Raw genomic sequence first — 143,644 nt, 5'->3', positions numbered from 1 at the left:
GACCCTTCCAGAGCTGAGATATCAAAATTCAAAATTTTGACCCGAAAAAAAAACGACAGTGTTACCCCTTTCGTTTTTTTTCATTTTCGGGCGAAAAATTAAGTTTCTCCAATCTTCTCAAAACTCTGGATTATGATAGAGGGCCACGAAACTTTGACCTGAGTGCAAAAATGGAGGCTCTAGACCCATCCAGAGCTGAGATATCGAAATTCAAAATTTTGACCCGAAAAAAAAAACGACAGTGTTACCCCTTTCGTTTTTTTTCATTTTCGGGCGAAAAATTAAGTTTCTCCAATCTTCTCAAAACTCTGGATTCTGATAGAGGGCCACGAGACTTTGACCTGAGTGCAAAAATGGAGGCTCTAGACCCATCCAGAGCTGAGATATCAAAATTCAAAATTTCGACCCGAAAAAAAAACGACAGTGTTACCCCTTTCGTTTTTTTTCATTTTCGGGCGAAAAATTAAGTTTCTCCAATCTTCTCAAAACTCTGGATTCTGATAGAGGGCTGTGAGACTTTGACCTGAGTGCAAAAATGGAGGCTCTAGACCCTTCCAGAGCTGAGATATCGAAATTCAAAATTTCGACCCGAAAAAAAAAAAGACAGTGTTACCCCTTTCGTTTTTTCATTTTCGGGTGAAAAATTAAGTTTCTCCAATCTTCTCAAAACTCTGGATTATGATAGAGGGCTGTGAGACTTTGACCTGAGTGCAAAAATGGAGGCTCTAGACCCTTCCAGAGCTGAGATATCAAAATTCAAAATTTCGACCGGAAAAAAAAAACGACAGTGTTACCCCTTTCGTTTTTTTTCATTTTCGGGCGAAAAATTAAGTTTCTCCAATCTTCTCAAAACTCTGGATTATGATAGAGGGCTGTGAGACTTTGAACTGAGTGCAAAAATGGAGGCTCTAGACCCTTCCAGAGCTGAGATATCAAAATTCAAAATTTCGACCAGAAAAAAAAACGACAGTGTTACCCCTTTCGTTTTTTTTCATTTTCGGGTGAAAAATTACGTTTCTCCAATCTTCTCAAAACTCTGGATTATGATAGAGGGCTGTGAGACTTTGACCTGAGTGCAAAAATTGAGGCTCTAGACCCTTCCAGAGCTGAGATATCGAAATTCAAAATTTCGACCCGAAAAAACAACAACAGTGTCACCCCTTTCGTTTTTTTTCATTTTCGGGCGAAAAATTAAGTTTCTCCAATCTTCTCAAAACTCTGGATTATGATAGAAGGCTGTGAGACTTTGACCTGAGTGCAAAAATGGAGGCTCTAGACCCTTCCAGAGCTGAGATATCAAAATTCAAAATTTCGACCCGAAAAAAAAAACGACAGTGTTACCCCTTTCGTTTTTTTTCATTTTCGGGCGAAAAATTAAGTTTCTCCAATCTTCTCAAAACTCTGGATTATGATAGAGGGCTGTGAGACTTTGACCTGAGTGCAAAAATGGAGGCTCTAGACCCTTCCAGAGCTGAGATATCAAAATTCAAAATTTCAACCGGAAAAAAAAACGACAGTGTTACCCCTTTCGTTTTTTTTCATTTTCGGGCGAAAAATTAAGTTTCTCCAATCTTCTCAAAACTCTGGATTATGATAGAGGGCTGTGAGACTTTGACCTGAGTGCAAAAATGGAGGCTCTAGACCCTTCCAGAGCTGAGATATCAAAATTCAAAATTTCGACCCGAAAAAAAAAAAAACGACAGTGTTACCCCTTTCGTTTTTTCATTTTCGGGTGAAAAATTAAGTTTCTCCAATCTTCTCAAAACTCTGGATTATGATAGAGGGCTGTGAGACTTTGACCTGAGTGCAAAAATGGAGGCTCTAGACCCTTCCAGAGCTGAGATATCAAAATTTAAAATTTCGACCGGAAAAAAAAACGACAGTGTTACCCCTTTCGTTTTTTTTCATTTTCGGGCGAAAAATTAAGTTTCTCCAATCTTCTCAAAACTCTGGATTATGATAGAGGGCTGTGAGACTTTGAACTGAGTGCAAAAATGGAGGCTCTAGACCCTTCCAGAGCTGAGATATCAAAATTCAAAATTTCGACCCGAAAAAAAAAACGACAGTGTTACCCCTTTCGTTTTTTTTCATTTTCGGGTGAAAAATTACGTTTCTCCAATCTTCTCAAAACTCTGGATTATGATAGAGGGCTGTGAGACTTTGACCTGAGTGCAAAAATGGAGGCTCTAGACCCTTCCAGAGCTGAGATATCGAAATTCAAAATTTCGACCCGAAAAAAAAAACGACAGTGTCACCCCTTTCGTTTTTTTTCATTTTCGGGCGAAAAATTAAGTTTCTCCAATCTTCTCAAAACTCTGGATTATGATAGAAGGCTGTGAGACTTTGACCTGAGTGCAAAAATGGAGGCTCTAGACCCTTCCAGAGCTGAGATATCAAAATTCAAAATTTCGACCCGAAAAAAAAAACGACAGTGTTACCCCTTTCGTTTTTTTTCATTTTCGGGCGAAAAATTAAGTTTCTCCAATCTTCTCAAAACTCTGGATTATGATAGAGGGCTGTGAGACTTTGACCTGAGTGCAAAAATGGAGGCTCTAGACCCTTCCAGAGCTGAGATATCAAAATTCAAAATTTTGACCCGAAAAAAAAACGACAGTGTTACCCCTTTCGTTTTTTTCTCATTTTCGGGTGAAAAATTACGTTTCTCCAATCTTCTCAAAACTCTGGATTATGATAGAGGGCTGTGAGACTTTGACCTGAGTGCAAAAATGGAGGCTCTAGACCCTTCCAGAGCTGAGATATCGAAATTCAAAATTTCGACCCGAAAAAAAAAAACGACAGTGTTACCCCTTTCGTTTTTTTTCATTTTCGGGCGAAAAATTAAGTTTCTCCAATCTTCTCAAAACTCTGGATTCTGATAGAGGGCCACGAGACTTTGACCTGAGTGCAAAAATGGAGGCTCTAGACCCATCCAGAGCTGAGATATCGAAATTCAAAATTTCGACCCGAAAAAAAAACGACAGTGTTACCCCTTTCGTTTTTTTTTAGTTTTCGGCCGAAAAATTAAGTTTCTCCAATCTTCTCAAAACTCTGGATTATGATAGAGGGCTGTGAGACTATGACCTGAGTGCAAAAATGGAGGCTCTAGACCCTTCCAGAGCTGAGATATCGAAATTCAAAATTTCGACCCGAAAAAAAAAAACGACAGTGTTACCCCTTTCGTTTTTTTCATTTTCGGGCGAAAAATTAAGTTTCTCCAATCTTCTCAAAACTCTGGATTATGATAGAGGGCTGTGAGACTTTGACCTGAGTGCAAAAATGGAGGCTCTAGACCCTTCCAGAGCTGAGATATCAAAATTCAAAATTTCGACCGGAAAAAAAAACGACAGTGTTACCCCTTTCGTTTTTTTTCATTTTCGGGCGAAAAATTAAGTTTCTCCAATCTTCTCAATACTCTGGATTATGATAGAGGGCTGTGAGACTTTGACCTGAGTGCAAAAATGGAGGCTCTAGACCCTTCCAGAGCTGAGATATCAAAATTCAAAATTTCGACCCGAAAAAAAAAAAACGACAGTGTTACCCCTTTCGTTTTTTTTCATTTTCGGGTGAAAAATTACGTTTCTCCAATCTTCTCAAAACTCTGGATTATGATAGAGGGCTGTGAGACTTTGACCTGAGTGCAAAAATGGAGGCTCTAGACCCTTCCAGAGCTGAGATATCAAAATTCAAAATTTTGACCCGAAAAAAAAACGACAGTGTTACCCCTTTCGTTTTTTTTCATTTTCGGGCGAAAAATTAAGTTTCTCCAATCTTCTCAAAACTCTGGATTATGATAGAGGGCCACGAAACTTTGACCTGAGTGCAAAAATGGAGGCTCTAGACCCATCCAGAGCTGAGATATCGAAATTCAAAATTTTGACCCGAAAAAAAAACGACAGTGTTACCCCTTTCGTTTTTTTTCATTTTCGGGCGAAAAATTAAGTTTCTCCAATCTTCTCAAAACTCTGGATTCTGATAGAGGGCCACGAGACTTTGACCTGAGTGCAAAAATGGAGGCTCTAGACCCATCCAGAGCTGAGATATCAAAATTCAAAATTTCGACCCGAAAAAAAAACGACAGTGTTACCCCTTTCGTTTTTTTTCATTTTCGGGCGAAAAATTAAGTTTCTCCAATCTTCTCAAAACTCTGGATTCTGATAGAGGGCTGTGAGACTTTGACCTGAGTGCAAAAATGGAGGCTCTAGACCCTTCCAGAGCTGAGATATCGAAATTCAAAATTTCGACCCGAAAAAAAAAAAGACAGTGTTACCCCTTTCGTTTTTTCATTTTCGGGTGAAAAATTAAGTTTCTCCAATCTTCTCAAAACTCTGGATTATGATAGAGGGCTGTGAGACTTTGACCTGAGTGCAAAAATGGAGGCTCTAGACCCTTCCAGAGCTGAGATATCAAAATTCAAAATTTCGACCGGAAAAAAAAACGACAGTGTTACCCCTTTCGTTTTTTTTCATTTTCGGGCGAAAAATTAAGTTTCTCCAATCTTCTCAAAACTCTGGATTATGATAGAGGGCTGTGAGACTTTGAACTGAGTGCAAAAATGGAGGCTCTAGACCCTTCCAGAGCTGAGATATCAAAATTCAAAATTTCGACCAGAAAAAAAAACGACAGTGTTACCCCTTTCGTTTTTTTTCATTTTCGGGTGAAAAATTACGTTTCTCCAATCTTCTCAAAACTCTGGATTATGATAGAGGGCTGTGAGACTTTGACCTGAGTGCAAAAATTGAGGCTCTAGACCCTTCCAGAGCTGAGATATCGAAATTCAAAATTTCGACCCGAAAAAACAACAACAGTGTCACCCCTTTCGTTTTTTTTTCATTTTCGGGCGAAAAATTAAGTTTCTCCAATCTTCTCAAAACTCTGGATTATGATAGAAGGCTGTGAGACTTTGACCTGAGTGCAAAAATGGAGGCTCTAGACCCTTCCAGAGCTGAGATATCAAAATTCAAAATTTCGACCCGAAAAAAAAAACGACAGTGTTACCCCTTTCGTTTTTTTTCATTTTCGGGCGAAAAATTAAGTTTCTCCAATCTTCTCAAAACTCTGGATTATGATAGAGGGCTGTGAGACTTTGACCTGAGTGCAAAAATGGAGGCTCTAGACCCTTCCAGAGCTGAGATATCAAAATTCAAAATTTCAACCGGAAAAAAAAACGACAGTGTTACCCCTTTCGTTTTTTTTCATTTTCGGGCGAAAAATTAAGTTTCTCCAATCTTCTCAAAACTCTGGATTATGATAGAGGGCTGTGAGACTTTGACCTGAGTGCAAAAATGGAGGCTCTAGACCCTTCCAGAGCTGAGATATCAAAATTCAAAATTTCGACCCGAAAAAAAAAAAAACGACAGTGTTACCCCTTTCGTTTTTTCATTTTCGGGTGAAAAATTAAGTTTCTCCAATCTTCTCAAAACTCTGGATTATGATAGAGGGCTGTGAGACTTTGACCTGAGTGCAAAAATGGAGGCTCTAGACCCTTCCAGAGCTGAGATATCAAAATTTAAAATTTCGACCGGAAAAAAAAACGACAGTGTTACCCCTTTCGTTTTTTTTCATTTTCGGGCGAAAAATTAAGTTTCTCCAATCTTCTCAAAACTCTGGATTATGATAGAGGGCTGTGAGACTTTGAACTGAGTGCAAAAATGGAGGCTCTAGACCCTTCCAGAGCTGAGATATCAAAATTCAAAATTTCGACCCGAAAAAAAAAACGACAGTGTTACCCCTTTCGTTTTTTTTCATTTTCGGGTGAAAAATTACGTTTCTCCAATCTTCTCAAAACTCTGGATTATGATAGAGGGCTGTGAGACTTTGACCTGAGTGCAAAAATGGAGGCTCTAGACCCTTCCAGAGCTGAGATATCGAAATTCAAAATTTCGACCCGAAAAAAAAAACGACAGTGTCACCCCTTTCGTTTTTTTTCATTTTCGGGCGAAAAATTAAGTTTCTCCAATCTTCTCAAAACTCTGGATTATGATAGAAGGCTGTGAGACTTTGACCTGAGTGCAAAAATGGAGGCTCTAGACCCTTCCAGAGCTGAGATATCAAAATTCAAAATTTCGACCCGAAAAAAAAAACGACAGTGTTACCCCTTTCGTTTTTTTTCATTTTCGGGCGAAAAATTAAGTTTCTCCAATCTTCTCAAAACTCTGGATTATGATAGAGGGCTGTGAGACTTTGACCTGAGTGCAAAAATGGAGGCTCTAGACCCTTCCAGAGCTGAGATATCAAAATTCAAAATTTTGACCCGAAAAAAAAACGACAGTGTTACCCCTTTCGTTTTTTTCTCATTTTCGGGTGAAAAATTACGTTTCTCCAATCTTCTCAAAACTCTGGATTATGATAGAGGGCTGTGAGACTTTGACCTGAGTGCAAAAATGGAGGCTCTAGACCCTTCCAGAGCTGAGATATCGAAATTCAAAATTTCGACCCGAAAAAAAAAAACGACAGTGTTACCCCTTTCGTTTTTTTTCATTTTCGGGCGAAAAATTAAGTTTCTCCAATCTTCTCAAAACTCTGGATTCTGATAGAGGGCCACGAGACTTTGACCTGAGTGCAAAAATGGAGGCTCTAGACCCATCCAGAGCTGAGATATCGAAATTCAAAATTTCGACCCGAAAAAAAAACGACAGTGTTACCCCTTTCGTTTTTTTTTAGTTTTCGGCCGAAAAATTAAGTTTCTCCAATCTTCTCAAAACTCTGGATTATGATAGAGGGCTGTGAGACTATGACCTGAGTGCAAAAATGGAGGCTCTAGACCCTTCCAGAGCTGAGATATCGAAATTCAAAATTTCGACCCGAAAAAAAAAACGACAGTGTTACCCCTTTCGTTTTTTTTCATTTTCGGGCGAAAAATTAAGTTTCTCCAATCTTCTCAAAACTCTGGATTCTGATAGAGGGCCACGAAACTTTGACCTGAGTGCAAAAATGAAGGCTCTAGACCCTTCCAGAGCTGAGATATCAAAATTCAAAATTTCAACCGGAAAAAAAAACGACAGTGTTACCCCTTTCATTTTTTTTCATTTTCGGGTGAAAAATTAAGTTTCTCCAATCTTCTCAAAACTCTGGATTATGATAGAGGGCTGTGAGACTTTGACCTGAGTGCAAAAATGGAGGCTCTAGACCCTTCCAGAGCTGAGATATCAAAATTCAAAATTTCGACCCGAAAAAAAAAAAAACGACAGTGTTACCCCTTTCGTTTTTTTTCATTTTCGGGTGAAAAATTACGTTTCTCCAATCTTCTCAAAACTCTGGATTATGATAGAGGGCTGTGAGACTTTGACCTGAGTGCAAAAATGGAGGCTCTAGACCCTTCCAGAGCTGAGATATCAAAATTCAAAATTTTGACCCGAAAAAAAAACGACAGTGTTACCCCTTTCGTTTTTTTTCATTTTCGGGTGAAAAATTACGTTTCTCCAATCTTCTCAAAACTCTGGATTATGATAGAGGGCTGTGAGACTTTGACCTGAGTGCAAAAATGGAGGCTCTAGACCCTTCCAGAGCTGAGATATCGAAATTCAAAATTTCGACCCGAAAAAAAAAACGACAGTGTTACCCCTTTCGTTTTTTTTCATTTTCGGGCGAAAAATTAAGTTTCTCCAATCTTCTCAAAACTCTGGATTCTGATAGAGGGCCACGAGACTTTGACCTGAGTGCAAAAATGGAGGCTCTAGACCCATCCAGAGCTGAGATATCGAAATTCAAAATTTCGACCCGAAAAAAAAACGACAGTGTTACCCCTTTCGTTTTTTTTTAGTTTTCGGCCGAAAAATTAAGTTTCTCCAATCTTCTCAAAACTCTGGATTATGATAGAGGGCTGTGAGACTATGACCTGAGTGCAAAAATGGAGGCTCTAGACCCTTCCAGAGCTGAGATATCGAAATTCAAAATTTCGACCCGAAAAAAAAAACGACAGTGTTACCCCTTTCGTTTTTTTTCATTTTCGGGCGAAAAATTAAGTTTCTCCAATCTTCTCAAAACTCTGGATTCTGATAGAGGGCCACGAAACTTTGACCTGAGTGCAAAAATGAAGGCTCTAGACCCTTCCAGAGCTGAGATATCAAAATTCAAAATTTCAACCGGAAAAAAAAACGACAGTGTTACCCCTTTCATTTTTTTTCATTTTCGGGTGAAAAATTAAGTTTCTCCAATCTTCTCAAAACTCTGGATTATGATAGAGGGCTGTGAGACTTTGACCTGAGTGCAAAAATGGAGGCTCTAGACCCTTCCAGAGCTGAGATATCAAAATTCAAAATTTCGACCCGAAAAAAAAAAAAAACGACAGTGTTACCCCTTTCGTTTTTTTTCATTTTCGGGTGAAAAATTACGTTTCTCCAATCTTCTCAAAACTCTGGATTATGATAGAGGGCTGTGAGACTTTGACCTGAGTGCAAAAATGGAGGCTCTAGACCCTTCCAGAGCTGAGATATCAAAATTAAAAATTTTGACCCGAAAAAAAAACGACAGTGTTACCCCTTTCATTTTTTTTCATTTTCGGGTGAAAAATTACGTTTCTCCAATCTTCTCAAAACTCTGGATTATGATAGAGGGCTGTGAGACTTTGACCTGAGTGCAAAAATGGAGGCTCTACACCCTTCCAGAGCTGAGATATCGAAATTCAAAATTTCGACCCGAAAAAAAAAAACGACAGTGTTACCCCTTTCGTTTTTTTTCATTTTCGGGCGAAAAATTAAGTTTCTCCAATCTTCTCAAAACTCTGGATTATGATAGAGGGCCACGAAACTTTGACCTGAGTGCAAAAATGAAAGCTCTAGACCCTTCCAGAGCTGAGATATCGAAATTCAAAATTTTGACCCGAAAAAAAAAACGACAGTGTTACCCCTTTCGTTTTTTTTAGTTTTCGGCCGAAAAATTAAGTTTCTCCAATCTTCTCAAAACTCTGGATTATGATAGAGGGCTGTGAGACTATGACCTGAGTGCAAAAATGGAGGCTCTAGACCCTTCCAGAGCTGAGATATCGAAATTAAAAATTTCGACCCGAAAAAAAAAACGACAGTGTTACCCCTTTCGTTTTTTTTTTCATTTTCGGGCGAAAAATTAAGTTTCTCCAATCTTCTCAAAACTCTGGATTCTGATAGAGGGCCACGAAACTTTGACCTGAGTGCAAAAATGAAGGCTCTAGACCCTTCCAGAGCTGAGATATCGAAATTCAAAATTTTGACCCGAAAAAAAAAACGACAGTGTTACCCCTTTCGTTTTTTTTCATTTTCGGGCGAAAAATTAAGTTTCTCCAATCTTCTCAAAACTCTGGATTCTGATAGATGGCCACGAAACTTTGACCTGAGTGCAAAAATGAAGGCTCTAGACCCTTCCAGAGCTGAGATATCGAAATTCAAAATTTCGACCCGAAAAAAAAATGACAGTGTTACCCCTTTCGTTTTTTTTTTAGTTTTCGGCCGAAAAATTAAGTTTCTCCAATCTTCTCAAAACTCTGGACTATGATAGAGGGCTGTGCGACTTTGACCTGATTGCAAAAATGGAGGCTCTAGACCCTTCCAGAGCTGAGATATCGAAATTCAAAATTTCGACCCGAAAAAAAAAACGACAGTGTTACCCTTTTCGTTTTTTTCATTTTCGGGCGAAAAATTAAGTTTCTCCAATCTTCTCAAAACTCTGGATTATGATAGAGGGCTGTGAGACTTTGACCTGAGTGCAAAAATGGAGGCTCTAGACCCTTCCAGAGCTGAGATATCAAAATTCAAAATTTCGACCGGAAAAAAAAACGACAGTGTTACCCCTTTCGTTTTTTTTCATTTTCGGGCGAAAAATTAAGTTTCTCCAATCTTCTCAATACTCTGGATTATGATAGAGGGCTGTGAGACTTTGACCTGAGTGCAAAAATGGAGGCTCTAGACCCTTCCAGAGCTGCGATATCAAAATTCAAAATTTCGACCCGAAAAAAAAAACGACAGTGTTACCCCTTTCGTTTTTTTTCATTTTCGGGCGAAAAATTAAGTTTCTCCAATCTTCTCAAAACTCTGGATTATGATAGAGGGCTGTGAGACTTTGACCTGAGTGCAAAAATGAAGGCTCTAGACCCTTCCAGAGCTGAGATATCAAAATTCAAAATTTCAACCGGAAAAAAAACGACAGTGTTACCCCTTTCGTTTTTTTTCATTTTCGGGCGAAAAATTAAGTTTCTCCAATCTTCTCAAAACTCTGGATTATGATAGAGGGCTGTGAGACTTTGACCTGAGTGCAAAAATGGAGGCTCTAGACCCTTCCAGAGCTGAGATATCAAAATTCAAAATTTCGACCCGAAAAAAAAAAAACGACAGTGTTACCCCTTTCGTTTTTTTTCATTTTCGGGTGAAAAATTACGTTTCTCCAATCTTCTCAAAACTCTGGATTATGATAGAGGGCTGTGAGACTTTGACCTGAGTGCAAAAATGGAGGCTCTAGACCCTTCCAGAGCTGAGATATCAAAATTCAAAATTTTGACCCGAAAAAAAAACGACAGTGTTACCCCTTTCGTTTTTTTTCATTTTCGGGCGAAAAATTAAGTTTCTCCAATCTTCTCAAAACTCTGGATTATGATAGAGGGCCACGAAACTTTGACCTGAGTGCAAAAATGAAAGCTCTAGACCCTTCCAGAGCTGAGATATCGAAATTCAAAATTTTGACCCGAAAAAAAAAACGTCAGTGTTACCCCTTTCGTTTTTTTTCATTTTCGGGCGAAAAATTAAGTTTCTCCAATCTTCTCAAAACTCTGGATTCTGATAGAGGGCCACGAGACTTTGACCTGAGTGCAAAAATGGAGGCTCTAGACCCATCCAGAGCTGAGATATCGAAATTCAAAATTTCGACCCGAAAAAAAAACGACAGTGTTACCCCTTTCGTTTTTTTTTAGTTTTCGGCCGAAAAATTAAGTTTCTCTAATCTTCTCAAAACTCTGGATTATGATAGAGGGCTGTGAGACTTTGACCTGAGTGCAAAAATGGAGGCTCTAGACCCTTCCAGAGCTGAGATATCGAAATTCAAAATTTCGACCCGAAAAAAAAAACGACAGTGTTACCCCTTTCGTTTTTTTTCATTTTCGGGCGAAAAATTAAGTTTCTCCAATCTTCTCAAAACTCTGGATTCTGATAGAGGGCCACGAAACTTTGACCTGAGTGCAAAAATGAAGGCTCTAGACCCTTCCAGAGCTGAGATATCGAAATTCAAAATTTTGACCTGAAAAAAAAAAACGACAGTGTTACCCCTTTCGTTTTTTTTCATTTTCGGGCGAAAAATTAAGTTTCTCCAATCTTCTCAAAACTCTGGATTCTGATAGAGGGCCACGAAACTTTGACCTGAGTGCAAAAATGAAGGCTCTAGACCCTTCCAGAGCTGAGATATCGAAATTCAAAATTTCGACCCGAAAAAAAAATGACAGTGTTACCCCTTTCGTTTTTTTTTAGTTTTCGGCCGAAAAATTAAGTTTCTCCAATCTTCTCAAAACTCTGGACTATGATAGAGGGCTGTGCGACTTTGACCTGATTGCAAAAATGGAGGCTCTAGACCCTTCCAGAGCTGAGATATCGAAATTCAAAATTTCGACCCGAAAAAAAAAACGACAGTGTTACCCCTTTCGTTTTTTTCATTTTCGGGCGAAAAATTAAGTTTCTCCAATCTTCTCAAAACTCTGGATTATGATAGAGGGCTGTGAGACTTTGACCTGAGTGCAAAAATGGAGGCTCTAGACCCTTCCAGAGCTGAGATATCAAAATTCAAAATTTCGACCAGAAAAAAAAACGACAGTGTTACCCCTTTCGTTTTTTTTCATTTTCGGGCGAAAAATTAAGTTTCTCCAATCTTCTCAAAACTCTGGATTATGATAGAGGGCTGTGAGACTTTGACCTGAGTGCAAAAATGGAGGCTCTAGACCCTTCCAGAGCTGCGATATCAAAATTCAAAATTTCGACTCGAAAAAAAAACGACAGTGTTACCCCTTTCGTTTTTTTTCATTTTCGGGCGAATAATTAAGTTTCTCCAATCTTCTCAAAACTCTGGATTATGATAGAGGGCTGTGAGACTTTGACCTGAGTGCAAAAATGAAGGCTCTAGACCCTTCCAGAGCTGAGATATCAAAATTCAAAATTTTGACCCGAAAAAAAAACGACAGTGTTACCCCTTTCGTTTTTTTTCATTTTCGGGCGAAAAATTAAGTTTCTCCAATCTTCTCAAAACTCTGGATTATGATAGAGGGCTGTGAGACTTTGCCCTGAGTGCAAAAATGGAGGCTCTTGACCCTTCCAGAGCTGAGATATCGAAATTCAAAATTTCGACCCGAAAAAAAAAACGACAGTGTTACCCCTTTCGTTTTTTTTTCATTTTCGGGCGAAAAATTAAGTTTCTCCAATCTTCTCAAAACTCTGGATTCTGATAGAGGGCCACGAAACCTTGACCTGAGTGCAAAAATGGAGGCTCTAGACCCTTACAGAGCTGAGATATCGAAATTCAAAATTTCGACCCGAAAAAAAAACGACAGTGTTACCCCTTTCGTTTTTTTTCATTTTCTGGTGAAAAATTAAGTTTCTCCAATCTTCTCAAAACTCTGGATTCTGATAGAGGGTCACGAAACTTTGACCTGAGTGCAAAAATGGAGGCTCTTGACCCTTCCAGAGCTGAGATATCAAAATTCAAAATTTCGACCCGAAAAAAAAATGACAGTGTTACCCCTTTCGTTTTTTTTTTCATTTTCGGGCGAAAAATTAAGTTTCTCCAATCTTCTCAAAACTCTGGATTCTGATAGAGGGCCACGAAACCTTGACCTGAGTGCAAAAATGGAGGCTCTAGACCCTTCCAGAGCTGAGATATCGAAATTCAAAATTTCGACCCGAAAAAAAAACGACAGTGTTACCCCTTTCGTTTTTTTTCATTTTCGGGCGAAAAATTAAGTTTCTCCAATCTTCTCAAAACTCTGGATTATGATAGAGGGCCACGAAACTTTGACCTGAGTGCAAAAATGAAAGCTCTAGACCCTTCCAGAGCTGAGATATCGAAATTCAAAATTTTGACCCGAAAAAAAAAACGACAGTGTTACCCCTTTCGTTTCTTTTCATTTTCGGGCGAAAAATTAAGTTTCTCCAATCTTCTCAAAACTCTGGATTCTGATAGAGGGCTGTGAGACTTTGACCTGAGTGCAAAAATGGAGGCTCTAGACCCTTCCAGAGCTGAGATATCGAAATTCAAAATTTCGACACGAAAAAAAAACGACAGTGTTACCCCTTTCGTTTTTTTTCATTTTCGGGCGAAAAATTAAGTTGCTCCAATCTTCTCAAAACTCTGGATTCTGATAGAGGGCCACGAAACTTTGACCTGAGTGCAAAAATGGAGGCTCTAGACCCATCCAGAGCTGAGATATCGAAATTCAAAATTTTGACCCGAAAAAAAAACGACAGTGTTACCCCTTTCGTTTTTTTTCATTTTCGGGCGAAAAATTAAGTTTCTCCAATCTTCTCAAAACTCTGGATTCTGATAGAGGGCCACGAGACTTTGACCTGAGTGCAAAAATGGAGGCTCTAGACCCATCCAGAGCTGAGATATCAAAATTCAAAATTTCGACCCGAAAAAAAAACGACAGTGTTACCCCTTTCGTTTTTTTTCATTTTCGGGCGAAAAATTAAGTTTCTCCAATCTTCTCAAAACTCTGGATTCTGATAGAGGGCTGTGAGACTTTGACCTGAGTGCAAAAATGGAGGCTCTAGACCCTTCCAGAGCTGAGATATCAAAATTCAAAATTTCAACCGGAAAAAAAAACGACAGTGTTACCCCTTTCGTTTTTTTTCATTTTCGGGCGAAAAATTAAGTTTCTCCAATCTTCTCAAAACTCTGGATTATGATAGAGGGCTGTGAGACTTTGACCTGAGTGCAAAAATGGAGGCTCTAGACCCTTCCAGAGCTGAGATATCAAAATTCAAAATTTCGACCCGAAAAAAAAAAACGACAGTGTTACCCCTTTCGTTTTTTTTCATTTTCGGGTGAAAAATTACGTTTCTCCAATCTTCTCAAAACTCTGGATTATGATAGAGGGCTGTGAGACTTTGACCTGAGTGCAAAAATGGAGGCTCTAGACCCTTCCAGAGCTGAGATATCAAAATTCAAAATTTCGACCGGAAAAAAAAACGACAGTGTTACCCCTTTCGTTTTTTTTCATTTTCGGGCGAAAAATTAAGTTTCTCCAATCTTCTCAAAACTCTGGATTATGATAGAGGGCTGTGAGACTTTGAACTGAGTGCAAAAATGGAGGCTCTAGACCCTTCCAGAGCTGAGATATCAAAATTCAAAATTTCGACCCGAAAAAAAAAACGACAGTGTTACCCCTTTCGTTTTTTTTCATTTTCGGGTGAAAAATTACGTTTCTCCAATCTTCTCAAAACTCTGGATTATGATAGAGGGCTGTGAGACTTTGACCTGAGTGCAAAAATGGAGGCTCTAGACCCTTCCAGAGCTGAGATATCGAAATTCAAAATTTCGACCCGAAAAAAAAACGACAGTGTCACCCCTTTCGTTTTTTTTCATTTTCGGGCGAAAAATTAAGTTTCTCCAATCTTCTCAAAACTCTGGATTATGATAGAAGGCTGTGAGACTTTGACCTGAGTGCAAAAATGGAGGCTCTAGACCCTTCCAGAGCTGAGATATCAAAATTCAAAATTTCGACCCGAAAAAAAAAACGACAGTGTTACCCCTTTCGTTTTTTTTCATTTTCGGGCGAAAAATTAAGTTTCTCCAATCTTCTCAAAACTCTGGATTATGATAGAGGGCTGTGAGACTTTGACCTGAGTGCAAAAATGGAGGCTCTAGACCCTTCCAGAGCTGAGATATCAAAATTCAAAATTTCAACCGGAAAAAAAAACGACAGTGTTACCCCTTTCGTTTTTTTTCATTTTCGGGCGAAAAATTAAGTTTCTCCAATCTTCTCAAAACTCTGGATTATGATAGAGGGCTGTGAGACTTTGACCTGAGTGCAAAAATGGAGGCTCTAGACCCTTCCAGAGCTGAGATATCAAAATTCAAAATTTCGACCCGAAAAAAAAAAAAACGACAGTGTTACCCCTTTCGTTTTTTTTCATTTTCGGGTGAAAAATTACGTTTCTCCAATCTTCTCAAAACTCTGGATTATGATAGAGGGCTGTGAGACTTTGACCTGAGTGCAAAAATGGAGGCTCTAGACCCTTCCAGAGCTGAGATATCAAAATTCAAAATTTTGACCCGAAAAAAAAACGACAGTGTTACCCCTTTCGTTTTTTTTCATTTTCGGGTGAAAAATTACGTTTCTCCAATCTTCTCAAAACTCTGGATTATGATAGAGGGCTGTGAGACTTTGACCTGAGTGCAAAAATGGAGGCTCTAGACCCTTCCAGAGCTGAGATATCGAAATTCAAAATTTCGACCCGAAAAAAAAAAACGACAGTGTTACCCCTTTCGTTTTTTTTCATTTTCGGGCGAAAAATTAAGTTTCTCCAATCTTCTCAAAACTCTGGATTATGATAGAGGGCCACGAAACTTTGACCTGAGTGCAAAAATGAAAGCTCTAGACCCTTCCAGAGCTGAGATATCGAAATTCAAAATTTTGACCTGAAAAAAAAACGACAGTGTTACCCCTTTCGTTTTTTTTCATTTTCGGGCGAAAAATTAAGTTTCTCCAATCTTCTCAAAACTCTGGATTCTGATAGAGGGCCACGAGACTTTGACCTGAGTGCAAAAATGGAGGCTCTAGACCCATCCAGAGCTGAGATATCGAAATTCAAAATTTCGACCCGAAAAAAAAACGACAGTGTTACCCCTTTCGTTTTTTTTTAGTTTTCGGCCGAAAAATTAAGTTTCTCCAATCTTCTCAAAACTCTGGATTATGATAGAGGGCTGTGAGACTATGACCTGAGTGCAAAAATGGAGGCTCTAGACCCTTCCAGAGCTGAGATATCGAAATTCAAAATTTCGACCCGAAAAAAAAAACGACAGTGTTACCCCTTTCGTTTTTTTTCATTTTCGGGCGAAAAATTAAGTTTCTCCAATCTTCTCAAAACTCTGGATTCTGATAGAGGGCCACGAAACTTTGACCTGAGTGCAAAAATGAAGGCTCTAGACCCTTCCAGAGCTGAGATATCGAAATTCAAAATTTTGACCCGAAAAAAAAAAACGACAGTGTTACCCCTTTCGTTTTTTTTCATTTTCGGGCGAAAAATTAAGTTTCTCCAATCTTCTCAAAACTCTGGATTCTGATAGAGGGCCACGAAACTTTGACCTGAGTGCAAAAATGAAGGCTCTAGACCCTTCCAGAGCTGAGATATCGAAATTCAAAATTTCGACCCGAAAAAAAAATGACAGTGTTACCCCTTTCGTTTTTTTTTAGTTTTCGGCCGAAAAATTAAGTTTCTCCAATCTTCTCAAAACTCTGGACTATGATAGAGGGCTGTGCGACTTTGACCTGATTGCAAAAATGGAGGCTCTAGACCCTTCCAGAGCTGAGATATCGAAATTCAAAATTTCGACCCGAAAAAAAAAACGACAGTGTTACCCCTTTCATTTTTTTCATTTTCGGGCGAAAAATTAAGTTTCTCCAATCTTCTCAAAACTCTGGATTCTGATAGAGGGCCACGAGACTTTGACCTGAGTGCAAAAATGGAGGCTCTAGACCCATCCAGAGCTGAGATATCAAAATTCAAAATTTCGACCAGAAAAAAAAAACGACAGTGTTACCCCTTTCGTTTTTTTTCATTTTCGGGCGAAAAATTAAGTTTCTCCAATCTTCTCAAAACTCTGGATTCTGATAGAGGGCCACGAGACTTTGACCTGAGTGCAAAAATGGAGGCTCTAGACCCTTCCAGAGCTGAGATATCAAAATTCAAAATTTCGACCCGAAAAAAAAACCACAGTGTTACCCCTTTCGTTTTTTTTCATTTTCGGGCGAAAAATTAAGTTTCTCCAATCTTCTCAAAACTCTGGATTATGATAGAGGGCTGTGAGACTTTGACCTGAGTGCAAAAATGGAGGCTCTAGACCCTTCCAGAGCTGAGATATCGAAATTCAAAATTTCGACCCGAAAAAAAAACGACAGTGTTACCCCTTTCGTTTTTTTTCATTTTCGGGCGAAAAATTAAGTTGCTCCAATCTTCTCAAAACTCTGGATTCTGATAGAGGGCCACGAAACTTTGACCTGAGTGCAAAAATGGAGGCTCTAGACCCATCCAGAGCTGAGATATCGAAATTCAAAAATTCGACCCGAAAAAAAAACGACAGTGTTACCCCTTTCGTTTTTTTTCATTTTCGGGCGAAAAATTAAGTTTCTCCAATCTTCTCAAAACTCTGGATTCTGATAGAGGGCCACGAGACTTTGACCTGAGTGCAAAAATGGAGGCTCTAGACCCATCCAGAGCTGAGATATCAAAATTCAAAATTTCGACCCGAAAAAAAAACGACAGTGTTACCCCTTTCGTTTTTTTTCATTTTCGGGCGAAAAATTAAGTTTCTCCAATCTTCTCAAAACTCTGGATTCTGATAGAGGGCCACGAGACTTTGACCTGAGTGCAAAAATGGAGGCTCTAGACCCTTCCAGAGCTGAGATATCAAAATTCAAAATTTCAACCCGAAAAAAAACCCACAGTGTTACCCCTTTCGTTTTTTTTCATTTTCGGGCGAAAAATTAAGTTTCTCCAATCTTCTCAAAACTCTGGATTATGATAGAGGGCTGTGAGACTTTGACCTGAGTGCAAAAATGGAGGCTCTAGACCCTTCCAGAGCTGAGATATCGAAATTCAAAATTTCGACCCGAAAAAAAAAAACGACAGTGTTACCCCTTTCGTTTTTTTTCATTTTCGGGCGAAAAATTAAGTTTCTCCAATCTTCTCAAAACTCTGGATTATGATAGAGGGCCACGAGACTTTGACCTGAGTGCAAAAATGGAGGCTCTAGACCCATCCAGAGCTGAGATATCAAAATTCAAAATTTCGACCCGAAAAAAAAACGACAGTGTTACCCCTTTCGTTTTTTTTCATTTTCGGGCGAAAAATTAAGTTTCTCCAATCTTCTCAAAACTCTGGATTATGATAGAGGGCCACGAAACTTTGACCTGAGTGCAAAAATGAAAGCTCTAGACCCTTCCAGAGCTGAGATATCGAAATTCAAAATTTTGACCCGAAAAAAAAAACGACAGTGTTACCCCTTTCGTTTCTTTTCATTTTCGGGCGAAAAATTAAGTTTCTCCAATCTTCTCAAAACTCTGGATTCTGATAGAGGGCTGTGAGACTTTGACCTGAGTGCAAAAATGGAGGCTCTAGACCCTTCCAGAGCTGAGATATCGAAATTCAAAATTTCGACCCGAAAAAAAAACGACAGTGTTACCCCTTTCGTTTTTTTTCATTTTCGGGCGAAAAATTAAGTTGCTCCAATCTTCTCAAAACTCTGGATTCTGATAGAGGGCCACGAAACTTTGACCTGAGTGCAAAAATGGAGGCTCTAGACCCATCCAGAGCTGAGATATCGAAATTCAAAATTTTGACCCGAAAAAAAAACGACAGTGTTACCCCTTTCGTTTTTTTTCATTTTCGGGCGAAAAATTAAGTTTCTCCAATCTTCTCAAAACTCTGGATTCTGATAGAGGGCCACGAGACTTTGACCTGAGTGCAAAAATGGAGGCTCTAGACCCATCCAGAGCTGAGATATCAAAATTCAAAATTTCGACCCGAAAAAAAAACGACAGTGTTACCCCTTTCGTTTTTTTTCATTTTCGGGCGAAAAATTAAGTTTCTCCAATCTTCTCAAAACTCTGGATTCTGATAGAGGGCTGTGAGACTTTGACCTGAGTGCAAAAATGGAGGCTCTAGACCCTTCCAGAGCTGAGATATCGAAATTCAAAATTTCGACCCGAAAAAAAAAAAGACAGTGTTACCCCTTTCGTTTTTTCATTTTCGGGTGAAAAATTAAGTTTCTCCAATCTTCTCAAAACTCTGGATTATGATAGAGGGCTGTGAGACTTTGACCTGAGTGCAAAAATGGAGGCTCTAGACCCTTCCAGAGCTGAGATATCAAAATTCAAAATTTCGACCGGAAAAAAAAACGACAGTGTTACCCCTTTCGTTTTTTTTCATTTTCGGGCGAAAAATTAAGTTTCTCCAATCTTCTCAAAACTCTGGATTATGATAGAGGGCTGTGAGACTTTGAACTGAGTGCAAAAATGGAGGCTCTAGACCCTTCCAGAGCTGAGATATCAAAATTCAAAATTTCGACCAGAAAAAAAAACGACAGTGTTACCCCTTTCGTTTTTTTTCATTTTCGGGTGAAAAATTACGTTTCTCCAATCTTCTCAAAACTCTGGATTATGATAGAGGGCTGTGAGACTTTGACCTGAGTGCAAAAATTGAGGCTCTAGACCCTTCCAGAGCTGAGATATCGAAATTCAAAATTTCGACCCGAAAAAACAACAACAGTGTCACCCCTTTCGTTTTTTTTTCATTTTCGGGCGAAAAATTAAGTTTCTCCAATCTTCTCAAAACTCTGGATTATGATAGAAGGCTGTGAGACTTTGACCTGAGTGCAAAAATGGAGGCTCTAGACCCTTCCAGAGCTGAGATATCAAAATTCAAAATTTCGACCCGAAAAAAAAAACGACAGTGTTACCCCTTTCGTTTTTTTTCATTTTCGGGCGAAAAATTAAGTTTCTCCAATCTTCTCAAAACTCTGGATTATGATAGAGGGCTGTGAGACTTTGACCTGAGTGCAAAAATGGAGGCTCTAGACCCTTCCAGAGCTGAGATATCAAAATTCAAAATTTCAACCGGAAAAAAAAACGACAGTGTTACCCCTTTCGTTTTTTTTCATTTTCGGGCGAAAAATTAAGTTTCTCCAATCTTCTCAAAACTCTGGATTATGATAGAGGGCTGTGAGACTTTGACCTGAGTGCAAAAATGGAGGCTCTAGACCCTTCCAGAGCTGAGATATCAAAATTCAAAATTTCGACCCGAAAAAAAAAAAAACGACAGTGTTACCCCTTTCGTTTTTTCATTTTCGGGTGAAAAATTAAGTTTCTCCAATCTTCTCAAAACTCTGGATTATGATAGAGGGCTGTGAGACTTTGACCTGAGTGCAAAAATGGAGGCTCTAGACCCTTCCAGAGCTGAGATATCAAAATTTAAAATTTCGACCGGAAAAAAAAACGACAGTGTTACCCCTTTCGTTTTTTTTCATTTTCGGGCGAAAAATTAAGTTTCTCCAATCTTCTCAAAACTCTGGATTATGATAGAGGGCTGTGAGACTTTGAACTGAGTGCAAAAATGGAGGCTCTAGACCCTTCCAGAGCTGAGATATCAAAATTCAAAATTTCGACCCGAAAAAAAAAACGACAGTGTTACCCCTTTCGTTTTTTTTCATTTTCGGGTGAAAAATTACGTTTCTCCAATCTTCTCAAAACTCTGGATTATGATAGAGGGCTGTGAGACTTTGACCTGAGTGCAAAAATGGAGGCTCTAGACCCTTCCAGAGCTGAGATATCGAAATTCAAAATTTCGACCCGAAAAAAAAAACGACAGTGTCACCCCTTTCGTTTTTTTTCATTTTCGGGCGAAAAATTAAGTTTCTCCAATCTTCTCAAAACTCTGGATTATGATAGAAGGCTGTGAGACTTTGACCTGAGTGCAAAAATGGAGGCTCTAGACCCTTCCAGAGCTGAGATATCAAAATTCAAAATTTCGACCCGAAAAAAAAAACGACAGTGTTACCCCTTTCGTTTTTTTTCATTTTCGGGCGAAAAATTAAGTTTCTCCAATCTTCTCAAAACTCTGGATTATGATAGAGGGCTGTGAGACTTTGACCTGAGTGCAAAAATGGAGGCTCTAGACCCTTCCAGAGCTGAGATATCAAAATTCAAAATTTTGACCCGAAAAAAAAACGACAGTGTTACCCCTTTCGTTTTTTTCTCATTTTCGGGTGAAAAATTACGTTTCTCCAATCTTCTCAAAACTCTGGATTATGATAGAGGGCTGTGAGACTTTGACCTGAGTGCAAAAATGGAGGCTCTAGACCCTTCCAGAGCTGAGATATCGAAATTCAAAATTTCGACCCGAAAAAAAAAAACGACAGTGTTACCCCTTTCGTTTTTTTTCATTTTCGGGCGAAAAATTAAGTTTCTCCAATCTTCTCAAAACTCTGGATTCTGATAGAGGGCCACGAGACTTTGACCTGAGTGCAAAAATGGAGGCTCTAGACCCATCCAGAGCTGAGATATCGAAATTCAAAATTTCGACCCGAAAAAAAAACGACAGTGTTACCCCTTTCGTTTTTTTTTAGTTTTCGGCCGAAAAATTAAGTTTCTCCAATCTTCTCAAAACTCTGGATTATGATAGAGGGCTGTGAGACTATGACCTGAGTGCAAAAATGGAGGCTCTAGACCCTTCCAGAGCTGAGATATCGAAATTCAAAATTTCGACCCGAAAAAAAAAACGACAGTGTTACCCCTTTCGTTTTTTTTCATTTTCGGGCGAAAAATTAAGTTTCTCCAATCTTCTCAAAACTCTGGATTCTGATAGAGGGCCACGAAACTTTGACCTGAGTGCAAAAATGAAGGCTCTAGACCCTTCCAGAGCTGAGATATCAAAATTCAAAATTTCAACCGGAAAAAAAAACGACAGTGTTACCCCTTTCATTTTTTTTCATTTTCGGGTGAAAAATTAAGTTTCTCCAATCTTCTCAAAACTCTGGATTATGATAGAGGGCTGTGAGACTTTGACCTGAGTGCAAAAATGGAGGCTCTAGACCCTTCCAGAGCTGAGATATCAAAATTCAAAATTTCGACCCGAAAAAAAAAAAAACGACAGTGTTACCCCTTTCGTTTTTTTTCATTTTCGGGTGAAAAATTACGTTTCTCCAATCTTCTCAAAACTCTGGATTATGATAGAGGGCTGTGAGACTTTGACCTGAGTGCAAAAATGGAGGCTCTAGACCCTTCCAGAGCTGAGATATCAAAATTCAAAATTTTGACCCGAAAAAAAAACGACAGTGTTACCCCTTTCGTTTTTTTTCATTTTCGGGTGAAAAATTACGTTTCTCCAATCTTCTCAAAACTCTGGATTATGATAGAGGGCTGTGAGACTTTGACCTGAGTGCAAAAATGGAGGCTCTAGACCCTTCCAGAGCTGAGATATCGAAATTCAAAATTTCGACCCGAAAAAAAAAACGACAGTGTTACCCCTTTCGTTTTTTTTCATTTTCGGGCGAAAAATTAAGTTTCTCCAATCTTCTCAAAACTCTGGATTCTGATAGAGGGCCACGAGACTTTGACCTGAGTGCAAAAATGGAGGCTCTAGACCCATCCAGAGCTGAGATATCGAAATTCAAAATTTCGACCCGAAAAAAAAACGACAGTGTTACCCCTTTCGTTTTTTTTTAGTTTTCGGCCGAAAAATTAAGTTTCTCCAATCTTCTCAAAACTCTGGATTATGATAGAGGGCTGTGAGACTATGACCTGAGTGCAAAAATGGAGGCTCTAGACCCTTCCAGAGCTGAGATATCGAAATTCAAAATTTCGACCCGAAAAAAAAAACGACAGTGTTACCCCTTTCGTTTTTTTTCATTTTCGGGCGAAAAATTAAGTTTCTCCAATCTTCTCAAAACTCTGGATTCTGATAGAGGGCCACGAAACTTTGACCTGAGTGCAAAAATGAAGGCTCTAGACCCTTCCAGAGCTGAGATATCAAAATTCAAAATTTCAACCGGAAAAAAAAACGACAGTGTTACCCCTTTCATTTTTTTTCATTTTCGGGTGAAAAATTAAGTTTCTCCAATCTTCTCAAAACTCTGGATTATGATAGAGGGCTGTGAGACTTTGACCTGAGTGCAAAAATGGAGGCTCTAGACCCTTCCAGAGCTGAGATATCAAAATTCAAAATTTCGACCCGAAAAAAAAAAAAACGACAGTGTTACCCCTTTCGTTTTTTTTCATTTTCGGGTGAAAAATTACGTTTCTCCAATCTTCTCAAAACTCTGGATTATGATAGAGGGCTGTGAGACTTTGACCTGAGTGCAAAAATGGAGGCTCTAGACCCTTCCAGAGCTGAGATATCAAAATTAAAAATTTTGACCCGAAAAAAAAACGACAGTGTTACCCCTTTCGTTTTTTTTCATTTTCGGGTGAAAAATTACGTTTCTCCAATCTTCTCAAAACTCTGGATTATGATAGAGGGCTGTGAGACTTTGACCTGAGTGCAAAAATGGAGGCTCTAGACCCTTCCAGAGCTGAGATATCGAAATTCAAAATTTCGACCCGAAAAAAAAAAACGACAGTGTTACCCCTTTCGTTTTTTTTCATTTTCGGGCGAAAAATTAAGTTTCTCCAATCTTCTCAAAACTCTGGATTATGATAGAGGGCCACGAAACTTTGACCTGAGTGCAAAAATGAAAGCTCTAGACCCTTCCAGAGCTGAGATATCGAAATTCAAAATTTTGACCCGAAAAAAAAAACGACAGTGTTACCCCTTTCGTTTTTTTTAGTTTTCGGCCGAAAAATTAAGTTTCTCCAATCTTCTCAAAACTCTGGATTATGATAGAGGGCTGTGAGACTATGACCTGAGTGCAAAAATGGAGGCTCTAGACCCTTCCAGAGCTGAGATATCGAAATTAAAAATTTCGACCCGAAAAAAAAAACGACAGTGTTACCCCTTTCGTTTTTTTTTCATTTTCGGGCGAAAAATTAAGTTTCTCCAATCTTCTCAAAACTCTGGATTCTGATAGAGGGCCACGAAACTTTGACCTGAGTGCAAAAATGAAGGCTCTAGACCCTTCCAGAGCTGAGATATCGAAATTCAAAATTTTGACCCGAAAAAAAAAACGACAGTGTTACCCCTTTCGTTTTTTTTCATTTTCGGGCGAAAAATTAAGTTTCTCCAATCTTCTCAAAACTCTGGATTCTGATAGATGGCCACGAAACTTTGACCTGAGTGCAAAAATAAAGGCTCTAGACCCTTCCAGAGCTGAGATATCGAAATTCAAAATTTCGACCCGAAAAAAAAATGACAGTGTTACCCCTTTCGTTTTTTTTTAGTTTTCGGCCGAAAAATTAAGTTTCTCCAATCTTCTCAAAACTCTGGACTATGATAGAGGGCTGTGCAACTTTGACCTGATTGCAAAAATGGAGGCTCTAGACCCTTCCAGAGCTGAGATATCGAAATTCAAAATTTCGACCCGAAAAAAAAAAACGACAGTGTTACCCCTTTCGTTTTTTTCATTTTCGGGCGAAAAATTAAGTTTCTCCAATCTTCTCAAAACTCTGGATTATGATAGAGGGCTGTGAGACTTTGACCTGAGTGCAAAAATGGAGGCTCTAGACCCTTCCAGAGCTGAGATATCAAAATTCAAAATTTCGACCGGAAAAAAAAACGACAGTGTTACCCCTTTCGTTTTTTTTCATTTTCGGGCGAAAAATTAAGTTTCTCCAATCTTCTCAATACTCTGGATTATGATAGAGGGCTGTGAGACTTTGACCTGAGTGCAAAAATGGAGGCTCTAGACCCTTCCAGAGCTGAGATATCAAAATTCAAAATTTCGACCCGAAAAAAAAAAAACGACAGTGTTACCCCTTTCGTTTTTTTTCATTTTCGGGTGAAAAATTACGTTTCTCCAATCTTCTCAAAACTCTGGATTATGATAGAGGGCTGTGAGACTTTGACCTGAGTGCAAAAATGGAGGCTCTAGACCCTTCCAGAGCTGAGATATCAAAATTCAAAATTTTGACCCGAAAAAAAAACGACAGTGTTACCCCTTTCGTTTTTTTTCATTTTCGGGCGAAAAATTAAGTTTCTCCAATCTTCTCAAAACTCTGGATTATGATAGAGGGCCACGAAACTTTGACCTGAGTGCAAAAATGGAGGCTCTAGACCCATCCAGAGCTGAGATATCGAAATTCAAAATTTTGACCCGAAAAAAAAACGACAGTGTTACCCCTTTCGTTTTTTTTCATTTTCGGGCGAAAAATTAAGTTTCTCCAATCTTCTCAAAACTCTGGATTCTGATAGAGGGCCACGAGACTTTGACCTGAGTGCAAAAATGGAGGCTCTAGACCCATCCAGAGCTGAGATATCAAAATTCAAAATTTCGACCCGAAAAAAAAACGACAGTGTTACCCCTTTCGTTTTTTTTCATTTTCGGGCGAAAAATTAAGTTTCTCCAATCTTCTCAAAACTCTGGATTCTGATAGAGGGCTGTGAGACTTTGACCTGAGTGCAAAAATGGAGGCTCTAGACCCTTCCAGAGCTGAGATATCGAAATTCAAAATTTCGACCCGAAAAAAAAAAAGACAGTGTTACCCCTTTCGTTTTTTCATTTTCGGGTGAAAAATTAAGTTTCTCCAATCTTCTCAAAACTCTGGATTATGATAGAGGGCTGTGAGACTTTGACCTGAGTGCAAAAATGGAGGCTCTAGACCCTTCCAGAGCTGAGATATCAAAATTCAAAATTTCGACCGGAAAAAAAAACGACAGTGTTACCCCTTTCGTTTTTTTTTCATTTTCGGGCGAAAAATTAAGTTTCTCCAATCTTCTCAAAACTCTGGATTATGATAGAGGGCTGTGAGACTTTGAACTGAGTGCAAAAATGGAGGCTCTAGACCCTTCCAGAGCTGAGATATCAAAATTCAAAATTTCGACCAGAAAAAAAAACGACAGTGTTACCCCTTTCGTTTTTTTTCATTTTCGGGTGAAAAATTACGTTTCTCCAATCTTCTCAAAACTCTGGATTATGATAGAGGGCTGTGAGACTTTGACCTGAGTGCAAAAATTGAGGCTCTAGACCCTTCCAGAGCTGAGATATCGAAATTCAAAATTTCGACCCGAAAAAACAACAACAGTGTCACCCCTTTCGTTTTTTTTTCATTTTCGGGCGAAAAATTAAGTTTCTCCAATCTTCTCAAAACTCTGGATTATGATAGAAGGCTGTGAGACTTTGACCTGAGTGCAAAAATGGAGGCTCTAGACCCTTCCAGAGCTGAGATATCAAAATTCAAAATTTCGACCCGAAAAAAAAAACGACAGTGTTACCCCTTTCGTTTTTTTTCATTTTCGGGCGAAAAATTAAGTTTCTCCAATCTTCTCAAAACTCTGGATTATGATAGAGGGCTGTGAGACTTTGACCTGAGTGCAAAAATGGAGGCTCTAGACCCTTCCAGAGCTGAGATATCAAAATTCAAAATTTCAACCGGAAAAAAAAACGACAGTGTTACCCCTTTCGTTTTTTTTCATTTTCGGGCGAAAAATTAAGTTTCTCCAATCTTCTCAAAACTCTGGATTATGATAGAGGGCTGTGAGACTTTGACCTGAGTGCAAAAATGGAGGCTCTAGACCCTTCCAGAGCTGAGATATCAAAATTCAAAATTTCGACCCGAAAAAAAAAAAAACGACAGTGTTACCCCTTTCGTTTTTTCATTTTCGGGTGAAAAATTAAGTTTCTCCAATCTTCTCAAAACTCTGGATTATGATAGAGGGCTGTGAGACTTTGACCTGAGTGCAAAAATGGAGGCTCTAGACCCTTCCAGAGCTGAGATATCAAAATTTAAAATTTCGACCGGAAAAAAAAACGACAGTGTTACCCCTTTCGTTTTTTTTCATTTTCGGGCGAAAAATTAAGTTTCTCCAATCTTCTCAAAACTCTGGATTATGATAGAGGGCTGTGAGACTTTGAACTGAGTGCAAAAATGGAGGCTCTAGACCCTTCCAGAGCTGAGATATCAAAATTCAAAATTTCGACCCGAAAAAAAAAACGACAGTGTTACCCCTTTCGTTTTTTTTCATTTTCGGGTGAAAAATTACGTTTCTCCAATCTTCTCAAAACTCTGGATTATGATAGAGGGCTGTGAGACTTTGACCTGAGTGCAAAAATGGAGGCTCTAGACCCTTCCAGAGCTGAGATATCGAAATTCAAAATTTCGACCCGAAAAAAAAAACGACAGTGTCACCCCTTTCGTTTTTTTTCATTTTCGGGTGAAAAATTACGTTTCTCCAATCTTCTCAAAACTCTGGATTATGATAGAGGGCTGTGAGACTTTGACCTGAGTGCAAAAATGGAGGCTCTAGACCCTTCCAGAGCTGAGATATCAAAATTCAAAATTTTGACCCGAAAAAAAAACGACAGTGTTACCCCTTTCGTTTTTTTCTCATTTTCGGGTGAAAAATTACGTTTCTCCAATCTTCTCAAAACTCTGGATTATGATAGAGGGCTGTGAGACTTTGACCTGAGTGCAAAAATGGAGGCTCTAGACCCTTCCAGAGCTGAGATATCGAAATTCAAAATTTCGACCCGAAAAAAAAAAACGACAGTGTTACCCCTTTCGTTTTTTTTCATTTTCGGGCGAAAAATTAAGTTTCTCCAATCTTCTCAAAACTCTGGATTCTGATAGAGGGCCACGAGACTTTGACCTGAGTGCAAAAATGGAGGCTCTAGACCCATCCAGAGCTGAGATATCGAAATTCAAAATTTCGACCCGAAAAAAAAACGACAGTGTTACCCCTTTCGTTTTTTTTTAGTTTTCGGCCGAAAAATTAAGTTTCTCCAATCTTCTCAAAACTCTGGATTATGATAGAGGGCTGTGAGACTATGACCTGAGTGCAAAAATGGAGGCTCTAGACCCTTCCAGAGCTGAGATATCGAAATTCAAAATTTCGACCCGAAAAAAAAAAACGACAGTGTTACCCCTTTCGTTTTTTTCATTTTCGGGCGAAAAATTAAGTTTCTCCAATCTTCTCAAAACTCTGGATTATGATAGAGGGCTGTGAGACTTTGACCTGAGTGCAAAAATGGAGGCTCTAGACCCTTCCAGAGCTGAGATATCAAAATTCAAAATTTCGACCGGAAAAAAAAACGACAGTGTTACCCCTTTCGTTTTTTTTCATTTTCGGGCGAAAAATTAAGTTTCTCCAATCTTCTCAATACTCTGGATTATGATAGAGGGCTGTGAGACTTTGACCTGAGTGCAAAAATGGAGGCTCTAGACCCTTCCAGAGCTGAGATATCAAAATTCAAAATTTCGACCCGAAAAAAAAAAACGACAGTGTTACCCCTTTCATTTTTTTTCATTTTCGGGTGAAAAATTACGTTTCTCCAATCTTCTCAAAACTCTGGATTATGATAGAGGGCTGTGAGACTTTGACCTGAGTGCAAAAATGGAGGCTCTAGACCCTTCCAGAGCTGAGATATCAAAATTCAAAATTTTGACCCGAAAAAAAAACGACAGTGTTACCCCTTTCGTTTTTTTTCATTTTCGGGCGAAAAATTAAGTTTCTCCAATCTTCTCAAAACTCTGGATTATGATAGAGGGCTGTGAGACTTTGACCTGAGTGCAAAAATGAAGGCTCTAGACCCTTCCAGAGCTGAGATATCAAAATTCAAAATTTCGACCCGAAAAAAAAAACGACAGTGTTACCCCTTTCGTTTTTTTTTCATTTTCGGGCGAAAAATTAAGTTTCTCCAATCTTCTCAAAACTCTGGATTATGATAGAGGGCTGTGAGACTTTGACCTGAGTGCAAAAATGGAGGCTCTAGACCCTTCCAGAGCTGAGATATCAAAATTCAAAATTTTGACCCGAAAAAAAAACGACAGTGTTACCCCTTTCGTTTTTTTCTCATTTTCGGGTGAAAAATTACGTTTCTCCAATCTTCTCAAAACTCTGGATTATGATAGAGGGCTGTGAGACTTTGACCTGAGTGCAAAAATGGAGGCTCTAGACCCTTCCAGAGCTGAGATATCGAAATTCAAAATTTCGACCCGAAAAAAAAAAACGACAGTGTTACCCCTTTCGTTTTTTTTCATTTTCGGGCGAAAAATTAAGTTTCTCCAATCTTCTCAAAACTCTGGATTCTGATAGAGGGCCACGAGACTTTGACCTGAGTGCAAAAATGGAGGCTCTAGACCCATCCAGAGCTGAGATATCGAAATTCAAAATTTCGACCCGAAAAAAAAACGACAGTGTTACCCCTTTCGTTTTTTTTTAGTTTTCGGCCGAAAAATTAAGTTTCTCCAATCTTCTCAAAACTCTGGATTATGATAGAGGGCTGTGAGACTATGACCTGAGTGCAAAAATGGAGGCTCTAGACCCTTCCAGAGCTGAGATATCGAAATTCAAAATTTCGACCCGAAAAAAAAAACGACAGTGTTACCCCTTTCGTTTTTTTTCATTTTCGGGCGAAAAATTAAGTTTCTCCAATCTTCTCAAAACTCTGGATTCTGATAGAGGGCCACGAAACTTTGACCTGAGTGCAAAAATGAAGGCTCTAGACCCTTCCAGAGCTGAGATATCAAAATTCAAAATTTCAACCGGAAAAAAAAACGACAGTGTTACCCCTTTCATTTTTTTTCATTTTCGGGTGAAAAATTAAGTTTCTCCAATCTTCTCAAAACTCTGGATTATGATAGAGGGCTGTGAGACTTTGACCTGAGTGCAAAAATGGAGGCTCTAGACCCTTCCAGAGCTGAGATATCAAAATTCAAAATTTCGACCCGAAAAAAAAAAAAACGACAGTGTTACCCCTTTCGTTTTTTTTCATTTTCGGGTGAAAAATTACGTTTCTCCAATCTTCTCAAAACTCTGGATTATGATAGAGGGCTGTGAGACTTTGACCTGAGTGCAAAAATGGAGGCTCTAGACCCTTCCAGAGCTGAGATATCAAAATTCAAAATTTTGACCCGAAAAAAAAACGACAGTGTTACCCCTTTCGTTTTTTTTCATTTTCGGGTGAAAAATTACGTTTCTCCAATCTTCTCAAAACTCTGGATTATGATAGAGGGCTGTGAGACTTTGACCTGAGTGCAAAAATGGAGGCTCTAGACCCTTCCAGAGCTGAGATATCGAAATTCAAAATTTCGACCCGAAAAAAAAAACGACAGTGTTACCCCTTTCGTTTTTTTTCATTTTCGGGCGAAAAATTAAGTTTCTCCAATCTTCTCAAAACTCTGGATTCTGATAGAGGGCCACGAGACTTTGACCTGAGTGCAAAAATGGAGGCTCTAGACCCATCCAGAGCTGAGATATCGAAATTCAAAATTTCGACCCGAAAAAAAAACGACAGTGTTACCCCTTTCGTTTTTTTTTAGTTTTCGGCCGAAAAATTAAGTTTCTCCAATCTTCTCAAAACTCTGGATTATGATAGAGGGCTGTGAGACTATGACCTGAGTGCAAAAATGGAGGCTCTAGACCCTTCCAGAGCTGAGATATCGAAATTCAAAATTTCGACCCGAAAAAAAAAACGACAGTGTTACCCCTTTCGTTTTTTTTCATTTTCGGGCGAAAAATTAAGTTTCTCCAATCTTCTCAAAACTCTGGATTCTGATAGAGGGCCACGAAACTTTGACCTGAGTGCAAAAATGAAGGCTCTAGACCCTTCCAGAGCTGAGATATCAAAATTCAAAATTTCAACCGGAAAAAAAAACGACAGTGTTACCCCTTTCATTTTTTTTCATTTTCGGGTGAAAAATTAAGTTTCTCCAATCTTCTCAAAACTCTGGATTATGATAGAGGGCTGTGAGACTTTGACCTGAGTGCAAAAATGGAGGCTCTAGACCCTTCCAGAGCTGAGATATCAAAATTCAAAATTTCGACCCGAAAAAAAAAAAAAACGACAGTGTTACCCCTTTCGTTTTTTTTCATTTTCGGGTGAAAAATTACGTTTCTCCAATCTTCTCAAAACTCTGGATTATGATAGAGGGCTGTGAGACTTTGACCTGAGTGCAAAAATGGAGGCTCTAGACCCTTCCAGAGCTGAGATATCAAAATTAAAAATTTTGACCCGAAAAAAAAACGACAGTGTTACCCCTTTCGTTTTTTTTCATTTTCGGGTGAAAAATTACGTTTCTCCAATCTTCTCAAAACTCTGGATTATGATAGAGGGCTGTGAGACTTTGACCTGAGTGCAAAAATGGAGGCTCTACACCCTTCCAGAGCTGAGATATCGAAATTCAAAATTTCGACCCGAAAAAAAAAAACGACAGTGTTACCCCTTTCGTTTTTTTTCATTTTCGGGCGAAAAATTAAGTTTCTCCAATCTTCTCAAAACTCTGGATTATGATAGAGGGCCACGAAACTTTGACCTGAGTGCAAAAATGAAAGCTCTAGACCCTTCCAGAGCTGAGATATCGAAATTCAAAATTTTGACCCGAAAAAAAAAACGACAGTGTTACCCCTTTCGTTTTTTTTAGTTTTCGGCCGAAAAATTAAGTTTCTCCAATCTTCTCAAAACTCTGGATTATGATAGAGGGCTGTGAGACTATGACCTGAGTGCAAAAATGGAGGCTCTAGACCCTTCCAGAGCTGAGATATCGAAATTAAAAATTTCGACCCGAAAAAAAAAACGACAGTGTTACCCCTTTCGTTTTTTTTTCATTTTCGGGCGAAAAATTAAGTTTCTCCAATCTTCTCAAAACTCTGGATTCTGATAGAGGGCCACGAAACTTTGACCTGAGTGCAAAAATGAAGGCTCTAGACCCTTCCAGAGCTGAGATATCGAAATTCAAAATTTTGACCCGAAAAAAAAAACGACAGTGTTACCCCTTTCGTTTTTTTCATTTTCGGGCGAAAAATTAAGTTTCTCCAATCTTCTCAAAACTCTGGATTCTGATAGATGGCCACGAAACTTTGACCTGAGTGCAAAAATGAAGGCTCTAGACCCTTCCAGAGCTGAGATATCGAAATTCAAAATTTCGACCCGAAAAAAAAATGACAGTGTTACCCCTTTCGTTTTTTTTTAGTTTTCGGCCGAAAAATTAAGTTTCTCCAATCTTCTCAAAACTCTGGACTATGATAGAGGGCTGTGCAACTTTGACCTGATTGCAAAAATGGAGGCTCTAGACCCTTCCAGAGCTGAGATATCGAAATTCAAAATTTCGACCCGAAAAAAAAAAACGACAGTGTTACCCCTTTCGTTTTTTTCATTTTCGGGCGAAAAATTAAGTTTCTCCAATCTTCTCAAAACTCTGGATTATGATAGAGGGCTGTGAGACTTTGACCTGAGTGCAAAAATGGAGGCTCTAGACCCTTCCAGAGCTGAGATATCAAAATTCAAAATTTCGACCGGAAAAAAAAACGACAGTGTTACCCCTTTCGTTTTTTTTCATTTTCGGGCGAAAAATTAAGTTTCTCCAATCTTCTCAATACTCTGGATTATGATAGAGGGCTGTGAGACTTTGACCTGAGTGCAAAAATGGAGGCTCTAGACCCTTCCAGAGCTGAGATATCAAAATTCAAAATTTCGACCCGAAAAAAAAAAAACGACAGTGTTACCCCTTTCGTTTTTTTTCATTTTCGGGTGAAAAATTACGTTTCTCCAATCTTCTCAAAACTCTGGATTATGATAGAGGGCTGTGAGACTTTGACCTGAGTGCAAAAATGGAGGCTCTAGACCCTTCCAGAGCTGAGATATCAAAATTCAAAATTTTGACCCGAAAAAAAAACGACAGTGTTACCCCTTTCGTTTTTTTTCATTTTCGGGCGAAAAATTAAGTTTCTCCAATCTTCTCAAAACTCTGGATTATGATAGAGGGCCACGAAACTTTGACCTGAGTGCAAAAATGGAGGCTCTAGACCCATCCAGAGCTGAGATATCGAAATTCAAAATTTTGACCCGAAAAAAAAACGACAGTGTTACCCCTTTCGTTTTTTTTCATTTTCGGGCGAAAAATTAAGTTTCTCCAATCTTCTCAAAACTCTGGATTCTGATAGAGGGCCACGAGACTTTGACCTGAGTGCAAAAATGGAGGCTCTAGACCCATCCAGAGCTGAGATATCAAAATTCAAAATTTCGACCCGAAAAAAAAACGACAGTGTTACCCCTTTCGTTTTTTTTCATTTTCGGGCGAAAAATTAAGTTTCTCCAATCTTCTCAAAACTCTGGATTCTGATAGAGGGCTGTGAGACTTTGACCTGAGTGCAAAAATGGAGGCTCTAGACCCTTCCAGAGCTGAGATATCGAAATTCAAAATTTCGACCCGAAAAAAAAAAAGACAGTGTTACCCCTTTCGTTTTTTCATTTTCGGGTGAAAAATTAAGTTTCTCCAATCTTCTCAAAACTCTGGATTATGATAGAGGGCTGTGAGACTTTGACCTGAGTGCAAAAATGGAGGCTCTAGACCCTTCCAGAGCTGAGATATCAAAATTCAAAATTTCGACCGGAAAAAAAAACGACAGTGTTACCCCTTTCGTTTTTTTTCATTTTCGGGCGAAAAATTAAGTTTCTCCAATCTTCTCAAAACTCTGGATTATGATAGAGGGCTGTGAGACTTTGAACTGAGTGCAAAAATGGAGGCTCTAGACCCTTCCAGAGCTGAGATATCAAAATTCAAAATTTCGACCAGAAAAAAAAACGACAGTGTTACCCCTTTCGTTTTTTTTCATTTTCGGGTGAAAAATTACGTTTCTCCAATCTTCTCAAAACTCTGGATTATGATAGAGGGCTGTGAGACTTTGACCTGAGTGCAAAAATTGAGGCTCTAGACCCTTCCAGAGCTGAGATATCGAAATTCAAAATTTCGACCCGAAAAAACAACAACAGTGTCACCCCTTTCGTTTTTTTTTCATTTTCGGGCGAAAAATTAAGTTTCTCCAATCTTCTCAAAACTCTGGATTATGATAGAAGGCTGTGAGACTTTGACCTGAGTGCAAAAATGGAGGCTCTAGACCCTTCCAGAGCTGAGATATCAAAATTCAAAATTTCGACCCGAAAAAAAAAACGACAGTGTTACCCCTTTCGTTTTTTTTCATTTTCGGGCGAAAAATTAAGTTTCTCCAATCTTCTCAAAACTCTGGATTATGATAGAGGGCTGTGAGACTTTGACCTGAGTGCAAAAATGGAGGCTCTAGACCCTTCCAGAGCTGAGATATCAAAATTCAAAATTTCAACCGGAAAAAAAAACGACAGTGTTACCCCTTTCGTTTTTTTTCATTTTCGGGCGAAAAATTAAGTTTCTCCAATCTTCTCAAAACTCTGGATTATGATAGAGGGCTGTGAGACTTTGACCTGAGTGCAAAAATGGAGGCTCTAGACCCTTCCAGAGCTGAGATATCAAAATTCAAAATTTCGACCCGAAAAAAAAAAAAACGACAGTGTTACCCCTTTCGTTTTTTCATTTTCGGGTGAAAAATTAAGTTTCTCCAATCTTCTCAAAACTCTGGATTATGATAGAGGGCTGTGAGACTTTGACCTGAGTGCAAAAATGGAGGCTCTAGACCCTTCCAGAGCTGAGATATCAAAATTTAAAATTTCGACCGGAAAAAAAAACGACAGTGTTACCCCTTTCGTTTTTTTTCATTTTCGGGCGAAAAATTAAGTTTCTCCAATCTTCTCAAAACTCTGGATTATGATAGAGGGCTGTGAGACTTTGAACTGAGTGCAAAAATGGAGGCTCTAGACCCTTCCAGAGCTGAGATATCAAAATTCAAAATTTCGACCCGAAAAAAAAAACGACAGTGTTACCCCTTTCGTTTTTTTTCATTTTCGGGTGAAAAATTACGTTTCTCCAATCTTCTCAAAACTCTGGATTATGATAGAGGGCTGTGAGACTTTGACCTGAGTGCAAAAATGGAGGCTCTAGACCCTTCCAGAGCTGAGATATCGAAATTCAAAATTTCGACCCGAAAAAAAAAACGACAGTGTCACCCCTTTCGTTTTTTTTCATTTTCGGGCGAAAAATTAAGTTTCTCCAATCTTCTCAAAACTCTGGATTATGATAGAAGGCTGTGAGACTTTGACCTGAGTGCAAAAATGGAGGCTCTAGACCCTTCCAGAGCTGAGATATCAAAATTCAAAATTTCGACCCGAAAAAAAAAACGACAGTGTTACCCCTTTCGTTTTTTTTCATTTTCGGGCGAAAAATTAAGTTTCTCCAATCTTCTCAAAACTCTGGATTATGATAGAGGGCTGTGAGACTTTGACCTGAGTGCAAAAATGGAGGCTCTAGACCCTTCCAGAGCTGAGATATCAAAATTCAAAATTTTGACCCGAAAAAAAAACGACAGTGTTACCCCTTTCGTTTTTTTCTCATTTTCGGGTGAAAAATTACGTTTCTCCAATCTTCTCAAAACTCTGGATTATGATAGAGGGCTGTGAGACTTTGACCTGAGTGCAAAAATGGAGGCTCTAGACCCTTCCAGAGCTGAGATATCGAAATTCAAAATTTCGACCCGAAAAAAAAAAACGACAGTGTTACCCCTTTCGTTTTTTTTCATTTTCGGGCGAAAAATTAAGTTTCTCCAATCTTCTCAAAACTCTGGATTCTGATAGAGGGCCACGAGACTTTGACCTGAGTGCAAAAATGGAGGCTCTAGACCCATCCAGAGCTGAGATATCGAAATTCAAAATTTCGACCCGAAAAAAAAACGACAGTGTTACCCCTTTCGTTTTTTTTTAGTTTTCGGCCGAAAAATTAAGTTTCTCCAATCTTCTCAAAACTCTGGATTATGATAGAGGGCTGTGAGACTATGACCTGAGTGCAAAAATGGAGGCTCTAGACCCTTCCAGAGCTGAGATATCGAAATTCAAAATTTCGACCCGAAAAAAAAAAACGACAGTGTTACCCCTTTCGTTTTTTTCATTTTCGGGCGAAAAATTAAGTTTCTCCAATCTTCTCAAAACTCTGGATTATGATAGAGGGCTGTGAGACTTTGACCTGAGTGCAAAAATGGAGGCTCTAGACCCTTCCAGAGCTGAGATATCAAAATTCAAAATTTCGACCGGAAAAAAAAACGACAGTGTTACCCCTTTCGTTTTTTTTCATTTTCGGGCGAAAAATTAAGTTTCTCCAATCTTCTCAATACTCTGGATTATGATAGAGGGCTGTGAGACTTTGACCTGAGTGCAAAAATGGAGGCTCTAGACCCTTCCAGAGCTGAGATATCAAAATTCAAAATTTCGACCCGAAAAAAAAAAACGACAGTGTTACCCCTTTCGTTTTTTTTCATTTTCGGGTGAAAAATTACGTTTCTCCAATCTTCTCAAAACTCTGGATTATGATAGAGGGCTGTGAGACTTTGACCTGAGTGCAAAAATGGAGGCTCTAGACCCTTCCAGAGCTGAGATATCAAAATTCAAAATTTTGACCCGAAAAAAAAACGACAGTGTTACCCCTTTCGTTTTTTTTCATTTTCGGGCGAAAAATTAAGTTTCTCCAATCTTCTCAAAACTCTGGATTATGATAGAGGGCCACGAAACTTTGACCTGAGTGCAAAAATGGAGGCTCTAGACCCATCCAGAGCTGAGATATCGAAATTCAAAATTTTGACCCGAAAAAAAAACGACAGTGTTACCCCTTTCGTTTTTTTTCATTTTCGGGCGAAAAATTAAGTTTCTCCAATCTTCTCAAAACTCTGGATTCTGATAGAGGGCCACGAGACTTTGACCTGAGTGCAAAAATGGAGGCTCTAGACCCATCCAGAGCTGAGATATCAAAATTCAAAATTTCGACCCGAAAAAAAAACGACAGTGTTACCCCTTTCGTTTTTTTTCATTTTCGGGCGAAAAATTAAGTTTCTCCAATCTTCTCAAAACTCTGGATTCTGATAGAGGGCTGTGAGACTTTGACCTGAGTGCAAAAATGGAGGCTCTAGACCCTTCCAGAGCTGAGATATCGAAATTCAAAATTTCGACCCGAAAAAAAAAAAGACAGTGTTACCCCTTTCGTTTTTTCATTTTCGGGTGAAAAATTAAGTTTCTCCAATCTTCTCAAAACTCTGGATTATGATAGAGGGCTGTGAGACTTTGACCTGAGTGCAAAAATGGAGGCTCTAGACCCTTCCAGAGCTGAGATATCAAAATTCAAAATTTCGACCGGAAAAAAAAACGACAGTGTTACCCCTTTCGTTTTTTTTCATTTTCGGGCGAAAAATTAAGTTTCTCCAATCTTCTCAAAACTCTGGATTATGATAGAGGGCTGTGAGACTTTGAACTGAGTGCAAAAATGGAGGCTCTAGACCCTTCCAGAGCTGAGATATCAAAATTCAAAATTTCGACCAGAAAAAAAAACGACAGTGTTACCCCTTTCGTTTTTTTTCATTTTCGGGTGAAAAATTACGTTTCTCCAATCTTCTCAAAACTCTGGATTATGATAGAGGGCTGTGAGACTTTGACCTGAGTGCAAAAATTGAGGCTCTAGACCCTTCCAGAGCTGAGATATCGAAATTCAAAATTTCGACCCGAAAAAACAACAACAGTGTCACCCCTTTCGTTTTTTTTTCATTTTCGGGCGAAAAATTAAGTTTCTCCAATCTTCTCAAAACTCTGGATTATGATAGAAGGCTGTGAGACTTTGACCTGAGTGCAAAAATGGAGGCTCTAGACCCTTCCAGAGCTGAGATATCAAAATTCAAAATTTCGACCCGAAAAAAAAAACGACAGTGTTACCCCTTTCGTTTTTTTTCATTTTCGGGCGAAAAATTAAGTTTCTCCAATCTTCTCAAAACTCTGGATTATGATAGAGGGCTGTGAGACTTTGACCTGAGTGCAAAAATGGAGGCTCTAGACCCTTCCAGAGCTGAGATATCAAAATTCAAAATTTCAACCGGAAAAAAAAACGACAGTGTTACCCCTTTCGTTTTTTTTCATTTTCGGGCGAAAAATTAAGTTTCTCCAATCTTCTCAAAACTCTGGATTATGATAGAGGGCTGTGAGACTTTGACCTGAGTGCAAAAATGGAGGCTCTAGACCCTTCCAGAGCTGAGATATCAAAATTCAAAATTTCGACCCGAAAAAAAAAAAAACGACAGTGTTACCCCTTTCGTTTTTTCATTTTCGGGTGAAAAATTAAGTTTCTCCAATCTTCTCAAAACTCTGGATTATGATAGAGGGCTGTGAGACTTTGACCTGAGTGCAAAAATGGAGGCTCTAGACCCTTCCAGAGCTGAGATATCAAAATTTAAAATTTCGACCGGAAAAAAAAACGACAGTGTTACCCCTTTCGTTTTTTTTCATTTTCGGGCGAAAAATTAAGTTTCTCCAATCTTCTCAAAACTCTGGATTATGATAGAGGGCTGTGAGACTTTGAACTGAGTGCAAAAATGGAGGCTCTAGACCCTTCCAGAGCTGAGATATCAAAATTCAAAATTTCGACCCGAAAAAAAAAACGACAGTGTTACCCCTTTCGTTTTTTTTCATTTTCGGGTGAAAAATTACGTTTCTCCAATCTTCTCAAAACTCTGGATTATGATAGAGGGCTGTGAGACTTTGACCTGAGTGCAAAAATGGAGGCTCTAGACCCTTCCAGAGCTGAGATATCGAAATTCAAAATTTCGACCCGAAAAAAAAAACGACAGTGTCACCCCTTTCGTTTTTTTTCATTTTCGGGCGAAAAATTAAGTTTCTCCAATCTTCTCAAAACTCTGGATTATGATAGAAGGCTGTGAGACTTTGACCTGAGTGCAAAAATGGAGGCTCTAGACCCTTCCAGAGCTGAGATATCAAAATTCAAAATTTCGACCCGAAAAAAAAAACGACAGTGTTACCCCTTTCGTTTTTTTTCATTTTCGGGCGAAAAATTAAGTTTCTCCAATCTTCTCAAAACTCTGGATTATGATAGAGGGCTGTGAGACTTTGACCTGAGTGCAAAAATGGAGGCTCTAGACCCTTCCAGAGCTGAGATATCAAAATTCAAAATTTTGACCCGAAAAAAAAACGACAGTGTTACCCCTTTCGTTTTTTTCTCATTTTCGGGTGAAAAATTACGTTTCTCCAATCTTCTCAAAACTCTGGATTATGATAGAGGGCTGTGAGACTTTGACCTGAGTGCAAAAATGGAGGCTCTAGACCCTTCCAGAGCTGAGATATCGAAATTCAAAATTTCGACCCGAAAAAAAAAAACGACAGTGTTACCCCTTTCGTTTTTTTTCATTTTCGGGCGAAAAATTAAGTTTCTCCAATCTTCTCAAAACTCTGGATTCTGATAGAGGGCCACGAGACTTTGACCTGAGTGCAAAAATGGAGGCTCTAGACCCATCCAGAGCTGAGATATCGAAATTCAAAATTTCGACCCGAAAAAAAAACGACAGTGTTACCCCTTTCGTTTTTTTTTAGTTTTCGGCCGAAAAATTAAGTTTCTCCAATCTTCTCAAAACTCTGGATTATGATAGAGGGCTGTGAGACTATGACCTGAGTGCAAAAATGGAGGCTCTAGACCCTTCCAGAGCTGAGATATCGAAATTCAAAATTTCGACCCGAAAAAAAAAACGACAGTGTTACCCCTTTCGTTTTTTTTCATTTTCGGGCGAAAAATTAAGTTTCTCCAATCTTCTCAAAACTCTGGATTCTGATAGAGGGCCACGAAACTTTGACCTGAGTGCAAAAATGAAGGCTCTAGACCCTTCCAGAGCTGAGATATCAAAATTCAAAATTTCAACCGGAAAAAAAAACGACAGTGTTACCCCTTTCATTTTTTTTCATTTTCGGGTGAAAAATTAAGTTTCTCCAATCTTCTCAAAACTCTGGATTATGATAGAGGGCTGTGAGACTTTGACCTGAGTGCAAAAATGGAGGCTCTAGACCCTTCCAGAGCTGAGATATCAAAATTCAAAATTTCGACCCGAAAAAAAAAAAAAACGACAGTGTTACCCCTTTCGTTTTTTTTCATTTTCGGGTGAAAAATTACGTTTCTCCAATCTTCTCAAAACTCTGGATTATGATAGAGGGCTGTGAGACTTTGACCTGAGTGCAAAAATGGAGGCTCTAGACCCTTCCAGAGCTGAGATATCAAAATTCAAAATTTTGACCCGAAAAAAAAACGACAGTGTTACCCCTTTCGTTTTTTTTCATTTTCGGGTGAAAAATTACGTTTCTCCAATCTTCTCAAAACTCTGGATTATGATAGAGGGCTGTGAGACTTTGACCTGAGTGCAAAAATGGAGGCTCTAGACCCTTCCAGAGCTGAGATATCGAAATTCAAAATTTCGACCCGAAAAAAAAAAACGACAGTGTTACCCCTTTCGTTTTTTTTCATTTTCGGGTGAAAAATTACGTTTCTCCAATCTTCTCAAAACTCTGGATTATGATAGAGGGCTGTGAGACTTTGACCTGAGTGCAAAAATGGAGGCTCTAGACCCTTCCAGAGCTGAGATATCGAAATTCAAAATTTCGACCCGAAAAAAAAAAACGACAGTGTTACCCCTTTCGTTTTTTTTCATTTTCGGGCGAAAAATTAAGTTTCTCCAATCTTCTCAAAACTCTGGATTCTGATAGAGGGCCACGAGACTTTGACCTGAGTGCAAAAATGGAGGCTCTAGACCCATCCAGAGCTGAGATATCGAAATTCAAAATTTCGACCCGAAAAAAAAACGACAGTGTTACCCCTTTCGTTTTTTTTCATTTTCGGGCGAAAAATTAAGTTTCTCCAATCTTCTCAAAACTCTGGATTCTGATAGAGGGCCACGAAACTTTGACCTGAGTGCAAAAATGAAGGCTCTAGACCCTTCCAGAGCTGAGATATCAAAATTCAAAATTTCAACCGGAAAAAAAAACGACAGTGTTACCCCTTTCATTTTTTTTCATTTTCGGGTGAAAAATTAAGTTTCTCCAATCTTCTCAAAACTCTGGATTATGATAGAGGGCTGTGAGACTTTGACCTGAGTGCAAAAATGGAGGCTCTAGACCCTTCCAGAGCTGAGATATCAAAATTCAAAATTTCGACCCGAAAAAAAAAAAAACGACAGTGTTACCCCTTTCGTTTTTTTTCATTTTCGGGTGAAAAATTACGTTTCTCCAATCTTCTCAAAACTCTGGATTATGATAGAGGGCTGTGAGACTTTGACCTGAGTGCAAAAATGGAGGCTCTAGACCCTTCCAGAGCTGAGATATCAAAATTAAAAATTTTGACCCGAAAAAAAAACGACAGTGTTACCCCTTTCGTTTTTTTTCATTTTCGGGTGAAAAATTACGTTTCTCCAATCTTCTCAAAACTCTGGATTATGATAGAGGGCTGTGAGACTTTGACCTGAGTGCAAAAATGGAGGCTCTAGACCCTTCCAGAGCTGAGATATCGAAATTCAAAATTTCGACCCGAAAAAAAAAAACGACAGTGTTACCCCTTTCGTTTTTTTTCATTTTCGGGCGAAAAATTAAGTTTCTCCAATCTTCTCAAAACTCTGGATTATGATAGAGGGCCACGAAACTTTGACCTGAGTGCAAAAATGAAAGCTCTAGACCCTTCCAGAGCTGAGATATCGAAATTCAAAATTTTGACCCGAAAAAAAAAACGACAGTGTTACCCCTTTCGTTTTTTTTAGTTTTCGGCCGAAAAATTAAGTTTCTCCAATCTTCTCAAAACTCTGGATTATGATAGAGGGCTGTGAGACTATGACCTGAGTGCAAAAATGGAGGCTCTAGACCCTTCCAGAGCTGAGATATCGAAATTAAAAATTTCGACCCGAAAAAAAAAACGACAGTGTTACCCCTTTCGTTTTTTTTTCATTTTCGGGCGAAAAATTAAGTTTCTCCAATCTTCTCAAAACTCTGGATTCTGATAGAGGGCCACGAAACTTTGACCTGAGTGCAAAAATGAAGGCTCTAGACCCTTCCAGAGCTGAGATATCGAAATTCAAAATTTTGACCCGAAAAAAAAAACGACAGTGTTACCCCTTTCGTTTTTTTTCATTTTCGGGCGAAAAATTAAGTTTCTCCAATCTTCTCAAAACTCTGGATTCTGATAGATGGCCACGAAACTTTGACCTGAGTGCAAAAATGAAGGCTCTAGACCCTTCCAGAGCTGAGATATCGAAATTCAAAATTTCGACCCGAAAAAAAAATGACAGTGTTACCCCTTTCGTTTTTTTTTTAGTTTTCGGCCGAAAAATTAAGTTTCTCCAATCTTCTCAAAACTCTGGACTATGATAGAGGGCTGTGCGACTTTGACCTGATTGCAAAAATGGAGGCTCTAGACCCTTCCAGAGCTGAGATATCGAAATTCAAAATTTCGACCCGAAAAAAAAAACGACAGTGTTACCCTTTTCGTTTTTTTCATTTTCGGGCGAAAAATTAAGTTTCTCCAATCTTCTCAAAACTCTGGATTATGATAGAGGGCTGTGAGACTTTGACCTGAGTGCAAAAATGGAGGCTCTAGACCCTTCCAGAGCTGAGATATCAAAATTCAAAATTTCGACCGGAAAAAAAAACGACAGTGTTACCCCTTTCGTTTTTTTTCATTTTCGGGCGAAAAATTAAGTTTCTCCAATCTTCTCAATACTCTGGATTATGATAGAGGGCTGTGAGACTTTGACCTGAGTGCAAAAATGGAGGCTCTAGACCCTTCCAGAGCTGCGATATCAAAATTCAAAATTTCGACCCGAAAAAAAAAACGACAGTGTTACCCCTTTCGTTTTTTTTCATTTTCGGGTGAAAAATTAAGTTTCTCCAATCTTCTCAAAACTCTGGATTATGATAGAGGGCTGTGAGACTTTGACCTGAGTGCAAAAATGAAGGCTCTAGACCCTTCCAGAGCTGAGATATCAAAATTCAAAATTTCAACCGGAAAAAAAACGACAGTGTTACCCCTTTCGTTTTTTTTCATTTTCGGGCGAAAAATTAAGTTTCTCCAATCTTCTCAAAACTCTGGATTATGATAGAGGGCTGTGAGACTTTGACCTGAGTGCAAAAATGGAGGCTCTAGACCCTTCCAGAGCTGAGATATCAAAATTCAAAATTTCGACCCGAAAAAAAAAAAACGACAGTGTTACCCCTTTCGTTTTTTTTCATTTTCGGGTGAAAAATTACGTTTCTCCAATCTTCTCAAAACTCTGGATTATGATAGAGGGCTGTGAGACTTTGACCTGAGTGCAAAAATGGAGGCTCTAGACCCTTCCAGAGCTGAGATATCAAAATTCAAAATTTTGACCCGAAAAAAAAACGACAGTGTTACCCCTTTCGTTTTTTTTCATTTTCGGGCGAAAAATTAAGTTTCTCCAATCTTCTCAAAACTCTGGATTATGATAGAGGGCCACGAAACTTTGACCTGAGTGCAAAAATGAAAGCTCTAGACCCTTCCAGAGCTGAGATATCGAAATTCAAAATTTTGACCCGAAAAAAAAAACGTCAGTGTTACCCCTTTCGTTTTTTTTCATTTTCGGGCGAAAAATTAAGTTTCTCCAATCTTCTCAAAACTCTGGATTCTGATAGAGGGCCACGAGACTTTGACCTGAGTGCAAAAATGGAGGCTCTAGACCCATCCAGAGCTGAGATATCGAAATTCAAAATTTCGACCCGAAAAAAAAACGACAGTGTTACCCCTTTCGTTTTTTTTTAGTTTTCGGCCGAAAAATTAAGTTTCTCTAATCTTCTCAAAACTCTGGATTATGATAGAGGGCTGTGAGACTTTGACCTGAGTGCAAAAATGGAGGCTCTAGACCCTTCCAGAGCTGAGATATCGAAATTCAAAATTTCGACCCGAAAAAAAAAACGACAGTGTTACCCCTTTCGTTTTTTTTCATTTTCGGGCGAAAAATTAAGTTTCTCCAATCTTCTCAAAACTCTGGATTCTGATAGAGGGCCACGAAACTTTGACCTGAGTGCAAAAATGAAGGCTCTAGACCCTTCCAGAGCTGAGATATCGAAATTCAAAATTTTGACCTGAAAAAAAAAAACGACAGTGTTACCCCTTTCGTTTTTTTTCATTTTCGGGCGAAAAATTAAGTTTCTCCAATCTTCTCAAAACTCTGGATTCTGATAGAGGGCCACGAAACTTTGACCTGAGTGCAAAAATGAAGGCTCTAGACCCTTCCAGAGCTGAGATATCGAAATTCAAAATTTCGACCCGAAAAAAAAATGACAGTGTTACCCCTTTCGTTTTTTTTTAGTTTTCGGCCGAAAAATTAAGTTTCTCCAATCTTCTCAAAACTCTGGACTATGATAGAGGGCTGTGCGACTTTGACCTGATTGCAAAAATGGAGGCTCTAGACCCTTCCAGAGCTGAGATATCGAAATTCAAAATTTCGACCCGAAAAAAAAAACGACAGTGTTACCCCTTTCGTTTTTTTCATTTTCGGGCGAAAAATTAAGTTTCTCCAATCTTCTCAAAACTCTGGATTATGATAGAGGGCTGTGAGACTTTGACCTGAGTGCAAAAATGGAGGCTCTAGACCCTTCCAGAGCTGAGATATCAAAATTCAAAATTTCGACCAGAAAAAAAAACGACAGTGTTACCCCTTTCGTTTTTTTTCATTTTCGGGCGAAAAATTAAGTTTCTCCAATCTTCTCAAAACTCTGGATTATGATAGAGGGCTGTGAGACTTTGACCTGAGTGCAAAAATGGAGGCTCTAGACCCTTCCAGAGCTGCGATATCAAAATTCAAAATTTCGACTCGAAAAAAAAACGACAGTGTTACCCCTTTCGTTTTTTTCATTTTCGGGCGAATAATTAAGTTTCTCCAATCTTCTCAAAACTCTGGATTATGATAGAGGGCTGTGAGACTTTGACCTGAGTGCAAAAATGAAGGCTCTAGACCCTTCCAGAGCTGAGATATCAAAATTCAAAATTTTGACCCGAAAAAAAAACGACAGTGTTACCCCTTTCGTTTTTTTTCATTTTCGGGCGAAAAATTAAGTTTCTCCAATCTTCTCAAAACTCTGGATTATGATAGAGGGCTGTGAGACTTTGCCCTGAGTGCAAAAATGGAGGCTCTTGACCCTTCCAGAGCTGAGATATCGAAATTCAAAATTTCGACCCGAAAAAAAAAACGACAGTGTTACCCCTTTCGTTTTTTTTTCATTTTCGGGCGAAAAATTAAGTTTCTCCAATCTTCTCAAAACTCTGGATTCTGATAGAGGGCCACGAAACCTTGACCTGAGTGCAAAAATGGAGGCTCTAGACCCTTACAGAGCTGAGATATCGAAATTCAAAATTTCGACCCGAAAAAAAAACGACAGTGTTACCCCTTTCGTTTTTTTTCATTTTCTGGTGAAAAATTAAGTTTCTCCAATCTTCTCAAAACTCTGGATTCTGATAGAGGGTCACGAAACTTTGACCTGAGTGCAAAAATGGAGGCTCTTGACCCTTCCAGAGCTGAGATATCAAAATTCAAAATTTCGACCCGAAAAAAAAATGACAGTGTTACCCCTTTCGTTTTTTTTTCATTTTCGGGCGAAAAATTAAGTTTCTCCAATCTTCTCAAAACTCTGGATTCTGATAGAGGGCCACGAAACCTTGACCTGAGTGCAAAAATGGAGGCTCTAGACCCTTCCAGAGCTGAGATATCGAAATTCAAAATTTCGACCCGAAAAAAAAACGACAGTGTTACCCCTTTCGGTTTTTTTTTCATTTTCAGGCGAAAAATTAAGTTTCTCCAATCTTCTCAAAACTCTGGATTCTGATAGAGGGCCACGAAACTTTGACCTGAGTGCAAAAATGGAGGCTCTAGACCCTTCCAGAGCTGAGATATCGAAATTCAAAATTTTGACCCGAAAAAAAACGACAGTGTTACCCCTTTCGTTTTTTCTCGTTTTCGGCCGAAAAATTAAGTTTCTCCAATCTTCTCAAAACTCTGGATTCTGATAGAGGGCCATGAGACTTTGGCCTGAGTGCAAAAATGGAGGCTCTAGACCCATCCAGAGCTGAGATATCGAAATTCAAAATTTCGACCCGAAAAAAAAAACGACAGTGTTACCCCTTTCGTTTTTTTTTCGTTTTCGGGCGAAAAATTAAGTTTCTCCAATCTTCTCAAAACTCTGGATTCTAAAAGAGGGCCATGAGACTTTCACCTGAGTGCAAAAATGGAGGCTCTAGACCCTTCCAGAGCTGAGATATCGAAATTCAAAATTTCGACCCGAAAAAAAAACGACAGTGTTACCCCTTTCGTTTTTTTTTTTCATTTTCGGGCGAAAAATTAAGTTTCTCCAATCTTCTCAAAACTCTGGATTCTGATAGAGGGCCACAAGACTTTGACCTGAGTGCAAAAATGGAGGCTCGAGACCCATCCAGAGCTGAGATATCGGAATTCAAAATTTCGACCCGAAAAAAAACACGACAGTATTACCCCTTTCGTTTTTTTTCGTTTTCGGGCGAAAAATTAAGTTTATCCAATCTTCTCAAAACTCTGGATTCTGATAGAGGGCCATGAGACTTTCACCTGAGTGCAAAAATGGAGGCTCTAGACCCTTCCAGAGCTGAGATATCGAAATTCAAAATTTGGACCCGAAAAAAAAACGACAGTGTTACCCCTTTCGTTTTTTTTTTCATTTTCGAGCGAAAAATTAAGTTTCTCCAATCTTCTCAAAACTCTGGATTCTGATAGAGGGCCACGAAACTTTGACCTGAGTGCAAAAATGGAGGCTCTAGACCCATCCAGAGCTGAGATATCGAAATTCAAAATTTCGACCCGAAAAAAAAAAACGACAGTGTTACCCCTTTCGTTTTTTTTTCGTTTTCGGGCGAAAAATTAAGTTTCTCCAATCTTCTCAAAACTCTGGATTATGATAGAGGGCTGTGCGACTTTGACCTGAGTGCAAAAATGGAGGCTCTAGACCCTTCCAGAGCTGAGATATCAAAATTTAAAATTTCGACCCGAAAAAAAAAACGACAGTGTTACCCCTTTCGTTTTTTTTCATTTTCGGGCGAAAAATTAAGTTTCTCCAATCTTCTCAAAACTCTGGATTATGATAGAGGGCTGTGCGACTTTGACCTGAGTGCAAAAATGGAGGCTCTAGACCCTTCCAGAGCTGAGATATCAAAATTCAAAATTTCGACCCGAAAAAAAAAAACGACAGTGTTACCCCTTTCGTTTTTTTTTTTTCATTTTCGGGCAAAAAATTAAGTTTCTCTAATCTTCTCAAAACTCTGGATTATGATAGAGGGCCGTGCGACTTTGACCTGAGTGCAAAAATGGAGGCTCTAGACCGTTCCAGAGCTGAGATATCAAAATTCAAAATTTCGACCCGAAAAAAAAAACGACAGTGTTACTTACCCCTTTCGGTTTTTTTCATTTTCGGGCGAAAAATTAAGTTTCTCCAATCTTCTCAAAACTCTGGATTATGATAGAGGGCCACGAGACTTTGACCTGAGTGCAAAAATGGAGGCTCTAGATCCATCCAGAGCTGAGATATCGAAATTCAAAATTTCAACCCGAAAAAAAACGACAGTGTTACCCCTTTCGTTTTTTTTCGTTTTCGGGCGAAAAATTAAGTTTCTCCAATCTTCTCAAAACTCTGGATTATGATAGACGGCTGTGCGACTTTCACCTGAGTGCAAAAATGGAGGCTTTAGACCCTTCCAGAGCTGAGATATCGAAACTCAAAATTTCGACCAGAAAAAAAACGACAGTGTTACCCCTTACGTTTTTTTTTTTTTTGGGTGAAAAATTAAGTATCCCCAATCTTCTCAAAAATCAGGATTCTGATAGAGGGCCATGAGACTTAGACCTGAGTGCAACAATGGAGGCTCTAGACCCTTCCAGAGCTGAGATATTGAAACTCAACATTTCGACCCGAAAAAAAAAATGACAGTGTTACCCCTTACGTTTTTTTTGGGGGGGGGGGGGGCGAAAATTTAAGTATCCCCAATCTTCTCAAAACTCTGGATTCTGATAGAGGGCCATGAGACTTAGACCTGAGTACAAAAATTGAGGCTTTAGACCCTTCCAGAGCTGAGATATCAAAACTCAACATTTCGACCAGAAAAAAAAACGACAGTGTTACCCCTTAGGTTTTTTTTTGGGGCGAAAAATTAAGTTTCCCCAATGTTCTCAAAACTCTGGATTCTGATAGATGGCCATGAGACTTAGACCTGAGTGCAACAATGGAGGCTCTAGACACTTCCAGAGCTGAGATATCGAAACTCAAAATTTCGACCCGAAAAAAAAAACGACAGTGTTACCCCTTACATTTTTTTTTGGGGCGAAAAATTAAGTTTCCCCAATGTTCTCAAAACTCTGGATTCTGATAGATGGCCACGAGACTTAGACCTGAATGCAAAATGGAGGCTTTAGACCCTTCCAGAGCTGAGATATCGAAACTCAAAATTTCGACCAGAAAAAAAACGACAGTGTTACCCCTTACGTTTTTTTTTTTTTGGGTGAAAAATTAAGTTTCTCCAATCTTCTCAAAACTCTGGATTATGATAGAGGGCCGTGCGACTTTGACCTGAGTGCAAAAATGGAGGCTCTAGACCGTTCCAGAGCTGAGATATCAAAATTCAAAATTTCGACCCGAAAAAAAAACGACAGTGTTACTTACCCCTTTCGGTTTTTTTCATTTTCGGGCGAAAAATTAAGTTTCTCCAATCTTCTCAAAACTCTGGATTATGATAGAGGGCCACGAGACTTTGACCTGAGTGCAAAAATGGAGGCTCTAGACCCATCCAGAGCTGAGATATCGAAATTCAAAATTTCAACCCGGAAAAAAACGACAGTGTTACCCCTTTCGTTTTTTTTCGTTTTCGGGCGAAAAATTAAGTTTCTCCAATCTTCTCAAAACTCTGGATTATGATAGAGGGCTGTGCGACTTTCACCTGAGTGCAAAAATGGAGGCTTTAGACCCTTCCAGAGCTGAGATATCGAAACTCAAAATTTCGACCAGAAAAAAAACGACAGTGTTACCCCTTACGTTTTTTTTTTTTGGGTGAAAAATTAAGTATCCCCAATCTTCTCAAAAATCAGGATTCTGATAGAGGGCCATGAGACTTAGACCTGAGTGCAACAATGGAGGCTCTAGACCCTTCCAGAGCTGAGATATTGAAACTCAACATTTCGACCCGAAAAAAAAAACACGACAGTGTTACCCCTTACGTTTTTTTTTGGGGGGGGGGCGAAAATTTAAGTATCCCCAATCTTCTCAAAACTCTGGATTCTGATAGAGGGCCATGAGACTTAGACCTGAGTACAAAAATGGAGGCTATAGACCCATCCAGAGCTGAGATATCAAAACTCAACATTTCGACCCGAAAAAAAAAACGACAGTGTTACCCCTTTCGTTTTTTTCATTTTCGGGCGAAAAATTAAGTTTCTCCAATCTTCTCAAAACTCTGGATTATGATAGAGGGCTGTGAGACTTTGACCTGAGTGCAAAAATGGAGGCTCTAGACCCTTCCAGAGCTGAGATATCAAAATTCAAAATTTCGACCAGAAAAAAAAACGACAGTGTTACCCCTTTCGTTTTTTTTCATTTTCGGGCGAAAAATTAAGTTTCTCCAATCTTCTCAAAACTCTGGATTATGATAGAGGGCTGTGAGACTTTGACCTGAGTGCAAAAATGGAGGCTCTAGACCCTTCCAGAGCTGCGATATCAAAATTCAAAATTTCGACTCGAAAAAAAAACGACAGTGTTACCCCTTTCGTTTTTTTTCATTTTCGGGCGAATAATTAAGTTTCTCCAATCTTCTCAAAACTCTGGATTATGATAGAGGGCTGTGAGACTTTGACCTGAGTGCAAAAATGAAGGCTCTAGACCCTTCCAGAGCTGAGATATCAAAATTCAAAATTTTGACCCGAAAAAAAAACGACAGTGTTACCCCTTTCGTTTTTTTTCATTTTCGGGCGAAAAATTAAGTTTCTCCAATCTTCTCAAAACTCTGGATTATGATAGAGGGCTGTGAGACTTTGCCCTGAGTGCAAAAATGGAGGCTCTTGACCCTTCCAGAGCTGAGATATCGAAATTCAAAATTTCGACCCGAAAAAAAAAACGACAGTGTTACCCCTTTCGTTTTTTTTTCATTTTCGGGCGAAAAATTAAGTTTCTCCAATCTTCTCAAAACTCTGGATTCTGATAGAGGGCCACGAAACCTTGACCTGAGTGCAAAAATGGAGGCTCTAGACCCTTACAGAGCTGAGATATCGAAATTCAAAATTTCGACCCGAAAAAAAAACGACAGTGTTACCCCTTTCGTTTTTTTTCATTTTCTGGTGAAAAATTAAGTTTCTCCAATCTTCTCAAAACTCTGGATTCTGATAGAGGGTCACGAAACTTTGACCTGAGTGCAAAAATGGAGGCTCTTGACCCTTCCAGAGCTGAGATATCAAAATTCAAAATTTCGACCCGAAAAAAAAATGACAGTGTTACCCCTTTCGTTTTTTTTTCATTTTCGGGCGAAAAATTAAGTTTCTCCAATCTTCTCAAAACTCTGGATTCTGATAGAGGGCCACGAAACCTTGACCTGAGTGCAAAAATGGAGGCTCTAGACCCTTCCAGAGCTGAGATATCGAAATTCAAAATTTCGACCCGAAAAAAAAACGACAGTGTTACCCCTTTCGGTTTTTTTTTCATTTTCAGGCGAAAAATTAAGTTTCTCCAATCTTCTCAAAACTCTGGATTCTGATAGAGGGCCACGAAACTTTGACCTGAGTGCAAAAATGGAGGCTCTAGACCCTTCCAGAGCTGAGATATCGAAATTCAAAATTTTGACCCGAAAAAAAACGACAGTGTTACCCCTTTCGTTTTTTCTCGTTTTCGGCCGAAAAATTAAGTTTCTCCAATCTTCTCAAAACTCTGGATTCTGATAGAGGGCCATGAGACTTTGGCCTGAGTGCAAAAATGGAGGCTCTAGACCCATCCAGAGCTGAGATATCGAAATTCAAAATTTCGACCCGAAAAAAAAAACGACAGTGTTACCCCTTTCGTTTTTTTTTCGTTTTCGGGCGAAAAATTAAGTTTCTCCAATCTTCTCAAAACTCTGGATTCTAAAAGAGGGCCATGAGACTTTCACCTGAGTGCAAAAATGGAGGCTCTAGACCCTTCCAGAGCTGAGATATCGAAATTCAAAATTTCGACCCGAAAAAAAAACGACAGTGTTACCCCTTTCGTTTTTTTTTTTTCATTTTCGGGCGAAAAATTAAGTTTCTCCAATCTTCTCAAAACTCTGGATTCTGATAGAGGGCCACAAGACTTTGGCCTGAGTGCAAAAATGGAGGCTCGAGACCCATCCAGAGCTGAGATATCGGAATTCAAAATTTCGACCCGAAAAAAAACACGACAGTATTACCCCTTTCGTTTTTTTTCGTTTTCGGGCGAAAAATTAAGTTTATCCAATCTTCTCAAAACTCTGGATACTGATAGAGGGCCATGAGACTTTCACCTGAGTGCAAAAATGGAGGCTCTAGACCCTTCCAGAGCTGAGATATCGAAATTCAAAATTTGGACCCGAAAAAAAAACGACAGTGTTACCCCTTTCGTTTTTTTTTCATTTTCGAGCGAAAAATTAAGTTTCTCCAATCTTCTCAAAACTCTGGATTCTGATAGAGGGCCACGAAACTTTGACCTGAGTGCAAAAATGGAGGCTCTAGACCCATCCAGAGCTGAGATATCGAAATTCAAAATTTCGACCCGAAAAAAAAAAACGACAGTGTTACCCCTTTCGTTTTTTTTTCGTTTTCGGGCGAAAAATTAAGTTTCTCCAATCTTCTCAAAACTCTGGATTATGATAGAGGGCTGTGCGACTTTGACCTGAGTGCAAAAATGGAGGCTCTAGACCCTTCCAGAGCTGAGATATCAAAATTTAAAATTTCGACCCGAAAAAAAAAACGACAGTGTTACCCCTTTCGTTTTTTTTCATTTTCGGGCGAAAAATTAAGTTTCTCCAATCTTCTCAAAACTCTGGATTATGATAGAGGGCTGTGCGACTTTGACCTGAGTGCAAAAATGGAGGCTCTAGACCCTTCCAGAGCTGAGATATCAAAATTCAAAATTTCGACCCGAAAAAAAAAAACGACAGTGTTACCCCTTTCGTTTTTTTTTTTTCATTTTCGGGCAAAAAATTAAGTTTCTCTAATCTTCTCAAAACTCTGGATTATGATAGAGGGCCGTGCGACTTTGACCTGAGTGCAAAAATGGAGGCTCTAGACCGTTCCAGAGCTGAGATATCAAAATTCAAAATTTCGACCCGAAAAAAAAAACGACAGTGTTACTTACCCCTTTCGGTTTTTTTCATTTTCGGGCGAAAAATTAAGTTTCTCCAATCTTCTCAAAACTCTGGATTATGATAGAGGGCCACGAGACTTTGACCTGAGTGCAAAAATGGAGGCTCTAGATCCATCCAGAGCTGAGATATCGAAATTCAAAATTTCAACCCGAAAAAAAACGACAGTGTTACCCCTTTCGTTTTTTTTCGTTTTCGGGCGAAAAATTAAGTTTCTCCAATCTTCTCAAAACTCTGGATTATGATAGACGGCTGTGCGACTTTCACCTGAGTGCAAAAATGGAGGCTTTAGACCCTTCCAGAGCTGAGATATCGAAACTCAAAATTTCGACCAGAAAAAAAACGACAGTGTTACCCCTTACGTTTTTTTTTTTTTTTGGGTGAAAAATTAAGTATCCCCAATCTTCTCAAAAATCAGGATTCTGATAGAGGGCCATGAGACTTAGACCTGAGTGCAACAATGGAGGCTCTAGACCCTTCCAGAGCTGAGATATTGAAACTCAACATTTCGACCCGAAAAAAAAAATGACAGTGTTACCCCTTACGTTTTTTTTGGGGGGGGGGGGGGCGAAAATTTAAGTATCCCCAATCTTCTCAAAACTCTGGATTCTGATAGAGGGCCATGAGACTTAGACCTGAGTACAAAAATTGAGGCTTTAGACCCTTCCAGAGCTGAGATATCAAAACTCAACATTTCGACCAGAAAAAAAAACGACAGTGTTACCCCTTAGGTTTTTTTTTGGGGCGAAAAATTAAGTTTCCCCAATGTTCTCAAAACTCTGGATTCTGATAGATGGCCATGAGACTTAGACCTGAGTGCAACAATGGAGGCTCTAGACACTTCCAGAGCTGAGATATCGAAACTCAAAATTTCGACCCGAAAAAAAAAACGACAGTGTTACCCCTTACATTTTTTTTTGGGGCGAAAAATTAAGTTTCCCCAATGTTCTCAAAACTCTGGATTCTGATAGATGGCCACGAGACTTAGACCTGAATGCAAAATGGAGGCTTTAGACCCTTCCAGAGCTGAGATATCGAAACTCAAAATTTCGACCAGAAAAAAAACGACAGTGTTACCCCTTACGTTTTTTTTTTTTGGGTGAAAAATTAAGTTTCTCCAATCTTCTCAAAACTCTGGATTATGATAGAGGGCCGTGCGACTTTGACCTGAGTGCAAAAATGGAGGCTCTAGACCGTTCCAGAGCTGAGATATCAAAATTCAAAATTTCGACCCGAAAAAAAAACGACAGTGTTACTTACCCCTTTCGGTTTTTTTCATTTTCGGGCGAAAAATTAAGTTTCTCCAATCTTCTCAAAACTCTGGATTATGATAGAGGGCCACGAGACTTTGACCTGAGTGCAAAAATGGAGGCTCTAGACCCATCCAGAGCTGAGATATCGAAATTCAAAATTTCAACCCGGAAAAAAACGACAGTGTTACCCCTTTCGTTTTTTTTCGTTTTCGGGCGAAAAATTAAGTTTCTCCAATCTTCTCAAAACTCTGGATTATGATAGAGGGCTGTGCGACTTTCACCTGAGTGCAAAAATGGAGGCTTTAGACCCTTCCAGAGCTGAGATATCGAAACTCAAAATTTCGACCAGAAAAAAAACGACAGTGTTACCCCTTACGTTTTTTTTTTTTGGGTGAAAAATTAAGTATCCCCAATCTTCTCAAAAATCAGGATTCTGATAGAGGGCCATGAGACTTAGACCTGAGTGCAACAATGGAGGCTCTAGACCCTTCCAGAGCTGAGATATTGAAACTCAACATTTCGACCCGAAAAAAAAAACACGACAGTGTTACCCCTTACGTTTTTTTTTGGGGGGGGGGCGAAAATTTAAGTATCCCCAATCTTCTCAAAACTCTGGATTCTGATAGAGGGCCATGAGACTTAGACCTGAGTACAAAAATGGAGGCTATAGACCCATCCAGAGCTGAGATATCAAAACTCAACATTTCGACCCGAAAAAAAAAACGACAGTGTTACCCCTTTCGTTTTTTTCATTTTCGGGCGAAAAATTAAGTTTCTCCAATCTTCTCAAAACTCTGGATTATGATAGAGGGCTGTGAGACTTTGACCTGAGTGCAAAAATGGAGGCTCTAGACCCTTCCAGAGCTGAGATATCAAAATTCAAAATTTCGACCAGAAAAAAAAACGACAGTGTTACCCCTTTCGTTTTTTTTCATTTTCGGGCGAAAAATTAAGTTTCTCCAATCTTCTCAAAACTCTGGATTATGATAGAGGGCTGTGAGACTTTGACCTGAGTGCAAAAATGGAGGCTCTAGACCCTTCCAGAGCTGCGATATCAAAATTCAAAATTTCGACTCGAAAAAAAAACGACAGTGTTACCCCTTTCGTTTTTTTTCATTTTCGGGCGAATAATTAAGTTTCTCCAATCTTCTCAAAACTCTGGATTATGATAGAGGGCTGTGAGACTTTGACCTGAGTGCAAAAATGAAGGCTCTAGACCCTTCCAGAGCTGAGATATCAAAATTCAAAATTTTGACCCGAAAAAAAAACGACAGTGTTACCCCTTTCGTTTTTTTTCATTTTCGGGCGAAAAATTAAGTTTCTCCAATCTTCTCAAAACTCTGGATTATGATAGAGGGCTGTGAGACTTTGCCCTGAGTGCAAAAATGGAGGCTCTTGACCCTTCCAGAGCTGAGATATCGAAATTCAAAATTTCGACCCGAAAAAAAAAACGACAGTGTTACCCCTTTCGTTTTTTTTTCATTTTCGGGCGAAAAATTAAGTTTCTCCAATCTTCTCAAAACTCTGGATTCTGATAGAGGGCCACGAAACCTTGACCTGAGTGCAAAAATGGAGGCTCTAGACCCTTACAGAGCTGAGATATCGAAATTCAAAATTTCGACCCGAAAAAAAAACGACAGTGTTACCCCTTTCGTTTTTTTTCATTTTCTGGTGAAAAATTAAGTTTCTCCAATCTTCTCAAAACTCTGGATTCTGATAGAGGGTCACGAAACTTTGACCTGAGTGCAAAAATGGAGGCTCTTGACCCTTCCAGAGCTGAGATATCAAAATTCAAAATTTCGACCCGAAAAAAAAATGACAGTGTTACCCCTTTCGTTTTTTTTTCATTTTCGGGCGAAAAATTAAGTTTCTCCAATCTTCTCAAAACTCTGGATTCTGATAGAGGGCCACGAAACCTTGACCTGAGTGCAAAAATGGAGGCTCTAGACCCTTCCAGAGCTGAGATATCGAAATTCAAAATTTCGACCCGAAAAAAAAACGACAGTGTTACCCCTTTCGGTTTTTTTTTCATTTTCAGGCGAAAAATTAAGTTTCTCCAATCTTCTCAAAACTCTGGATTCTGATAGAGGGCCACGAAACTTTGACCTGAGTGCAAAAATGGAGGCTCTAGACCCTTCCAGAGCTGAGATATCGAAATTCAAAATTTTGACCCGAAAAAAAACGACAGTGTTACCCCTTTCGTTTTTTCTCGTTTTCGGCCGAAAAATTAAGTTTCTCCAATCTTCTCAAAACTCTGGATTCTGATAGAGGGCCATGAGACTTTGGCCTGAGTGCAAAAATGGAGGCTCTAGACCCATCCAGAGCTGAGATATCGAAATTCAAAATTTCGACCCGAAAAAAAAAACGACAGTGTTACCCCTTTCGTTTTTTTTTCGTTTTCGGGCGAAAAATTAAGTTTCTCCAATCTTCTCAAAACTCTGGATTCTAAAAGAGGGCCATGAGACTTTCACCTGAGTGCAAAAATGGAGGCTCTAGACCCTTCCAGAGCTGAGATATCGAAATTCAAAATTTCGACCCGAAAAAAAAACGACAGTGTTACCCCTTTCGTTTTTTTTTTTCATTTTCGGGCGAAAAATTAAGTTTCTCCAATCTTCTCAAAACTCTGGATTCTGATAGAGGGCCACAAGACTTTGGCCTGAGTGCAAAAATGGAGGCTCGAGACCCATCCAGAGCTGAGATATCGGAATTCAAAATTTCGACCCGAAAAAAAACACGACAGTATTACCCCTTTCGTTTTTTTTCGTTTTCGGGCGAAAAATTAAGTTTATCCAATCTTCTCAAAACTCTGGATACTGATAGAGGGCCATGAGACTTTCACCTGAGTGCAAAAATGGAGGCTCTAGACCCTTCCAGAGCTGAGATATCGAAATTCAAAATTTGGACCCGAAAAAAAAACGACAGTGTTACCCCTTTCGTTTTTTTTTCATTTTCGAGCGAAAAATTAAGTTTCTCCAATCTTCTCAAAACTCTGGATTCTGATAGAGGGCCACGAAACTTTGACCTGAGTGCAAAAATGGAGGCTCTAGACCCATCCAGAGCTGAGATATCGAAATTCAAAATTTCGACCCGAAAAAAAAAAACGACAGTGTTACCCCTTTCGTTTTTTTTTCGTTTTCGGGCGAAAAATTAAGTTTCTCCAATCTTCTCAAAACTCTGGATTATGATAGAGGGCTGTGCGACTTTGACCTGAGTGCAAAAATGGAGGCTCTAGACCCTTCCAGAGCTGAGATATCAAAATTTAAAATTTCGACCCGAAAAAAAAAACGACAGTGTTACCCCTTTCGTTTTTTTTCATTTTCGGGCGAAAAATTAAGTTTCTCCAATCTTCTCAAAACTCTGGATTATGATAGAGGGCTGTGCGACTTTGACCTGAGTGCAAAAATGGAGGCTCTAGACCCTTCCAGAGCTGAGATATCAAAATTCAAAATTTCGACCCGAAAAAAAAAACGACAGTGTTACCCCTTTCGTTTTTTTTTTTTCATTTTCGGGCAAAAAATTAAGTTTCTCTAATCTTCTCAAAACTCTGGATTATGATAGAGGGCCGTGCGACTTTGACCTGAGTGCAAAAATGGAGGCTCTAGACCGTTCCAGAGCTGAGATATCAAAATTCAAAATTTCGACCCGAAAAAAAAAACGACAGTGTTACTTACCCCTTTCGGTTTTTTTCATTTTCGGGCGAAAAATTAAGTTTCTCCAATCTTCTCAAAACTCTGGATTATGATAGAGGGCCACGAGACTTTGACCTGAGTGCAAAAATGGAGGCTCTAGATCCATCCAGAGCTGAGATATCGAAATTCAAAATTTCAACCCGAAAAAAAACGACAGTGTTACCCCTTTCGTTTTTTTTCGTTTTCGGGCGAAAAATTAAGTTTCTCCAATCTTCTCAAAACTCTGGATTATGATAGACGGCTGTGCGACTTTCACCTGAGTGCAAAAATGGAGGCTTTAGACCCTTCCAGAGCTGAGATATCGAAACTCAAAATTTCGACCAGAAAAAAAACGACAGTGTTACCCCTTACGTTTTTTTTTTTTTTTGGGTGAAAAATTAAGTATCCCCAATCTTCTCAAAAATCAGGATTCTGATAGAGGGCCATGAGACTTAGACCTGAGTGCAACAATGGAGGCTCTAGACCCTTCCAGAGCTGAGATATTGAAACTCAACATTTCGACCCGAAAAAAAAAATGACAGTGTTACCCCTTACGTTTTTTTTGGGGGGGGGGGGGCGAAAATTTAAGTATCCCCAATCTTCTCAAAACTCTGGATTCTGATAGAGGGCCATGAGACTTAGACCTGAGTACAAAAATTGAGGCTTTAGACCCTTCCAGAGCTGAGATATCAAAACTCAACATTTCGACCAGAAAAAAAAACGACAGTGTTACCCCTTAGGTTTTTTTTTGGGGCGAAAAATTAAGTTTCCCCAATGTTCTCAAAACTCTGGATTCTGATAGATGGCCATGAGACTTAGACCTGAGTGCAACAATGGAGGCTCTAGACACTTCCAGAGCTGAGATATCGAAACTCAAAATTTCGACCCGAAAAAAAAAACGACAGTGTTACCCCTTACATTTTTTTTTGGGGCGAAAAATTAAGTTTCCCCAATGTTCTCAAAACTCTGGATTCTGATAGATGGCCACGAGACTTAGACCTGAATGCAAAATGGAGGCTTTAGACCCTTCCAGAGCTGAGATATCGAAACTCAAAATTTCGACCAGAAAAAAAACGACAGTGTTACCCCTTACGTTTTTTTTTTTTGGGTGAAAAATTAAGTTTCTCCAATCTTCTCAAAACTCTGGATTATGATAGAGGGCCGTGCGACTTTGACCTGAGTGCAAAAATGGAGGCTCTAGACCGTTCCAGAGCTGAGATATCAAAATTCAAAATTTCGACCCGAAAAAAAAACGACAGTGTTACTTACCCCTTTCGGTTTTTTTCATTTTCGGGCGAAAAATTAAGTTTCTCCAATCTTCTCAAAACTCTGGATTATGATAGAGGGCCACGAGACTTTGACCTGAGTGCAAAAATGGAGGCTCTAGACCCATCCAGAGCTGAGATATCGAAATTCAAAATTTCAACCCGGAAAAAAACGACAGTGTTACCCCTTTCGTTTTTTTTCGTTTTCGGGCGAAAAATTAAGTTTCTCCAATCTTCTCAAAACTCTGGATTATGATAGAGGGCTGTGCGACTTTCACCTGAGTGCAAAAATGGAGGCTTTAGACCCTTCCAGAGCTGAGATATCGAAACTCAAAATTTCGACCAGAAAAAAAACGACAGTGTTACCCCTTACGTTTTTTTTTTTTGGGTGAAAAATTAAGTATCCCCAATCTTCTCAAAAATCAGGATTCTGATAGAGGGCCATGAGACTTAGACCTGAGTGCAACAATGGAGGCTCTAGACCCTTCCAGAGCTGAGATATTGAAACTCAACATTTCGACCCGAAAAAAAAAACACGACAGTGTTACCCCTTACGTTTTTTTTTTGGGGGGGGGGCGAAAATTTAAGTATCCCCAATCTTCTCAAAACTCTGGATTCTGATAGAGGGCCATGAGACTTAGACCTGAGTACAAAAATGGAGGCTTTAGACCCTTCCAGAGCTGAGATATCAAAACTCAACATTTCGACCAGAAAAAAAAACGACAGTGTTACCCCTTACGTTTTTTTTCTTGGGCGAAAAATTAAGTTTCCCCAATCTTCTCAAAACTCTGGATTCTGATAGTAGGCCATGAGACTTAGACCTGAGTGCAACAATGGAGGCTCTAGACACTTCCAGAGCTGAGATATCGAAACTCAAAATTTCGACACGAAAAAAAAACGATAGTGTTACCCCTTACAGTTTTTTTTGGGGGGGGGGGGGGGAAATTAAGTATCCCCAATCTTCTCAAAACTCTGGATTCTGATAGAGGGCCATGAGACTTAGACCTGAGTGCAACAATGGAGGCTCTAGACCCTTCCAGAGCTGATATATTGAAACTCAACATTTCGACCCGAAAAAAAAAACGACAGTGTTACCCCTTACGTTTTTTTTTTGGGGGGGGGCGAAAATTTAAGTATCCCCAATCTTCTCAAAACTCTGGATTCTGATAGAGGGCCATGAGACTTAGACCTGAGTACAAAAATGGAGGCTTTAGACCCTTCCAGAGCTGAGATATCAAAACTCAACATTTCGACCAGAAAAAAAAACGACAGTGTTACCCCTTACGTTTTTTTTTTTTGGGCGAAAAATTAAGTTTCCCCAATGTTCTCAAAACTCTGGATTCTGATAGATGGCCATGAGACTTAGACCTGAGTGCAACAATGGAGGCTCTAGACACTTCCTGAGCTGAGATATCAAAACTCAAAATTTCGACCCGAAAAAAAAAAAACGACAGTGTTACCCCTTACGTTTTTTTTTTTGGGGGGGGGGGGGGCGAAAATTTAAGTATCCCCAATCTTCTCAAAACTCTGGATTCTGATAGAGGGCCATGAGACTTAGACCTGAGTACAAAAACGGAGGCTTTAGACCCTTCCAGAGCTGAGATATCAAAACTCAACATTTCGACCAGAAAAAAAACGACAGTGTTACCCCTTACGTTTTTTTTTTTTTGGGTGAAAAATTAAGTTTCCCCAATGTTCTCAAAACTCTGGATTCTGATAGAGGGCTGTGAGACTTAGACCTGAGTGCAACAATGGAGGCTCTAGACACTTCCAGAGCTGAGATATCAAAACTCAACATTTCGACCAGAAAAAAAACGACAGTGTTACCCCTTACGTTTTTTTTTTTTTTTTGGGCGAAAAATTAAGTTTCCCCAATGTTCTCAAAACTCTGGATTATGATAGAGGGCTGTGAGACTTAGACCTGAGTGCAACAATGGAGGCTCTAGACACTTCCAGAGCTGAGATATCAAAACTCAAAATTTCGACCCGAAAAAAAAAAACGACAGTGTTACCCCTTACATTTTTTTTTTGGGGCGAAAAATTAAGTTTCCCCAATGTTCTCAAAACTCTGGATTCTGATAGACGGCCACAAGACTTAGACCTGAATGCAAAATGGAGGCTTTAGACCCTTCCAGAGCTGAGATATCGAAACTCAAAATTTCGACCAGAAAAAAAACGACAGTGTTACCCCTTACGTTTTTTTTTTTTTGGGTGAAAAATGAAGTATCCCCAATGTTCTCAAAACTCTGGATTCTGATAGATGGCCATGAGACTTAGACCTGAGTGCAACAATGGAGGCTCTAGACACTTCCAGAGCTGAGATATCGAAACTCAAAATTTCGACCCGAAAAAAAAACGACAGTGTTACCCCTTACATTTTTTTTTTGGGGCGAAAAGTTAAGTTTCCCCAATGTTCTCAAAACTCTGGATTCTGATAGACGGCCACGAGACTTAGACCTGAATGCAAAATGGAGGCTTTAGACCCTTCCAGAGCTGAGATATCGAAACTCAAAATTTCGACCAGAAAAAAAACGACAGTGTTACCCCTTAAGTTTTTTTTTTGGGGTGAAAAATGAAGTATCCCCAATCTTCTCAAAACTCAGGATTCTGATAGAGGGCCATGAGACTTAGACCTGAGTGCAACAATGAAGGCTCTAGACCCTTCCAGAGCTGAGATATCGAAACTCAACATTTCGACCCGAAAAAAAAACGACAGTGTTACCCCTTCCTTTTTTTGGGGGGGGGGGGGGGGAATTTAAGTATCCCCAATCTTCTCAAAACTCTGGATTCTGATAGAGGGCCATGAGACTTAGACCTGAGTGCAAAAATGGAGGCTATAGACCCTTCCAGAGCTGAGATATCAAAACTCAACATTTCGACCAGAAAAAAAAACGACAGTGTTACCCCTTACGTTTTTTTTCTTGGGCGAAAAATTAAGTTTCCCCAATCTTCTCAAAACTCTGGATTCTGATAGAAGGCCATGAGACTTAGACCTGAGTGCAACACTGGAGGCTCTAGACACTTCCAGAGCTGAGATATCGAAACTCAAAATTTCGACACGAAAAAAAAACGTCAGTGTTACCCCTTACAGTTTTTTTGGGGGGGGGAGGGGCGAAAAATTAAGTATCCCCAATCTTCTCAAAACGCTGGATTCTGATAGAGGGCTGTGAGACTTTGACCTGAGTGCAACAATGGAGGCTCTAGACCCTTCAAGTGCTAAGATATCGAAACTCAAAATTTCGACCCGAAAAAAAAAACGACAGTGTTACCCCTTCCTGTTTTTTTTTGGGCGACAAATTAAGTATCCCCAATCTTCTCAAAACTCTGGATTCTGATAGAGGGCCATGAGACTTAGACCTGAGTGCAAAAATGGAGGCTATTGACCCTTCCAGAGCTGAGATATCGAAACCCAAAATTTCGACCAGAAAAAAAAACGACAGTGGCACCACTGTCGTTTTTTTCGGGTCGAATATTTTGAGTTCCTCCAATGTTCTTGAAACTCTGGATTCTGATAGAGGCCCATGGGACTTAGACCTGAGTGCAAAAATGGAGGCTCTAGACCCTTCCAGAGCTGAGATCTCCAAGAGCTGAGATATTGAGATCCCACGTAGCATTTATGCCATTATAAATATCTCAATTTCTCAGCTCTGGAAGGGTCTAGAGCCTCCATTTTTGCACTCAGGTCTAAGTCCCGTGGGCCTCTATCAGAATCCAGAGTATTGAGAAGATTTGAGAAACTTATTTTTTGGCACACAAAAAAAAAAACGATTTTTTTTTTTCGAGTCGAAAATTTTGAGTTCCTCTGATCTTCTTGAAACTCTGGATTTTGATAGAGGGCCATGAGACTTAGACCTGAGTGCAAAAATGGAGGCTCTAGACCCTTCCAGAGCTGATATTTTGAGATCCCATGTAGCATTTATCCCACTATTTTTATAATGGCATAAATGCTACGTGTGATGTCTATATCTCAGCTCATGAAGGGTCTAGAGCCTCCATTTTTGCACTCACTTCTAAGTCCCATGGCCCTCTATCAGAATCCAGAGTTTCAAGAAGATTGGAGAAACTTATTTTTTCGCACAAAAAAAACCCAAAAAAAACGAAAGGAGTACCACTGTCGTTTTTTTCGGGTCGAAAATTTTGAGTTCCTCTGATCTTCTTGAAACTCTGGATTCTGATAGAGGGTCATGGGACTTAGACCTGAGTGCAAAAATGGAGGCTCTAGACCCTTCCAGGGTTGAGATATTGAGGTCCCACGTAGCATTTATGCCATTATAAATATCTCAATATCTCAGCTCTGGAAGGGTCTAGAGCCTCCATTTTTGCACTCAGGTCTAAGTCCCATGGGCCTCTATCAGAATCCAGAGTTTCAAGAAGATTGGAGAAACTTATTTTTTCGCACAAAAAAAAACGGATGGGGTACCACTGTCGTTTTTTTTTTTCGATTCTGATAGAGGGCCATGGATCTCGCTGGGATTTCGCCTTGAAAAATTGTCCTTTCTTATTTATTATTTTTTAACAACCTTTTGATAAAAAAGACGAAAAATTGAGTCTCTAGACCCTTCCAGAGCTGAGATTTTGATATCCCATGTAGCATTTATCCCACTATTTTTATAATGGCATAAATGCTACTTGGGATGTCTATATCTCAGCTCAGGAAGGGTCTAGAGAGCCTCCATTTTTGCACTCAGGTCTAAGTCCCATGGCCCTCTATCAGAATCCAGAGTTTCAAGAAGATTGGAGAAACTTATTTTTTCACACAAAAAACAAAAAAAAAAAAAAAGGGGTACCGCTGTCGTTTTTTTTCGGGTCGAAAATTTTGAGTTCCTCTGATCTTCTTGAAACTCTGAATTCTGATAGAGGGCCATGGGACTTAGACCTGAGTGCAAAAATGGAGGTATAGAAATAAACAATGGTACGTGCTTTTCCTAAAATGAGAAAGAAAATAGGTTATTAAAACATTATGAAATACAAATAAAGTTAGTGTGTGAGGCTAAACAGAATGTGTTTTAGTCTGAATTAGGTAAGATTTGCGCTTTCAGTTTCCACAAATCCCTTCAATTGATTGGGATGTTTTCTTGTGTTCTGGGTGGCAAGTGCAGTTACTGTAACATCGGGTATATTTTGTAGTATTAAACACATATTTATACTAGAGCCCGACCGATAAAGGATTTTGAAGGCCGATACCGATACAAATATTTATTGGTTTTAAAATCCGATATTCCAATATATCGGCCGATATTTTTTTTTAAATTATTATTTCAGAAACGTGCAACAAAACATGAACAGATTTCCCTAACATTAGTTATTTGTAGTTATTTATGAGTTTTGACTAAACTAATATGATAATGCATTTTAAAAAGAAACTTGTTTCTTTTATTGTCACAACAGAACAGACTGATGATAGTGGCATTCGCTAGCTTTGTGGTTAGCTAGTCTATTATGAGCCATAATTTAGCAATGGATTACGGCATACTGGAAATTGTAAATCATACATTTTCAATATTACAGGCCAAGGAGAGATGATACGTCTCATTGCTATAACTGTCACGCGCTATTAAAGAAATACTTCAGTCACATTTTCAAAAGTTAAAAGGACAGTCAGTCAACTACACTGTAACAACGTACGTAACGTAACTATTACTAGCTAATTCCGCTTCACTTTCGGCTAATTTAACAGCAGCAAAACTGGACATGATAGTCACAAATTTTGTCACGCTTATTTGAGTTAAGAGAACTGATGGGGATGTTATTTTAATTGTTATTCAAGAAATGTGACCAACTCAAGGAGTGTTGCCAAGAGGGACTGTGTAGATTGCCCTCTGGTGGACAAACTGTACAACTCCAACACTCATGACATGGTTCAAGCGCGTTTCGTCCGTTTTTTATTTTATTTTTGAAATATTCATTTATCAGCCATTATAACTGCCGATACCGATAGTTTGGAAAATGCCTAATGTCACCAGCCTACTGATATATCGGTCTGGCTCTAATTTATACCGACTTCATCAGGCTCTGAAAATTTTTCACAAAGAACACAGAGAATGGCCTTATCGGGCTCCATAGTTGCAACTCTTGCGTCATCCGAACGGGGTGTTCAACGCATCACCGTTTCTATTTAAAAAACGTTGTGCAACGTTTTGTCCGGGCTGAACGCAGCCCAGGTGAAATGCTCCAGAAGTTAAAAAAAGGGGGCTGACATGTGATGTCCATTGTAATGGACAAAGGGTCCGAATGGGTTAATTTCTTTTCGACTGAAGAAAGAATGACAGGGACATCTTGGATGACATGGGATTGAGTAAATTATCAGCAAAAGTTTTTTTTTAAAGTGAACTATTCCTTTAATTTACTCCAGTTTTAAATTGAAGTTTTAAGTGTTGTTCATTAAATGTGGTCAATAAAATATAAAGGTCTTTAATTATAGAATCGGGCGCAGTTATTTTGCAATTGAAGAACTATGTATTCTCCGCCCAGAATCACAAGAAAAGGCTATAGGTCAGACTTTGTACTTATCCCAGTGACCCTTTAGGTTGCGGTACTGGCTGTGCAGAATTACATTCTGTTCTGAAACATTTTCTTTTAATAGTTTTGGTTCTGGAACAGGAAAGAGAACTCCATATTTGCTGTAATGACTAACTGTTAGATGACACTGCACTAACGTACACTGTCATTGAGCTTGAAGTTACATAAATAAAGACTACAGCAAAGCTACTGTAAGTTCTGCATGGACAGAAAAGGCAATAAACCCTAAAGGTCTTAGCAGTAAACAAGTAAATGTCAATATGATATTTTGGCCATGTTCACACAGCAAAAGAATATGGTTGTCAGTCCTTTATTGACACCTTAAAGGGATAGTTCACCCTACAATGAAAATTAAATAATAATTTCACCCTGGTGTTGTTCTAATGCCCAATGCCCTTCTTTCTTTTACGCATCACAAAAGGAGTAAAAAAAAAAAAATGATTCAATCACAATATGATTCAATGAGACACTTGTCATATTTTCCAAGTGTTCTGGCAGTATACGATATTAAATTAAATGTATTATTTAATGTAAAAAAAAAAATTGTGTAGTGTCTCTGCTAGCGCCACATGTTCATTGCTGCTTAAAAAGGGGACTCCGAATAAATCTCTGACGAAAAATTAAGCTTTAAACGTTAAAGGGATAGTTCACCCAAAAGTTAAAACTCTGACACTTCAAAAAGTTCATCGTAAAGCTATGAATTGAGTTTTCAAAACAGAAGAGACTCGATCGCTTAATATGATGAATAGATTTAATTTAGGCTTTTATTCACATATACAGTAAACATTGATCAGTGAACATAAACAGAAGCTCAACCAAACCTGCTTGACTCACAAGAACAAACCTCATTGGCTCTTGAAGAAGCTCAAACATGCTGTGTAACAGGAGAATGAACCTCATTGGTTCTGAGACTCACACCTGTAAGGAAATGCATTTGTCAATCCCAAAACCTGACAGTGTGACAGTAAATGACTTAGTTTCTGGTTATAACAAAATTACGAACAACAAAAAAAAGCATTTGAAAACATCCACTTTTTAGACGGCCATAGAAATGTCATATAATAGTAGCATTATTTTAGCCCTTTCTATTCAGCCTTCATTTAATACTGTACGTTATAGAACATCTATTCTCGAAAATAAACTTGTGGAGACAGTCTAGTGCAGCTCCAGTGAAGAAAAGAGTAGGTTTTTAAAGAGAGAAGAAAAAAACACTGCAAAAATGGTGTCTTTGTATAGAAATTTGCTTACAGAAGGAAGCAGTGAAGATCGCCCAGCTAGCACTTTACAGTCCACGATTCTACCCTCTTTCCAATTATGGGCTAATTTTACACATCAAACTGCACTGTCATACAGTAAATGAAAATAAATAACCTATGTTTAAAAAAAAAAAGGTTATTATTGTGACCATTCTATATTTTCCCCCTTGGAGACGGTATACATCACCTAAACCAATGATTACCTTGACCGGATGGGACTGTTCTCCAAACACAGTGTGGGAAGCACTGGCATGCGCTTGATTATGATAGTAAATGTCATTGTGTTTAGCTTCTCATAGCCACTAAGAACCATGTTAGTTTAACGTGATTAGTTCACGTAAGCCATGTCAGCAAAACACCTATGTAGTTCAGTTATGTGGAAATGGGTGGAAGCCTCTTGCCATGGAGATTTGGAGTATTTCCATGGGGCAATCCTTCACCTGCTTCCCCAAACCTAGCACTTGAGGTTAGCCTAATTCAATTAGATGAGTCAGACTTAAGGAAAGCCAAGACCAGCCCAATGCCCCAGAATTGTAACTTGGTGGGATGTAAAGGCAATTTGTGGGAGTTCCATGGCAATTTTGCATCATCTGGTCTCGCCTTTGACACATTTCGCTGTGCCCAAGGCAATTAAGATGGATGATTTGCAAATTAGAATAGTCAACATTAAATCAAAATTGACCCAATTTCTTTTCTCATATATATACATATATATATATATATATATATATATATATATATATATATATATATATATATTACAGAATTCATATATTCAGAATTCAAAGTTTGTGAATGCTATTCCATCTAGAGAAAACAAAAATGTAATTTTTATATGAATTTTGGGTTACAATGCTGAATTTAATGACTGAAATGAGATTAACCTTCAAATGGTCTTCGTTTTCTGTTTACACTTCAACAATTGATTGAGTAATTGTATAAAAAATATACATTTTTAATCATACAAATAATAAATCATTTTTTGTTTACTTCTCATCTATTAATTAATGCTGTGTTTTTGGAGATATGAAGTACTTTTGTATCCATATACCACACAATTCCTCAACTACACCATTAGCTTGCATATGAAATATTAGTTTGCATACATTGCATTTATGCTCTAGTACTAGGCCTTAATTTCTGTGTAAAAATTTTCAGATTTGTTTTTGACACAGGAAGAAAATATATTTAGTTTTTTTTTTTTTCACATTTCCCATTAATTTCAATGTGAGGTCATATTGACCCCGAAGACCAGAAGTGTAAACATTTTTTTTGCATACCTTTAGAACAACCGAATCAAGCCCATTTTTTTGTGTGTGTATAGATAGATAATGTATGAAAAGTCACAAAATCTTATTCCACTGAGATGAAGGGAACCTTTTTTTTATTAAGTAAAAGTCGATTGGGGTCGTATAGACCCTATGACCCGATTGAGGGCCAAAATCCAAAATGAGATTTGAGTTCAAAATGCAGATAAACGCTCGACTGGGAAGGCCGTTTTTTTATTTCGTTGACAAAAACAATATAACAATATAATGTAACGAATACGTGAATCAAATATATTCCTATAAAAGTGCATAAATGCACTTTGGAGAAAAAACAAACTGCTAGCAAACCATCGTCCATTGCTAACATTTGAGCGTTTTGTCTGCACATGCTAATTTATCCCATTTATGAAAAGAGCCACAGTGGCTCTAAAGGCTGCAGGTACAGCTTACATTTCTGTTTTTGTTATGAAATGAACATTGAAAGAACTTCAATAAATATTTAAGTTTCCATTCATCGAAAAATAAGAACACACACTACCTGGAAGCACAAGCTGTGCCCTATAACAGGTATTCTTTCCATCAGTTTGGTGTGCTAGCTCTATTTCCAAACCACATTCCTCTCATTTTCTAACATAGGATTTGTTTGACCAGACCCTTTCCTGATGTCTCTTGAAGGTAAATGAATTGGAATGATACGTGTCCATTTTTAAACTATGTCCCACTCAATGGGAAGTCCTCTTGGTGCCAAAAACAAACCAGCTGAAGCTACAGCAAACTTATTTATAGATGTAGCCTACAGACAGTGATACTTCACTAAATGTTCTTATTCAGGACGTTCCTGATCTCTGGTGGGCACAGCATACGGCATTCCCTCCCAAGGTATTTATTTGTACCGTCCTGTGTATTTGTTTTGCTTGTGGTAGCTTTTTCCCTTCACCTCCACAGTAGGAGGCAGTCTCCTGTCTCTGTGGCCTGGCGCTTGGCGCTCTTACCGAAGCTCTTGCTTTCCAAGCCGACAGTTCTCTAATCCCTTTGTTGCCCTTGGACCTTTTGCTGGGAAATGCAAATGTGGGAGACGGTAATTGTGGACACTGGTACCAAACACACGCTTCGATCTGAGATATGAATACCCTACACAAACCAAAATTATTATAAACTTGTTCCCAGAACTTGAAAGAGACTAGACATTTAGCTTCCTTAAGTTATGTAGAACTGTTTGCTTGCTAGTGCAAGTATTGCTGTTACAATTGCAAATGCATAAGGTTGCAGAGAGGTTTCCTTAACATTTCTAAATGATCAAAACTATTGCTGGCAGGTAGTTAAAACAGTGGACATATCACAGACTTGTTTATACCAGGTATTAAGATGCGTTTTGGTCGATTGGATCACAAGTGGACGGCGCTAAATAGAGGTGTAAATGGGGTCTAAAATGTTTTGAGCTTGTCCACTTTCAACCACTTCTACTTCGAAAACGACATTCGACCAGATTGCTTTCCCGTGTGGTTCGAACAGCCACTAAAGACCGCCTTACTGACCTAACACGTGAACATTAGGGGAAGCCGCTAGTGAGACAGGATTTAAACTTTGTCCGAACACGACCTAATATTAGCCTGGGTTTCCCAGCCTGGACACCATGAACAAAATTTTCCCCTGAGATAGGGAACCAATCACAGAACGGGGCGGGAGCAGCAAGACGATGACGACATATATGCGACACACCGAAGCAGTTTGTATATATCTATGGACTTTGGCAGCGGACGCGAAGTTACCTTTTGATACAGCCTAATGTTTGACATTAAACATATAGCCTGTTACATTTACGTGTTCTCCGAATCCTAAAGAGGAGCCTTGTCTAGCCTCTGAAGGAAATGACTTGGAAAGACCCGTCCTACCAAGGAAGTATCCTTGACATTGAGTGTATACATAAATCTCCTAAATCTCTGACCCATCGTCGTCTTCATCGTCTAATTTTCTGTCGCTCTACATACGTCATCTGGTATCATTGAACCGTTTGGCTATGAGCTAAGTATAGGCGCATTTGAAAGACATTCGTAACACCCAATAATACGGCTCTGGCCATTCGTAAACCACGCCTCAAATACGAGAAAATGAACATGTGGTTTCCAGACTACCCCTGCGTCCCAATTCGCATGCTATCCGTCCTAAATAGTATTCGAAAATAGAATTAGTACGTCCCAAATCGTAGTACGTTGAAACGAGTGTTTCAAAGATACCCGGATGGTCTACTTTTTCCGGTCAGAATCCGAAGTGTAGATCGATGCACACTCTAACGGCTGATATTGCCCACAAACCACTGCGTGTTGGACAAGGATTCGGTTAGAACTACAAACACGAGTAAAAAGTGTTAAAAAACTACAGACACGTAGTCGATACGGAGGACGCGCGAGTCCCCGCGGTTGTGTAGAGAGGTTTCAAGATAAAGAGCTTTGAGTGATTAATTATCAGTATCTAACCTGACGAAAATGAATTTATTCAATGTTGTCCACATTATATTGCATTTGCAGCAGCATTGTGAACTTTTGTAAAGACACGTTTAGCCATTACGTTTTCAATGCATCATTATATTCAAATTGCAAACACGAGGAGAGCATGAAAGACCCACAACTGGCAGATGAACGTGCTCTCCGAAACGGTAGGAAATAAAATTAGATAGAATGGAGGATTTTAACTGTGACAAGATGATTGACAGGGCAGTTTACAGTGACAGGATGCACACGACAGAGCTGTCCGTTAAAGATGACGTGATAGTGCGTCCCAAAGCTTGCCTACTCTTTTGCTACACACTCAAAAGTATGTACTTTTTCCTCACAAAAGGAGTACATACTTTTAGGGCGTAGTATAAGTAAGCGAATTGGGACGCAGCATACGTCTCATTCTCAATGATACGTGGTCTGGCATTAGCCAGGCTAACTTAATATTATTTTGAAGATGAAAATGTACCAGATTCCTGATTTCTAACACACACTCACTGTGTTCCGTGTGATCTTGCGGCTGTAAAAGCAGAAACGACAGCTGCTGCTCTTCGTTGTGTTTTCTGTCGTCTCTGTGTTTGTTTAATATGTAAATTACACAAGCTTATTTTGTCCATTAGATCGAAAATACTGAGAAAAAAAAGCAAATACATTAACGCTCCTATAGACCCTCCCCTCAAAGATATCAGGACAGAAGTGGTTGAAAGTGGACAAAAGAGACGGATTAAAACACCAGGTGTAAACGGGTATATGTCTCCCTTGTCTATTGTGACCCAATCGACTAAAACTCATCTTAATATCAGGTGTAAACCATAGACACAGTGGTGGGCTATACCTTAGAACAGGGGTGTCTAATCCCACTTTTGGAGGACCACATTTTGCTTCTTCAGGATTTATTTATATTTAATTAGGACTGGAGCTAACGTGACCCTTCAGGACACCCTGGGAAAGGCATAGCAAAACTTGCTGCCATGGATTTTTAGAAATGTAGACAATTTTGTGACTATAGGAGGAGGTGGTTAAACTTGTAGCAATTGAAAAATGTCCTGGCAGTCAATGCACCTCATCTCAAATGTCTGAGCTGTCTGCAGCTGGTGCTGGTGGAAAATATTTTTTATAGGGTGAAATTTTATTCACAAACAGCTTTCTTAAGATTAGCTTTAAATATAGTAATGTGTGTCCAAGTCCATAATTTTCTCTGCTCACATTTCAGTTTGTAACCATCAACATTTTGCAGATCTTCTGACAACATCCTAGTCCACATATTTTTCCAGCTGTGTGCATTTTGCGATTGTGTAAAGGATTCAACACGAGTGCATTCGCCCAGGGTTTTAATCCTGGAATTTTTTGGTGCAAATAGCTGGAAATGATTCAGTGTGAATACAAGCAAAGCCGGAATATACAATTGTTTAATGGAAAACATAAAAATTTAAAGAGTCAGGCTTCTTGATGAGAACTAAGTGTTACCTGGGAATCTCTTTTTAAAAGATATCAGTATTTCGAAAGTTTCACTCCTGGAGTTGGGTTCTCTGCAAGTAGCCCTCTCAATGCAAGCGGCAACATTCTAATCTGAAAGATGAAGCCTACACGGAAGTGCGATAAACTGCAATACATCTCAAATCCGCTAGAGGCCGGTCCCAAAAGGGAGCAAATATCCACAGACGTCATGTTATTATGTCTGTTTTCAAAGCATAAATTCATATTTTTACAGGTTGGTCCCATGGACTTTTATTGTAATCTTTAATATGTTACGCGTGCCTGACAACTGTGAGCGGGGTGAATTTTTTTCTAACTCGTTAGTTTAGATCATATTTAGATATAAAACGTATGACAAATATGGGCGGTTAACTTTGATTGACAGCTGATAACGGGCTCAGGCCATGATCTGACAACACATACCACCTCTGTATCCTTTCTGAAACTTTTGTATTTTGTATTTCCCAAGATTTTCCAGTATGGCACCGCCAATAAACAGCTTCAAACCCCTTCTTCAGAGAGTCTATGGGTGACGTCACAGACGCTTTGTCCATATTTTTTAAAGTCTATGGGTAAATGCGATGGAAACATGATGCAAAGCTGCCTTTGACAGTACATTCAGCCGAGTTAGACAAAACCAGGAATCAAGGGTAAAAATACGGCTGCACTGGCCTTGACATAACTCACCGCAAGAAACATCTGCATGCAGAGTTTGAACATGCCACTTACATGTAGCTTCACATGCACATTTTGTACTTTCAACTTGTATATAGCTGGAGAAAGCAGGGCAGCGCAACTAGATCATGCTCGCCTTGGTGTTGCAGACACTGACATACTATTCAGTGGCCAGCATTTGTGGCATGCTGATGATTACCTAAGAAAAGAATTTGGACTCATCCCTCAGCTTGTAAAAATGAACGGAAAACACATTTACTATCATATTGTACTGTGTAGCGATGGAAGATTAGCTGGTCAGTGGGACAAATGGTTTAAAAGCAGAAATGTGAAGCTTATAGTTTTAAAGCACTTACATGAATTAGGCTACTTGGGATAAGAAATGTTTTTATTAAGCAATGAAGTTATTGAGATAAGTCGGTTCTCTGTGGGTTAAGTTTGCAGAGACATAATTTACAGATTATATCACACTTTTTTGTGGTAACATTCAAGTACACGGGTTCAGTTCTTAAAAATGTACTTTTAAAGTGATAGTTGACCCAGAACTGGCATTATTTACGCACACCCTCAATAGGGTCCCTGCTGACTTTTATTATGAACAGAAAGAGACATTTTTAAAAAAAATATCTTATCTTTTTGTCTATTTCACAGAAGAAAGCAAGTCATACCAGTTTGGAATTGTCATCTCTGTTGTGTTAGACTTTAATTTAAAGCAGGTCACTGATGCTTTTAGTTATTTATTGAGTTGCAACAACGTAAAATATTTCTTTAGGTTCAGCAGTTTGAAATGTACAGTACGTACTGGGAGCAAACTTTTAGACTCCAGTGGAATTAGCTTCATAGTAACACCCAGGTAGTGTATATCCTCCCCACGTTAAAAATGTTTTATGTCGTCTCTGCATTTTTTCTTCGCCCACATAAGAAACCAGCCCATCTCTTGGCTTTGTCAGCTTTTTCCAAGGGTGCCAGGGTTAGACACTAGCATGTCAGAGGACGCCATGCAAATTACAGCATCTCCAAGATTTACTCCACATGAGGTTGGTTGTTTAGCAGACAGAGCAGCCAAGCTGTAAGAAGTAGATCCAGAGTAATTTATCTCAGCTTTACATCTTCCCTGTGCTGGTTCACCATAATTAATGGCGTACTACAGAGTGCTGTCTCCCAAACAGGATTGGAATCGCATCATAAGACCTCTATGACCTAAGAAACACAACTCATCACCTCCGACTTCATTTGACCACTTAATTAGCAGATGGTTTTTCACCAATTTCTAAGTTTAATCAGCTAGAAAATAATAGTTGAATAAGCACTTAAGTTCAATTTAATACTTATGGATATGTAGTGAAACTTAAGCCGGGTTCGCACTGTACGATTTTGGCCGTCTGAGACAAATTTTGACTGATTCCTATGATCCTAGGCCAAAATTTTAAGTCTTTTATTTGTAGATTTTTTTAGCATGTACTTTGCAGACAGTCGTTTGATGGCCATTGCCAGAAATTAGTTGGAGGAAAATTATTATTATTATTGTTATTGCAGTGTCAGAAGTTGAGCAAGGCTGCAGTGTGGCTTCTCTTATGACAACCGTCAAATTTGACGCAATTAGTGAGACGACAATGCTCCCCCCATCTTCGTTTTATCCAGTTTTCTTTTAAAACAAAGCCAATATCAAAATGAACGCAAGAGATTGTTGCTGTTTGCTAGCCACCATTTCTTTCCTGCATGTAAATGCAGCTCACGTCACAGATCGATGATGTGAAACTCTGGACGAGTCTTCATGCATGCATCCGTTTAATGCATCTTGACTGTCATAGTCTGACATTATGACAACTGAGATCCTACAGTGTGACATGGCTTCCAGCAGGAATCATGTTCGTATAGTTTGACGAGCAATATTCGTAAAGCTTATTGAGGTGGAAAAACTGTTAATTTTCGTGAAATTACTAAAACTGAAAGGAAGAAATGAGAGAAGACATCGGAGGAGATGGTACGTGTGGAAATGGGTGAGGTACGTGCGGAAATGCGTAGGACAAAATGCGATGCCACCAAGCAGACCAATCACCGATCTTGCGGTCCACGCTGTTGCGACGTGTAGTTACATTTTTGAAGAGGTACGCGTTCAGGCTACAATAAGCTCCAACTCCAACATGATCAGCTCTCTTTCAGTCACTATTGCTTGTAGTAACCTAGCTGCGAGGAATCTAAACACAGTGGAACATTAAAACCCTCCGCCGCCAACTAGCGTTTCGGAGCAGTACTGCAGAGCAACCAAGACCTGAACGCAGAAGTATAACTACTCACAACGGCGTCGCCTACGTGCGTAGCCAACGCCGTACACTACGGCGTACCCTCGACGCAGAAGTATAAATTGGCCTGAAGGGTACACTGTATGGGACACGTCTGTGCGTATGCTATGCCGTACCTACCGCGCGCACCCTACACAAAAGTATAAATTGGCCTTCAGCCCACTTTAGCACGCTCAGAAACTCTCTGAAGGTGATACAAAAAAAAAAGTACCCAAAAGCAGGTACAGGTACAACTTTTACACAGTGGAAAACCAAACAAAGCCGATATACAGTGTATACAGTGGAAAAGCTCCAATAGTGTGCAACCGGCTTTACTTGGCAAGTGCTACTAAAAATAAATAACTTCAAGAACAAATTCATTGTCTTTTTTTATTGAGGCAAACAGCCCAAAACAGTCGTCTATTCATCAACAGTTCACAAATTTTGCATACAGTATGTATATAGACTGTCATAACCAGAGATAATGCTAGTTGAACAGTTCAGAAAAGCCAGTTAGCTAAAGATATTATAGCACTTTACCTTTTTTGTGGACTTAATACAGTCAATTTAGTGTTGAATGTGGATTCATTATCTTATGAAACATAGAAACTTCTGCTATATCGGGGTAAGAAACTGCCAACCATTTGACAGATGTTTTATACAATTAAAGAGCAATTTGAGCTACATTTAATTTTAATTATCAAAGAGTGAAAAAAAAATCACAGTATTTGGAATCATTTAACTACATTCAACAGTTTAGCAGTGAACAGATCATTTCATTTTTGAAAATATCAATGTTCAGTAGTTAAAACTTGCAGTTTTGAAGATTTTGGGGGGCAGGGTGGAGTTTATACAGGTGATCAATACTTAACGTCCCATTATTGGCATTGTAACGGCAGGGGACTTCAGTGTAGCATCTTCTGCCTTCCACTGTGAGGTAACAGTTTTGATCTGTGTGTAGAACTGAATGCCCTGTGATGGAAAGAATACCAAAATACTTAAGACTAAACAATGACTCAAGATTAGTCATCTTTTTAATACCCTCCCAAAATGACAATGACATCACATGAGAAATGGCAGGTGGCTGGCAAACGTATGCTGGCGAAAGCAATAAACCACTTGTGTCAAAACATGTCACTCATAGCTTTGACAAACTACAGCTGATGAAATTTTATACCAAAACACATTTTAAAGCCAAACACTGGAAACAAAACATGGTAAACCAAATGGACCATGTCACCTGATTTTAAACTCTGGCCGGTTCATTTGCCATCTGGGGAAGATATGGCGTGACCAATCATTCTAAAATATTTGTTTTTCCAAGGCAGAAACAAATGTCAACCTCTCAATGTCTCTTTCAATTTGGTAATTGTTTTGTTTATTTTGTATAATTGAAATGAGTCTTGTGTGTGTTTTATAAATTTTTTTTTTCTGTATTCTTGTCTAATGTTCTACTTTTCCTTGATTAATTTAAAGGGATTAAACGCAAGACGATGCAAAAGATAACTCACGCGCTGTACTCAAACTGTACATCCGAAGCACAGCATGTGAATTCTGAATTGAGTTTTCTTTTACGTCTTCTTGCTCGACAGACAATTCCACACAAAATTATCTTAAAATTCCCATCTTATTCAAGTAAACATAGTTGGTTATGTCTTAAGTAAACGTAAACAGTTGAGAAAGAAAACATGTGTAACAGTATCAGTATATTGGATCTATGCATTGTCTTAAAGTGACAGCAGCCTAATATTCCTGCTGCTGCCTGTGTTTTAATGTTAAAGGGATACTCCACTTTTTTTGGAAATAGGCTCATTTTACCACTCCCCCAGAGTTAAACGGTTGAGTTTTACCGTTTTCCAATCCATTCAGCCAATTTTCTGATATTTAGAAGAATATCAGTAACCAGACAGTTTCTGGTCTCATTGACTTCCATAGTAGGAAAAGTCAATGAGACCAGAAACTGTCTGGTTACCGATATTCTTCTAAATATCAAAATATCGGCTGAATACATTAGAAAACGGTAAAACCCAACAGTTTATCTCTGGGGGAGTGGTAAAATGAGCCTATTTCCAAAAAAAGTGGAGTATCCCTTTAATCATCCAACAGACTCACTGCGAAAGAAACAAAAATCATTCAATGCTTTTGACTGAATAACTTTTGTAACTTTAATAAGGATGCATCTTTATTTAATTACACAGTGAAGACTATGCAGTTATTTTACATTTGATTCAATTTCTGTACTTGTATCTAACTACTGTTAGATCTACCTGTTCTATAGTCTTTATTTGTGCTATTGCTAGTAGTTTAATTATTTTTTATTATTTTATTACAGACTGTTTACTTGACTTTAATAGAGTTTGATATATATATATATATATCAATGGATATATGTGATGGATACTTACTTGCTTTCCATAGAAGTTTGTGTCGCCCCTGAAGGAGCCTCTGGAACCGGTGAATGAAAACATGGGCAGTGGGACGGGGATTGGTACATTAACTCCAATCTGTAAAAAGAGCATATTAAGAGACGTCTCAGAGGTCAGCTGTGTTTGCCCTCTCAGCAGTCATGTTCACTGCATCTCACATATCTGACACACTCACACCCTGATGACAGTTAAGACAACAGCTTACCCGTCAGACGCAAATGCATTTTTGTCTGCCGCAGAAAGCTGTATGCTTTCCTCACGTCGCTAGACACCATGTGGGAGTGACGGTTTGCAAATTCTACACATTACCTCTTCACGTTTGTCTCCCTGCTCAATGTAAACTTGGAAATCTCACTATACAAGAGTAGCTCCAACCTTTCCAGTGTGTATTGAGCTTGCCTACTGCGCTTCAATGTCAATGTAGCAATTAAAGTCCAGAAATAGGAGTTTAACATAACTACAGTTTAAATGTAGTGTTAACCTTTACTAGATAGCAAGCGAAAACAGGACAATCATCCCAGTGGATTTCTTTTTCTAACGTCGGTTTCTTCCACTATGAGAACATCTGCCTTGTGGATTGTAAAAAGAACCCAGCGTAAACTTTCTTAAAAACCTGCTAACGTCTAACATGCTGGTTTCAGATAATGTTAATCTTTTTTTTCTAAAAGTTAAGTAAATTCCTTCCACAGTGTCATTTCCACGGTAACGGAAATTACATTTTTGGGAACAAAATGGCCGACTCTTTTGTTTCGCAAATTTCATGGCCAGCCTGTTTCTGTATCCTGAATACACACAACCACAGACTCCTCAGCACACACCTCTATAGCCAGTAGGGGTGTAACGATATTTGGAATAATTAATTTAAAAAAAACTTTTGCTCATAATTAATTAACTCACCCCCATGTCATCAAAGATGTCCATGTCTTTCAATTCAGTCGAAAAAAAATTAAGGTTTTTGATGAAAACATTCCAGGATTTTCTCCATATAATGGACTTCAATGGGAACCAAAAGGTTCAAGGTCCAAATGAGAGTTTCAGTGCAGCTTCAAAGGACTTTAAACGACACCAGACGTCTTATAACCATCGGTCATTTAAAAAATAAATGAAAAGGTTTAAGTTTTATAAGCACAAATACTCGCTTTGCTGTGTTCTGTCATGAGCGGTCATGACTCTCCAGTTCAAACTCATTCATCAAAACGAACAAATCTTTTTCAAGTCCTAACTCTGAGGGGAAACATCGCATTCGCAACTATGGTGTGAAAAAACATGTATACTTGAGCATTCTGTCCTTTTTAGGGTCATATTTTGTGAAATCATGTCCTGTTTTTGGTTAGTTTACATGTCTTTGGTCTGTATTGTGTTCATATGTCAAACCGTATCAGAGTTCATTTGGAAGAGGACCGAGACCCATCTTTTCAACGTCTCGGCCCGCTTTTTTAGTGCACAAGGTTTCAGATGGCAGCGTTCACAATTATATAAATGAATCGCACCAGGGTTCGTTGAAATCAAACCAGACATGCCAAGTGTGAACACACCCTTATAGCATTCAGTCATACTGCATTAACCTTGAACACCCATGCACATCTTTGCTTTGGGAACAAGCTACTGTTGGGCTTCAACAACTGTATACGGAAAGTGTGGAACAATCAGCTCATTCTATTGAAAGAGTTGACGAGGCAGTCGACACTCAACTGAAAGCCACAATCATTTGTTTGTGTACCAGCTGAGAAAAGTAATGGATGCAGAGAATAACTAAACAAAACATTTTGTTTTTGGGATGGGGTGAGGCTGGAAACTGGCATAGTTTTTTTTATGCGGTTGCACAATTTGAGCCTTCTGGCCGAAGGTGACTCGTGAGGGAATGGACGGAGAAAAAAAAAAAGGCAAAAGGAGGTTCTTGTGTGAGGGGGATTGAGAGGCCAGCTCAGCACATGGCCCGTGCCGTGTCCTCCAGCATGTGAATCGCAAACACACAGCATAGCGGCTCGCCACTGGCAAATAAACGGGGTAAAAGGGGGCTGTTTTTTGCATAACCACCAGATCAACAGGTTGCAAGGGATCCCTTTTGAGTTTAATTTCAGACTCAGGGCTTTACCAGCAAAATATTTTGGCAAAGTGCTGCTTTGAATAAAAAGCACATATTTGCTGTGAACTATTTGTAGTGTGGATGTTTTGTGGTAGCAGCTGTATTTTGTACATTTTAAAATATGTGGCAAACAAGTGAAGTTCAGGACGGTTTTACATACATACTTACAAGAAGGCCTTGTGTTACTAATGGCAGCTAAAGAGACAACGCTTGCATATGAAACGTGCTTTCGGTCGAGGAGTGGCGCCAAGGGGATTTTACACATTTCATTTACTTCACATTCTAATATTTACTCGAGAGGTGTGTGCCTGCAACTCTTTACCTACAATGGTCTTGTCAAGAGCCTACATGACATAAGGAGGTGCCCAATACGACACAACTGAACATTAACATGTCTACACGGTCTATAAGGGGGGATTTTTCCAGACGGACAGAGGTCTCTCAAAGTTCTGACTCTTGCATGCACCCATCTCAGGTCACGCAGATACCAACAGTGTTAAACTGCACTCACAAGGTGGAATAACTAGTAGGGATGTGTGTATATAATAAGGTACTGATATACCACAATTCTTTTTCTCACTAATACAAGCATTTCCATTTACAACATTAACAATGGGATATCTTTTGTGTTTAGGCTGAAATCCAGTTTCTTAATGGGATATCTCTTGTGTTTAGGCTAGGGGTGTAACAATACACGTATTCGTATTGAACCATTTGGTACGAGGCTTTCGGTACGCATTTTTAAGTATATATAATTTCTCCTGACCTGATCGTGCTGCCATCTGTGTCCTTGTTGAGTAACTGTTTAACATTTATATTTTGCCAAAATGTTGATAATATAATGAATTTATACACTGCATTTACGTAAAGGATTTTGTGATTTATATTGTTTTATTGTTTTTATATTTTCCTTGTAAAGTTTTAACTGCTGTTTCTTTTTAAGGTAGACAATATTAACATCTATCCAGGGACAATGGATGAAAAATAGCCTTTTGGCTAATTCTAGTACATTTGCAGTAATGCTAATTAATGTACACTGTCCCCGTCAAATAAATAAATAAATAAACCGAACGGTTCGTTGGACCATTTTTCCTGCCGACCAAAATGTCGACATTTCAAATGTAGGCGCGTTGCGCATGGCAAGCGTGTTCATAATGTAAGAGACGCTGGCGTGACCACAACATTGCCCAACATCAAATGGCAAATATAATGTAAGCAGAACGAAACTGAGCTACTTGTTATTATGTGGTTGACGGACCGTTTATCAGTTTGGACCAATGCAGCGCGCGCCGTTCTTAATCAAGCAGCACTGTACTACACAGTCAAATCCAGTAGAGAAAAAATTGGAATTCGACACTGAAGTAATAACATCGCTGCGAGATCTAGTGAGAAACATTCACATTTCTCCGTTATTAACGGATCAAACAGCGCTGACGTGGAAATCCAGGAGAAACATTGTGCTATGAATGAACTAATCAGTGTCCACAGATCAGCAACATTCACCTTGGGTTTACTGTAGTAACTACTTATTGTAACCATGGTTTGGCAGGAACAGTAGGCTATAATGCCTTCAAGTAACATCACGTCGGTTTTATTTTGCCATTATGAATACAATTGCTGCCCTCAAATGTTAATCTGAACTAAAATAAATTAATTTGACCAAGCAGCTGTTTTGTTTAGTTTTATATGCACCTAAAAAAAGGCCCCAATCACTGTTAGTTTTAATAAAAATATAATTAAAAAAAATCAAAATCAAGGAAATTTCTCTGGCATTTCTTTCTTTTTGTTGTATCGAAAACGTACCGAACCGTGACACAAGTATATCGTATCGAACCGAACCATGAATTTTGTGAACCTTTACCCCCCTTGTTTAGGCTGATATCCAGTTGAGAAAGTCTGATGTATCTCAATGTTAATCATAAACCCAGCAAATACTGAAAGAAATCTCACCTGACCAACATCAACTTCATGGGTGTATTTACGTGCTGCAGCTCCGTTGGTGGTGAAGATGGCGGTTCCGTTGCCATATGGGTTCTTGTTGACCAATTTGATGGCTTCATCCAAGCTGTCGGCCTCCAGAACCACCAATACAGGTCCAAATATCTCCTCTGTATAGCACTTCATGTCGGGCTGAAATTGAGGTAGCACAAATAGCAGGTGTATAACAGTACATAGCCTTTGCATCCTATTGCTTAGTTGGGATTTAACCATCTACATGTTACAAACAGTTTTTGTCCATTTAATGAAAGTAAATAGCTGTGTTTCTACTGTCGGGCCAAAAGCTATGAACATGGGGAATACCAGAGACCGCTTGAACTTAGACAAAGCATATACTATTACAATCACGCCTTTGGACTTAAAAGCCTTAACTTTTAGGAAGTGAAGGCATCGACTCGACAGCCATCGGCACTGATTCCCAACAAACTCGTCTCCATACCGGCGTGATCATTGCAGCACACGAGATCCAGGGGGCGGAGTTGGATCCAGATCCAATGGGGGGAGATGGGTAGGATTAGGGGTGGGGTTAGGGATCAGAGGGCGGAGATGGGTAGAATTAGGGATCAGGGGGCGGAGATGGGTCGGATTAGGGGTGGGGTTAGGGATCAGGGGGCGGAGATGGGTAGGATTAGGGGTGGGGTTAGGGATCAGGGGGCGGAGATGGGTAGGATTAGGGGTGGGGTTAGGGATCAGGGGGCGGAGATGGGTAGGATTAGGGGTGGGGTTAGGGATCAGGGGGCAGAGATGGGTAGGATTAGGGGTGGGGTTAGGGATCAGGGGGCGGTGATGGGTAGGATTAGGGGTGGGGTTAGGGATCAGGGGGCGGAGATGGGTAGGATTAGGGGTGGGGTTAGGGATCAGGGGGCAGAGATGGGTAGGATTAGGGGTGGGGTTAGGGATCAGGGGGCGGAGATGGGTAGGATTAGGGGTGGGGTTAGGGATCAGGGGGCGGAGATGGGTAGGATTAGGGGTGGGGTTAGGGATCAGGGGGCGGAGATGGGTAGGATTAGAGGTGGGGTTAGGGATCAGGGGGCGGTGATGGGTAGGATTAGGGGTGGGGTTAGGGATCAGGGGGCGGTGATGGGTAGGATTAGGGGTGGGGTTAGGGATCAGGTGGTGGAGATGGGTAGGATTAGGTGTGAGCTCATGTCAACATCTGTCATGTTAATTTTTTTTGTGATCTAGCTAGTTTTCAGTCAGCTACCCCAAGCTGGTGAATCGATGATGTTGTGTAACGTTCGACAGAGGCGTGTTAAGGGTGGGTTTTAGGGTAGCACTGCGGGGCTACTGGCCTGACAGTGGAAAACACAGCTCGATTTTGGCTTTGCGGCTCAAGGTTATTGGCCCTGCCCGGCACGTTGTTAGCCCTGGTTTGAACTGGCCTAATAGTGGAAAAGCGGTTAATGGGGTCCAAAACATTTCTAAACCCCAATGACTTTCATTGTATATATATATATATATATATATATATATATATATATATAAACACCAAGACATTCTGCACAATATCTTCTTTTATGTTCCAAAGATGAAAGGCATACAGGTTTGGAGCAACATGAATAAGTGGGATGAACATGCGCAGATAGTAGTTCTTACCGTAACATTGCTAATGATGGTTGGTCCTACGAAGTTCCCGTTTTCGTAACCCTTGACCTTCACATTCCTGCCATCAAGCAGCAACTTGGCGCCCTCATCAACACCGCTCTGAATAAGGCTGTTCACTCGTTCTTTGGCCTGAGGCGAGATGAGAGGTCCCACATCAGCTCCGGGCTGGTCACCTTACAGAAGAGACAATGGAAAATAAATAATAATACAATAAATTAAGGAGTTTTTGCAAAACATAGCCAAACCACAGCCATTTCTGATTATAATTAGAGTTTTGTTAACATGTTTTTAGTCCTAACTGTCATCACAAGTGGCACTTTGAAACGAAAGCTGAACGAACACTATTTATTACATAATGAATGAGCAGAGATCTAACGACCACAAAAACGTGTGAATTCATATGTTAACAATTCAGCGCACAACCAAGATGCACTCATTTGCGGAATCATTACTGTAGTGAAGATGATTTAGGTGGATAGTCGGCAGAAAATGTAGCGGTTTCCCTTCCAAACAACAATTTACTTGGTTAACCAGAAGTTTAGACATCCAAAATGCCAGAGAAAGGGTTTCTCTGTCGTTTCGTTGATTTTCGCTGAATAGATGGATGAAGAGGACGACTTTCCTTTAATTTGCCCTTTTTTACTGGGTCGTAACCAAAGGGACTGGCAAACACTGACATATCCATATGCACTTGCACACATATACATGCACAAACATGAATAAACACACAGCCACACACACAATTTTAGATACCCTGAGGCCATTTGTCTTCGAGGGCTGTTTTAAGGTTTCAGAATAGCTGCTGCGGTTTAGTTCCTCTGATTACAATTTTCATCGGCAGAACTTTTTTTCAAACATTTGATCGGCCCATACTAATTTCTGGTCCCCTTTATACCACAAAATGTGCTTCAGCTTTGTGGCATGACCAAGACAAATAGTGCGTCTCTCCTCTGGGTGAGCTGAACATGTTTTAAGTTGCTCAGGGAGAGGTGTGGTCATGAAAGCATGGGTGGTCTACAAAAAGGCTAAAAAAACAGGGATAGAGCAACTTGAATGAATCCCGAGGAAAAAAAAAACTGAGTGAAACTGTGGAAGAGACACTTTATTCAATGAATATCATGAAAAAATATTCCAAGGTGACATTTATGTTTGATTTTTTCAGACTCAGTTTACAGCTGTAAAACTGACTAAAAACACTGAATTGATCAATATTCATATCATGTGTTCTAACTGGCACAAAAAAAATAAACTGTAAAAAATTACATTATGGGGACCCAACAGAATCACAGCTAATCATAACAAATGTTCAACAAAATTTCACTGGTCTAATTTATAAGCGACAGACAAAAGGATTGTCCTTCTAGGGTTTATTTCATTTTTTCCGCATTCTTCTCCGTCTCACACACATGTGAACATCCAAACCTTTAACATTTACATTTATTTATTTTAACAGACAAAGTTATCCAAAGCGGCTTACAAATAAGGAATACAACAAGTGATTCATCTTAAAGGGGCAATACATATGAGAAATGCTAGTAATACAAAGTTTTGTTCAGAAAAGTAAAGCTAGAACAAGGAAGGCTAGGGTTGGGAAGTTCATTCCACCAGAAAGAGACAGTGAACGGGAAGGAGAGAACTCTGATTGGCTGTTCAGCTTATTGAAAGAGTCAGTGCGCAAGAATAAAAGCAAAACAGCAAGCAAAGAAGTCAAAACAAAGAAGTCAAACGCAAGCAAAAAGTCAAAAAGATAGAAGGCTGTTCTTACGTTACGTCATCTCATCTGTTCACCATGTTCCTTGGCGAATATTTCAATATTAACACGAGCGGAGTGGAATAAAGAAAGCGTTTAGCAGGATTGATATTCAAAACAGTAAGCACACGCTGCTTTGTTTATGGTATGTGTATCTGCAGTCGGCCGGCGGCGTCGGTTTTCCTTTTTGAATGACGAATATGGACTAATATATCTGCAGAAATAGACAGTTGGCTCATTATACGCAGGTACAGAACACATTATAGCTGACAGTCGCCTGTAGTTCTCTCAGTGTGTTCAAGTGCAGCTTTTTACCTCGACGAGAGGCGACAACACAGTTGTCTTTTCATCGTGTGTTCCGGGCTTAACCTAGCGGTATTCAATCATTGCAAGTGCAGTTGTCAGACGGGATGTGGATAGCATGTGCAAACATCAGTGGGCTATGCTGATGATGAAAATTATGTCATGTGCACTTGTTCCCAAATGCAGACAAGCAGAGTGCATTTTGGGCTTGATCGTGTTGTGTCTCCACGACTAAATTGGGTGTCAGATTTGTGAGACATAAAGTGCTGTACTGGGGTGCAGGATTAGACCTGATGAATATATTAAAGCTCAAGTACCTGCATTGACACGGAGACTCTTTGCACGTTCAACCAGCTCAGGCAACCAGGTTTGGGCTTCTCCTATGAGGATTGCAGTGGAAAGCGCCATACATCTCTGACCGGCTGCTCCAAAAGCAGCACCAACCAACTGGTTGAGCGTGTTCTCTTTGTTGGCGTCAGGCATCACCACACCATGATTCTTCGCCCCCTGGTGGACAGAAGATGAGATTCTGAAGAAGCAGCTCGACGGCTTTATCAAAATACAACTCTAGCACTAGCACAAATGGGAATGGGCGAAGTATAAGAAGTGCAAAAAACACAGTTTACCATCTTGTATAGCTATTGGATTGGTAAAAGATTCAAATGTAAAATTCAAGTTAATTTGCAAAACTGCAAAGAAAAGAAGTGGTAGTAGTGGTGGGGATTGTTGTAGGGTTTCAAACAAGTTTATCTGCAGTGAGAGCTGATGTGCTGGGATCAGAAATCCAAGGCATCTATAAACTGCTAACTTATACATTTCTACAATTTAACTCAATTCACTGCTGTGCATCATCTGTGAGTCAGTCATGCTAAATCTAAAATTTCCTTGAGTCAGACTAAAATCACAGCCTCATTATAGAGTTTAGGAATCAACCAGAATGGAGAAGATTCATTTGTAACTGAATGCTGCCACCATCTGGCCATTACAGTTATGCTGAGAAGATACAGCTGCTTGTGAAAGTTACACTGTTTATAAAAATAGGTTTATTAACATCAAGTAATATGGATTCACAAGTAATATGGATTTAAAACAACATGGATTTAATTAAATTCATTAATTCATCCATTATTTATTTCTTTTAAAGAAGCATTCAGCAGTTCGGAATAAAACACTACGGAATAAACACACTTTCTGGGAAACTGACGCAAAATATCTGTAATAAAAATGAACGTTGCTGCAATCAGTGAAGATACTGGCTCTATTTCACTCCATCATCATAAATGGCTTGCGTCTCAGCGCATGCAAACGAAATGCAATAATCGCCGTCATGTGATCTTGCGTTCAGATGCTGGTATTTGGAAATCCAGACGCTTTTGAAAGAGAATTAAATGTCTGATGACAGACTTTGGCTGAGGAATTTCACAATGATCAAATCAACACTTGAGATGCAGTACAATGAAACTGATCCATTGGTTAGTCCAGTTTTCCAATCGCATCCACTGTTGAGGCAAAGTCACGCTATTTTTTTTTTGTTGCGCACAGAAGGATTTATTTAGTAAATGTGATTCCATCATAGTTTACATGTCCTCGAGTGAGTGTTTTTAATGCGCATCGTGGGGTTTCCATCCAGCATTTTTTACGCGATTTCCCAAAATCTGCATAAAAACAGGTGGATCGAAATAGGTTGTGTAATTTAACATAAAACCAATCAACTTAAAGAACCCAATGCTAGCTAAAGAACTACTGAATGCCTCTTTAAAGAAGTCATGTCGTTCGTAAATGAAATGCATTAACTTTATGATCTAAACCAACCATGTTGCTCTGCACTCTCTTGCCATTTTTGGAGCCTCTCTCATAGATGTACTCGCCAGCCTGGTTGGAGCCGACGAAACTGATGGCTTTGATGGCGGGATTGTCACAGATGAAGTTCACAGCTATAAAAACATGAAAAAAATCATTTAGTTATCAACACACATAATCTAGATCATAATGCGGTCAAATAGTTTCTGTACCGGCATGCTGTCCGTGGATTATGTTTAATGTTCCATCTGGAGCGCCGGCGTCCTGCAGCAGTTTGGCCAGCAACATGGTGCAGCCAGGCACTCTCTCTGAGGGCTTCATTAAATAGGTGTTCCCGCACACCATGCCCATTGGGAACATCCACAGAGGAATCATGGCAGGGAAGTTGAAGGGGGCGATTCCGGCACATACGCCAATGGGCAACCGGTATGTGAACGTGTCCATGTCTTTAGTGATAGAGGGGAGGGTCTCACCCAGCATTAGAGATGTGATGCTACAGGTGTGCTCCACCACCTCTGCAAGATCAATGAACACAGAGTAAATAATGTGACGGCACACAAACAAAATGTGTGCCTTTCTTTGGCCCTAACAGCCAACAACACCTCATCTATAACACCAACAATGAAATATCACAGGTTTTTTGACTGTGATATGTTGGCAGTTTTATTTCTAAGTGTCTATAAAAGAAAAGGAAACATCTCTATAGTAAATGTACTTATGATGGAAGCTTAGCAGGTAAGCATCAGGAAGGTTTAGAAGGAGAAATGAGAAGCTTACACTATCGTTCAAAAGGTTTGGGGTCGGCAAAAAAATGTTTTTGAAAGAATTCTTGTAAGCTTCATCCAAAAATTAAGTATTGATTGTCTTTTGAGTTGGGAGTGCTTTGTTAGAAGGGGAAATTTCTTATGTAAAAATGATTAGCTGGATCAGGTGTGTTTGATTTGGGTTTGTGCTAGATGTGCATTCAATGTTGTAAATCGTAATGATTCTGAACTGTAAAAAGCCTTCATGTGCTTGTAGAACTTGTAATTATAATGTGTTAACACATAATTTTATAGCGTTATTATTATTAATTTTCTCATAATTTTACGACTTTGTGTGAAAACAAAAATTTTTCAACAAAAAAACAAAAAAATTTCAACATTTGTTGATGTTTAGCCCATTTTGCTGTTTTCATCTAGCATTTTATTTTATTAGGGCTGTCAAACGATTAATCGCAATTAATCGCATCCAAAATAAAAGTTTGTGTTGACATAATATATGTGGGTGCACTGTGTATAATATTTTGTATATATATATATATATATATATATATATATACAAAATATTATACACAGAAATATTTTCATGTATATACTGTATATAGATTTATATATAATTTATTATTAAATATACATGCATGTGTGTGTGTTTATATATATATATAAACACACACACATGCATGTATATTTAATAATAAATTATATATAAATCTATATACAGTATATACATGAAAATATTTCTTAAATATATACAAGCATGTGTGTGTATTTATATAGGTAAAATAGTTATACACAGTGCACCCACATATATTATGTAAACACAAACTTTTATTTTGGATGCAATTAATCACGATTCATCATTTGACAGCCCTATATTTTATGCAACATCCCAAAATGCGCATAAAAATAGGTGGATGATGGAAACAGCTATTGACAATTAGGATCCGCAAGGATAACAAGTCGGTTTACTTTTCACACTGACAGGAGTTAAAAGAGTGGACATATCTGGACACACTCACAGTGTATTATATCACACATTTGCAGTGTGTAAGCCTCCTTCATAAGGCTGTTTACAGTAAACGCATCATGTTTGCTTAACATATCATAAAGGATGAGTCAAAATGATTGTCTGTAGTAGCTGCGGTATGGTCATTAGGTTGAAAATAACACCCAATATTCCTTTTAATGTTCGACAGACTTCACTAAAACATTCACAGGAATTAACTAACAGAGATTTTACACATGAATTGTCACAAGAGACTCACGCAGTCCTCTGAACACATCGCCCTCAGCATCAGCCAGGGTTTTGCCCTGCTCCAGCGTTATCAACTTGGCCAGCTCTTTCTGAAACACAAATCAAATCACATATTATACATATAGCAGACAGTAGTGCAGAACGATTCAATCAATCAATCAATCAAATTTTATTTGTATAGCGCCTTACAACAGCCAAAAGGTGCACAAGGCGCTTTCCAATAAAAGCATCAAAATAGACAACAGAAAAAAGGGGAAGAACAAAACAAAACACAAAAATAAGCCCGAGTTGAAGATTACATGTTAAAAGCTTGTCTGAGCTTTTAACATGTAACATGTAATTTTATGATTCATCAAAATAATAATCACAACATCCTCATGCAGCCTTTGTAGAAAGTGTTTTTGTTTTTTCAAAGCTCTAGATTTCAATTATTCACATTACAAATCAATAAAAGACTATTAATTGTCACTATCAGTAACCATCTGCATAATTCAATTAAGGCGAGACACTACAGGTGAATAGGGTAATTTATTTAACTAGCAGATATCACCATGAATCTTTCCCAGGTGATTGCCTACATTAAGATGACAAAAAAAATTGATGACAAAAAAAAAATGACAAAATTTTTTTTTTTCGGTAATTTAATGTTTAATTATGCAAACTACGCATTATCTAATTAACTACGCACTAATTTGCATATATTTTAAAAAACGAAATCTGACTATTGGATAAAGCCAGCTTCAAAATTATTTTGTCATTGTGTTCACATATTAGATGGGGAAAAAATTACAGAGGGATTTATTGATATCTACTTTTATTATCCTATAAATCAGAACATACTGTCAATAGCCTTAAAGCTACACTGTCTGATTTTTACCCCCATCTAGTGGTGAAAGGGTATATGACCATCAAGAGAATGTTAGTTTCTGTTCCTCTCAATTCCGATTTCGTTTCAACTCCTACGGTGGCCAATGTAGTCCAAGATTAACATGGCTTCCAGTTCGACCTCGCCCATGAGAGTTAACTCAAACGTAAACGCGAAAGGCGAAGCTTAAATTAACGGGTATGTCCCCCAGCTTTGGCTAATGTACTTTCAAGATGGAGGGGCAACATGGCGACCGACATTAGAACCCCTTACCCGTATGTATTTTCAATGGCATATTATACACTCAGGAGAATACTTTATTACTTGAACGACGTAAATATACATTAATGAGCACACTTATTTTTAAAAGAACTAAGTGTTTTTAGCTAAGAATAAACTAAAAGAGTTACACGGTGTAGCTTTAAATGATTTTCGCTATGTTTTTTTGAATGAAATATTATATAAATCAGGCTAGGAATAATATATTTACAATTCACTCTGTAAATGTCTTCATAATATAACTAGGTACAAGCCTGGAAAGTTTGGTGTATATAGGTGCTACGGAAGTGGAGATTTCAAACTTCGAGTATGAGAGAAAAGTCATTTTGAGAAAACAGGCGCATTTAGAGTTAAATCCCCCCTTTTACTTTCACGATTGGTTGCTGATAAAAAGAAAATGACCATATTTTGATATTTCTAACGGTGTGTGTGTGATGACATTGTGCATATTGCGATCGCTGAGCAGCAGGATGATTTATATCGCCAACTTTTGATAAATTTATGAGAAATCTACAGATGCAAACAGAGAAAGTGTCATAAAATATGACCTAAATATGTATTTATGACTTTTTTCATCACAAGTCATGTTATTGAAGACAAATATCCCAAAAATGACCAGTGAAAAAAAACGATGTTTTTGCCTGCCGTGTCTCGCCTTAAATTATAATCCAGTTACTGAAAACAGACCAAAAGCAAAACAAAAGGGTTGCGGATGAGCAGAAGTCACTTACAATATTGTCTTTAATGAGCTGCTGATAGCGAAGGAAGATCTGCTGGCGGGCCAGGATGGAAGTTTCGGACCAGGTATGGTACGCCCGTGAGCACGAGTCCACGGCGGCCAACATCTCGTCTTGTGTGGCCTTAGGCACTCGACCAATGACCTCGTTGGTGGCCTGAGGAGAGCGCGAGCATTATAATTCAATCACAGAGACATTGCATCTATAAATAATGCTTTGTGCCCATTTCTCTGCAAAGTGCTGATACAGTACACAATTCACTTGGTTACAAAGGTTGTGCTTTCTTGCGGTTACAAACATTAACATAACATCGAAAGACAACCATTTTCTAACACGAGATTCACTCAAACATAGGAATCGAATTATATCTAAAAAAAACCCTGCTCTAATTTGATATTATTCAGAGTTTCTAGAATATAGAGTATAAATGTAGAATGAAGAAACAAAAAAGCAATTATTATTAGCATCGGTTTTCTATGGTGAAAAGCAGATTAAATTACTGTAAAGCCCAATAACCTGGCTAAGTTCTCATATTGATCTGTATGCACATTGGTAATACTCAGTGAATACTCCTTTTCAAAAGCATGAAAACACCAAACAATATCAGTGACTCTGTAGTGTACATGTATACTGACTGCTGGTATAACTAAGTAGTGGAGGTGCAGTGTAGTTTAGTCACATGTGATTAAAACACATCCATCTAATAGGTTTTAAGTGTGCTCAAAGAATGTAATCCGTTAAACTGTTGTAGTACATTATCTCTTCCAGTGTAACTTCAGCAAAAGCATTAGACGTCTGCTAGTACAGTATGAACTTACAGGATTGTGAATGTCCAACCATTCTGAACTCTTGGATTCTACAAATTTTCCATCAATGAACAACTTGGTGGTAGGCTGAGGAAGGACACAGAGAAAAGTATGAGTAAAAAGCAAACATAAAACACAACTCATAAAAACAAAACATAGTTAGAACAATAATGGTTTGATGCAGCAACACTAATATGTTTTACTTGTATTTTTTTAAGTGAGAGATGAGAAAATAGCTTAAGGCTGGAATACACTACATGAGTTTTGACCAAGTTTTTTAGGTAACACTATTTCGATGGTCCACTTTAGGCATTCAACAAACTATCAGTAACTTTGCATTTACATGTGAACTAGCAGTCATTAGAGTATTAGTAGACTGTCTGCTTAGCGAAGCATTATAGCATTATATCTAGGGCTGTCAAACGATTAATCGCATCCAAAATAAAAGTTTGTGTTTACATAAGATATGGGGGTGCACTGTGTATATATATATATATATATATATAAATACACACACATGCTTGTATATGAATTTAGAAATATTTTCATGAATATATTGTATAGATTTATATTATATATAAATATTTTATATAAAAATATTTTTTTTTCCATAAATATACATGCATGTGTGTGTATTTATGTATATACAAAATAATCATACACAGTGCACCCCCATATATTATGTAAACACAAACTTTTATTTTGGATGTGATTAATCGCGATTAATCGCTTGACAGCCCTATTAATATCTGCAAAATCTTTATTTTGATACTCACTTTAAACAGCTTAAATAGCAAATACATATTCCACTAACCCGAACCTAACAGAATGCTAATACTCTAAATGGAGTTAGTTGACATGTACAGTAGTTGCAAATTACTTTCAAAGTTAGTAGAATGTCTAAAGTGGACCATCAAAATAAAGTGTAACCAATTTCTGCTTTATTCACAGTCTGGAGGACTTGGTGCTACAGTAGTTGCTGAAAGTTACAGATCTGATTTGATTGATTTTACAGGTAATCGCTCAGACTTCGACTACGATTCCATCCAGCCAGAGGATATCAAACATTTTGATATTTGAAGCTTATGTTAGAATGCACTGTTTTCATTTGTCATGCATCACCAAGCAACAAAACGCATGTTTCTGCAAGAGTTGGTCCTCAGTCGTCCAGTAATCACTTGCAGCAAGTGTATGATGCCTAGTGTTTAGTCATCTACACTCTTAGAAATAAAGGTTCTTTTTTGGCACTGACATCCGCAAAAACAAAATGTTTTTTATAGTGGCAAAAAAATGTCTTTAGATTTTTTTAAATGTTCTTCACACTAAAAAAAAAATGTTTCTTCTATTGCATGCATCACAATAAAATACCCTTTTGGAACCTCTAATTTAAGAGCGTACTGTAGTGTATCCCGGCCTTTACACACAATAAAGACTACTATAGCATTATTCCTCTCAATAGAGGGACATAAAATCCAAGAATGACAGACTGATTTCTCGAGTCACTGTCAGATCTGAGTCATACAGTGTAAGTTAGTACAAGGTTCAGTGGAAGTGTGGTGGTCTTCTAAAATGAGGAGGCAAAGTTTCATTTGATGTTTACACTGTCTATAGGTTAAAGGCTTATGGAACACTACTATAGGTTGAGGACCAAGAAAAATAAGATATATGAGCAATATTTCCACAATCAAATTGCTTGCTTGGCTCTCCTGGTCGCTACTTTTAGACTGCAATGCATTTGACATATTTGACAAACGTTCAATTAATCCACTTGATTATTTTGAGCCCAAACACCCTTTACACAGATATGCGTTCACATCCCCAATGAACTTACCACAGAGGAGGAGGAGTAGCACATGCGTCCCATCTGAAGAGGAACCTGCAGAACAATATTTCATTCATTTACATTATTATCTCTGGGAAGATAACTTCATTTGATAATGTCAGTTAGGATATTAAACCTCATAAACAGTAAAACTGCAGTGCACCTCTCTTACACTTAACCTGATTCATAGAAAGCACAGATCAGCATTGAAATACAACTAACGTAATGGGTTATGTTATGTAGCTTTTAATCAATGTGGATATGCAAATATATATCTTTAAATACATTGAAGCTGCTTTTCTGCAGAAAATATGATTGAATTAGACTCACTGTAGCTCAAAATTAAACAAGGACTAATGCATGAAGTCAAATGCTTTCTAGAACTGTGATAACACGAGTAGAACTTAGCGCATTTGAACTTGACCAAGTGAACTGTTGCGAAATTATATTATTTGATGAGAATAAAGGTCATCACTTTTTGGCAAATAGGCGACAAACTTCTTGCCCTTTTAAGTGCATTATATATAGAACTGCTTTCAGGGTGGCTACAAAGTATGCTAGTGGTGTTTGACTAACATTACAAAGTAGTATGCTCGTGGTGTTTGACCGCTGAGTTGATGTGACGTAACGTCAAACTCATTCTACTTGCATGGTTGTAAAAAATGCAACGCCTTTTGTGTTTCTTACCCTCTTCTTTACAAGAGAACGAATTAATGTCGCTGCCATGATGGAATTCGTAGATTATTGTTGTATTCACCCCCCTAATGTGCGTCCAACCCCCGCCAGAGGACGTGTTGTGCGCCGAGACCTGGCTGCAGCCTGCAGAGGAAGGAATCGCCTTTCCTACTGTCACTTTAAGAATGGGCGGGACATAGTCTTCAAATAGCCAATTATATGCCGAATCCAAATACTCCCCCCCAATTCATGAAATCTATTGGTTAGACGTATAAGATGATTCACCAATAGCAGTGCACGTTTGTTGAGAGGCGTTTCTTTGATGACGCAGACAAAGATCATAGGCTAGAGCTCCGTTGACTAGAAAGTGATAGGGTATTAAACCTGTCAATTAATTGCATAAAATAAAGACATGTGACACATTTACGCGAGAAGACACATTTTTTCAACCTACATTAATTTTAATATTCATTTTTGATACATTTTATTTACTCCACGCCATTTTGCTCGATGAAGTATTTTCTATTCTGAGGGCAAAATCAAATAAATGCATTGTTTTTAACTATAATGTGCATCGAGGAGTCTGAATCGTTTTAGGATTCGGTTCTTTCGAACGGTTAATTTTTAATATTTAAAAACGAATATTTAAAATTACTTGAGTCAAGCAGCGCGGCATCTTTAGTTTCTTTCTTTTTTGGCAAAGAGTTGGGATTTATTAAATTATGTTACAAACACTTTTTTTGTTAATGTTCAAACATTTTTGTTAAAATTATTGCTAACACAAATAAGAATATGACTTCCGATATAAGATTAAATAATTGTATTTTTAAACAAATATTTAATATGATATTTTACATGGTTACGATAATCGTTTCACAGTTTTGTTCCAACATTTATTTATTTTTTATTTTTTTAAAAGTCATCGTAAAAGGTTCGCGAATCGGTTCGACTGATCTTCAAAAGATGACTTTCAATATAATAAATAATATTGTTTGATTTGTAATATATTTAAAAGGAATTATTAAAAAAAAAAATAAATAAATAAATAAATCATCCTGAACAGTTCAAGAATCGGTTAGATTGAATCCTCAAAAAGAATCGGTTCATAAGAAGGACTGTTTGTGAACCCACCCAGCATCAATAAATGATTCTCAAACAAAGTCCTTTCATTTCAGGGACCAACAATCTAATATGAGTGCATCCGCTGCACGTGTAATCAAGGTAAACGCACAAATCCCGTATGCTTGGATGAACATTTCAGATGAGAGATGATAGGCATCTAAACGCACACACATTTCCAGATGTCTTCCGAAGTCCAGTTACTGCTAGTCACAAAAAGAGGAGGATTTTTGGTGCTGCATCTCATTGGTTGACCAAGTAGTAGTAGTTTTTTTCTTGTATAGTTTCAGTAGTTGCAGAACTGATATATGAATACCATGGAGGCACAAGCGAAGGTGTACATATGTTGTTGCTTAATGCTTATCTTAAATTAAGTTCTTGTTTATAATGCATTATTTCACTGCTGTTTTTTAATGTTCTAGCCTGTTCTTTATGGATACTATAGGAGTTCTTGCTCTTGGAGAGTCCGGATAGGTGAGTCTTGAAGTCATCAGTTCATTCTAATACTTGAATCTATTTCTGCATATTTCAAATGTTAGTTTACTCTAATGTGTTTTTAAATATTCCTAGCGTTTGCATTGAAAGGTATTGAATATGAGCAAAAACCAGTAAACCTCATCAAGGATGGTGGGCAACAGGTATACTGCAGAAATGCTCTGGATTGTTAATATTTATATATATAGGGGCTTTCAAACTGGGGTCCGGGACTGCAAAGGAGAATTTTAGAGAGAGAAAAATGTTAAAATAAAGAAAAAAAATTAAATAAATAAATTCAAATGAAGAATTTAATTCAAATTCATAGTTAAGATTAATATAGATTAGATGCGTTTTAAATAAATAAGTAAATGTTGGAAATTAGTTTCAGTTTTAGGATGGGGGTCCCTCACGAGGATGATCATATGGTGGTCCTTGGCCTCTAAAAGATTGAAAGCCTCTAATCTATAAAATTCAATGTTGGCACTAACTGAATTCTCTTAACTGAGTAATCTTCTTCACAAGCTCACAGATCAGTTTAAGGCAATAAATCCAATGCAGCAAGTTCCTGCAGTCACCATCGATGGCATCACCTTGTCTCAGTCGGTAAGAACATGGGTTCTCCTGCTTTTTAGCACACAGAAATGATATCATTACATGTTAACAGTGATTTGTTATTCAACAACACAGTTGGCCATTATCCAGTATATTGAGGAAACTCGGCCACAGCCCCGGCTCCTGCCAGCAGACCCAAAGCAGCGAGCTCACGTCCGCATCATTTGTGACATCATCGCATCAGGGATCCAGCCCCTCCAGGTGAGTGTGAGACATGACATCATTCTTAAAGTTGCTAAGAAATGGATGTTTTTCTTCCCTGCTGTGATGTATGTCCTTTTTGAACTAGAAAAAATGTAAGGCGGGGCTTGATTTTGTTCATGGGAAATTGATTGAATGATTGTGATTTGTTATTGCTGTGATGTCATGTGAGTGACAGGTTGATCCCGTCCTGACGTCAGTAAACGTGTCATCAGAGAACAGAAGAGATGCTGGGAAGTTATTTTGATGAAATGTTATGAGGGTACATGAATTTAAAAAAAATAATGATGTGGATGGATAAATCATTCATTATAAATACTGTCATATTTCATAGAAAAATAAGAATGGTCCATTTTGATTTCAGTGACTTTAAAGGTGCACATTTGTAAATAAAAAAAGAAATAAATAAAGAGAGCCCAACCCCAAATCCCTATAATATTTCCATCACTACCAGATAGACAGTTTCTGGCCCCATTGACTACCATAGTTGGAAAAAATATATACTATGGAAGTCAATGGGACCAGAAACTGTCTGGTTACTGATATTCTTCTAAATATCAGAAAATTGGCTGAATTGATTTGAAAACGGTAAAACCCGACTGTTTAATTCTGAGGGAGTTGTAAAATGAGTCTATTTCCAAAAAAGTGGAGTATCTCTTTAACAAAAAAGTTTCCGCTCATTTTATCATCTGTGAGGTAAATGTCCAGTCACATACTGTAGAAAAGTTAACACTTGTCCCCTACAAACGAATCTCGCATCAGGGCTTTATTTAGAGAATGTCAGTCAAACATTACATTAAAAACCTCGGTGCCCCATTATTTTTAATGATGCTGTATTTCAGAATCTGTATGTGATTCAGAAGATTGGAGCAGAGAAGGTACAGTGGGCTCAACATTTCATCAACCGAGGATTCGAGGGTGAGTTTTTTTCATGAAGGACTTTTAAATGCGGTGACTTCTTGCCATCAGGTTATTTGTTTTTATCTTTGATCCAATCACTGTCCTAACGTGCAAATTAATTGCTTGGTGTGTATTATTTGAAGCTCTGGAGCCTATCCTGAAGCAGACAGCAGGAAAATACTGTGTGGGTGATGAGGTAATAATACTTACCAAATGTAATCAAAAGAATATATATTATAGTATATTATATACTACAGTTAGTATATTATATATTCAAATCTTTGGGGTTGGTACAATTTTTAATGTTTTTTTAAGAAGTCTCTTAAGCTCACCAAGGCTTCAATTATTTGATAAAAAATACTGTAAACCCCATAATATTGTGACATATTATTACAATTTAAAATTTTAAATGTTTTAATACAATTTATCCTAGCTGATTCTATTATTATTTTTTAATCTTACAGACCCCACACTTTTAAACAGTGACGAATGAGAATTATAAATTCAACTTTAATGTGCTTTGATATCATGGTGTTCATCCTCTAGATATCCATGGCAGATATTTGTCTTGTGCCTCAAGTCTACAACGCTGAAAGGTAAAACATGTCTCTTTAAAGCTAACATTATAGAGTGCAGCGGTTTGGTTTGCTAAACAAACACTAATGCATATTCTACCATCCTTTAGGTTCAAGGTGGATGTGTCCCAGTTCCCTACTATCAGACGATTGAACCAGACCTTAATTGAGATCGATGCTTTCAAAGTCAGTCATCCATCACATCAACCTGATACGCCTGATGATTTGCAGGCATAACTTTCTTATGATCCATAATGAAATCAATAAATCGCTTTGATAAACAATTGTGAGACTCTTCATTAAAAAGTTAAGACGCTGAAAAAAATTTTTTCCGCAAAGTACTGCATTTATTGCTTTGGTGAAAAGTCTAGATTTGCTTTTAGTAACTTTCAGACATCCACGAACAAGAGATGAGCCGCACATGCCAGTGACTGTTAGTACAAAATGTGTTAGTACAATGTCAAACGTACAAAGTGGACAAAAATACAAACGTGAAAACTTGTAAAATACGTGCAAAATAAGAGAAAACATTTATTGCGCAAAAATACATCGAGTCTCTGAATGTACTGTACTAAATACAAATCTGAACTACACGTGTAAGTGAGAGTGAAGCCTTTGCTTGCTTTGAAGGAGATTATAAAAACAGTAGCTGCAAAACAGCTGTTCATGCTAAAACTGCAACAATGCAACGTTTAAAAAAAAAAAAAAACAAACGGTAAAAGTGCTTCTTATATTCCAATTTTTTACATTAGGTTCCTGTAAAACCCTACATTCATTTCTTAGAAGAAAAAAAAAATCCTGTAGTCCCTGATCCTAAACACGGAGTTCAACCGTGCATTTAATGGTGTCATTATAAAATGTTCCTGAGCAGTCAGACCCTCCAAACACCAGGATGTGACACTGGAGAGAGAGGCGGTTGCCATGACGCTGATCCCTTGCATCCCTCGGGACTGAAGATGAAGCCTTTGTACAACCCAGGCTTATCAGACTGTGGCCTGCACGAGGCTTAGAGCAAAGCAATGGGGACACCACTGATGTCCAGGAGCTGGTATCTGCAAACACGCATCCTTTTAGATCAAACGTTCCAGACTAATAACGGGAAAGAACCAATCAATGAACTGGGACATTTGGCCCATGTCTGTTAGCTTTGAGACCATCTATATTCAATTAAAGGTACAAGAGGTCCGGCGGAGATCTGGACAATACTTTGAAATATTGGTAACACTTTACAATAAGGTTCGTTAGTTAACATTAGTTAACTACATTAGTTAATATGAAGAGTTCAGATGCAAAAGCCTCTAAATGCCATTTGAAAATTTCTTCTTTAATGATCATTTTTATCAAGCTTGTATATTTAAGTTCAGTAATTTCACTTAAATGGCAATGATAATTACCTATTAATTGTTATTTAAGTGAAATCACTGAACTTAAATATACAAGTTTGATAAAAATCATCATTAAAGAAGAAAATTTCAAATGGCATTTAGAGGCTTTTGCATCTGAACTCTTCAAATGAACTAATAATGAATAGCACATATACAGCATTTGTTAATGTTATTTTCAACATTTACTAATACTTGATTAAAATCTTGTTAACATTAGTTAATGCACCGTGAACTAACATGAACAAACAATGAACAGCTGTGTTTTCATGAACTAACATTAACAAAGATGAACAAATGCAGTAACAAATGCATTGCTCACGGTTAGTGCATGTTAGTAAATACATTAACTAATGTTAACTAATGAACCTTATTGTAAAGTGTTACCGAAATATTTATATATATTTCCATCTGGTTCGCAAAATGAACCTTTGGTCTAATTAAAAATTGTTACCTAGTCAACCCTTACCTGAGATTTGTTTTCATGATTGCCGAATGTAAATAGTTTTATCTCTAAAAACAGTTTAGCCTATAACGCTAGTAAAACGCTAGTATATGGGCAGTAATGACAAATAAAAATCGCTTGTTATTACCACTAACAAGGCTCAAAATAGCCCCACAGTAACACGACGGCATAATAGGGTTCCCTACATTCAAAACGAAGCATTGAGAACTTTGTCAGTGTCCATACAGTTTAATAAGAAGATATTTTATACACACAGTCAACTTCGCGAATACAGGAAGAAGCCATCTTTGAAAAATAGTCTCTACCAGTCGATCTACGAACGCCGATCCAAGTGCGCTGGAGAGATGTGCGCTGGAGAGATGTGAGCGCGAACAGTAGGCTACGTGTACATATTGAATAGAAGAAAATGGTTCGTGTTTGTGTTTCTTCCGGAAACAACGGACCATATGAGATTCTGCACAGTTCAGCGCACTTGGATCGGCGTTCGTAGATCGACTGGTAGAGACTACAAAACAGTGACTTTTTTTTTGACCGGGTAGTGTTCTGTAGATATTTGTAAAGTACTTCATGTAGTCAATTAGGGAATGACAGACCTATGTTAAAGAGATGGAGGTCCTGTAGGGCTCCTATAGCACTGCAGCCTCCGCTGATCAGCACCCTGTTGTCAGACACGGGCAGAGCAGCGTGAAACCTGCCCAGTTGAATCAGGTAGAAAAAAACACTTCAGTTTAATACATATGCACAGCACACAAGCCTACTCAATGAAGAATTTCCAACTAGAATTTCCAACTTTAAAAATAAGTTGTGATGGTCTGAAGAGTGTTCATAATTTAAAGTCTTACCCACGAGCCAATGGTGGCATGTTTGCGTACTTTACAGCAGTGTATTCCATGAAGCCTTTTCCACAAGAAAGAAAAGACTTAGCATTCAAGACAGTGAATACCAGAAGATACCCAATGTGCTCCGTTCATTACCAAGATCCAGGATGTGAAGATCGTTGAGGTAGGTGGCGGTTTTTCTCCCACCAAAAATGATCATCTTGTTGGACAGCAACGTGTTGGAGTGGCTGATATAAACAACAAACAATTAGGACAAATTATAGTTCAAGTAAATGGACTAAAAAAAAATGTAAATGGTGTCATCATTTACTCACCCTCGAGTTGCTCTACACCTGTATCTTTTTCCTTCTTTTGTTGAAAACTAAAGATGATATTTTGAAGAATGTTGGTAACCAGACAGTTGACGGTAACCACTGACTTCCGTAGTATTTGTTTTTCCTACTATGGAAACCAATGGCTGCCGTCAACCGTCTGTTTACCAATATTATTCAAATTATCTTTTGTTTTCAAAAGAAGAAACAAACTCATACAGGTTTGGAACAACTTGAGGGTGAGTAAATTTTTTATTTCAATATGGCGTCTAACCTGACTGAGGTCAATAGCAAATCTCATCAGCTTGACTGTTTATATCGCCGCAAAATATCAACTACATTATTGCCTAGCGATGCATTTTGCTGCTATATAAACAATCAGGCAGTTGAGATTTGCTATATACCGTAGTATTATACATTTTATTTTTTGCTTGTTTCCACCACAGAATGGGGGGGAAAAAAAGGTTATTGGGACATCTCAAATTCAGACACTTTTTTTTCTTGCAATTGTGAGTTATAAAGTCAAAATATGAAGAAAAATTGGGAGATTTGTTTATTTATTTCTCACTATTCAGACTTTATAACTTGTAATTGCAAGTTTAAACCTTGCCATTCTGTGACGTATGATTTGTAAGATACAAACTCACCGTTGCAAGAAACTCAAAATTGTGAGACAAGTAAAAATTACCTTTATGTTTTATTTCATGACAGAAACAAGCTTCCATAGGTTCCCAAGTCACTGAATGTTGTATGGACTACTTTTATGAAGATTGGGAAGATGGAAGAGGACGAAAGAAAAAGAGAAAGTTAACTACTTACCCAAACCTGGGCAGAGGACGGTCACCCTCCACAATCGGTTGATACCACAGACCATGTTCTGGGTTGAAGATGTATAATGCGTTACTGCACTCCTTGCCTTCAGGACACCGGCTGGGCTGCATCCCTCCGAACACATACAACTCCTTCTTATAGACTGTGCCACTGTGGTATGCCAATGACGGGATATTTCCCTTTGCCTATCCGAACCCAAAAGTGACGCACAGTATGCAGAAACCAATTATCATGTTACACAAAACAAACAAATCCTAGATGAATTGCCTGTTAAGTACTGAAATAAATGATCCAATACTCACAGAAACAACCTTCCACTTCCATGTTATAGTGTCCAGTACATAAATATCACTGTACCGCTGGCCGTCTCTCAGGCCACCGTACACATAGATGACTTTAGACTCGGGATCAAAGGTTGCAGAGTGACCTTGTGAGCTTGGTGGACTGACCTCAGATGATGCGACGTCCATGGGGAACCAGAAATCATTGTCTGAGAATGATTACCATTAAAAGGCATGTTAAAGGTACATTGCAGTTATTGGTGTAAAACAATTTAATTTATTAAATAAATAAATATTTAAATAAATATTAAATTGTAGACAATAGTAATTTATAGGGTTTATATAATATGTATATTTTAAAAATATATATATATTCTCCAATTAATAATAGAAATTCTTCCCTTTGTGTTAAGAAACATAGTTAATTTAGGAACAATAAGTTATTAGTTCTATATAATAATAATAATGCTTGCATAATGGTAATTACATAATGTATATATATATATATATATATATATATGTAATGATAATTAATGGTATGTCGATGTATTTACTGTACCAATCTCCAGTTTCCATATAGAGTCTTTACAAGTGGCCTGGTCATCAGCCTCTCCACCAATCAGAACGGCCGTTTCAGGATCACTCAAACACATTGCGTGGCTCCAGCGCTTTGATGGACAGTCTGAGAAATAAATAAAACTTTAGGGTTAGAGAGGGGTTTTGAGATTTTAACGTCACGTCAGCAGCCGAGGCCATTCTCGTGGTCACTTTCTACCAGTTACATGGGAATTGAAACATAAAATAAAATCAAATGACACAGTTTTATTGTACTTTTTAAATGGGCAGTAGCTTACCTTGGCAAACACCAGTAATTATTGACAGTTGAACATATGTAATTTTCTCATTGTGATACAAAAGATTTCTATTTTATGAAATAAAAATATAAACTACGCCATCCTTTCAATAGTTACATCAATAACTAATTCTGAAACCATCACCACGTAACATTAAAAATTCCAAGTGTGTAAATAACCATGAGTGATATTTCATTTGAGCGGAGGAATGAGCCTTTACCAGCCCTGCAACTCTTCACACGTTGGACGGTCCTCTCGTCCTCTAAATCTATTGCAGACATTTTACAAAGTTTGCGTTTCTTCAGGCTTGAAACTCGGTTCGGATCCCAAGGGCTTTCCGGTTCTTCAGAACTCCCAAGATTCCCCTTTATTCCTATAATGGAGCGTCTTGGAGTTTTATCCTTAAAAACCACACAAAGACACAGTAAGTTTAAACTCCTTGCCTGGAGATGATCTGCTTGCTGAAGAACGAGTTTGTGGATGACTCCTTCCTTACCATTGGCCACACACCCTGAACACTGAGTAGAGCGTTTTCCCGTGTCTCCATTTTGCTTTTTTCCGCACAGCTGACGCTTCCCTCGGGAGGTGATCTCTGGGTGATCTTCACACAAACACAAGAAGTCATTCTTTTGTGTATTGGCTTCATCACAAGTCATGTCTCAAGGTGTTTTTATAAACCTTATGTCTAAAAATTCTGAAATCTGATGACTGGTTCAGTTAGAAATGAGCTTTTAATCCACTGAATGGATCATTTCTCTTAAGTCTTCAGTAAAGCATGACTCACATCATGACTCTCTCCGCTGCTGAGAAGGGTGCTGGAGAGATTGGAGGAGTGGTTCAGCGCTAGACGTTTCCTCCTCACTCGTGGAGTGCTGCTGATAAAACTGGATCTCACCTTCAAATAGGGATGGGCGATATGGCCAAAAATATCATATGGTATCCATATTTATCACGATATTCATTTACCTGGCTTTAACCCTAAAATGCATACCTTGGTTCTTAAAGGGATAGTTCACTTTGAAATTAATTTTTGGTATGTTTTAGTTTACCTCAAGAGCATCCAAGATGTAGGTGTCTTTGTTTCCACAGTATTTTCTATTTTTGATATTTTTAGGTCAAACCGTTCTTGTCTGTCAGTCATATAATGGAGGTCTATGGTCACCACCTCAAAGAGCATGCACAGAAAAGTCCAAATAGGCCAATGTGTACTTAACATTTACGAGTCATTAAATCATGTTTAATTTAGGCTTCTCTGTGCATGCTTTTCTAGGTGGTGACCATAGACCTCCATTATATGACTGATAGACAAGAACGGTTTGACCGAAAAATATCAAAATTGATAATACTGCGGAAACAAAGACACCTACATCTTGGATGTTCTTGAGGTAAGCTAAAACATATCAAAAATTTATTTCAAAGTGAACTATCCCTTTAAGTGGCTCGGAACGTCATTCACTACCCTCCTCCTCATTCATTAATTAATTAAAGTTAAACATTCTTAGTATTTGTCAATCAATTTATAATAAACAATATAATGCGTCACGTGTGTGGGTTTGTGTTTCAGATGAAACCGGACCATTCATTCGCACAGAAATCACGATTTTAGGCTGTGTGATTGGCTGTTTTATTAATCCATATCGAGTAAAATTTCCAGAGCTCATCATCATTATAGATGTAAATTTGATCATGATCTCGACATGTAGGGTTAACAATATCTAAGAAGTTTGGACGAGAAAGGCAAAAAACAAGACAACAAAACAAGGCATCAGTGAGAGAAGGGGTTGAAATACCTGTCCAGTGATGCTGAGCAAGACTTTGGCATAAACTCCTCTCCTGCCTCTCTGTGTGGCTTCAGTGAGGAGTTCAGGAGTCCAAACCCCTTGCCAGATCAGACACCTTCAGATAAAGTGTCCCAGACAAAACGTAGGCTGTTAACTGTCAGTGTCCCAGTAGCAAGGCACTTGCTTGGTTTCTTTCATCTTCAAAATTTCAGTTTTCATTTGAAGTTTTAGAAAATGTATGTGCTTTTGTCAATTGCATTATTTTTGTTGTTGGTTATATTTTTATGTAGCTAGAATTTTTTTTTCTTCAGTTTTAGTCATTTTAGAACCATTTCAAACATTTGCCAAGTTGCCATGTTTTAAGTTTTTCATCTGATTTTTTTAATTTTATTTCACATCCATTTCATTTACTGACAACAATTTTTAATAGTTTTAACAATAACATCGGGATGGGAATGCGAATCTTCACTGTACTTGCCCGGAGTGAGGTGAAAGAGTCCCGATGACCTGTGATTTGACCTCTGGACCCAGCAGAACCTCCACAGAGATCTCGGTGTCACTGGAGAAGGATGACCATTCCCCTAAACCAAATATGATCAGCTGCTTCGGTAAAGGTAACGGCATCTGAACCTGGTACATCATACGGTTGACATTTCTAAAAGGGGTAAATTAAAGAAAAAAAGGTTGTCACACAGGGAGGTGTCACAAGAGCTAGATCCACCATTATACTAACTAAAAATGCTTTGTTACTCTAGCGGTGTTTAGCCTACGTTAGCTTCAAAAGCCATCTTGTAAATTATGACATTTTATTTCAAAGTCCTAAACAAACATGTCCATTTCAACCACACTGGCATACATTCAAAAACGTGTTCACTATATAATTAAAGTCGGCATACAGTTACAGAAGTCTTGATTGAGACTTGATTTTGTCCATGGGGAACTGATTGAATTGGGTCAATTGTTGGGTGTGATCATTTGAGTGACTGGGATTTTTGATGTTGCTTCATTTCTTCTGCTGAACACAAAAGATATTTTGAAGAATGTATTGTAACAGTTGATGGGACCCACGGAGTTACATAGTATAGAAAAACAATACTGTGGAAGTCAATGGGGCCCATCAATTGTTTGGTTACCCATATTCTCCTAAATATATTTTGTGTGTTTAGCAGAAAAGAGAAATTCATACAGGTTTGGAACAACTTGAGGATGACTAAATGACAGATTTTTCCTTTTTTTTGGTGAACATGACGGACATATCCAACGACTCTTTTTATAATAAAAAGATTACCACCTTGAGAAATGAGCATTGAAGTAAAATTTTGTTACTCTATAAATCCCAAGTTCGTGTTTAATTGCAACCTGCTGCATATAAAACATCGGTCATATAGTCAGTGGATCAAATGAAAGCGCCCACCGTATAAACTGACGAGGTGCTTCTCGTAAGGACCAGACGGCATAAAAGTGAACTTTGCCCATTCCGTTGTTTCAGATTCGGTCAAACTCATCCAGTGCTCTCGGCGTGAGGCCTGCAGACACTCAGTCACAGCAGCAGCCTGTCACACACAACCTCCGCTGTATTTATCACCTCCTGATTACTCCTGTGCCACAGGTGTGACCGGATAACACCAGAGTACCGCGAGAGCAGACGTGTGCTTTTGAATCTCCTTTCGAAAAAAATATTTATTTTTTTTAGAAAAACTTAAAAAAAATAATAAAATAAAAATAAACATGGGACCTAACTAAGCCTATTTATTTATTTATTTAAAAAAAAATGCATACTACTTTTTGTGATAGTGTACTACAAAATGATAGACAAATAAATAAATAATCGTGAATAACAAAAAAATAATAAAAAGAATAGTAGAACTGAAAATGCTTGATTATGGAGTGACAGCATAAATAAATACATTAAGATATGTCATTAAAAAGGAATAATAATTGACAGCGAAATAAACATTAAAAAGTTAAGAAAAAACAATTAAGGGACACACTGATACCTGAATTAATGTATTTATTTATAATTGTCCAAGTTATTTATTTATAAAAAAGAGCAATTAGGTATAATATTAATATCTGACGTACAATTAAATGTATAATTATATTAAATCATTAAATCGTCAAAAAATACAAAGCAAAAGCCTTGCAAGTCGAATTATTTATATGTGTGTGTGTGTGGGGGGGGGGTTTGCTTAGCGGTTTTTGTAAATTACAAATTTTCACATGTCGTCGTAATTTTTTTTCTTTGAATGTGTACATCATGTGGGAATTGTAGTTTATTGCCGACTGAGGCGGGAGTTTTTTAAAAGTAGAAATGAGTTGAACTTGAGCTCATTGTTTTTAGAACACACTGTCATGCGCAAGTTATAACTTACAACATGTGTTTGCTCGTGGTTTATGCGGACATGATTTGGTTTTACGATAAAAAAACAGACACCTACAGTGGCCAGGTAAACAAATCTATTTAAAGACATTCTTGAACAAATCGCAGCGCTGCCGATGACTTCCTGTTGATTTGCGCTGTCTTGCTCTACTCTCTCTGGTCGACGTGTGCGCGGGCGTTCCAGTAGTTCCACTCTCGTCTACGTCATTCACGATCGAAAAAATAATAATAAACAGCCGAAACTTGTACCAACCCGGAAGTAAGATTTTCGGCACAGAAATTCTCAGTTACTTGTTTTTAAACTTTGGCCATGTTTAGTATGAGAATCCATCTCTTTAACACTGTAAACAACTCTGAAATTGAATACATGAAACTCCATTGTACCGTCAAACAGCGCCCTCTATCTTAAATAAGAAAGAATGGCACTCCGTTCTAATGGTGATATGACAAGTCAGTACATTAACCTTTGTTTAAGGGGAAATGCATGTAATCGTTCAACAACATACAAGTTTTAATGCTGAAAAACCACTTTTTATGGCTACTTTCACAAGGAAGCGCAGTGTATTATCAGAAGACCAGGAAGGAGCCATGAGTCTGGACAACAGGCAGCAAACTGAATTCATCTCAACATTTATTGTGAACAACACACAGCAAAAGAAAAAACAAACGAAAAACAAGAAAAGGGATGACAGACATATCATATATCATAATAGGTAGACGAGCAGAAAAGCACATTGGCAGAATAAAGTAGCCCACCTCAGCAGCACAACGCAACAGTCTCTTAAGACATGCACATAATTTAACGTACAAAAAGAAATGTTTGCAGCATGATTTGGTACTCATAATCAAGACGTCATCAAGGATACAAAACGCTATACCTGCTGGCAGCGCTTGTCGAGACATATTGCACGTGATATAAGCAAAAAAGCTCTTCCAATGAACTTCTCTGAATCATGAAACATATACTAGAAGCAGTTTTCTAGACACCTTGGAAAAGAGGCATACATGTAAATAAAACGTCTTCAACAGGCCATCTGTATCGTGTCTATACAGACCAATGCCAAACCCTTAATCACGCCAGATGAGAGCCTGGGACGTGTAAATATTGGATCAGTTGTGCAACAAATGAGCTTTTGTGGCAGGAAATGGTTTAAAGTTGAAAACAAGCAGGCTTTAACCATTTGATGACTGATGAGATTGCCATTTTAGTAGAGTTAGCAACTGCAGTAAAAACATATGAATATGAGGTTTCAAATACATCTTAACTAGCTGTGGTCTCTGGTGTCTTTGTGCCTGAGAACACAACCTCAGTATTAGCAGTATGTAAGAAATAGTGTCTGATGCTGCTCAATGCATGTCTGTGTAATATATATTAGACATAAAACAGCAAGAAACCAAACAAACACAACAAAAACGTGTATATCATTACCTGAATCAACAGTGACTTCTGCCAAGTCACCTACATTGACTTTCTAACCGTCTGAATTGTGTGGAATTGTTTGAAAAGCAGTCGACCCGGTTCACCACCCTGATTAGTTACTCTGTAGTCCCTGATATGCGATGCCACAGTTCTGTTGTGGTGTCAGACAATACAATTATAAAACATATATGGACCTTTTATATGAAATATATCATCTTGCACGTAACATCATAAAGCCATATATATATATATTTTTTGATCTATGATAGGGCTGGGATAAAACGAAAAGCACAAATCAACAATAGCAAGAATTCTACAGCAATTGAATACATACGATGATTGTTTTTAAATAAGCACTTGATTCCTCAGGCACTGTAGTACACCCTGTAGTACAAAGTCTTATTCCGCCACAGCGAGTACGAGTTGTCAAACTTCAACTGGTACGTGCCGTCTCCTGGGAACTCGTGGCTGCCGCCCTGCACTGCCAGATGACTGTCCTGACGGTACACAGGCAGAATCTCTCCCAAGTTCGAGTTGTTAACTGATTTAGAGCCCTTCTCCACATCTCCTGGAACCACAGGGCCTGTTTGACAAAACAATCGTCACTGGAGTTTTTCTTAGATGCATCTACTTATTTTAAGCCTTGTACAGTTTTGTAAAAATAAATCTTTAGGAGTCTCAAGGATGCTGCATTAAAAATACAGTTAAAATGGTAATATTATTACAATTTAAAATAACTATTTTCTATTTGAATATATTTTCAAACGTAATTTATTCCTGTGATGCAAAGCTGAATTTTCGGCATCATTAGTGTCACATGATCCTTCAGAAATCATTCTAAAATGCTGATTGGATACTCAAAGAACATTTCTTATTATAGTCAATGTTGAAAAAATGCTGTGCTGCTTAATATTTATGTGAAAACTGTGATAGTTACATTTATTATACATGCTGTATAATATATGATAAATGTATCATGATAAATGTAACGAATCCTTGCTAAATAAAACAATTTCCTTACACTTACTGACCCCCAAATTTTGAACGATAGTGTATATAAATTATGAATGTCATACAATAATATTTACATTTATTCATTTAGATGACGCTTTTATCCAAAGCGACTTACAATTGCTATATATGTCAGAGGTCGCACGCCTCTGGAGCCACTAGGGGTTGAGTGTCATTGGTGTCTCACAGTGGATTCAAACCCGGGTCTCTGACATTATACAGTACTGAACACATAGTTATGCATATAATATTGCATTCCGGTCTACAAATCACTAGTCAGTACACTGTAAAAAAATATATTTTCAAGATTATTATCACAACATTTTGTCTTTTGTCGAATCAACTTAAATAATTTATTTAGTTCAGATAACTGATTATTTTGAGTTTCTGATGATTAAATCAATCTCCTTCATTGTATTAACTCACTTTTTCCAGTTCAATCAACTTAAAATTTTAAGGCAACCAGGTTACTTACTTTAAGTTAAACCAACAATATTTTTTTTTACAGTGTAGTTGTCCAGTCCGGTTCTGTTCACACAGCACAGGTTTTCAGAGAATGAGCTTGTGAGTGAGTGAATAAAGTTTACGGGTGCGAGTTAACCGTATTGTGTGTGAATGTAACCGTATTAAGGACTCAAATATAGGACTGAAACAGGGCAGGAAGTACTCTCACCTTCTAGCTCTTCATCTTCATCCTCATCGTCACTGGATTCGCTAACGTGAACAGTAATGGCTCGGTTAGTGACTGGTGACCAGTCGAAGTAAACCCCAAATCCAATGTCATAGCCATCTGTGGCAAACTCCCAGCACACTCGCTTGGCCTCAGGAACAACGGGTACGTGGACGGTCATAATGTCTCCGCGATATACCGTCACCACGCTGTCCTTCTCTTGACGAAGCTTAGTCTTCAGCTCCTTCACTGCCACAGAGGTCCACGTGGAGGCCGGTTTCATCGGAGGAAGAGCTGCAAAGAGAGAAGAGACCAATCAATGAATATTCTTTCATTTTAACACCTTGGGAATATTTGCACAGTAGTGCATGTATTCAAATCAGCTCAAAATCCAAACAATTTTTTTACATTGTGACTTTTTAGTACAATTAAGCACATTTCCGCCCAAATTCTCATTACCTGGATACTTTTTAAAGAAATAAACTAAACTATTTAAACTGTATATATAATTGAAAATTTGGAATATTTTTGCATTTGAATTATTTAAATGTATACATTAATAAAAAAAATTATTTCATTGCACTATTCCACAATGAAGTTGCTGCATGACTGCACATTGGTTCACCTGCCAACAACTTAATTATAAAACAATTTACTTAAATGCAAGACCTTAAATTGCTTACTGTTTTTATAAACTACGTACACAACTGCAATTTGATGAAGGCAAACTAATTTAAATAAATAACGATTTAATTAATTTTATTATCACCACTGTTGTTTTTATAATAATACTAATAATTATTATTATTATTATGAGTAGCAACAATAAGGTCATGGGTTTTTAATATTATTCCTGAGTATATCGAATATGTTTAAGATAAGTTTGTACAATATTTTCCTTCATATTTCAGTCATATTTTCTGCAAAGATATTTGTTTTACATTTACACCATGTTGATCACTTTAGGTATGGAATAGAACTTTTTTAACCAGATGGTTAATAAAGAGAATTTTACTTGAATCATATTGTAGTTGACTAATTAAACATAAAAATAAATAAATTAATTAATTAACAAAAAAAAAAAAAATCTAGATTTTTGTTTTTGCCACATTGCCAAGCCTTATGGTAAGGGGTGTGATATTTCCGAAACACGCTGGAAGCGGTTGACCAATGACAATACACCCATCCAGCTGACCAATCAGAGCACATTGCGCTTTCAAAAAGGAGGAGCTTCACAGAGACAGGAACTAAACAGAGCGTTACTGACGGACAATGTAAAAATAATTGCTGCGTCCCAATTTGCATACTATTATTAGTACAGTAAGGGCTCTATGCACAGCGGTATTTCCGGTGAAGGTGTAAGGATGCTCGATAACTTCCGCCGATCGTAGAGTCCAATGCAATACCGAGAATTTATATTGAATTTTATACTCCATGGTTACACTAAAGAAACGTTAGTCACAAAAACAGATAAAACAGACACCCCTTGTTGTGTTTATGCTTCTTTTTTAAAATTATATTAAATAAACATAACTATATATAAAATTACATCTAAATGTATGTACGCTTCTTTTCGTTTAAGACTTAGTAAAAGGGCATAATATGGCCTCTTTAAACAATAATGATGTGCACGAATAAATCATTTATAATAAATACTGCAAATTCTATATAAAAAAAAGAAAGAATTGTCCTTTTTGATTGCAAGGTGAATATAGAAATGATATGTGTGGCATAGTTATTTTTAAAGGTTATAAATAGCACACTACAAACATCTTTCTTTTTTCTCACAGCTTCGTTCTCGAGGGGCAATGATGAAACATAATGAGAAGTTTTCAGTGCTTATCTTCACCTCTCTAATAGGGGATGTGCTAACCTTTTTTCTCCCCGGAGTGTGATGTACTGCTCTCCTGTGTGTCACTCGCTTCTGCCTTCCCCAGAGATGCGCTGGGCTCCTATTGACAACAACACAACACATACAATCATACATACTGTACAAGAAGAGCACTAAAGCTCACTTAGTTATACACCGGACTGGCTTGAATGAATGCAATATACCTCAGTAGACTGTGGAGATTCTTTGTTATTGCTGTTATCGTCCATTTTGCTTCGGTTGTCCGGTTGGATTACTGCCTGGGAAAGGTCTGTGCTTTGAAGTCTTCAAAATGACAGTGGGAAGGATGAGGTTTAAATACCCTTGAACCCTAAAAATATTTTTTTTTTTAAAAACTCATATAAACATGCACAAACCTGTTTAAAGGGTTTGTTTCACAGTTTTTTGACGTTATACCAGGGAAAGAAGAAACAGACAGGGATGAGAGTCTAGATTGAAGCTCTGATGTCTCTAGTTTCTCCATCTCTACGCACAAAAAAACACGACATAGCTACATAAATCATCACAATCATCACAATACTCAATAAAAACTCACCTGAGTCAGGTAAGAGTTTTCAGTTGACGAACTGTCTTTCAATGAACTTCATTTAAAAAATGAAACAAAATCTACAAGAACAAATAAAATTGGGTTTTTAGCAATACATCTGTCAAAATAAGTGACAGATTAACAACATTTTGTGCGTACTCGTCAATAGTTGACATTTATACGAATCACAGCAACAGTTTTGACACGTCGCGAAACTGAAGTGTAATTCGCATCAATCTCAGCAGAAGACAAAAAAAACTGCATAAACCGCATTTACATTCAAATCAAACCCACCGTAAGTGGTAAACTTACACGTACAGTGTTATTGTTTCCTAATATATGTTCATGCTCTTACCTACGGCGACCCTGTGATGCTGTAGAAGCAACAGTGTTGCTTGCTTGACCAGTGCTTGAAGTTGACAAATAACGTTTAACGCCCAGGAAGTCCGTTAATTTGTAAATACGTACTTGTGTGTGAAGGCAGAGGAGACAAGTCTTTCTGGATGGCTGCCAGACACAGACAAATATATAATAAAAGTCCTTTGAAAAAAAAAATACTATAACCAGTGCATAAAAAGCTACGTTTGTTAGGAAATTTTAAAAAAAATTAAGAATTTACTTTTATTAAGCAAGGATGCATTACATTGATTAAATGTGACAGTGAGTGAATATATTTATAATGTTAAACGATTTCTGTTTTTAATAAATACAATAACCTATATAAATATAGTTAGTATAGTTAAATATATATATTTGTGCATACATTATGTATATATATTTATTCACACACACACACACACACACACACACACACACACACACACACACACACACACACACACACACACACACACATTTATATACAAATTGACAATTATCATTGGCGGAAAAGAAAGGTTAAAAATTATTTTTGTCTGCATATTTTACTATTAATTTAACTTAATCGTAATTAACTTAATATCACAGAGTGCTGCAGTGCTGAATCCCAGCATAACTGGTTCAGCTGTACTGCCACACATAATAACAGCCAAGCTGATATTTAGCACTACAGTACCCATGCTTATATTTGAATAAATAAAGGTTTATTCGGTTACTAAACATAAAACAGAATATATATACGTCAAATTCATTACAAACAAAACAAAAAAGGTAACCGAACAGGTGTAGGCTGAAGCCGTGGCTTGTTCCTACAGCTATATGACATTATAAAAAAAATATATATATATTAATCTGTCATCCTTTTGTATTATAATTCGTACTGTCACACTAACTTTGGCCCTCTGGTGGTTAAAAACAAAACTGCATGCATTTTGAGGAATAATAGTTTTGTAGTTCTGCATGATGACTATATCGAATATGGTTCAATATGATAACCAGTTTAGATGGAAAAGATCTCAAACTGAAGACATTACTGTAGACTTACCCATTAATAATTTGAACACTTGAAAATAAATTCTAGCACAGCGCTACAACAACCATAATGAAATGACCCTTCACAGTATAGACTTAAAGGGTTAGTTCACCCAAAAATGAAAATTAAGTCATTAATTACTCACCCCCATGCTGTTCCAACCCCGTAAGACCTTCTTCGGAACACAAATAAAGATATTTTTGATTGAATCTGAGAGCTAGATCAGTCCTAGATAGACTGCCTAAGGGACTGGCTCTTGACGGCCCATAAAGTCATTAAAGAAAAGGTTTAAATATTCCATGTGCCTACAGCGGCTCAATTATAAGTTTATCAAGCGACGAGAATACTTTTTGTGCGAAAAAAACATAAATAACGACTTTATTCCACTATTCCATTACTTCCTTATGGGCGCATGCGCGAGAACTGAGACGAGGACGTTCTCATTCGTCTACTTCTTGTTACCGGCTGCTCACCGCTTAGGAGTTTTTTTCCCCCCCCTACCGTATAAAATGATGATCCATATATAAGGCGCTCCGGATTATAAGGAACACTGTCGTTTTTTGAGAAGATTAAAGGCTTTTAAGTGCACCTTATAGTGTGGGAAATACGCAAATAAAAAAGCGTATGTACAGCGCGCATCTTCCTCTGCTTGTAAACAGAAAGTTTTGCGCTTCCAGCTATATCAGCACATCATCTTATACGGTAGGGGGCGGTAAAACTCCTAAGCGGTGAGCAGCCGGTAACAAGAAGTAGACGAATGAGAACGTCCTCGTCTCAGTTCTCGCGCATGCGCCCATAAGGAAGTAATGGAATAGTGGAATAAAGTCGTTATTTATGTTTTTTTTCGCACAAAAAGTATTCTCGTCGCTTGATAAACTTATAATTGAGCCGCTGTAGGCACATGGAATATTTAAACCTTTTCTTTAATGACTTTATGGGCCGTCAAGAGCCAGTCCCTTAGGAAGCCAATGGAAGAGTGATCCAGCCCTCAGATTCAATCAAAAATATCTTTATTTGTGTCCCGAAGATGAACGAAGGTCTTACGGGGTTGGAACAGCATGGGGGTGAGTAATTAATGACTTAATTTTCATTTTTGGGTGAACTAACCCTTTAATTAAGACCAGTCTTTAGAGTTGACCTGTAAACCCTATAAAACACCTGTTGAGTAATAAAAACACCATCTCCATGTCGCTTTGCCACATTTCAAATCCCTCAGTCCTCGCCATCTCTGAAAAGCCAAGCCAATGTTGATGCTTGTTTTATTACAACCTCTGTCACAATCTTTTTTATTATAATTTTTTTGTTGCCAGCAGACTCTCCTTTGTTTGACGTTTGTTTAAAACGGGTGATTCCCCAGAGGTTCGAAATTTAGTGGCTCAATGTCAACCTTTCTATCAGTGTGACAACTAACCACACCATACAAACGTCAAAGTAGCCGGAGAAAACATATCGACAGGTCTAAAATATAAACTTATAACAGGCTTCCCGTGAAAAAAACAACATGTTTTGAAAGAATGACTGATGATGTATTGCTTTATTTAAATTTAGTTAATTTTGAACAAAAAAGTTACATAGTGTACCTTTGAATCACTCTACAATTTTTTTTAATCTTTGGTTGCATATTATTATTGTTCTAGTAATCTTGGCACATTAAAATGTACTTGAAAATTTGTCCTTGTGTGTAAAACAGAAATTTAGCAGTAATGCAGCAGGGATTCAGCTGAGCTGACATACTAACTTCTCCCCTGAGTTTAATTAGCACTTATTTTAGAGACTTACAAACATATGCACACAACAGATTGAACATGAACACAGAAATGTACACAATGAAACTAAAATGTCGCATAATTGAATTGATTTGTCTCAGTGAACAAAATGACGTCCTATCCTTATGCTAGGTTTGAAAATACATTGTAGTACATGACTGAAATGCAGTCTCGCAAAGCTTCATTTCTCAACACCAAATCAGTCAATGGAGTGTCTTTAGTTTGTGCGTCAACCAAATTGATCCACGGAAAAAGCCTGTAAAACAACAGAGATGACATGTTATGAACAAAATGATAAAACTTGGTTATATGAATATGAATCAACTTCTATGGAAAAGGGTTATTATTAAACTAAATGAATATTAGAAATGTTGCCTTGGGAATGAACTGAAATTAGTTGAAGCACTAAACTTATTAACTGATAATGAATAAAAACTATTATTAAACTAAAACTTGAATAAAAATAAATCAAACCTAAATAGCAATATAAAAAAATAAAAAACAACAACGAATAAAATGATAAAACACATAATAAAATAACTGAAGTTAGCATGCAAGTTAAAAGTGTACAAACTAATTAAACTAAAATAACACAGAATAAAAAAAAAGCTTTACTCACTCATCGGGTTTATTGGGATCAGATGCACAGGGCGAATTTACAAAACTGTGATAAGTAAATGTGTTTGTTGAAACAGCGGTCTCAAACAGCCCATTTAGCAGGAGAAGAGTCTTTCCGGAGCCCAGTTTGGCAGCCGAGCACATGTTGAGGAGACCGTAGAGCAGAGCTGATACCCATCTCTGATCCAGGAACAGGCCACCTTCAGCAAACACTCAACGTTTACTTAATGGACTCTTATATACCAGAACCACATTGTGTTGACTTCACATGACAGATGGACACAGACATATTTTGAAGGGAAATAAAAAGACATGTCACATATGTTACATTTACTACTACAGAATTAACAGTAAACCATGCATAATTAAATTAGTAACTTGCACATGTAATTAAATTAATATTGTGAGTACTTAAATGTATAATTACACTGAAACAAGTCACCAAGTCAGCGCTCACCAAGGATGCATTTATTTGATTAAAAATACAGTAAAAACAGTAATATTGTGAAATGTTATTACAATTTAAAATAACTATTTTTTTAATTTTATTATATATTTTTTTTATTTTAATTTATTCCTGTGATGGAAAGCTGAATTTACAGCATCATTACTCCAGTCTTCAGTGTCACATGATCCTTTAGAAATCATTCTAGAAACATTTCTTATTTTTATCAATATTGTAATTTTGTGAAAATAAATGTTCGTGAGAATGCTCATCTCATTTGATGAGCTTCGTATGATGCATTCTCATTAATAAATATAATGTTTAAAAGAAATGCATTTATTTATTAATAATTTTTTAAAAACATATATACTTGGATATTACTATTTTATATTTTTAAATGTGACAGATTTTTGACTGGTTCATCTAAATATGTTAATATTTATAACAATTATAAAAATGTCTTCATATATTATTAATGTCTGTAAAAATGACAGATGTGTATAAACGTTTTAAAGGGGAAATACAAATGTATTATCAAGGATACTCCCATAGTTTCTACACACCATTCATCGAAAGAGGAAGTGATGCCGAAAGCACTTCCTTGTCCTTTAAAGCTGCGGAAACTTGATTGTGGAGGAGCCAAATTGTAGTGACATCATCACAAGCCACAAACTCATACTGAGGTTTAATAATAAAACTGTGTTCAAGAAGCATTGCAAGCCTGAAAAAAAAAAAAAGATTTGAGAAGATGATAAGCTGAAGCTTAACAATTGTGTGACAATAGTGTGGCTACATTTGAAGTTCAATAAATTAACATTTACATTTTGAGCTAACAGAAATGTTTTATTGTAAGTTTTCACTCAAAACCTAAGTTCTGGAAGTATAGAGTGCAACAGTTCCCTCTCCCTTTTTCAGGTTCCGGAAGCATCTTTTCCATTCGTTTATAGGGATTTTAAAAGAGTCTTTGTTAAAGAGTTATAAGCCATAAACCAAGCCAATCAGCTACGAGGTGAATCTCAACAATCCAAACTTTAATATATATGAAGCAAAAAAATTGGACAAAAAGAGAAAGGTACAAAAATATGTACTTAACAGCTTTAGTGAGGGAAATAGAACTACAATCCCATGAAGCATTGCGAACAGCATGATAGAATTAAAAACTGTGGGGAAATATAAATCTATTTACGAATTTTGATTATATGTATAAAAACAATATATTTTAAGTTTATTGCAAAATATGCATACACAAACATTTCAGTATTTTGAGAGCGTAGAGAGATGGACGTCATTCGCAGTGCTTCATGGGAGTGGGCGGAGCTAAAGTGATCTTCTTTCAACTCTCTGATTGATGTCATTTTCTGTACAGCATCATGGGTAATGTAGTTTTTCACCAGGAATTCAGCTGGTCCAACATGATTATTTTAAAACTAAGTTAAAATAATTCAGGCTGACAGCTTCAACAGAAAGAGTTTTTACATCGGGAACCGACTGCTGCACTCTACAACCAAAATCTGACTGAGATTCAATCAACAAACAGGAAATTTAACTTATTCCGTAATAAATGACTGCCGATTTTATTCAAAATAAAGCTTATAATCTGAAGTACCTGTTCAATGGCACTGCTGAGGTGAAACTGTACACAAGACAGTCTGAAGACAGATGGCAGCGAATGTCTGAGCATACTTGAGGAAGATGAGAGGGCAACACACAGAGGAAGAGCATGTCTGCCCATTTAACCAGTCTAATGTTGTCAAAGTAACACTCAACACCAATGTTTGAAATCTCCCCTGTGGATCAATGAAAGAAAAGACCAAATTAACCACCAGTAGATCTTAATGAAATCAATTAGGGCGCACCAGTCCCACACAATTCAATTGTCAGATGTAAAACCGAACTGATTTTAATCTTAATGACAACCAGGCTTGAGAGGGTTTTTATGACATGTGAAGCATTAGAGTGGAAACTGCTCCTGACTGCATCAATAATCACCCTGACAAGAGGACGCCAGTGGGTCGCAGGCGCTGGATCTTCACATGTGTGTTTACAGATCAACCTCACCATGTTGTAAGGACTATGAGAACTTATGTATGTGTAGTTAAGCAGCTATGATTACAAAATAAAAGAATTCCTACTAAAGATATTTGTGTATATATTTGTTTCATTGACATCTTTTAATAATTTAGGGAACAAAATATATGCAACAAGATGAATTTCTACAGTCTTTTAATAAAAAAACTGCTTCTGAGAGCATTTAGACTGCAACATATTTGGGGTCATTATAAGAATGTTAGCCTCTTATTCTGACCATGGCTGCATTTATCCAATTAATCGCGCTTAATTGCATCTAACATGATGTTTTTTGTTTATATAACGTTAATATATGTGTCAGTGTTTGTATATATATTATCATTATATTAAACATATTATATAAATGTACACACTGACACACACCCATTTATGTGTGAGTAAATAGTTAAACTGTACACATTTCAGCGGTTAAAAAACAAATGTGGGTCATTTTACAATGCAGCTGATACTCAGAGCAATGTCTGAAGAACAAAATAATGTTGAAAGAAACAAAAAAAAAGTATCGTTTCCCTCCATCAAAATGACTGTATGGACCACACTGTACATCTATACTCACTAACCTACTAAGGTCACAGGTGTTTTAGTTGAGATGTTGATGTCGGATGGCTTGAGGTTGGATGAATGTAGTAAAAGCTTTGCCAGCTGTTTGCCCACGTGACCTCCACCCAGTATGCCAACAGACAGATGTGTGTTTACATTGCTGCCATTCTCAGCGTTCAGTTTCTTTCTGTGGGAAAACGTACATGACAGTCGACGACAGTAATAATAAGTAAACAAAAAAGCCGTCTATATGGATATTATTCATGAGATAAACAACATTGCTCGACCACTCTTACCTTAACAATCTGAAAAGTTCACAGACGAATACAGCATGCGCACATCCACTTACGGTCAGCCCAGCAGATCGACTGCGCAGAAAAAGCAATTCTTTCTCAACTTCACTGAGTCCAGCCTCAAATCCGAGAGAGTTTAAGTTAGAAGTGAGGTCCAGCATTTTATTAAAACATTTAAATCGGGACTCGTTAAAGTTACAGATTAAACGTCATAAACAAGTCCGGTTTCTATAGTTACTTTTTTTTTTTTTTTTTTTTCGGTTTCTATAGTTACTGCTTACGTGAAACTACAATAATTTACGTCAGGTTTTCAAAATAAAAGTCGCAACGGTAAAATTGGCAATTTATTCAGAATTTAGAACATTTAAATATAGAGACATTTCATGTTCGGAGACCTATGCTGACATGCTGAATGAAAATTTTATTCATAGCAAGTTTATAAAAATAAAATATAAAATAATTCCAAATGATAAAACAACAACAACAAATAAAACAGAAAAAAAACCACTGTACAAGGCATTTATGATACAAATAAAAATTAACACAAATAATTACAGTAATGTACAATGTCCCACCCTATAACATTCTTTTGTACACTGTACATTTAACTTCATAAATTGTGAACAATATTCCGTAAGAAAAAGATAAATAAAAATGATACAGATGCAAAACTGTAATCATCATGTATTGTTTTCTTTTCTCAGACTATTACATCACTACTTCAGCCTTTGGAACATTTACAACTTGCTAGTTCTGTTCATTGTACTGTCAGGTCAGTTCATTGCCATAATAATAATGTGCAGTTTAGATGTTCGATTCACAAATGCATGGGAGGGAAAAAGTTGAGATCCAACAAGAAAAGAATCTCAATGATGTGAAAATTTGTTTTGGACGGTCTGCTAGACTACAGTATACTAGACACTAGCATACTAGCATTTCACTAAACGCTAAATAGATCGGTCATTTAACAGAAGGCAACGGGGTATGTCAACTAAATGGAAAAACAGCATTTCAGGGTGTCCAGGAAAATTCTGTTGCTGTTTTTTTTTTGTTATTTAACAATGATCCAATGAACATAGAACATAGCCCGTAATCTCATTTGGCCAAATGATTTATTGCAGTGATGGTAGAAAACAGCTGTTTTAAGGTGACTGATTTCTTAGGGCAGAGTGAAGACTGTAATTCCAACTGTAATTAACTAATTATCTAATTAAAGTGATGCTATTTTGGGTGGATCTTGCTACTAATGCCTTTTCTTTAATGAGAAATAATCAATATTTGTAGTGTCCCACATGCTGGTCAATCACTTACACCAGCATACACATAAACGCATATTAACCAGCCGGATTGAGTAGGTACATAAACTTTCTCTCTGCAAGTGCTGATATAAAGTTAAAACAGGTAATGAGCTTAAGAGAATATGTTTAAAACAAACCAAAGGCAAAACAAATATGAAGTCCCTATTTACAAGCTGACAGTACTTATCAGGCGACAAACTCCAGGTACTGTGTATATGAAAACTTGTAAGCTGTATTTATTGTACATTGCGGCATTTTGTTATTTCTCTCTAGCTCATGCAAAGGGTTGGCATTCTATGGGAAGTGTAAGTACAGCATTTTACAAGCGGAAAAGGAAGACGGCTGTGTAAGTTAATGCTCCAGGTTTTGAAGGAATTAGATGCATGCTTTAAAAAAATAGGTATTATTATTCTTAATGAACTATGAAACAAAAGTTCAATATGAGTGGCAAATGGCAAATTGCAGACAAAAAAAATGCTGAGGTTTTAAAACTTTCGTTCGAATATATCATGTGGCACATTCAATAAAACCATGTTTAGACACTGATATTGGCTAATGTATTAAAACTAATTAAGAATTAAGAAATTGTAAAAATATTGCAATTTTAAAACCTTCCCTTTTAACATGTTTTTGACTGATCTTTTATATTGTAAGCGAGGAGAGTAGTCATTTTTTGATATGCAAAGAGAGAATCTGCAGACTTCCTGCTTGGAATCTGTAAAATGGGTTGATAAATGCAAATGTTTGATGGATCTGAGAGTATTCTGAGAGGAAATCAAATTAACTAATAAATGTAACATTCACAAAATGCAATCTAGTGTACAGAAATTTGTAAATGGTCCAGTTTTAAGGACGTCTGTAGTTTTTTAGGTATAGTGGGAGTGGATTCTGTTTGCAAATAACCAGTAAAAACTAAGTGTGACTTTCACTGGAAACGGTAAAAAAGCTGTGAGATACAAGAAGCACTACAGAAAAAATACAAACAAAATAGTTTGTGACTCTAGATTCTGAAAGCTTGAGCCTGCCCTATACAGTATATATATATTTCAAAGCAAAACTTCCTTAGGCACATTGAAGCACAAGAACATTTTTTTTTGTTGTTGATTGTTTCAGTGGTCACCGTTTCTTGAAAAAAAAAAAAAAGAAAGTAAAAGAGTATGGAACCGTATTGCATTCACTTGAAGAAAAAAATCTATTCCGTTTTTCTGAATTAATGAGTTAATTATCTCAGAATTACAAGATAATTTTTCATGTAAAAAAAAAATTTGCTCTGTTTTTCTGAATTAATTACTTGATTATCTCAAAAACTCAGTCGATTTTTTTTCTTCAAGTGAATGCAATACACTTCCATAAAAGAGAACTGGCTTTCCTCTTGCAAACTCAGTGAGGTCAGAAACAGTCTACGCAAGTACACAGACGCAAATGCTTGGCAAGACCATTTTAAGTGCATGGTCCCGTTGTACATAATTGAAGGTATGGTTCACTTTACTCATCCTCATATCGTTACAAACCTGTATGACTTTCTTTCTTCAGTGGAACACAAAAGAAGATCTTTTTAGGAATAATGGTTACTAAACATCTTTAGTTACCATTGACTTCCATAGTATCAAAAAACAAAGAAAAAAACCCACTGAGATATTTTCTTATATATAAAAAAAAGTCCTGAAAATGAAGCCAAAGTATTTTGTTCGCCCCCTGGCTGCAGTGCAGGTCATAAACCCCAACCGCTCCATGTAATCGAATGGGACGCGAGCCAAACTAAAAAATCCAATAACAGTTCAAATACATTTTTTTCAAAGATGGTTTCTGTCATTTTACGTAGTTCATTTCATGCAGAAGTATGTTCACGTGTTGGATTTCCCAACAAGTTTTGTTTTAGTTAGTTATTTGATGCTTTAAAAAAACAAGATGTAACATCATGATTGGCAGCTGTGATTGTGATTCAGTCTGAGGGCGTTTGATACCGCGCTCCACCTCAGGATCACTACTGACTCGATCTCCAAACTACGTAATTGGCGACAACTGTTTTTTTACAATGGAAAGAAGCAGAGACGCGCTGTCCATCTGTTTTAACAGTCTACCCTAATGTATTAGAAAAAAATTCATACAGCTTCGGAAAACAAGAGGGTGAGTAAATGATGACAGGATTTGAAAGCTAACTCTTGTAACCGTTGCACGAGTAGTTGACATGACAGTAAATCCTGAACGTATAGGAACACCAATGACTGAATTTTAGCTTTGTTACTTGCGTAGACTATGTTTCAGGCCACTTGATAGGGTTAATGGTGGTATGATCTATCAGTGTACCTGCCACTGCTCGGAGAGCGCTGCAATGCATCAAAGCCCAAATAAATAACATCATAAATACTATATTACAGCTGAGCTTGATGCAAACCTTATGTAATTCATGAATGCATACAATCATCTTCATTAATGCTCTGGAATGTTTGAAAAGAAATGAAACTATCAATCACGATCATGTATAACCTCCCACGTTCTGAAACTAACTTTAGTGTTCAAAGCAGGATCTTAAAATTGAGGCTATTGATGGAGAGAAAATAAAGTTGCAAAAACCCAGATGTGTGGCGGAATAAGAATCAAATGTTTTTAGCTATATGGAAATTAGGACATTTGAAACCCAAATGCCCCAGTGTCTAAACCCTGTGGTTGACTATCTGCTCAGCTTGCTTGAGCACCTGAGCTCGCGGATGCCGGCTTTGCCCCGTTGGGTGTGAATGGCGGCGGAGCGGGCCTGTCTCCCGCAGCATCCTTCCTGTGTGTGAGGATGAGGGCGGCGCAGAGGAGGCGAGCCAGAGAAACTGGGAGGAGAGCGGCTGCGGGTCGGACAGCCCCCGCGATGCTCGTGGCGGGACGGGGAAGAGCTGATGGAGCGTTGCAGTGAGGAGGAACTGCGGGGGGAGGCGCTAGAGCTGCGCTGGTGGAGGTGGTGAGCGGAGATGGGACTGACGTACACATGCCTCTTGTCCACGTGCTGGGGGGATGAGCAGCTGTGGTGCGGAGAGCCACGGGGCGAGCTGGCATGCATTAGCTGGGCCAGACAGGTCAGCAGGTCTGAGTCACTGCTGCCGCCGGCAGGAATCCTATACCGCCGGTGCCTGGAGGAGGACAAGGAAAAAAGGAAAACAATGCTATAGCATGAAATAAGAACAAAAAGATTGCCTTAAAAACTCTTACAATTATCAAAAAGAAGACAATTTTTAAATTCTACCCCGAATACCTAAGCAACCGTTCAAAATGCCTTAGCGACTGCCTAGTAACCATCGAGAGCTCTTTAGCAACCAGTTAATTAGCAACCACCCAAAACAGTGCCAAGCACCCATCATTTTAATAAATGTCTAGCAACGTTCCAGGTGATATGGGAGGATTCTGGATGCTTGTTAAAGGGGTCATATGATGCTATTTTCAAAGATAATTTTTTGGTGTATGTATTGGGTGTAATAGATTAGAATACATTTATTCAATTAGCTGACGCTTTTATCCAAAGCGACTTACAATTGCTATATATGTCAGTGGTCGCACGCCTCTGGAGCAACTAGGGGTTAAGTGTCTTGCTCAGGGACACATTGGTGTCTCACAGTGGATTCGAACCCGGGTCTCTCACACCAAAGGCATGAGTCTTATCCACTGCGCCATCACCACCCGTATTTTTACATACTGTACATTATTGTAGCTCCTCTACGCCTAGTCTTTCTAAAACGCTTCGATTTCTACAAATCCACAACTTATGAAAAGCGCAGTGTGCTCTGATTGGCCAGCTGACCCAGTGCATTGTGATTGGCCGAACACATCAAGCATGTGTCGGAAAATGTAATGCTGTATCAAGCTTCAGATTCCAAGGCAATTATAAAACCAGTCAATAATGTTGTCAGTTTTATATATAGTTTAATATAATATTTAATATATGTGGTTTAATATAATTTCGAGTTAGAGTCTGAAAATGCAGATGATCAAGCCGTTCGATCGGAACCAACTTTGCAACTATCTTAGCGTGACTTCAGCAAAACATTTCACAGTGGGAAGTTTTTAATTTGAAATTTTATAACGTTTTAATTAGTCTTCCTCACTGTAACAACTTCACGTCCTGAAGTGATAACATAAATACAGTTTAGAAACACATACTGGTGTAGCTCAAAGGGCGCGTGCTGCTTCAGTGGCCAGTGTGAAACAGGAGTGCATCTGTGTTTGTCATATTTTCACTTCAAGTTATGAGCGGAGAACAGAAGATCCTATGTTTGTAAATATAAATCGATCTCTGCACTTTCGATCATAAGAATTACAAAAAATAGGCGTTAATCTTAATCTACACTGCACAAAACGAACTGTCAATAGAAAATACTTTTAACAAATAATAAAACATACTTACAGGCTCTGATTCAGAAGCGCCAGATTGCCCTAGCAAAGTTGGAATTGCCCCATTTTTTAGAAATAGCCTTTGTGCACAGCCGGCCTTGTACTCTCCCAGGTTCAGGAAACTGTCCTCCGTAAAATGCGCTGCACAAACACGAACATTTGGGTTGTACTGTTCTGTGTTGTAAATAAATCTTAATCACTGATTCCTAATTGTATCCACTTTCGGAAGGCCAAATAAAGTGCTTTTGCGTAAAAAAAAACACCACAACATAGTGCGCTACGATAACTAAGACCACACCTTTTTTCTTTGCGCATGCATTTGGGCGGGATTATGCAAATTTTCCACATAGTGACGTAAGTATCTGAGGGAGAATTCAATCTTTTCAAAATCTTTTTGTGGGAGATTTTGAGCTTTGTAATTTTGCAGATCTTATATCTTTATACATGCACAAACAATGACACACTTTAAGACATATGACCCCTTTAAGATGTTCTCTGAGGTTGCTAGGTGGTAGAACAATTGTAGGCAGCTGATAAGTGGTAGACATACTGTAGGTCTAAAGATCTTGTGGGTAAGTAAGAATTTGGGTTTTCTAGAAAGTCATGCATTTCGGTCTAGGGTTAGAGTTTTTTTTGGCTTTGCTGAGCCAAAATAACTACCTTGAATCCACAGTGGAGCGGCTGGGAGGTTTTCCTGGTGGTGGACGGGGCATGAAGTGTGCCGTGATGGTTTCCGCACTAGTTGTAGGGGTAACTGGCCGTGGTATCTTGCTCTTCCGTAAAAGTGGACTGGAGGAAGAGGACAGTGATGGAGCATCATCTCCATTACGATCGGAACGAGAACCCAGAAGTGACTCGTCATCTTGAGAGCGTTCAGAAGAGGCAGAAGAAACCTGGTCCCGCTGCATGGCAGCCATGATGACACGCCTGTCGGAGGATAACGTCGGGGAAGCGGAGGGTGAAAGTGGAATGTGGTGAACCCTCCTCTGGAGTAATTTCTCTTTAGCAGATCCAGGTGGTGGATCCACAAGGCTAGATGGCTCTAATACTGGGATACGGCTGTGCCTGGAGGCTGGAGAAGAGGGGCCGTTTCTGGTAGGACCACCTTCCTTTCCCTCCTCCAGAGACCACTGGTTGGGCTCTAATGAGTGTTCAATAATGAATGAATAACTCTTGGGGTCTTTTAGTTTTGGACACTCGTTGCTGTCAATCTGTGTTTCTAAAGGAGGTGTAAGACAGCTTTTCATCAGAACTGGGCTATGCAGAGAGGACGGTGTGCCTGGAGACGGCATCAGGCTTGGCACTGGGCTGGAAGGTCCATTCCCATTTAGCAAAGGATCCACCTCGACCTTAGGAGCCGGCTCCTGTGGGGAGTTGATGTCAGTTGTGTTGTCTTGAGCATGGATCTCATTGTTACCATTATCAGTATCACGTCTCTCCAATGGAACACTTTCAGATGCAGATTGGGAGGACAGCGCAGAAGGTCGCTGAGCTGTTAGCTGAGAGACGGATAGAGAAAATTAGCAATGTATTACATACATGTTCATGTCCTTGATGTCACCCAGAGGTCATAAATTCAGTTTCAGTCTTGATATTAAAGCCTGCATTGGTAATCAAACATGCTTGCATGCAGACAGAAACAGATCTTTGACAAACCACACGTAATATCTTAATGTTAGTGAAGAGACAATAGCCCTTTTCAAACATACAGTCTTTACTGGTAAATTACCGGTAGGTGATAATGTGTGAACAGGACCCTTTCAAAAATGCCGGTAAATTGGTTACGGAAATTTACCAGTAGGGGAAGTTGAAACATTACCAGTAGATTACCGGTTTTGTGCTCTGTGCCGTGGTGGAATGTAACGAAGTACAAATACTTTGTTACTTTACTTAAGTACATTGTTCACATATCTTTACTTTACTTAAGTAGAATAAATAGTGCATACTTTTTACTTTTACTTTTGTTACATTTTGCAGCAATTATTCTACTTTCTACTCCACTACATTTCAAAAGTACTTAAAGTACATATAAAATCAGGTACTTTTTACTTTTTACTTAAGTATGGTTGTCATTGTGTTACTTCTACTTCTACTAAAGTAAATATTTATCTGGTAATTTGTACTTTTACTTAAGTACTGAGATTCAGTACTTCCTCCACCACTAGCTCTGTGTGAATGTGGAATGAAGATTACTGGCATGATCACTGTAGTAAGAAGTCTGCTTTGGGCCAATCAAAGTTATAAAGGAGATGACGCGATTATTCAGTGCTGTTTACAGCAAGTTTTTCTATTTAAATATCCGCAAGATGATCATATTTGACCGTTGCGCCACATCTCACAGTTTTTTCAACGTGTCCTGCTCGAGACCCAACCTTCTTTTCCATTCATCAGCGAAAAATTCATGCGGCTCTGCAGTTGGATACTATTATGCGCGTCTCATGCTGTTCTGTTTGATCATCCCCTTATGCATGTTACTCAGACGTCAATTTGTTTTGTCAAATTGAACAGACATTAAGAACAGAAACTAAAACGCTTCTCGATATGCGGGCAGATGAAGACAACAGTGCTGTGTTTAAAGATCACTTCCAATGACTGACATCACATAATTTACAGGTATTTTGGAGCTGATGTGTAAATGGTCTCGTACCGGTAAAAAGCCAGAATGCCATTGCTTGTGTGAATACTTGTGTATTCACCGGTAAAGTAATTCTGGCAAATTTGCTGCAATTTACCGGGATTGCTGTGTGAAAGGGGCTAATGTCTTTAAGGTGTTAATATCCTTTAGATCACAAAGGGGTCAAATCCAGCTTAAGGAGGACCAATGTCCGGTAGAGTTTAGCTCTGACCTGTTTTAACACACCTAACCGGAAGTTTCTACTAATCCAGAAGGTTTAGGTTTGTTTGATTAAGGTTAGAGCTAAACTTTGCGGTACAGTGACCCACCAAGAGCAGAATTAGATACTCCTGCTTTAGACACCTAGGATGAAAGGCAGAACCTGACTGCCAAAGGCTTAAACAGGATAAGAGGTGGTTAGTCACATATTCAGAGGAATGAAAACACACACAAGCTCTGTTCCAAAAACTAGTGACTGATTGTGGCACAATCAAGTCAAGTGGAAGACTTGACTCACAACTTATTCCAATTGTTTCAAGTCTAAACAAAGCTGAACCTCCCCAGGAGCAGGATTGGACAACCCTCTCATAAATGGTACAAGAGCCACAAAAAAAGCTAGTGACGGCCCTGCAAATAATAAAATGCCAAACCATAAAGTTTTTAATTTTAAAATATACACTAGTGCTAACACACTGTCACATAGAACCGATAGTCTGCTTGCTATAATAACAAACGCCTATAGGGGATTATCACGCTGATACATAGTACTTCCGGATTCAGTGATCTTTGTGCACTGCCACTTCCGTTGAATCACCGATCTCGCTGGCGAACTGATGAAGGACTACACTAAGTTTATTTATACGGCAATTGATCTGATTCACTAAAGTGCTGGCTGCAAACAAACGTGCAACCTTGTTTTATTTTAAAGTTTTAATCCACTTCTTCCTTATACTCAATTCAGTCGGGAATCCGTGGGTTGGCGTTGTTGGTTAGATTTACAAAGTGGAACAGAGCAGTGACGTATATAGCATTCGTCTCAGGCATTGTTGAACTGCGTCGGAAGTGGACATGCACGAAGTTGACAAATCCCGCCCATGAAACCCGGAAGAGTGATAATCCCCTATTCCAGACTTTCCTATGCGGACTCATCTAATCGAGCAGACCCCTTTATTCTAGACACCATCTTAAATTTTCTCTTTTGCCAAAGAAAATGAAACATTATTGGTGCAAACTTAAATTTCTATGAATGTTATAATTGCTATGTTCCTGTTTTTTGTGTTTTTTCACTAATCTTGTTGCAATGCATTCCAGCATTATCTTTCCGGTGAAGGATATACGACTTCTAGTCAGAAGCATGCCTTTTATGCCATGAAATGCCATTAAGGTAGGGAGTTCACTTGTTTTGTAGGAACAGAGCTATTAACAAGGTCCACAGTTTTAAGGACACAACCTTGACAGAAAACTTTAGTGGGCATGCATAACGAACAGAACAGTATCCCTGAAGTTCTCTGAGGAGAGAGAGCACACCAAAAACAGGATAACTTCAGCTACATCAAATAAAATAAAATCAAGAACATAGGAAACAGTGAGACTGGACAGAAGACATGTTTGGTGGGCAGAGGTGGTTGAAGTTATGGGAAGCACGGAATGGGAGTGCCTATTCACCTGCTGAAGCTGAGCGCGGGTGATTCGTATGACTGAGGGGAACTTGTTTGCAGCACTCGCTGGAATGGCAGGAAGTTTCCTGCGTCCAGGCGAATGGGCGGCACGGAGCTGGCAAGGTAGTGGCAGCGAGGCGTGGCACGAGGAGGTGGAAGAGGAAGGGTGGTGTTGGTGGTCTGCAGATTGGCTGCGGCGCAACCCGGGCAGGGCGCGCTGGTGTAGGGGGTCCGACAGGGTGGTCAGGAGGGTGTGCGGGCTAGGGGAGCGCAGTTGCAGGGGGCTGCACGTCCTCGGTTGAGACGCAGGAGAGGTGGGCAGCTAGAGAAGGAAAGTGGGGAACAGTGGAAGGGAGGCGAAGAGGGTTTAGTGAGGTGAATTAGGTGAGTCAGGGGCCATGTATGGGTAGCGAAGATGGAGAAAAGTAAAGTAAAAATACTGATTAAAACGGACAGAAAGATAGGAGGTGGTAATGAAGGAATGAGAGGAAGCAAAATGGCACAGCAGCATACATGTTGGTAGGAAGAATGCATATTCTGGAAAATTCCATGGACTAAAATCAAACTTTCAGAGTCAGGAATAAGCTCAAATCTGCAGCGTACTAATAAAAGAAACCAGCTCTGTGTGGTTTTACAACACTCCACCCACAGACAGTGTCCTGACCAAGGCAGTCAGGAGGATACAAGAGCTCGGGTATCAGGTGGATCAGCTTAACTCAGACTAACGTAAGCTTACATCACAGACCTGAGGGTGAGCTGTCTGTATCTCATTACTGTGGCTGACAGGTGAGCAGCCCTCATAGACCACCTTTACAAGCTGACCAGTGCTTAAAGTGGGGGGGGGGGGGGGGAGGTGCCGGTACTCTCTTGCATTGGCAAATCATGACATTTGAGATTTCTACTGTGAAAAACAAAACTTGGAGATATTGCTGGTAGTACAACAACAATTTATTGATATATTATCAACTATAGCCAGACCGATAAAGGATTTTAAAGGCCGATACCGATACGAATATTTGTTGGTTTTTTAAAATCCGATAATCCGATATATCGGCCGATATTTTTTTTTTAGAAACGTGCAACAAAACATTAACAGATTTCCCTAACATTAGTTATTTGTAGTTATGCATGAGTTTTAACTAAAATAATATGATAATGCATTTTAATGCATTTTTGAGTTGGTCACGAGACCATGAACACACTTCACCGATGATCTCACTCGCGGATAACTGGTTCTCTCTGCCCGAATCTGGCTGGATCAGCAGTTTGCAGAATGTGTGGCGCGTTATAAACGAATGTTGCCAACAGGGATAGTGTAGAGTGCCCTCTGGTGGACAAACTATACAACTCCAACACTCATGACATGGTTCAAGCGGGTTTCGTCCGTTTTTAATTTATTTTTGAAATATTCATTTATCGGCCATTATAACTGCCGATACCGATAGTTTGGAAAATGCATAATATCGGCCGATAATATCGGTCTGCCGATATATCGGTCTGGCTCTATTATCAACATAAATCTATTTAGTCAAGTCATGTGTGTATGCATGTGTGTGCGTGTGTGTGTGTCCACCTGTGTGTGTGAAAACAGAACTCCTCCAAGTCTTTTTTTATGCAGTGACTGCTGTTGCTTCCCCTTGTCTGTACCAAAGGCTTGAATTAAACATTCCCTACATTCTCTTCACAGGACAGCAAGTGACGGGATGCTGCTACATGTTTTGCAGCCCAGTTTGTTATCTTTAAAAACAAGCCTGCTTTTTCGTGGAGCAAAAATACATAATTTGGTCCCTTGACCAACAGTCAGGCCATCCATGTGTTCGTTACTCACGTTATTGTGGACGTGTTAATGTCATTAATGTTAATGTTGGTAGCTGCAGACTCCTCGTTAACGCTAGCTGTTCCACTCACGTCAACAGCTCTTGAATCGTACCCGATGTTTCTGGTTGGACTTGGATCTCTGCTGACGTGTCTGGCTCCCTGGCACACGCGTTCTTTGAATACCTTTCTGAAGCTAGGCTAACATAATGACTTAGAAGCTAAAAAGAAGTGTGTCGAGTTTGTAGGTTTTCAATTTCAGCAGAGAAAAATGTGTTGAGGTTAGGCGGAAGCTGCAGGCATCAGACAGCTTTTTCGAACTAGCGTCCATTGAGAAGCGAACTTCTGATAGGGTGGGCCGACTGCTTGCCTTCGTCAAGATCTGAAGTAAGTCACGTAGTGTCCTCTGTGTAGTGTAGTTTATGTAATGTTAGGTCATTACTAATCTCTTTGACACTGACACTTTTTCTGTCAGTGGTAGAGCACCGGCTACATGCAAGAAGTAGCGGTACGCAAGAAAAAGTGCAGCTACGGTAAGAGTAATGGTGCGTTCATGTGCTATGGTAATTATAGGAAAAACCAAAAGCCGACGAGGAAAATGCACATGAACACCCCCTCATGTGGTATTTTACCACTGGGCAACTCGTAGGATATTTTGATGGACGAGTTGCCGAGATGAGATAACCTTTGACCATTTCAAAATGGCGGAAAGCACCGCGAGAGTTGTGAATGGTAAAAAATATATACTATATATATATGTATATATATATATATATATATATATATATACTATAAGAAGTGTTTGCCTAGACATCCAGAACAGGGCAGCTGGAAGGAAATTATCAGGAGGGGTGTTAAGTGAAAAACATTTATTATTGTAACTTTTTGATAGATTAAAATGTTGCCAAGCCTTAGCCTCAGTTCTTGTTTGGCTCATCCAAATTTAGTGAGAAACTTGTTAGGCATTACACAGGTTTCACAGCCTTCATTTAAGGGGGCACTGTCAACCTACTGCTCAGGTACCCTCGGGTCATGGTATCCATGACACCTTCCAAATTTTTTCTAGATGAGCCAATGATAGAGCCTCACTTCCTGTTGGCACCTTTGTTGACAAACCCATTAATTTGAAAACTTTTCACATGACTAAATTTGGGACTGTAGATATTTTGTGGGAGCGGTGAAATCAACACGTTTTCTGGGCTTTAGTTACCTGTGTGAGCGCTCCTTCAGCCAGTGCCTCACCAGGGCTGGTGGGGGTAACAGGAGGTCCACTAGCAGCAGGGAACACACAGAGCTCCAACCTTTGTGGGCCCTGGACTGTGTGAGGCGTGTGGGCGTCTCCTTGTACGGGACTGGGAGTGGATTCTTTATCCGGTGATTCATCCATTGGCTGCAAAAGCTCTGGCTCCTCTTCACACTCATCTGATGGGCTACTAGTGAGTTTGGCTTTATGACCAGGGCTACTTCCTGCTGTCTCTTTGAAGTCCTGCAGGTCAGAGCCCTTCTCTACCATCACCCAATCACGCAACTCAACATCTTGTAGACCTGAGCTCAGGTTTAGAGCAACAAAGCCACTGTTAGCTGCGCCGTCGCCCTGCTCAGGTGATCCTGGTGAAGCAGGCTTGGGTGAGCCACCGCCAGAGCGGAAATCCTCGTCATGGTGCCAAACAAGCTCTGTGTGACCTACGTTGGATATGGCCATGACAGGGACACCATCAGCTTCCCGTTCCCGTGCTGTACCAGGTGGCTGCTTACCAGAACTGTTCACAGAAACAGAAAGAATGCAGACTAAGACTCTAGAACATACGGAAAAGTTGCTGAATGCTGAATATCTGAAATAATAAGATCGACCGAGCCGGTACGTTTTGTTGCCAGCGGCACAGGCATGTGAGCAGGGTCTCACTGTGAAAGTGCACTGTTGGCCCGCACTCACATTGGAAATGGGTAAGGACATAATCAAATCAAGAAATAACATTATTAAAAATCTAAACATTAACAAAATATACTCATTGACTAATTTTGTTATGAAGTACAGTTGTATGTTTGCATAGAATTCATTTTGAACGCTATATTACATGCTTTCAAAATCTGAGGTAAATTATCTGTTATCGCTTGGGGCACAGTGACCTATTTTTAACTAGAAATAAATAATGTGTACTCATAACCAGTGTAATTTCATCATTCTGTCAGCCGCGACGTCGCAGAAATAGGAACCGTTTTTAAATTAGAAACTTCGCGTGTCGCCGTCGCGTCTGGTTAGGACAAAAACTCTGATTAACATGGAAAAGATACCTTATATCGCGTGTCTCGTCGCGTGTAGTTAGGACACGGTGTTAGAGCCAGCTGAAAAATTTAAAGCTGTGTTTATTATACATCTCTTTATTCTACTGCATTTATTTGTGCTGCTGTTTGGGAAATTTTATTTTGTTCTTATTTTATTACTGTATTTTTCCTTGAATTTTGCATTGAAGAAAAGTAGATTTTTGTTTGTATCTGCAGTCAATTACAGTTCTTTGAAGGAAAATCAGAATCTGCGATCGGTATCGGCAGGTCACACTTAAAAAAAAAAAACCTGCAATCAGAGCATCTATAGAAATAATGCAATCTTGAGAGTTGAAGAGACTTACCAGGCCTCAACAAAACGCTCAGTGTTGGGTTTGGGCTCCAAAGTTAGTCTCTTCTCCAGCTCAAAGCTATGAATGTTACGCAATTTCCTCAGAAGAGGAGTGTCTCTATCTGAGGGCACCAACTCTGACCGGACTCGCACTGGTGAACCAATGCTAAGCCCTGCATGGGGACTCTGATTGCCTTGGTTGCTATGTTCATCCTCTGCTCCCATCTAGAAGAGATTGACAACAGAATATGAAACCTGCAACAATATACAAAGATGTCTGCAATTGATTCAGTTCACGGTACACAATCTGGTACCTTCCAGACAGCAGGACAGATTCGGTTCCGATTGCGGTCCAGGTCCTCCCAGACATCAGTCTCCTGGTTCCTGAGAGGAAGGCTCGGAGATCCAGGCAGATTCTCGGGCCGAGCATTGTCCCCATCACTGAGCTGCTCATCCTGCAGAACTTCATCTGTGTTCTCCTTCTGATCTCCAGGCATCAAGGAGGCATTCAAAACGCTGGAAGAAAACAGAAGTACTCTTGGTGATCCCACTAATATTAAAATCCAAATATTTGAGACAAAAGTCAAGCATTCCCATGATTTACCCCATCTGAGCTGGCGTGAGGCGTGTGTGATGCTGTGGCGTGTTTGCCGCAGCGGTGATTGTCAGTGGGCTATCTGAGCTCATCCTTTCCCAATCATAAGGGTCATTTTCCACTACGTTGTAGGTTCTCATACTATTCTCAAAAACGGTCCTCAGTAGCTAAAGTGGAGAGATCATTTTCAAATCAGATTAACCAATAACTCCAAGATATCCCATTGATTTATTAAAGTATCATATTTTTACCTGATAGTCAGGTTTGGTAAAGTAGTCCAGATTACTGATGTGGTCCAGAAAGACAGTGAAGTCTGGCGGCAGGTGTTTCAACATCAGCCGATGATCGTATGTATCTTTTAACTTCCCCACTTGCTCCTAATGCACACATATACAAACATCATCATCACTTCCCAAACAGACAGGCATATGCTTGTCTAAGCACTTCCTCCTCCAGCCCGATCAGCACCTTGTCTTTTATCTTCCTCCAGGGTAGTTGCCCGACCAAGAACTCCACCAGCATGTAGAACAAAGACCACAAGTCATCATGTCTTCCCATCTCCTGTGACAGAAAGACCAAAATAAATCTGATCAGACCAGAATTATCCTTGACTGAATGAACAACAGAGCAAACATGGCAGATCCTCACCTTGTTCTTGTGGGCATTGACTGAGGCGTATCGTACTGTACCCCTAAACCCTGCAACAGGACGCGGCTAAGAGAGAAAAGAACCTTACAGTACACAAATATATAAAACCCTCACAAACATATACATTCATTAAGTACAGTCAGAAAACCTGTATTAGAAATGACTATTGATACTGACCGGCCTGACTTCTTGACAGGAGTTTGTAAACTGCCGAGCCAAACCAAAGTCTAACATGTAGCACGTTCGACATGTGCTTGGGAATCGGCCCATGGCAAAGTTGGACTGAAAACAGTGTGAACAAGCTATTTATTACAATGAGGTTGTAATATGTACACTATTATTATACTAAATAAGGCTGTGAAACGCTTAATCGCATCCAAAATAAAAGTTTGTGTTTACATAATATATGTGTGTAGTGTTTATAATTATTTTGTATATATAAATACACAATACAAATGTTATTAATATATATCAAATATTTATATTTATGTATAATATTAATTTTGTAGAAATATATATAAAGTATATACATGCAAATATTTCTTAAATATATGCATGCATGTGTGTGCATTTATATATACATAATAATTATACACACTACACACACATATATTATGTACACAAACTTTTATTTTGGATGCAATTAATGGCGATTCATCGTTTCACAGCCCTAATACTAACTAAGTATACCACTACTTATTTACAACACAGAAATATATATTTTGAAAGGCAGCTAAAAGAGTTTAAACCGACAATTCTTACCGGTTTAATGTCACGGTGTAAAAAGCCCACTGAGTGGATGCTCTCGATGGCCTCCAGCATCTGCAGACAGAGTCTGAGTGTAGTACTGACTGTGAAAGTACCACGGTTCATGCTCCTCCTCAGATCCGCTAAATTACGGCCCTGCAAAAGCCAAAAAGGCAACAGTTAATTTGTTTTGCAAACAAATATTTGATCTAAAGGCAGGTTTGATATAAAGTCATAAATAAATAACCACAGCCTGCAAAGTCATCAAATTAATATATAAATTACAAAAAAAAACAAATCTACATTTTAAATGCATAAATGAGTTCATAGTAAGCCTTATGTATACTTTAACTTTTTGTTCACCCAAAAATTCTGTCATTAATTACTCACCCTCATGTCTTTCCATTCATCTTCTAAACACAATTTTCTGTCCCTCCATTGACAGCTACGAAACTACCATTTTTACACATTCTAAAAAAGTTTATAAAGATATCATAAAACTAGTCCATATGAATTGAGTTTAGTCCATTTTTTTTTTAAGAGTCACGATCGCTTTATATGATAAACAGATTTAATTTAGGCGTTTATTCACATAAACATTGATCACCAAACACAAACAGAAGTTCAAATGTGCTGAATAACAGGAGAATGAACCTTATAGGTTCCCACACGTCAAGTAAGCATGCTTAAGCTTCTGTTTACCAGATCTGATGAATGAGTTGAATATTTATTCATTCAATTCAATCTGTTCCTCATATAAAGTGATTATAGAAAATTTGGACTAAACCACTCAATTCACATGGATTGGTTTTACGATCTCTTAATTAACTTTTTGAAGCGTCAAAGTCAAAGTTATTTAGCTGTCAATGGAGGAACAGAAATCTCTCAAATTTTATTAAAAATATGTTTTTTCTAACATTTGTGTTCCCTAGATAAACGAAAGTCTTACAGGTTTGGAACGGCATGAGGGTGAGTAAATGATGACAGAATTGTATAAGAATTAATACGTTTCTTTACAGATCACATAGAAGCTTTAACCATCTTTATTGTCCATTAATCATCTTTATAGCTTTCTGCGTATATTACTGCACTCACATTAAATACAAAATTTAAGTGTGCCAGACCATCATCATAAATAAACTGTAATATTAGGCACGCATGAAGTAAGAACAAATGCATAATCAGTCAATCAGACCTCACCTGAAGTTCCATGACAACATAGTTAAAGCGATCGTTGCGGCCACATCCGACAAACCGACAAACATGATCCTTTCCTGAAACAACAATGAGATGAAACTCCATTAAACTACATATCAATGTAACTCATTTCACATGCCAAGTCATTTACATATACAGTAGAAGTCTTAAAAGTACAAAGCAAAAACGCCTGTTTAATTCAAAGGATCAAAAAGATGGTGGGTTGTGGTTACATGATAAACATTAGAAGTGGACTTGAAGGAGAATGATAGTAGTAATCAGTAAGTTTCTTTCTTTTTCTGTCCATGTGATCCTCTACTCCTCCTATTATGGCGGTCTGTCCAGAGAAGGGGTTTATGAGGTTTATGCATTTAGTTCAGGTGACTCGGCTCTCTTGGGACACTCTCTGGGCCGCAGTAGCAGATCAGACCAGCTTCATTCATATTCCACTCTGACATGAAACACCCTACAGCCCTCCGCAAGGCCCTATCTTCCTCACTCGCCTCTTCCACATGGTCTCCACTGCTCCATTATTATGATTATTCTGTTATGAGTGTGAGTATTAGTGCACATAATTTTGTGAAAAATGACATGCTACTTTTTTTTTGCAAGTGTCTAGTAGATTTGCATTATTTCTTAAAATCAAAAGCAACTGCATCATATTTTGTGTGCATCACTGCTAGTGTTTTGTTGACTTCTGGGGCCACGAGTAGATAGAGAGATCTCCAGTTACAAGTCTTTCCCTCAGGAAGACATCAAACCACTCTGTCCTATCATACAGCAATATTACAGCCAACGTCATACGAGTACATTGATTTTTTTCATAAGCAGTGTGGAGAGGTTAAGGATATAATGGAGGAAGACTGTAAAGGGAGCGAAAGAGGATAATGATGGTGCCATTGCTGTGCTCTGCTAATTGATTTGTTGATTCTTTGCCCAGTAGAAGAGAGAGCACGGTTTCATTTCAAGGTTAGCTACAGATCCTTGCAGTACGAGTTGTTTTGTAAATCACAGAAATTCTTACCTCTATTTGAAAGTATTTAGATTCCCTCTTTGAAATTGTAATGCTTATAACTGAATCAAAAACATAGTTACGTTTTAATCAAGAAAACAATTACACAAGATCAAAAGTACTCAAAAATCAAGATAAAAAATACTGTTCACTAAGTATGTATTTATGTGATGCATTTCTTTGATCAGAAATAGTAAAAACAGTGAAATATTATTACAATTTAAAAGAGCTGTTTTCTATTTTAATACATTTTAAAATGTAATTTATTCCTGTGATGCAAAGCTGAATTTTCAGCATCATTACTCCAGTCTTCAGTGTCACATGATCCTTCAGAAATCAGTTCAAGAAACATTTCTTTTTATTATCAATGTTAAAAAAATGTTAAAAAATGGTTGTGCTGCTCAGAATTGTTGTAGAACCGTGATATATATATATATATATATATATATAGGATTCTTGAATATGAATATGAATATAATGTTTATTTGAAATAGAACATTTCAGAAGAAGAAGATGATTACATCACTTTTCAATGTAATGCGTTCTTGCTGAAAAAATATAAATTTCTTTAAAAATATATATTTTTTCAAAATGTTTTCTGATTGCAAGAGTGTTCAAAGCAATATGTAAGATTGTTGCTCTTGATGTCTGATGAAGGCTTTGACAATGGCCGAAATGTCACACGTTTTTAACCAATAATGTTGGATTTCCTTAAGAGTGAGTGTTGCACATTTTTCCAATGTATTAAAAAAATTAAATAATACAAATCTAGACTATAGCTTCTGAGAAGGTCTCCAGATATACTGTGCAAAGCAATGATCAGAACTCAGATTGAATACCCTAATCCTTTATCCCACATTCCTGTGGCTATTTTTCTGTTGACTAATCTATCCATTATGTACCCCATTGTAAAGAAACCGCGGGGTGGGAGGGGAGGGAGAGATTGGTAGGTGGGTAGTTGATTTCATCCGTGTTTTCATGTTCTCATTCTGGCATGTTCATCGTCAAAAAAATTTAAAATAAAATGGCTATAATTTATTTATTTATTTACTTTTATAAAATCTCAATGACCATCAAACCTCTGAACGGTGGTGTATATATAAAAACATTGCACAAAAAAAAGTATGTTAGATGTTGTGTTTAAAAAAAACAAAAACATTTACGAATATAGATTTATCTGCTCTAACTTCACTTACCTTGAAGTTTCTTCAACACCGCTACCTCCATCTTCAGAACCTGTTTGGGTTGTTGAGCGGACTCTGCTTTCAGAGCCACGCTGGTGCGGTTCATCAGGTCCAGAGCCTCGTAGATCTCGCCAAAGCCGCCACCGCCAATTTTTTTCACCTGAGGTGAAAAGCAAATATCAGAGGTGAGCAGACCAGAGTGTACTATTTTTGGTGCAAGAAACATTGATAATTAAATAAATAATGATATAATTATAAAATAATATAACAAAAAAAATTAAACCAAGCCTTTAAATGTACTTTGTACCACACTTACACTAGATTTAATGCAAAACAAAACAAAAATTACAAGTCACAGCCCAGTAGTTGGATTAAACTTTTTATATTTTGCCATTTATTTCTCCTGGCATCACATGTCCCCACAATGTCTTCTGCCCTTTCATGTCACTTCCTTTTCCCCTCAGATCTCCGAGTACAGAGACAGCTAGTTTTCACTGAGGATTATACAACGTTCATCGTATTACTGATCAGTGCACTAAAAGAGATGGTCAGTGAGTTACACAGATGAGGACACACTGCAATATTAGATCAGCGTGAGGAGTGAGTCACTGCTTGCCACTATCTGCAGACACACGTAAGTTTACGTAGGCAAACATGGTTTCATAAGCTTTCCAGAAAGCATATTTAAATGCGGTTTCTTTTCAAGGTTTTAATTTTTGTGAACAACTATCTAAGAAATGCCTAAATCAATGACTATGCTGTCTGGTCATTTAACAAGCAAAGCACCACACTAGAGATGCAAGGACCAGCTCTAACTCTGCTGTTAAACATACATCTTTTTCTTTCTTTCCTTCCTTTTGTTTTTTGTTTTCCTTTTTGAAATTTATCTCTGATCAGTTTCGTCTCCATTGCTGCTTAAACAAGTGGACCCCACAACTGCAAATGGATGCCTGGTGAAAAATTAAACTTTAACATGTTGGAAAACACTCATCACTATCAGAACAATTTTTGTTAGGCTTGAGTATATATTTTTAAGTAATTAAGCAATATCCCATGTAGTTTTTTCCCTTTGTGTTTTATATAATGTGTTTTATGTAATTTTATATAGTGCTCTTTAGGTATTTGTTTTCCTTGAATGGTTTTCCTTTGAAAAAGGTGCAGTATGTAATATTGACAGCTAGTGGTTGAAATGGGTACTGCAGTCCGAATTAAAACTGTTAGAGAGTTGTTTCCTCCTCAGACTCAGGAAACGCAACAGGAACGAGCACAATTGACAATGGAAAGCGATGAGCCTTATACTGTAAGTTGATCAGCTAATAAATACGTTTGCAATGTTTTTTATTGGTGGGGCAGAATCGGTCGTTTGCTGGCTTCCATGGCTGCAATACGCCATTTTCCGCCAACTGGTGTCGAAATACCATTGGGTAAATTGGCAGTGTGCAGGATCAAACAGACCAAAAAAAAAAAAAAACAGATATTCTGAAACACAATGCATATTTCAAAGTAGATTGACAGGCCGTAGCATTGTATTTGGATAAACAAGTACTTGAACTAAGCTTGTTTGCTACATCCCTGCAAACATACTACGGTAATTTTTATGATTTGGTGCGGTAAAAAAAGACAAACAGCACCTTTAAGAGATATGTTGTTGTTGAAAATGAAAGTAAAAGAGGGACATCTATTACTGTGAAATAAGAGTTTGCGTCTTTATTAAAATCAACACATGATGATTTATCTCACCCACCCGTGACCCATACGCTAAATTAATTGGAATGTTATTTTTTTATTACTTGGCCCGCCCAACCCGAGGATGATCCACAGTGTCCGCGGATATAACCGTGATCTACGCATCATGTGCATTAAAACCTGCAGACTTACTACTTTCCATCGTTCCTTCACCAGAATGCCCGTGGTCAGAATGTCTGTCTGCTCCTGCCCCGCGCTCATCCTGTCTGTGGTCTGATCCGTGCTCGTCCCCTAACACCAGTGACAGGGGCCTCGGTCTGGCATTGGAGCCCGGTGGTGCCCGCTGGACACAGAAAAGAAAAGAGCATTGTGTTAAAGTTGCTTGTTGTACTGTTACCACACTTACAATGCACAATCCGTGGCTTCTTATTCCATCATAAAAACTGCTGTAGTCCCATACCTGTTCAGCCAGGTGACAATTGTGCTGATATTCAGACCAACAGAGGGACTTAAGAGGGTTTTATTGCTTTTATACAATAGTTTTAAGTTGCAAGTTGGATGTTTCATCATAATACATCGCCGATGTCGATTCTCTTAGCCAGCAATATGATAGTGATCTCTCAAAACATGCAGTAATACAACTTGATTAAATTAAGGGGCCCGTGATCGTAATATCGACATTACTATATTATGCACCTATTTTACACAACCAGTTACATTTTTTATTTATTCACAAAGGCAACTCTGAAAAATGTGAATCACAATTGGGACATCCACAACAAAAAATACACTTTAATTTTTACAATAATATAGTAAAGTTAATCATGAAAAAAGTCGCACATGAGCTCATCAATTGTGTGATGACAACTTATCACTGGCTTGTGCAATACGATAAGCAGTGACAGCTCTTGAGGAATAAATACAAAAATGAATATAAAAAAGACATACAAAATAAAGTTAAAACAACAACTGTCTTCATATATTTAATATATTTTTATAAGTAAAAAAAAATGTCCTTTCTTTAGAAACAGCGTACGTGAGAGGAGTGGAGGACAGAGATTTCCCTTCCCGCACAGCAAGCATCTGTAATCACTCTGCTCCAACTCCACTCCGGGTTTTCCATGTCATGCATGCTAATTTACAATGGTCTGGAACACAGATAATACAGCGAAAAATCCAAGGCTGTGTCTGAAATCGCTTCCTATCCCTTAAATAGGGCACTATCTAGTGCACTCATTCAATCCCACAATGCACCACCACAATAATGAGTGTACAACCATATGGCTGGATTCCAAATGGCACACTTCAAGTGGACACGCAGTCTTGTGGCCTTAAATTGCGTGTGCTCGCCAAGTGTATGAGTCCGTCAGTATGTTGTCCCATTCGGCATTTCAGTGCTCAGAAGTGTGCTCGCGAACGCTGCCTTTGTGCCCTTGATGCGGACTTAGGCAAAGCCCCGCACTTTCGCACCCCCCACACGAGTCACCTACCTATTAATCATTGCGAAGTTGCGAAAACACAATCAGATAAATGAGGGTACGTGTTACATGGCTGTTTGACTTTTGTGGCATGTTCATCAAGCCTGTCCCAAAATAAACTCTTCCGTGCCCTCGTGGACTCGAGGCCAGCGCCCCTTAGGTCAGCCATTTCTGACGTCACCAAGTGTTAACTCGAAGGAGGTCCAAAAGGCCGGAGTGTGCCATTTGGGATTCAGCCAATGTATGCTCAACGGCTAGAGAATACCCACAATCTCACTGCAGAATGAATTTCCACATCTGGCCAGAAGATGACGCTGAATCACCCATCTTAAACCGCTGGTCCAATGTGGGTACAGCGTAATATCATACAGGTATAAATTCCTTTTTAATTGATTATTAAATGGTTTAATTAAGGTTTATACATGCTAGTTTCCATGACAGAGTTCAAAATCAGCCTTTTCATTACTACTGGAGCCTGTTTGCTAAGTTTTAAATGATTATTAAACAGCAAGCACAATCTATGCAAAAGCGGCATCCCTTCCGGCGAACTCAGAGTCTGAATTCACTCACTCCTTCAAGTGGACAATATAAGTGGAGTAATGTGGGAATAGTGAATGATGGTATGGGGGGCGATTTCGAACACAGCCCAATTGTGAGGTTCCAAAATATCAACCAATCAAGAACCGAGAAAATTAGACAGTACAGCTCTGTGTTGTACTAGTTGCTTTCCTTCAGATAAAAGTCTCAACCAAATGAAAATGTAATAGTACACCTTTAAGAAGCGAGAGATGTCATTTTAACAAGTACTAACGTTACACACATTAACTTACTACGCTAAACTGATCTGTGAAATTGCTAACAGAGGTGCGCAGATTGTGCGTTTTGTACATTTAACGTTTGTAAGACTCTGAGCTCGATTTGTGTGTGTTTTGCAGAGCTTGTTTAAGTAATTTTCAGATCATTTCGTTACACAGCATTTGCTTTTGTCTGCATACAGTGGTTTCATGGTTTCACGAATTTTACCATCTGATTATTTTATTCCATTTTTAAATGTTAATATGTCGTCTGTTTTGAGTCTGATCTGTTTTAATGGCAGCGGCCCGCTGTTGAAATGTGATCCGCACCGCTTGATGTGTCTCGTTGCTACAGTGAACACAGATAACAACACATCCACACACACACACACACACACACACACACTTTACATATCACAAATTGTTTGTTCCAGTGGATATGACCTTGAAAACAGTGCTATAACTGCATTATTATGACTGCAGCTGTCACTGACGGCATGCCATAGAGCCCAGTGTCCGTATCCATGTTACTCACCTCAATCCCGATCCTCACAGCGCCGGGTGTGGTTTATAATTCTCATAAAATACGCTTTAAAATCATGTCGAAGACGTCAAATGGTGTAAATACGCGGACAGTTCCTCCATGAGGACGAAATGAGGTGTCATTTGCTCTGACATATGCACAACTGCGCCGTGTTTTTGTAAATGTCCCTATCGCGGGTCCTTAAGCATCTCTGCAGATTCGTGACGTGCTGATCCTTCTGCCTGCATGCGCGCTCGTTCGCGACGCTATCGCCCTTCGCAACAGCAGGCGCGTGCACTAGCATTCCACTCTGAGAGTGCACGTAGATTGTCTGGGCGCGTTCTCGAGAAGTGTTAAAATGTGAGAAAGATCCCTCTTCTGTTTAAACACGGAACAGCAAGCAAATCACAGTTTTGTCTGGTTTCTGACTGTATAAATAACTATTAAATAATAAATATAGAGTATTTTGTGTAGCCTAATTAATTACTTAAGTACTTAAGTAATTAATTACTGTCATTTAATTACTTTTCCCTTTAAAAAGTAAAGTAAAGGATTAGGCCTACTCTTA

The 143,644-nt window shown here is 38.4% G+C and overlaps 6 protein-coding genes across 10 annotated transcripts; 1 reads left to right on the top strand and 5 right to left on the bottom strand.

The window, feature by feature from the left end:
• Positions 1-74,362: 74,362 nt before the first annotated feature.
• On the bottom strand, positions 74,363-93,323 carry aldh6a1 (aldehyde dehydrogenase 6 family, member A1). Its single transcript, XM_039653400.2, has 12 exons — positions 93,167-93,323; positions 92,489-92,533; positions 90,670-90,744; positions 89,846-90,007; positions 87,981-88,059; positions 86,167-86,469; positions 85,967-86,088; positions 84,472-84,661; positions 82,093-82,274; positions 80,449-80,628; positions 76,392-76,490; positions 74,363-74,958 (listed from the first exon to the last, which is right to left on the bottom strand). Exons 1-12 carry the CDS (start codon positions 93,203-93,205, stop codon positions 74,854-74,856), a joined length of 1,581 nt encoding a protein of 526 aa, XP_039509334.2. The 5' UTR covers positions 93,206-93,323; the 3' UTR covers positions 74,363-74,853.
• Positions 93,324-94,250: 927 nt separating this feature from the next.
• Positions 94,251-97,322, top strand: gstz1 (glutathione S-transferase zeta 1). Of its 2 annotated transcripts, none has more exons than XM_039653405.2 (9): positions 94,251-94,375; positions 94,696-94,747; positions 94,844-94,911; positions 95,273-95,353; positions 95,438-95,563; positions 96,406-96,481; positions 96,607-96,659; positions 97,010-97,059; positions 97,149-97,322. In XM_039653405.2, exons 1-9 carry the CDS (start codon positions 94,346-94,348, stop codon positions 97,273-97,275), a joined length of 663 nt encoding a protein of 220 aa, XP_039509339.2. In that variant the 5' UTR covers positions 94,251-94,345; the 3' UTR covers positions 97,276-97,322. The 2 variants fall into 2 exon arrangements, with proteins under 2 accessions (XP_039509339.2, XP_039509341.2); XM_039653407.2 differs by lacking the exon at positions 94,251-94,375 and adding an exon at positions 94,406-94,608.
• A 223-nt stretch (positions 97,323-97,545) lies between these two features.
• Positions 97,546-105,400, bottom strand: LOC120464075 (kelch domain-containing protein 1). Its single transcript, XM_039653399.2, has 13 exons — positions 105,198-105,400; positions 104,262-104,438; positions 103,793-103,898; positions 102,787-102,897; positions 102,499-102,603; positions 102,223-102,403; positions 101,708-101,830; positions 101,170-101,357; positions 100,856-101,052; positions 99,861-99,952; positions 99,729-99,783; positions 99,480-99,577; positions 97,546-98,090 (listed from the first exon to the last, which is right to left on the bottom strand). The coding sequence occupies exons 1-13, from the start codon at positions 105,257-105,259 to the stop codon at positions 97,852-97,854; spliced, it is 1,734 nt and encodes a 577-aa protein (XP_039509333.2). The 5' UTR covers positions 105,260-105,400; the 3' UTR covers positions 97,546-97,851.
• A 1,377-nt stretch (positions 105,401-106,777) lies between these two features.
• tmed8 (transmembrane p24 trafficking protein 8) lies at positions 106,778-112,166 on the bottom strand. 2 transcript variants are annotated; one of them, XM_039653404.2, is made up of 7 exons: positions 112,037-112,092; positions 111,691-111,761; positions 111,512-111,620; positions 111,320-111,419; positions 111,138-111,216; positions 109,268-109,558; positions 106,778-108,166 (listed from the first exon to the last, which is right to left on the bottom strand). In XM_039653404.2, exons 3-7 carry the CDS (start codon positions 111,616-111,618, stop codon positions 107,949-107,951), a joined length of 795 nt encoding a protein of 264 aa, XP_039509338.2. In that variant the 5' UTR covers positions 111,619-111,620; positions 111,691-111,761; positions 112,037-112,092; the 3' UTR covers positions 106,778-107,948. The 2 variants fall into 2 exon arrangements, with proteins under 2 accessions (XP_039509338.2, XP_039509337.2); XM_039653403.2 differs by lacking the exon at positions 111,691-111,761 and having other exon boundaries at positions 112,037-112,166.
• Positions 112,167-114,607: 2,441 nt separating this feature from the next.
• On the bottom strand, positions 114,608-119,096 carry noxred1 (NADP-dependent oxidoreductase domain containing 1). The gene is made up of 6 exons (XM_039653402.2): positions 118,846-119,096; positions 118,570-118,736; positions 117,528-117,708; positions 116,485-116,642; positions 115,478-115,676; positions 114,608-115,114 (listed from the first exon to the last, which is right to left on the bottom strand). The coding sequence occupies exons 1-6, from the start codon at positions 119,001-119,003 to the stop codon at positions 114,982-114,984; spliced, it is 996 nt and encodes a 331-aa protein (XP_039509336.2). The 5' UTR covers positions 119,004-119,096; the 3' UTR covers positions 114,608-114,981.
• A 77-nt stretch (positions 119,097-119,173) lies between these two features.
• ttbk2a (tau tubulin kinase 2a) lies at positions 119,174-143,333 on the bottom strand. 3 transcript variants are annotated; one of them, XM_039653388.2, is made up of 17 exons: positions 143,089-143,333; positions 140,474-140,624; positions 138,608-138,755; positions 136,403-136,476; positions 135,218-135,358; positions 134,633-134,737; positions 134,456-134,521; positions 134,276-134,368; positions 134,059-134,184; positions 133,817-133,974; positions 133,527-133,728; positions 133,226-133,437; positions 131,809-132,358; positions 128,791-129,105; positions 125,172-126,010; positions 124,525-124,652; positions 123,117-123,256 (listed from the first exon to the last, which is right to left on the bottom strand). In XM_039653388.2, the coding sequence occupies exons 2-16, from the start codon at positions 140,540-140,542 to the stop codon at positions 124,535-124,537; spliced, it is 3,216 nt and encodes a 1,071-aa protein (XP_039509322.2). In that variant the 5' UTR covers positions 140,543-140,624; positions 143,089-143,333; the 3' UTR covers positions 123,117-123,256; positions 124,525-124,534. The 3 variants fall into 3 exon arrangements, with proteins under 3 accessions (XP_039509320.2, XP_039509321.2, XP_039509322.2); XM_039653386.2 differs by lacking the exon at positions 124,525-124,652 and having other exon boundaries at positions 119,174-123,256; positions 143,089-143,332; XM_039653387.2 differs by lacking the exons at positions 124,525-124,652; positions 128,791-129,105 and having other exon boundaries at positions 119,174-123,256; positions 143,089-143,332.
• Positions 143,334-143,644: the final 311 nt, after the last annotated feature.

The sequence above is a fragment of the Pimephales promelas genome, chromosome 15 (assembly GCF_988280905.1).
Source record: "Pimephales promelas chromosome 15, fPimPro1.hap1.1, whole genome shotgun sequence".
NCBI lineage: Eukaryota > Metazoa > Chordata > Actinopteri > Cypriniformes > Leuciscidae > Pimephales > Pimephales promelas.
Note: the sequence above shows the minus strand (reverse complement) of the source record. Positions and strands in the feature narration are given on the sequence as shown.

Coding starts and splice junctions, on each gene's coding strand:
- tmed8 (XM_039653403.2), bottom strand. CDS start 111,618: ATGGAGAAACTAGAGACATCAGAGCTTCAATCTAGACTCTCATCCCTG. Junction 111,420..111,511: donor GAAACAAACCCTTTAAACAG/GTTTGTGCATGT, acceptor GTCATTTTGAAG/ACTTCAAAGCACAGACCTTT. Junction 111,217..111,319: donor AATCTCCACAGTCTACTGAG/GTATATTGCATT, acceptor TGTTGTCAATAG/GAGCCCAGCGCATCTCTGGG.
- noxred1 (XM_039653402.2), bottom strand. CDS start 119,003: ATGCTGGACCTCACTTCTAACTTAAACTCTCTCGGATTTGAGGCTGGA. Junction 116,643..117,527: donor TCAGCAGTGCCATTGAACAG/GTACTTCAGATT, acceptor TTTTTTTTTCAG/GCTTGCAATGCTTCTTGAAC. Junction 115,677..116,484: donor ACTTCCTCTTTCGATGAATG/GTGTGTAGAAAC, acceptor TGTTTGCTGAAG/GTGGCCTGTTCCTGGATCAG.
- gstz1 (XM_039653405.2), top strand. CDS start 94,346: ATGAGTGCATCCGCTGCACGTGTAATCAAG. Junction 94,748..94,843: donor CTCTTGGAGAGTCCGGATAG/GTGAGTCTTGAA, acceptor AAATATTCCTAG/CGTTTGCATTGAAAGGTATT. Junction 96,660..97,009: donor AATACTGTGTGGGTGATGAG/GTAATAATACTT, acceptor TTCATCCTCTAG/ATATCCATGGCAGATATTTG.
- aldh6a1 (XM_039653400.2), bottom strand. CDS start 93,205: ATGGCAGCGACATTAATTCGTTCTCTTGTAAAGAAGAGG. Junction 80,629..82,092: donor CCATCATTAGCAATGTTACG/GTAAGAACTACT, acceptor CCTCAATTTCAG/CCCGACATGAAGTGCTATAC. Junction 76,491..80,448: donor ATGAAGTTGATGTTGGTCAG/GTGAGATTTCTT, acceptor CTCTTTTTACAG/ATTGGAGTTAATGTACCAAT.
- LOC120464075 (XM_039653399.2), bottom strand. CDS start 105,259: ATGGGCAAAGTTCACTTTTATGCCGTCTGGTCCTTACGAGAAGCACCT. Junction 101,358..101,707: donor TATATGGAAACTGGAGATTG/GTACAGTAAATA, acceptor AATCATTCTCAG/ACAATGATTTCTGGTTCCCC. Junction 99,578..99,728: donor ATGCCACCATTGGCTCGTGG/GTAAGACTTTAA, acceptor TCAACTGGGCAG/GTTTCACGCTGCTCTGCCCG.
- ttbk2a (XM_039653386.2), bottom strand. CDS start 140,542: ATGAGCGCGGGGCAGGAGCAGACAGACATTCTGACCACGGGCATTCTG. Junction 138,756..140,473: donor TGAAGGAACGATGGAAAGTA/GTAAGTCTGCAG, acceptor TTTTCACCTCAG/GTGAAAAAAATTGGCGGTGG. Junction 134,738..135,217: donor TACACCGTGACATTAAACCG/GTAAGAATTGTC, acceptor CACTGTTTTCAG/TCCAACTTTGCCATGGGCCG.